Genomic DNA, 109,955 nt, shown 5'->3' with positions numbered 1-109,955 from the left:
ACGTACAGACTAGATGGATTGGCTATGCTAAATTGCCCGTAGATGGGGCTATGGGGATAGGGTGGGTGTTTGGACCTAGGTAGAATTCAGAGAATTGGTGCAAAACGGGCCAAATGGCCGCCTTCTACACTGGGGGGATTCTATCATTCGGATCATGACTGTCGAAGTATCCATTTGTCACATTCTTTATGATAGATTCCAGTATCTTCCCTGCTACTGATGTCAGGCTAACAGGTCTGTTGTTCCCTGTTTTCTCTCTCCCTCCCTTCTTGTATAGTGTTGTGTCATTGTCTACCTTTCCAATCTTCAGGAACCATTCCAGAGTCTTGAGAATTTTGGAAGATCATCACCAATACATCCATCAACTCTATAGCAACCTCTTTCAACACTCTGGGATGAATAAGATCAGGTCCCGGGGACTTACCAACTTTGCTTTTAACAACAGAAAAAAATAATTATTAAACATGAAAAGTTTGACTATGATACAATATTCTTTCACTCCTACTTACCTTTATAAATGTATGCAGGTTTTAAGGGTAACACAGGTTACAAAATATATCTCATGCTATAATGTCTCCAGTAAATACACAGTCCCTCTAAACCAAAGGGCTAATTGTGATCAGACACACCCCATTCAGAAACCAAGTAGCAGATGCCACCCAATCAAATCTCTGTGGATTTCTCCTCAAATTTACCCAGATGAATATCACATGAATGTTTCCAAACTCCACTCTCAAAAGGACATGCTTTAGAATCATCTTCTTTTGTGAGGGCCACGAAGAATCCAGCACGAGTTTTAAGGATACAAAGTAATAACATTTATTTACAATAACATATATACATAACAGTAGCAGCAACTTCCCTTGCTGCACACTCCTTCCTGCTGGTTCCTAAACTGGCCAGCTTTATTTATACTTGGAATTTACTAATGGTTTCCCCGCCCCCCTCATTGGGGAAGTTCATACTCCCACAGGATTGTGGGATTGTCATTAGTCCCCAGCCAATGGTAAGCAGGCAGGTTATAACATCTTCCAAATAACGCTTTTTCTCATCTTTTTTCAGCAAGAATCCGCTCCCAGGATTTCCAACTCTCCTTTCAGTATTCCTCGGTCTTGGATAGCCATGTGCCTTCAAGCTTTGACACAATCTCTCAGATACCCAACCGCCAATAGAATACTATTGCTTTGCAGGCTGCATTAAAATCACCAATCTTAGGATCGCTCCAGATATTCTGACTGTTCCCGAGCCAATTTCACCGGGTCTGCACTTTTCAGTTCTGTCTTTAACTTCAATGAACAATACCTTGTTCAAATTCCAGTTTCCTTTTTTTCCTTTGATTTCAATCTTCCTCTTTTCATTCCCTGGTTTCTAGAACTAGCTGTTCTTTAGTTTCTGGGACTTGTTTTCTTGCCCATTGCTCTATGGTTCTGATTCTGTCAGAGCTGTCTTTTCTCTCACTATCTAGCTACAACTTCCTTGAGTCCAGTGAAAACTAAACTCAAAAGGTCTTCCTAACTCAAAGGTGACCCCAGTTGCTAAATAACAGTTCGGTCTTTCTTTCAGCTCTTATTTACTTTTCATGTCGTAAACTCTCAAGGCCAATGCACAGTCTGAAATTAAACCAAAGTCTCCATACATGCACCTTTATTTAACATGATTCTAACTAAAGTTTTAGCCCTTTCTTACACAGAAACATTAAATTAAACTCACTTAAATCTAAACCTTATATCCAATATCAAACAATGCAAACTTAGATTACTTAAAACTACCTCTGCTTCCTGATGATGACAAATTAATAAAGGAGGCAAAATAAAAAGAACTTGTTTGTTTGGAAAAGGTTTGGCGTTTACATGGAGGTGCCAGACAAAGCACAGTCAGCATTGTCCCATAGGCGGATATGTACGGAGAAAGCACTTTTCGATGGGACATACAAAACTAAGGCTACACTCGTACCTCGGGGATTTGAGGAACAACTGGGAGATCAGGAGGCTATAGCATATCCCCCAACAGCAAGAAAAGTAAGTTTGAGAATTTTCCTAGCACTTTGTGTGACGTACTCAATCCGGTGACTTCAAAACATTTTTGCAGACGGAGCAATGTCAGAGAGAAGTATTTTTAAAGCCTCCAAATGAGTCTGGAAATTATAGAGGGGGAATTATGAAGGGCGAGTCATTGTGTTCATGGGCTAAACGATGCGCCCAGGGTTTGGTATTTTTCAGTTAAGTCTGTCCTATTAAAAGCTGGTTGTGTTCGACTAAGAGCAGATGTTTTATGTACAATGAATGGAAACTTGCAGCTATTTTCTTAATGCATGAAAATTATTTCCTGTGGGGAGGATTTGCAGCATTTGAGAAATGTGTTGTAAATAGAATAATGAAGGGATGCAGAAGTGGAAGTTGGGCTTCTGGAATGTTTAAGTACATCGGGTTGGATATTAGTCAGATTAAATTGGGGGTAATTTTGACCCAACAAGTCTTTCCGAAAGAATGTTAATAGGATCCTCATCAGTCAGGATAGGTCATCGCCAAAAGGTAAACTCTGCAACGAAGGAAGAAGCAGTTAAGAAGCTTAATTGGGCAATAAACTGGTTATACACACTTCAATAGTCACAGAGAAGTCCGGAAAGGAGAGTTAAAACAAATGGTTTATTACCAGAGTAAAGTACATGCAAGTAACAGTCCCAGTCCCAGCCAGGAGTACTCAGCAGCTCGGCTACTACCTGGGCCGGCTTTTAATGTCCTGAGTTAACTATCCCGCTGATTGGCCCCCGCCCCTCAACAGGGGAGCTCGTACTCCTTGAGGTTGGGAGATTAATTGGGTTTTCCAGTGGGTCTTGTGGGGGTTATAACATCTCCCTCCCCCACTCCCCCACCCAATGTCCATGAATTCTTCCGAAGAAGGTGCAGCAGGAGGACACCAGCTCTTCTTTCTTCTTCGCTGGGGGGTGGGGTATAGCATGTTGGGGAACGCCGTTTTCTTGATGACCGCCTGGGTGGTACTATAACTGGTGACTGATTCCTGGCCAGGTCGCCGTCAGAAGTCACATCAGGTGCCTGGATCTCCATTTCTAAGTCATAGTCAACAATCACTTGCATTTCAGGCCTCCATGTGTCAGGGCTACATGACTGGAAGATGGCTCCTCCAGTGGCGCATGGCATAATGGTGGTGTCTTGCTCCTGAGGTGGTCAAGGTGCTTCTGCATTGTCCACTCCCACATCTGTACCTGGTACGAAACCGGTCAGGTCTGTAATACCACAGCCCTTGGAATCGACCAGGCACCGTACCCAATGTTGCAGATGTAAACTGCGTCCCCTGGTTTGAAGTGCCTGGTCCACACCCGCCTGTCTTGGCTTTGCCTCTGCTATTCCTCGCTCTGTCTCCCCTTCCCACCAATATCGGGGAACATAAGGCTGAGGAAAGGCCTGAGTCAACGGCCCATCAATAGTTCTGCCGGCGCTATGCCAGTCAGGGAATGCAGTGTGGTCCGATAACAGAACCAGCCATGTTTCCACGGACCACATGGTCTGCTTTCTCAGACCCCTTTCGAAGGTCAGCTTCACCCACTCGGCCCGCCCGTTTGTCTTCACGAAACACTCAAACTCTTTGCTGGTGAAGGGAGTGGCGTCATCAGTGACCAGCACCTCCAATATTCCGGAGAATATAAAGGAGAGCTGGAGCTTCTCACCTGTCGTTTTCGATGTAGTGGATGGCATCTGATGGACTTCCAGCCACTTGGAATGGGTGTCCACTCTAAGAAGAAACATAGACCCTTGGAAAAGTCTGGCAAAATCGGCGTGTAGGCGCACCCAAGGCCGGCCCAGCTATTCCCACGGATGCAGTGGGGCGGCAGGTGGGAGTTTCTGCTGTTCTTGGCATGTGGTGCACTGTTGGGCCAGTCGTTTGATCCTACCATCCAGGCTGGGCTCACACATAGCTAGGGCCTAAGCAGCTTCATTTTCAACACCCCAGGTGTCCATTGTGTAAATCCAAGAGGTTGGCATCTCTGCCCTGGTGTGTGACCATGACGCGAGCCCCCCACAGAAGGATGCCATCTTCAACGCTGAGCTCCAGAAGTTTAGTTTCAAAGTCCCGTAGTCCTTCGGGCAACTTCCCGTGCTGGCTCTCCGTATAAGACAAGGTGGCGTATTTTCGCCAATATGGAGTCTTTTTGCATCCAGTTGTGTATCTGGGCAGCGGTGACTGGCAAGGTGTCCTGTGTCAAAACCACTTCATCGGCTCTGAGTGTAGACCGGGGGGGGGGGGGGCGGGGCAGATTTTGGCAGCGGGACCTTGCTCAATGCGTTTGCATTCGCAATTTGCAGCCCTGGGCAATGCTCGATGGCGTACTTGTACGCTGTTAGTAACTGGGCCCAACATTGAATCCAGGTGGACGCTATTGGCAGGATCGTCTTGTCCTCTTTAAAGAGCTCTAGCAATGATTTGTGGTCACATCAGTGGATCACGCCTATACATGTACTGGTGAAATTCCTTTACCGTAATACGAGGGCCAACCCTTCTTTTTCAATCTGAGCGTCATTTCACTCCGTCCAGGCCAATGTCCTGGACGCAAATACTATTAGCCTTTCTCTTCCATCGGCCATGCAATGGGACAATACAGCTCTGATTCCGTAAAGCGAGGCGTCGCAAATCACCAAAAGAGGTTTGAAGGGTAGTAATGTGTCAATAATCCGGACTACATTAGCTGCTGCTCCATCCTGGCAAAAGCATCTTCCTGAGGCACTCTCCACATCCAATCTTGGTGCTTCTTCAGCAATGCATGTAGATGGACGAGGATGGTCACTAGGCCCGGAATAAATTTCCCGTAATGGTACACAAGACCTAAGAACGACCCTAACTCTGTTGCATTTCCCTGACAAGGCTATCGCATGTGGCATCTACTTGGACAACATCCTGGTTACCGGAGCCACGGGAAGGGAGCACCTGAGCAACCTGGAGGAAGTCCTTTTCCGGTTTTCCAAGATGGGCTTCTGCCTCAAGAAGGGAAAGTGCATTGCATTTCCCGGAGTGGGGACTTGTTTAATCGTTCGCACCTTCTCTACCAGGTGCAGTCCATCCGATCCACAAGATACCCAAGTAGGTAAGCTCCTTGGCGTGAAAATGCACTTTGCCCTCAAAATACATGTGGACCCTGAGCCCCGGAAGTACTTAGGCTGGGCCTCAGGGTCCACATGTATTTTGATCACAGCTCCCTTAATTTTACCCAGGTCTTCCTGGAAAACTTCAGGGTGCTTCCCCAATACTTCACAAAGTCCCCCGGTGCCCATCTGGAAGATCCATTGCCAGTCCAACCAGAGGCATTGTAGCTAGTCACGACCCAGCAGACTCGGTCCAGGGCCCCTCACTATTATTAATGGCAGCCTAATGGACTTCAGTCCATATGTTACTTGGGTCATCACCGTGCCCGCTTTGGCTAGGTGTCCCCCTGTATGTGTCGATAGCCACAGCTTACTGGGCCGTAAACTTAACCATTGAACTCCAGTCCTGATTCTCGAAAGTCTGCCTCTCAATTGCTGAAACTGCGGCCCCCATGTACAACTCCATCTCGAGCGGGAGTCCGTTCACCTGGATGGTAATCCTAACGGGGGCACCACGCGGCATGGTGATGCTATTGCATACACTCCTCGTGATCAGGTTGTTCCAAGTGGAGGTCCGGGCTCTGGGCTGGCATCTCCCTCGGGTAGGATGGCGGGTTTGCTGGCTGACCTGCGGTGTCCTAACTCTGTGATTGCCCATCACCTTGGATCATCGATTCCAGGAGGCGTCTTGCCTGGCTGTAGTGGCTCTTGATCAACGGGCCTGGTCCCGGCTGTGCTCAGGCCAGGGCAGGGTCTCATGGGTCTCATCCTAGAGGGCGTTGTGAGCTTGAGTGTGTGTATGGGGGGGGGGGCATCCTACGCTGTTTACCTCCACCCCTGGCATCCAAATCAGGCTCCGCCAATATTAACAATATGGCTATCCGCCACCCCCCCCCCTCCCCGGCCCTCGTCCGTAGCAGGAATGGTAGGTCTGTCCCACCCAGCCCTTCCTTATAAGAACTAGGAGCAGGAGTGGGCCATCTGACCCTTCGAGCCTGCTCTGCCATTCAATGAGATCATGGCTGATCTTTTGTGGACTCAGCTCCACTTTCCGGCCCGAACACCATAACCCTTAATCCCTTTATTCTTCAAAAAACTATCTATCTTTACCTTAAAAACATTTAATGAAGGAGCCTCAACTGCTTCACTGGGCAGGGAATCCCATAGATTCACAACCCTTTGGGTGAAGAAGTTACTCCTAAACGCAGTCCTAAATCTACTTCCCCTTATTTTGAGGCTATGCCCCCTTTTCCGGGAGCGGGAGAGAGAGTGCGAGGCGGAGAGCTGCGAGTGCAGCTTGGGATTCAGGTAGGTGTTTAAACTTGCTCCCAGGTTCCAGCGGCCTTCATTTTCGGGAGCGGGAGAGAGAAAGAGGGAGCCGGATCCGGTGCAGCGAGTGCAGCTTGGGATTCAGGTAGGTGTTTAAACCGGACCCCAGGTTCCAGCGGCCTTCATTTCCGGGAGAGAGAGAGGGAGCCGGAGGGCAGTGAGTGCAGCTTGGGATTCAGGTAGGTGTTTATACTTGCCCCCAGGTTCCAGCGGCCTTCAATTCCGGGAGCGGGAGAGAGAGAGGGAGCCGGAGCGCAGCGAGTGCAGCTTAGGATTCAGGTAGGTGTTTAAACTTGCCGACAGGTTCCAGCGGCCTTCATTTCCGGGAGCGGGAGAGAAAGAGGGAGCTGGAGTGCAGCTTGGGAATCAGGTAGGTGCTCAAGTGTTTGATTTTTACCTCTATTTAAGTTGGGCGGTTGCTAAACCTGAGACACTACACTTGTAGTGTCTCCCACCTCCTCTAACCTAAGGGGGTGACTGAATATCAGGTAAGCTCTCTCTTTTCTTTTTCTTTTATCCGCAAGTTATAGCTTCAGATTTTCGGTGGGAGCAGTGGCCAGGGGTCTGTCGGGAAGGTAAGTAGCTGGGAGAAATTTAACTCTTCGTGGGTTGTTAAATATTGTGATTGGTAAGTAAAATCCTTATTTCTTTCACTTATTCATTATTTGATATCAGATTTGTAATCAGTTAAAGTACAGTGTAAAAATGGCAGGAGATCCCAGACCCGTGTTATGCTCCTTGTGCTCAATGTGGGAGTTCAGGGACGCGGCCGATGTCCCTGACTCCTTCATGTGCGGGAAATGTGTCCAGCTGCAGCTCCTGTTAGACCGCATGACGGCAATGGAGCTGAGGATGGACTCACTTTGGAGCATCCGCGATGCTGAGGAGGCCGTGGATCGCACATTCAGTGAGTTGGTCACACCGCAGATTAGGGTTGGTGAGGGAGACAGGGAATGGGTGACCATAAGGCAGAGAAAGAGCAGGAAAGCAGTGCAGGTGTCCCCTGCGGTCATCTCCCTCCAAAACAGGTATACTGTTTTGGATTCTGTTGGGGGAGATGACTCACCAGGGGAAGGCAGTAGGTGCCAGGCTCATGGCACCGTGGCTGGCTCTGCTACACAGAAGAGCGGAAATAAGACTGGCAGGGCTATAGTCATAAGGGATTCAATCGTAAGGGGAGTAGACAGGCGTTTCTGTGGTCGAAATCGAGACTCCCGAATGGTATGTTGCCTCCTGGGTGCACGGGTCAGGGATGTCTCAGATCGGTTGCAGGATATACTGAAGGGGGAGAGCGAACAGCCAGTTGTCGTGGTGCATATAGGCACCAACGATATAGGTAAAAAACGGGAAGAGGTCCTACAATCAGAATTTAGGGAGTTAGGAGATAAGTTAAAAAGTAGGACCTCAAAGGTAGTAATCTCAGGATTGCTACCTGTGCCACGAGACAGTCAGAGTAGAAATTCAAGGATAGTCAGAATGAATACGTGGCTTGAGAGATGGTGCAGGAGGGAGGGGTTCAGATTTTTGGGACATTGGAACCGGTTCTGGGGACGGTGGGACCATTACAAATCGGATGGTCTACACCTAGGCAGGACTGGAACCGATGTCCTAGGGGTGCTTTTGCTAACACTGTTGGGGAGGTTTTAAACTAATGTGGCAGGGGGATGGGAACCAGATTAGGAAGTCAGAGATCAGTAAAGAGGCAGCAACTAAAGCCAGTAAGGTACTAGATAATAAACTCAATGTGACTAAGGGGTAGAGTAGACAGGGAAGAGATGATGAATGCAAAGAGACAGGTGGTCTGAGGTGCATTTGTTTCAATGCGAGAAGTGTAGCAGGTAAGGCAGATGAACTTAGGGCTTGGATTAGTACCTGGGAATATGATGTTATTGGTATTACGGAGACTTGGTTGAGGGAAGGGCAAGACTGGCAACTAAATATCCAAGGGTATAGATGCTTCAGGAGGGATAGAGAGGGAGGTAAAAGGGGTGGAGGAGTTGCATTACTGGTCAGAGATGATATCACAGCTATGATTAAGGAGGGCACGATGGAGGATTCGAGCACTGAGGCAATATGGGTAGAGCTAAGAAATAGGAAGGGTGCAGTAACATTGTTGGGACTTTACTACAGGCCTCCCAAAAGCGAGCGTGAAGTAGAGGTATAAATATGTAGACAGATTATAGAAAAATGTAGGAGCAATAGGGTGGTCGTGATGGGAGATTTTAACTTCCCCAACATTGAATGGGACTCATGTAGTGTTGGAGGCGTAGATGGAGCAGAATTTGTAAGGAGCATCCAGGAGAGTTTTTTTAGAGCAGTATGTAAATAGTCCAACTCGGGAAGGGGCCGTACTGGACCTGGTATTGGGGAATGATCCTGGCCAGGTGGTTAAAGCTTCAGTCGGTGATTACTTTGGGAATAGCGATCACAAATCCGGAAGTTTTAGAATACTCATAGACAAAGACGAGAGTGGTCCTAATGAAAGAGTACTAAGTTGGGGAAAGGCCAAGTATAACAAAATTCGGCAGGAGCTAGGGAATGTGGATTGGGAACAGATCTTTAAGGGTAAATCCACATTTGAAATGTGGGAGTCTTTTAAGGAAAGGGTGATTAGAGTGCAGAACAGACATGTCTCTATGAAAGTGAGGGATAGAAATGCCAAGTTTGGGAACCATGGATGACGGGTGGGATTGTGAGACTAGCTAAGATGAAAAAGGAAGCATACATAAGATCTAGGCGACTTAAATCTGATGAAGCTTTGAAGGAATATCGGGAAAGTAGGACAAATCTCAAACGCGCAATTAAGAGGGCTAAAAGGGGTCATGAAATATCTTTGGCTAACAGGGTTAAGGAAAATCCCAAAGCCTTTTCTTCATATATAAGGAGCGAGAGGGTAACTAGAGAAAGGATTGGCCCACTCAAAGACAAAAGAGGGAATTTATGCGTGGAGTCAGAGGAAATGGGTGACATTCTTAATGAGTACTTTGCATCAGTATTCACTAAGGAGAGGGACATGACGGATGTTGAGGCTAACGATGGATGTTTAAATACTCTAGGTCAAGTCGACATAAGGAAGGGGGAAGTTTGGGGTATTCTAAAAGGCATTAAGGTGGACAAGTCCCCAAGTCCGGATGGGATCTATCCCAGGTTACTGAGGGAAGAGAGGGAAGAAATAGCTGGGGCCTTAACAGATATCTTTGCAGCATCCTTGAGCACGGGTGAGGTCCCGGAGGACTGGAGAATTGCTAATGTTGTCCCTTTGTTTAAGAAGGGTAGCAGGGATAATCCAGGGAATTATAGACCTGTGAGCTTGACGTCAGTGGTGGGCAAACTGTTGGAGAAGATACTGAGGGATAGGATCTATTCACATTTGGAAGAAAATAGACTGATCAGTGATAGGCAGCATGGTTTTGTGAAGGAAGGTCATGTCTTACAAACCTAATAGAATTCTTTGAGGCAGTGACAAAGTTAATTGATGAGGGAAAGGCTGTAGATGTCATATACATGGACTTCAGTAAGGCGTTTGATAAAGTTTCCCATGGCAGGTTGATGGAAAAAGTGAAGTTGTATGGGGTTCAGGGTGTACTAGCCAGATGGATAAAGAACTGGCTGGGCAACAGGAGACAGAGAGTAGTGGTGGAAGGGAGTGTCTCAAAATGGAGAAAGGTGACTAGTGGTGTTCGACAGAGATCTGTGCTCGGACCACTGTTGTTTGTGATATACATAAATGATCTGGACGAAGGTATAGGTGGTCTGATTAGCAAGTTTGCAGATGATACTAAGATTGGTGGAGTTGCAGATAGCGAGGAGGACTGTCAGAGAATACAGCAAAATATAAATAGATTGGAGAGTTGGGCAGAGAAATGGCAGATGGAGTTCAATCCAGGCAAATGCGAGGTGATGCATTGTGGAAGATCTAATTCAAGAGCGGACTATACGGTCAATGGAAGAGTCCTGGGGAAAATTGATGTACAGAGAGATCTGGGAGTTCAGGTCCATTGTACCCTGAAGGTGGCAACGCAGGTCGATAGAGTGGTCAAGAAGGCATACGGCATGCTTTCCTTCATCGGGCGGGGTATTGAGTACAAGAGTCGGCAGGTCATGTTACAGTTGTATAGGACTTTCGTTAGGACACATTTGGAATACTGCGTGCAGTTCTGGTCGCCACATTACCAGAAGGATGTGGATGCTTTAGAGAGGGTGCAGAGAAGGTTCACCAGGCTGTTGCCTGGTATGGAGGGTGCTACCTATGAAGAAAGGTTGAGTAGATTAGGATTGTTTTCGTTGGAAAGACAGAGGTTGAGGGGGGACCTGATTGAGGTCTACAAAATTATGAGAGGTATGGACAGGGTGGATAGCAACAAGCTTTTTCCAAGAGTGAGGGTGTCAATTACAAGGGGTCACGATTTCAAGGTGAGAGGGGGAAAGTTTAATTTCATAGATTTCATAGAATTTACAGTGCAGAAGGAGGCCATTTGGCCCACCGAGTCTGCACCGGCTCTTGGAAAGAGCACCCTACCCAAGGTCCACACCTCAACCCTATCCCCATAACCCAGTAGCCCCACCCAACACTAAGGGCAATTTTGGACACTATGGGTTTTTATCATGGCCAATCCACCTAACCTGCACATCTTTGGACTGTGGGATGAAACTGGAGCACCCGGAGGAAACCCACGCACACACGGGGAGGATGTGCAGACTCCACACAGACAGTGACCCAAGCCGGAATCGAACATGGGACCCTGGAGCTGTGAAGCAATTGTGCTATCCACAATGCAACCGTGCTGCCCCAAGGGAGATGTGCGTGGAATGTTTTTTACGCAGAGGGTGGTGGGTGCCTGGAACGCATTGCCAGCGGAGGTGGTAGAGGCGGGCACAATTGCATAATTTAAGATGCATCTGGACAGGTATATGAACGGGCGGGGAACAGAGGGAAGTAGATCCTTGGAAAATAGGTGACAGGTTTAGATAAAGGATCTGGATCGGCGCAGGCTGGGAGGGCCGAAGGGCCTGTTCCTGTGCTGTAATTTTCTTTGTTCTTTGTTCTAGTTCTGCTTTCACCCGCCAGTGGAAACAACCTGCCCGCATCTATCCTATCTATTCCCTTCATAATTTTATGTTTCTATAAGGTCCCCCGCATCCTTCTAAATTCCAACGAGTACAGTCCCAGTCTACTCAACCTCTCCTCGTAATCCAACCCCCTCAACTCTGGGATCAACCTAGTGAATCTCCTCTGCACACCTTCCAGTGCCAGTACGTCCTTTCTCAGGTAAGGAGACCAAAACTGAATCAGGTGTGGCCTCACTAACACCTTATACAGTTGCAGCTTAACCTCCCTAGTCTTAAACTCCATCCCTCTAGCAATGAAGGACAAAACTCCATTTACCTTCTTAATCACCTGTTGCACCTGTAAACCAACTTTTTGCGGCTCATGCACTAGGACATCCAGGTCCCTCTGCACAGCAGCATGTTTTAATATTTGATCATTTAAATAATAATCCCTTTTGCTGTTATTCCTACCAAAATGGATGACCTCACTTTTGTCAACATTGTATTCCATCTGCGAGACCCTAGTCCATTCACTTAAACTATCCAAATCCCTCTGCAGACTTCCAGTATCCTCTGCACTTTTTGCTTTACCACTCACCTTCGTGTCGTCTGCAAACTTGGACACATTGCACTTGGTCCCCAACTCCAGATCATCTATGTAAATTGTGAACAATTGCGGGCCCAACACTGGTCCCTGAGGGACACCACTAGCCACTATCGCCAACCAGAGAAACACCCATTAATCCCCACCATATTGTGATCACTCCTTCCGAGAGGATCATAGAACATAGAACATAGAACATAGAAAATACAGCACAGAACAGGCCCCCCTAACTTTGAGATCATTAATCAATCCTGTCTCATTACACTGGACCAGATCTCGGATCGTTTGTTCCCTCGCAGGTTCCATTACATTCTGTTCAAGAAAATTATCGTGGATATATTCTATAAACTCCTCCTCAAGGCTGCCTTGACCAACCTGGTTAAACCAATCGACATGTAGATTAAAATCCCCCATGATAACTGCTGTACCATTTCTACATGCATCAGTTATTTCTTTGTTTATTGCCCGCCACACCATAATGTTACTATTTGGTGGCCTATAGACTACTCCTATCGGTGACTTTTTCACCTTACTATTCCTGACTTCCACCCAAATGGATTCAATCTTATCCTCCATAGCACCGATGTCATCCCTCACTACTGCCCGGATGTCATCCTTAAATAACAAAGCTGCACCACCTCCCTTACCATCCTTCCGAATAGTTTGATACCCTTGGATATTTAACTCCCAGTCGTGACCATCCTTTAACCATGTTTCAGTAATGGCCACTAAATCATAGTCATTCACAATGATTTGTGCCATCAACTCATTTACATTATTCCAAATACTACGAGCATTCGGATAAAGTACACTTATGTTGGCTCTTATACCTCCGTTTTGAATCTAAACACCTCTGTCAGTAACCTCTCCTAAGTTATTTTCCCTTTAACTTTTCTCCTAATTTTCCTTATGGTTGAACCCATATCTTCATGTAATAACCTGCTGCTTCGCTTTCACTTCCCGTTTTATTCCTTTTGGTATTACTGGGCCTATTCACTGAGCTCCCCTCAGTCACTGTACCCTGTACTGTGGCCCTTTTTGATTTTTGACTATGGCTTCTCTGCCTTACAATTTCCCCCTTACTGCTTTTTGTTTCTGTGCCCCTTTTACTTCCCTCCGACTTCCTGCATCGATTCCCATCCCCCTGCCACATTAGTTTAAACCCTCCCCAACTGCACTGGCAACCCTCCCCAGGACATTGGTTCCAGTCCTGCCCAGGTGCAGACCATCTGGTTTGTACGGGTTCCACCTCCCCAGAACCGGTTCCAATGCCCCAGGAATCTGAATCCCTTCTTGCACCATCTCTCGAGCCATGCATTCATCCTATCTATCCTGACATTCCTACTCTGACTAGCTCGTGGCACTGGTAGCAATCCTGAGATTACTACTTTGGAGGTCCTACTTTTTAGTTTAACTCCTAACTTCCTGAATTCTGCTTGTAGGACCTCATTCCTTTTTTACCTACATCGTTGGTGCCTATATGCACCACGACAGCTGGCTGTTCAGCCCCCCCACCCCCACTCCCCCACCCCCAGAATGTCCCGCAGCCACTCAGAGACACCCTTGACCCTTTCACCAGGGAAACAACATACCATCCTGGAGTCTCGATTGCGTCCGCACAACCGCCTGCCTATTCCCCTTACGATTGAGTCCCCTATCACTATAGCCCTGCCATTCTTCTTCCTGCCCTCCTGCGCATCAGAACTAGCCATGGTGCCATGAACCTGGCTGCTGCTGCCTTCCCCTGGTGAGCCATCTCCCTCAACAGTATCCAAAACGGCGTATCTGATTTGCAGGGAGATGACCGCAGGGGATACCTGCACTGCCTTCCTCTTCTTGCTCTGTCTTTTGGTCACCCATTTTCTATCTCCCTCAGTAATTTTCACCTGCGGTGTGACGAACTCGCTAAACGTACTATCCACGATGTCCTCAGCATCGCGGATGCTCCAAAGTGAGTCCACTCGCAGCTCCAGGTCTAAGAGGAGCTGCAGCTGGACACACTTCCTGCACGTGAAGGAGTCAGGGACACTGGAAGGGTCCCTGAACTCCCACATCGCACACGCGGAGCATGACACGGGTCTGAGTTCTCCTGACCTGTCTTGACTCTTAAATTAACTTATATATTATTGTTATTTTTTTTTTTAACTTGTTTTTATATCTCTCCTTATTATACCGACTTGGTTTCTAAACTTTATTTCTAAACTTTAAATTCTTACCTTCACTTACCACTTACCTTCACTTTCACCACAGCTATCCTGTGTTCCCGCCGCTCTCCTTGCGCTCTTTCACTGTGACTGTTATCTACAGTCGGCCCTTCGCCCTCAGATGTGCCTCTTGGAGGAAGACTGTCGGCTTTCATCCTGTTCAGGCGAGCAAAGACTCTGGATCTTTTCCCTGGGCCGTGAAGTCCCCTGACGTTCCAGGTGACTATCCTGATGGGCTTTTTTTTGTTCCCCCTCCTCCTGCGGGATCAACTATACTTACCTGGTGGATTTGCCCCTGCACTCCGAGGTTTCCCTATGTCCAAATGGCCACGGACACCGTTCTCACCATGAGGACGGGCCCCTGCGCTCTGGGGTTCCCCTTTGTTCAGGGACCCTCCAAACTGGTTGCTTACAGTGCTCTTGTGTTCCAAGTTACCACATGTGGCCTGTTGTAGCCAGCCTAATGCCTTTACTATCTTTGCCTCCCCCATGTTACTTTCTCCCCCCACGCCACTGTTCTCCTCCCCCACCCTCCCTGGAACTGTTCCCTTCAAGTTCCCTTCCCTCTGTTTCTTCCTATAGTCACCCCCCTGTTGCTGAGGCACACCTGCCCAATCATACTTCCCGGTGCTAGCTTTCCCGCTAGTGTGGTGACCCCCTCTCGGGGTTGGTTATGTATCCACCCATTGCCAGCTATCTGTTCTCCCTACCTGCCGTTCTCCTCACACTTTCTTGCACTCTGCTACCCTCGCTCTTTCCTTCCTCTGTTTCACCTCCCTTCCTCAGGACGAGACAGTGCAGTCCCGCGCAAAGTGTTCATCCAGTTAGTTAAATGATTTAGTAAAGAAATAAATAAAGTCTCTTCAGATGGTCTTTTCATCGTTGTTCCTGCTGTAATTTCTCCAGCCCGTTGTCCAGGACAAATTTGTCCGTGTCTGCAGGGGCCGTGAAGAAGTGCCCCTTGCCCTGGAATGTGACCCAGAGTTTGGCTGGGTAAAGCATCCCACATTTTACGCTGTTATTGTACAGGGCTGCTTTCGCCCTGTTGAATTCTGCCCAGCGTTTGACCAGGTCAGCTGCAATCTCCTGGTAGATCCTGAGCTGATGATCTTCCCAGTTGCAGTTTTTCGTTTGTCGTGTCCAGCGCAGGATTCTTCCCGGTGTTGATACCAGTGCATTTTCACAATTATCACCCTCGGTTATTCTCCAGCTTTGCGTTTTGGACGAAGCGACTGGTGGGCTCTGTCTATTTCGTGGGTTGGGGAAGCTATCCCTTCCCACCAAATTGCCCAGCATTTGGGTCACATTGTCTGTGGTGTTCCTGCCTTCGATCCCCTCTGGCAGGCCCACTATCCACAGGTTTTGGCGCCTCGATCAGTTTTCCAGATCCTCAATCTTTCCTCTCAGACTCCCCTTTGTCACGACCAACCTTGATATTTCCTTTTCTAGGGCAGCGATCAGATCTCTCTGGTCTGTTGAGGCCTTTTCTAACTCCTTTATGGTGCTTTCCTGGGCTTTCAATCACCTCTCCACCTTGTCGAGGGCCACCTGTGTGGTCGCCAGAGCTTCCGCGACCTCCGCCCTGATCTCGACCTGGATATCGGTTTTCCTCGCCTATGTTCTCTCAGTTCACTGTAGTGTTAATGTAATCCTACTTATGACACTAATAAAGATTGTTATTATGTCACTTTAAGGCAAGCAGCCTGTATCTTTAATTCAAGCAGGAAGAATCTGGAAGGCTGTGCTAGTTTAAACAGACGCTGCAGACTTGCTGGCTCCAAAGGGAGTGATGTGTTTGGACTCAGTTTGATCAATTTGGCTGGTGGCCAATGAACTGGCTCAAAAGGCTGTGCTTTGCCCTGTAACAGGTGGTGTTTGGATCTTATTCCACTGGTATGCTTTTCAGGGTTTCAAGGTTTCAGTTTGACTCCTGGCAGCAGAAAGGCAAGGACCTCTCCGCCTTTCTCCAGAACGTCACTATCGTCCCTGCTTCCACCACCTCCCCCGTCAGCAAGTTCCAGGCACCTACAACCCTGTGTGTAAAACCCTGCCTCGTACGTCTCCTATAAACCTTGCCCCTCACACCTTAAACCTATGCCCCCTAGTAATTGACCCCTCTACCCTGGGAAAAAGCCTCAAACTATCCACTCTGTCTATGTCCCTCACAATTTTGTGGACCTCTTTCATTGCAGAAGGAGACCATTTGGCCCATCGAGTCTGCTGGTTCTTGGAAAGAGCACCGTACTTAACCCCACATCTCCACACTATTTCCGTTACCCTGCAACCCCATCTAACCTGAGGGCAATTTGGCGTGGCTAATCCACCTAACCTGCACATCTTTGGACTGTGGGAGGAAACCGGAGCGCCCGGAGGAAGCCCACACAGAAACGGGGAGAACGTGCAGACTCCGCACAGTGACCCAAACGGTCACTACCTGTAGTACTGTCTATAGCTACTTAGCTACTTCCTTTAAAATCCTGGGATGCAACTCATCAGGCCCTGGGAACTTATAGGCCTTTAGCCCCATTAGTTTCCTTAGTACTGTTTCCCTAGTGATTGTTATTGTATTTATTTCCTTTCCCCTTCTGCTCCTTGATTATTTATTTTTGGAATGTTATTGGTGTCTTCCACCATGAAGACTGACGCAAAGTATTTGTTTAACTCCTCTGCTATTTCCTGGTTCCCCATTATTTCCTCAGTCTAATTCTGTAAGGGGCCTCTGGTCACTTTGGCCTCTCTCTTCCTTTTCTTTTATTTAAAGAAACTCCTGCTGTTTTTATATTACTTGATAGTAACCCTCCTAGTTTATCAAGAGACCCCATGATTAAAGTACTGCCATTTTCACATGCCTTTATTCCCTCCTGATTTATTCTCCAACCTACAATTTAGCTACTTTTTGGGGTCCTATAGACTCTCCCATCAGTGTCTTCTTCCCCATGTTATTTCTTACCTCCACCCATATGGATTCTACATCTTCTGATTCAAGATCATTTCTTGCTTTTGCACTTATTCCATCTTCGTGGGCTTGTACTGAATATTGGTTGTATGTCTAACACTGGAACTGGAGACAGAAAGATGAAGGAGAAGGGAAGCATTGAAGATGGACCACGTGAAGGTGAGGGGAAGGTGGAAATTGGAAGCAAAATCGATACATTTTTCCAGGTTCATCCGAGAGCCGGAAGTGGCACCGATACAATCATCAATATAACGGAAAAAGAGTTGCTGGAGCGGGCCCAGGTTGAAATAGTGTTCCACATATCTGACAAAAAGACAGGCATAACTGGGGCCATGCGATAGTGAAGGAATGGCAATATAATTTCAAGCCAGGTTGGTGGGTGACTTGGAGAGGAAATTGCAAGTGGTGCTGTTCCCATGCATAAGAACACAAGAAATAGGAATAGGCCATTCAAGCCCGCCGATCCAGCACTGCCGTTCAAACAGATCATGGCTGATCATGTTAATCCATTTTTCCTATCCCCATATCCCTTGAAGTAATTAGTATCCAGAAATCTGTTGATTTCTGTCTTGAACATGCTCAATGATTCCTCAGCTCTGTGAGATAGAAAATTCCAAAGATTCACCACCGTCTGAGTGAAGAAATTCCTCCTCATCTCAGTCTTAAATGGCCTGCCCCTTATTTGGAAACCCCTGGTTCTAGACTCACCAACCAGGAGAAACATCCAACCTACATCTACCCTGTCACGTGCCAAGAGAAGTTTGTAAATTTCAATGAAATCACCTCTCATTCTTCAAAACTCTAGAGAATACAGATCCACTCTCCTCAATCTTTCCTCACCCCAGGGATTAATTTGGCAAACCTCCATTTCACTCCATCTACACTATGTCCTTCCTTCCGATAAGGAAGCCAAAGCTGTACGAGATACTCTGGGTGCATTCACACCAAGGCTCTTTATAATTGCTGTAGGACATCTGTATTCCTGCACACAAATCCGCTTACGCTGAAGTACAATGTACCATTTGCTTTCCTAATTAATTATTGCACCTGGATGCTAGTTTTTATTGACTCATGAACAGGGACACCCTTGTCTGTTTAGTCACCAATACCTGCCAACCAAAGATGTGGAGTGGTCTTGCTAGGTGGGGTTAGTGGGTTACGGGGGTAAAGTGGGGGGGGGGGGGGGGCTAAGGGCCTAGGTAAGGGGCTCGTTCAGAGGGTCGGTGCAGACTCGATGGACAGAATGGCCTTCTTCTGCACTGTAGGGATTAGAACATAGAACATGGAAAAATACAGCACAGAACAGGCCCTTCGGCCCACGATGTTGTGCTCACCTTTTGTCCTAGGTTAAGAACAAATTAATCTACACCCCATCATTCTGCCGTTCTAATGAGAAAAGGCCTAGCACCCTCAACCTTTCCTCGTAAGACCTACTCTCCATTCCAGTCAACATCCTGGTAAATCTCCTTTGCACCTTTTCCAAAGCTTCCACATCCTTCCTAAAATGAGGCGACCAGAACTGCACACAGTACTCCAAATGTGGCCGTACCAAAGTTTTGTACAGCGGCATCATCACCTCACGGCTCTTAAATTCAATCCCTCTGTTAATGAACGTGAGCACACCATAGGCCTTCTTCACAGCTCTATCCACTTGAGTGGCAACTTTGAAAGCTGTATGAACATAGACCCCAAGATCTCTCTGCTCCTCCACATTGCCAAGAACTCTACCGTTAACCCTGTATTCCGCATTCATATTTGTCCTTCCAAAATGGACAACCTCACACTTTTCAGGATTCTATGAACCTGTCACCCATTCAAGAATACTCCTGTCTTTTTGTTTAGTCTACCAAATTGGATAACCCCCGACTCACACTTGTTCCCATTACACTCTAACTGCCAAATTCCCCTCTCCCCCTCCTTGGTGGTGGAGAGACATTGCACAGGACAGAGCAAGGTCTGCCTGCACACGCGCACTAGCGCCCGCTCGCCTCAGTTGATCTGCGCACGCGCACCAGCCCCTTCTCGCCAGGGTCGATCTGCACACGCGCACCAGCGTCCTCGCACCACGGTTGATCTGCGCACGCGCACCAGCGCCCTCTCACCACGGTTGATCTGCGCACGCGCAGTGCCGGTGGGCTGATGCAATGCCTGTTTGCGCCTTGACGTAGACTCTGACAGACGGGATGAGGGGTCAATCGGAGTGAAGGGGCCGGTGCCAAGCTGGCCAATTGTGTGAGGGGGCGGGGCTTGCGGCGGTGACAGGCTGACGGCGCGCGAACCAGCCACCAGCGCCAGCCACTCTCCCCCATCCCGTCAGCGAACACCGCTAAGCCCGGCAAGGAGGAGTGTCCAGCCGCCCGGGAAGCCGCCATGTCGGGGGACGAGGTCTGTCTGAGCTTTGAATTTTCCACGTTGGCCCGTGGGGGTGGGACAAGGCCTCGGGCTCCGGTAGACACGGGGCCGCGCAAGTGTGAGCCGGCGGCCGGGCGTGGACTCGGGGCGAGGCCTGGGGCCTACCCGGCCCGCCTGCCGCTCCATCACATGCGTTCGGCCGCCGCTGAGCTTCCTTTTTAACTATTCTCCCGTTCGCTGGGTGGAAATGAACTGTTATCCCTCTGATAGGAGTTTAGTGTTGATTGTTCATCTTTTCACCCCCCCTGCCCCCCGTGAGAACCACCGGCTGTCCGACCAGATGAGGCGTCACTGCTCCTCATTGTCCTCGTCCCAAATTGTGGTTCGAGGCCCTGGAAATTGAGTTCAAATCCCTCCCTGTACATCAGAAAAACAAACAAAAAAGACTCTGGGTTGTTGCAAATGTTACTAAATTAAGGAAACTTTCGATGTAAATTGACAAGGAGGGGCAACCCACTAGCTTTTTTGGAGCATCTTAGTCATATAGTTTACAACACAGAAAGAGGCCCTTTGGTCCATCCTGTCTGCGCCAGCCATCTAGCATCTGTCGATTCTAATCCAGTTTCCCACCACTTGGTCCATAGTCTTGCCTGTACACTGCTGTTTCAAATGCTTCTGAAATGCTGTGGGGTTCTGGCCTCCTCCACTCTCGGGCAGCGAGTTCCAGATTCTCACCACCTCTAAGTGAAAAGCTTTTCCTCAAAACCCCTCTAAATCTTCTGCTCGCTGTAAATCCATGTCTGAGTTATTGACCCCCCCCCCGCCCCCGATCTCTGGTCTAGTGAAAACAACCCCAGCTTATTCAGCCTCTCTGGTGAATCACTTCTGCACCCTTTCGTGCAATCTCATCCTTCCTATACAGTGGCGCCTAGAACTCTGCACAGTAGGATAGCTCCTCTAACCACCTTACCTACATGTCCTGTTACCTTTGGAGCCCTCCGGTTGCCTGTACTTCTAGTATCCTATTGTTCACCATGTATTCCCTGGCCTTGTTGGTCCTCTTGAGGCTTGTCTGTAAACATTGACCGCCAGTGTGCCCAGATCGTGGGCATGAATTATGAAAACTGCTTTTCCAGTTTGAATTTGCATAATTCCGACCCTCCTCACTCCATCAATTGTAGCACTTTAAACATTACAACAGGTGGCAAAGAATAGAGGGAGAAATTGGAATATGTGCCTAGTTTTTGCAACAAATGTAAAAATTAAGCAGTACTTCTATTAGTAAGTGAGTGGTCAAAATCAATTTTGGTCCCTTGGGGGATGAGACTGAGGAATTAATGGGAAAGAAAGTGGTAGAGACTTTGTAACATGTTTTTTGTATCTGTCTGGAAGACTTAGAAAGCATTTCAAGAGTAGTAGAAAATCAAGGGACAATAGGAGCCGATCACGAGAGAAATGGTGCTAGGAAAGTATTGGGAGTTGTAAAGGCCAATAAGTTCCCCATGACCTGATGGCTTTGCTTGCACTCTAGCATCATGAAGAAGCTGCAAAAATAATGATAGCATAGATTGTAACCTTCCTAAACTCTGGAAAGGTCTCCTCAGATTGGAAAAATGGAAACTCAACTCTGCTACTCAAGCAAGGAGGGAGACTGAACATAAGAACACAAAATTGGAGCAGAAGTAAGCCAGTCGGCCTCTCGAGCATGTTCTGCCATTTGATAAGATCATAGAACAGTGCAGCACAGAACAGGCCCTTCGGCCCTCGATGTTGTGCCGAGCATTGTCCGAAACCAAGATCAAGCTATCCCACTCCCTGTCATTCTGGTGTGCTCCATGTGCCTATCCAATAACTGCTTGAAAGTTCCTAAAGTGTCCGACTCCACTATCACAGCAGGCAGTCCATTCCATGGCTGATCTGTTTGGATGAGGTCCACACCCCATCAAGAGACACTCAACTTGTGCCACTCCCCAACCCTTTCCCCATTGCCCAGTAATTTCTTTCTCTTTTAGGTGCTTATCCAGTTCCTCTTTGAAAATCATGTTTGTGGGTGGCAGAATAGCACAGTGGTTAGCACTGTTGCTTCACAGCTCCAGGTTCGATTCCCGACTTGGGTCACTGTCTGTACGGAGTCTGCACGTTCTCTCTGTGTCGGTTTCCTCCGGGTGCTCCGGTTTCCTCCCTCAAATCCCGAAAGACGTGCTGTTAGATAATTTGGACATTCCGAATTCTCTCTTGCTTGAGACTTGACTGTTCTAAGGGACTTCTGACTGTCCACCCTCCATAATTTTGGACGTCATCCTCAGAAACGTGTCATTGAATATCTGGGGATTTGTGCAAGTTACATTTCCCTGTAGAACACTTGCTATATTTCAGATTAATCAGCTGAGTGAACCTTTTCTAAACTACTTCTAATGCAATTGTTTCATTAACAAGGAGACAACCGCCCTGTAGATGTAGCCTCACCAGTAACCCTATACAACTATAGCAAAGCATTCCTACTTTATTCCCTTACAATAAACAACATTATGTTTGTCACCTTAATTCCATCTGCAAAACCCTAAAATATACTGACGTTTTGTGATTCATGTACCAGGACATCCAAATCCCTCTACAATTTCTTCCCATTTAGATAATACGCTGCTTTTCTATTCTTCCTGCCTAAGTGAACAAGTTAGCATTCTTCCTCATTGTACTCCCATTTGCCAAATGTTTTGTTCATGCTATATCACTTTGCAGGCTTCACATGTCCTCCTCACAACTATTCTCTCCTACCTATCTTTGTGTCACCAGCAAATTTAGCTACTGTATTCAATCCCTTCATCCAAGTATGAGTCTTTATGTCCAAAATGCAAATGTGGATAAAACACTGGAGAAGAATTGAGAAGTTTTGTTTTCTCTACTTTGGTAGATAGTTAAAATCACCATTTTCATTTCTTTTGTTGACTTCTATCCATATTTTCTTGAAATTTCATAGATGCATAGGCTGTAAGCCCCAGCGATTGGTTGATCAAATCAAACGGCATGCTTCGTCAGCTGGTAATAGGCACCGTACAGACTGTACTGGACCAGCCGTGCTCGCAAAACCCAAAACAAAATGTCTGCTGTTAGATGTGATTCTGTGGTTGGGTAGCATATTCAACAATCCTGAGTGCATGAACAGCTACTCTTAACCACAAATTTGAGACAATCGAGCTTGTTAAGTGACTCGTTACACTTCCTAAAAGTGTGATAAATTAAATACTGGGATTCGATTTGCTGCGAACAAGAGGAATGTGTTCAAGGTCTGTGCTTTTGTTTGAATTTCCTGGGAGCTTGGGAATCAAATAATTTTCCCATTGATTTCTCCATGGCAATGTCTCGACCAAAGTCTACTTACTAACCAGTCAGCGTCCTTTTCTCCTGTATATAAACTGTTGTGGTTGTTGGAAATTCTCTTTTCAAAGTTACCATTGTATTTGCTTCCACCATCGTTTCAGGCAGTGTGAAATGAAAATCGCTTGTCACAAGTCGGCTTCAAATGAAGTTACTGTGAAAAGCCCCTAGTGGCCACATTCAGGCGCCTGTTCAGGAAGGCTGGTACGGGAATTGAACCTGCGCTGCTGGCCTTGTTCTGCTTTACAAGCCAGCTGTTTAGCCCACTGTGCTCCAGGTTATAGCAATGTGCTGCAGTGGAAACAAATGTTATTTCATCTGATTCTATTGCCAATTTTCTCAAATCTTTGTCCTCTGCTCACTAATCCTGCAACATCCACCAATGCTTTTCCCTAACCAGTTTCAAATCTGATAATGCATGGCAAGATGATAATTCAGATGCAGCAGTTTCTGGTGGTGGGGAGGGTACAAAATTGTTCAGTAGTATTTAGCTATACTTGGCTTTGTCAGGAACGTGGTGTGGCGATGGAGATTGGCAGCATTGAAGTGGGTGGCTCAGGGGAGGAGAATCCTTCAGGTGGGCATCATTGTGGAAGGGCAATTTAGGGCTTATCATCTCCCTTGCTGACCTATGTATTTGCAGCACTCTTAACATTTTCAAATGATAATATCAACATCCATTGAATCTTGTTGAGCAAATATGCGATCACGTGCTTTAATTTTTTTTGCCAGTTGGAGTTTGTGTTCTCTTGACCTATTGGCCTGACTTGAATCAGGACTCTTGGATGTATTACTCTTCAGTTTAATACTTCAAGTACCTCTCCCTTAACCTTTCTTCAGAACTGCAATTTTCCACATTATTTTGCTGAAAGTCACACGGCACAGTGGTCAGCACCACTGCCTCAAAAGTGCCAGAGACTCTGGTTCAATTCCATCTTTTGACTGCCTGTGTGGAGTTTGTACATTCTCCTTGTTTCTGCGCAAATTTCCTCCGGGTGCTCCAGTTTCCTCCCACAGTCCACAGATATGCAGGCTAGGTGGGTCGGTCATGCTAAATTGCCCCTTAGGTTAGGTGGGGTTACGGGCATAGGGCCTAGGTTAGGGTGCTCTATCAGAGGATCGGTGCAAATTGGATAGGCCGAATGGCCTCCTGCACTATATGGATTCTATGATCTTGGACCCCATTTTAAATTCTGAGCTAATACTGCTGCTTCCATTATATAACTATGTTTAGTCATCATTCCTTCCAATAAGCAGTACTTGCATTGTCAGTATTATATTTCATTTCACTCTTAAACTGATCAATGTTGGTCTCTCACCAATTCTGGTTGTGCTGGATTTTTATGTGTGGTTCTCCGTGATCTTGGCAAGTGCCACTAATCTCAGCAGCCAAGAAGAATTGGTTAAAATGTGGCCTTGACCTCCAATCATAGCAGTCCAGGAAAGTTAACTTTTAATTCATTCTTGGGCTTTGGGTGTCATTTGCAGGGCCAACATTTATTACCTTAGTTACTGTTATGAGGTGGTTGTCGGCCTATTTCTTGATCCATGCGGTGAAGCTATTCCACAATGCTATTGGCTCAGGAGTTCAAGGATTGTGAAGGGACACTGCTATATGACCTAGTTGGGATGGCGTGTGACCTCTAGGAGAACTCTGGATATGGTGCTGTTCCATTTGCCTTCTGATCTTTTCTGGAGGTACTGCCAGGAAAACCTGGATGAGTTGCTGCAGTGCATCCTTTAAATAGTGCACACCTCAGCTACAGCGTGCTGGTGGTGTTTGGGGTGCTGATTAAGCAGACTGCTTTGTCCTGCATGAATCGTTCATGATCTAGCTGACCGTCCCCCATCGCACATGTTTGGGAAATCCTCCTGCAGCATCCATTGCAAGCATTGTCTTCTAATTCAACAAGTTTAAAAACATGTATGTCAGCATTTAAATTTCATGCAGGAAAGGATTTGGGGTGCTCAAAGCCCTGACGCTCAATTGCCCCTACCCCCGTTACAAATCCCAATAGCACTCTGCTTATTATTTTATTTTAATACCTTGTTCAGTCCTGTAATGCATCTTGGAATCCAGTAGTTTTGAAGTTTTTTCTTTTCCCATGTGAGATTTGGTCATAAGCTTTTCTGAAAGCCAAAATATGATTATCACAGGAAGCTCAGAGGTTTGAGAAGCAGGACGTTTTCTTTCGTAATCACTGCAGGGCGTTTTATCAAAAGCTTTTAAGTTAATAGATCAAATTACAAGGTGAATAGGGCAGCACGGTGGCACAGTGGTTAGCACTGCTGTCTCACGGCGCCGAGGTCCCAGGTTCGATCCCAGCTCTGGGTCGCTGTCCGTGTGGAGTTGGCACATTCTCCCCATGTTTGCATGGGTTTCACCCCCACAACCCAAAGATGTGCAGGGCAGGTGGATTGGCCACGCTAAATTGCTCCTTAATTGTAAAAAATGAATTGGGTACTCTAAATTTAATTTTAACTTGCAAGGTGAATGTGCTGTTTTAAAAGATCTCATCAGGACTTCAAATTTTACAGAATCATAGAATCTTTACAGAATCGTAGAATTTTACAGTACAGAAAGAGGCCATTCAGCCCCTCGTGTCTGCACCAGCTCCCGAAAGAGATCCAAAGCTCTGTTTTTCAAACTTCTTTTCCTGGGACCCACTTTTGCTTGTTGGCCGACCTTCGCGATCAATGTCGACCAACCTGCAGGACATGCTTCTCGTTTGCTTACCTTTAGTGTGAATGGGGAGCCTGCTTTGTCCTCACAATCTCACTTGAATTGGGTTTGAAAGAGGAGACGGCAATGCGCATACCACGTGCAGACTTTAGCCAGTTTCTTTGTGCCGTCTTCATCTTATGAAAACAGAAAATCCAGCCTTGCACATGTAGGTTGTCGTGAAGAACAATAGCAACAAAACACATGTCTTACTCAGCACTGGATATCCTGGGAGATGGTACTGCAGAATGCTGACAGCCGCATGGACTTTTGTGGTATTTTTAATATGGTGTTACAGGTCAGCTACAGCTAATTTGGAGTCAGCACTAAGTTAATAACTGACTCTGGGATCTCAACCTCAAAAGGAATTTTTCACCTGCCACGTCTCTTTCAAAATCTGCATCTTCTCTCATTTGCCAGTACTTCCCTGCATATAACACCCCGGGGCTTTGCGTCCTTTTTTTCATTGGCACAATTAACAAAACCACACCTCAAGAAGCCATCTTTATATTGCTTTGTTCGTGAAATGAACTTCTTCTTTATAGGTTGTTAACCAGAGGCTCTGGAGCTCTGTACAAAGCTAACACTGGCTCTGCTCTGTCCTGCCCTTGAGTCTCCAGAGCAACTCTGTCCAGCAGGTTCTGTTGTGAGATTCAGCCCAATGGGTAAACTGCCCATTTGAGTCACTGGCTGTCTCTTATTTTTAAGAAAACCATTGATCTTCACAGTTCAGTTGCCTTGCTTGCTAGCAGCTGGAAAACGGAAGCAGCACTGCTCTGCGAGTTGGCGGCAAATGCCCATACCTGGAGGGCACTTGATGTCAAGTGTGAGTGCAGGGCGTGTGACCTGCTCTCTGCTGGCACTTGCAGTTGGAAGACTCCACACAGCCTCATTTATTGCCAGGGTGGCACGGTGTTACAGCGGTTAGCACTGAAACCTCACAGCTCCAGGGACCCGGGTTCAATTCTGGCCTCAGATGATTGCCTGTGCGGAGTCTGCACTTTCTCCCTGTGTCTGCATGGGTTTTCTACGGCTCCTATTTCCTCCCACAGTCCAAAGATGTGCAGGTGCGGTGGATTGGCCATGCTAAATTGCCCTTAGTGTCCATAAAGGTTGGGTGGGGTTACGGTGATGGGGTGGAGATGTGTGCTCTTTCGAGGGGCTGGTGCAGACTTGAAGGGCCGAGTGGCCTCCTGCTCTGTAAATTTTATGGTACTGTGATTTAAAAGGTGGCAGTGGCCGCCATTCTCTATGTAAAAGCCGGTAGCGGCCGTTGGCCGCTTCTCCCGTGATTTGGACCACCGCAGGAACGGCGCAACTGATCACTCCGCGACCCACCCGCGGTCTACACTTTCATGACTCACACTTTGAAAACCCTAGCTCGTCCCATTCCCCAGCCCTATCTCCGTAGCCCTCTAAATTAATCAGTTTCAAATATGTATCCAGCATTCTTCTGAAACTTCAATGGGATCTGCTTCCACCACTCTCCCAGGCAAAGCATTCCAAATCCCAACAACTTTGAATAAAGTTTCTCCTCACTCCGAGCTCTCTTCTTGCTGACCATCTTGTCATTGTGACCCCATGCACTGACTTACCAGCTAGTGGAAACGTAATATCCTTCTTTACCTTGTCAAAATTGTTCATAATTTTGGTCACCTTTTAATCTTCTCTACTCCAAGGAGAATAACACAAATTCTCTAATCTTTCCTTGTATCTAAAATTCCTCATTCTAGTAAATCTCCTGCACTCTCTCCAGGGCTTTAACATCTTTCCTTAAACAAGGTGCCCAGAACTGAACACACTATCCCAAATATGATCTGACCAATGGTTTATAGAGCATCGCTTCCTTGCTTTTATAATCCATGCCCCTATTTATAAAGCCAAGGATACTATGCGCCTTCTTAACAATTGTTTCAACTTGGCTTTTCACAGTGGCATCATTGCAGTGTTGATGTGAGCCTACTTGTGACAATAAATATTATTATTATAACTTGCCCTGCCATCTTCAGAAAATTATGCACTTGAACCGCGAGGTCCCTCTGCTCCTGTACTCCCCTCACAGTTGGACCATTCAGCCTGTATTGTCTCCCCATGTTTCTTCTCCCAAATGCATTACCTCCCATTTCTCTGCATTGAAATTCATCTGCCAGGTATTTGGCCAACTTGTCAATGTCCCTCTCAAGTCGCTCAGCGTCATCCTCACAATTCACTATTCTAGCTTTGTAGCATTGCAATTTAAAAGATTTTGCCCTCAACACCCATTTCTAAATCATCTATATAAATCAGAAAAGGCAAGGGTCCCCAACACTGCTCTGGGGGGACACCACTTTCAACTTGACTCGAGTCTGAGAAATGCCCATCTATCTCTTAGCCAACTTCTAATCCATGCTGCCAAGGGCCCTTCAATCCCAAACATTTCTAATTTGCTAACAACCTGCCATATGGCACTGTATCAAATGCTTTCCGAAAGCACAAATATAAAGCCGCCACAGCACTGCCTGTGTCACCTTGTCAAAGAACTCAATTAAATTTGTCAGACATGACCTGCTCTTCACAAAGCCGTGTTGACTATCTAGTATTGACTTATTTTTCTCAAGTGTATATTTATCTCATCCCATATTATGGTCTTCATCAGTTTTCTCACTCCTGATGTCAGGCTGACAGGTATGTAGTTTCCTGCATTATCCTTTGCTCCTTTACTAAACAATGGCGTCACATTTGCAATCTTCCAGTCCCCCGGGACTAATTCTGTGTTCAGAGAGGCCTGAAGAGTTTCTGTCAACGGCTCTTATCATTTTCTCCCTTACCCCTCTCAGCAATCTAGGATGTAACCCATCTGGGCCTGGCGACTTCTCTACCTGGAGTGCTGCCAGCCCTTTTAGCACCTATCCTTTATCATTATACTGCCCAATTGCTCAACACCCACATTTTCAACTGGGCCATTGTTACTAGCGGTATGGTAGCCCAGTGGTTAGCACTGTTACTTCACAGCGCCAGGGTCCCAGGTTCGATTCCCGGCTTGGGTCACTGTCTGTGTGGAGTCTGCACGTTCTCCCTGCTTGCCCCTTATGGACCCCACTCTATCCTTCATTAATCTTTCACTGTTAATATTTGACGGACATTTTACGATTTGTTTCAGCACAGCCTGCCATCCTTTCCTCATGCTTCCTCTCAGCCTTCCTTATTCCAGCCTTAGTCTCCCTCCTGAATTTGAGATGCTGTTCCTGATTTCTATTGCTATTCCGGTATGCATCATTTGCCTCTTTTTTTCTTCTCCTCAATAACCTTAGCCATCCAACTTCCTCTAGCTTTGGATACCCTGTATTTATTTTTGAGAGTCTCCCATTTTTCATCCACTATTTTATCCACCAAAATGTTTCCAATCGACCTGCTCCAGTTCAACTTTTAAACCCCTAAACCTTGCCCCTTTCCAGTCTGGGATCTTGATCCGTGACATGGTCTGCCTCATTTCCTAGGACCAGATCCAGCACAACTTCCTCCCTGTAGGACTGGAAATGTACTATTCCAGAGAGTTCTTCACACACTGCAGGAATGTTTGTGTCCCTTTCTGTGCCCCGCACTCTACCCTTCTCCAAGTCTACCTTAGAGTAATTGAAATCCCCAACCATCACAAACCTAATTGTCCGCACATTTTCATAATCTGCCGACCAATGCTCTCTTCTACTTGCTCCCCACTATTTGGAGGCTTATAAAAATACCCAATCAGGCATTACCACTCCCTTACCGTTTCTCACCTTCAACTATTACATTTAAAAAAAAAATCTTTATTGTCACAAGTAGGCTGACATTAACACTGCAATAAAGTTACTGTGAAAAACCCTAGTCGCCGCCTGTTCGGGTACACTGAGGGAGGAGAATTCAGAATGTCCAATTCACCTAACAAGCACGTCTTTTGGGACTTGTGGGAGGAAACCCATGCGGACACAGGGAGAACGTGCAGGTTCCACACAGACAGCGACCCAAGCCGTGAATCGAACCTGGGAGCCTGGAGCTGTGAAGCTACAGTGCTACCATGCTGCCCAGGGCATAGATGGCATGGTTATATAGGTTCTAATTCAGGATCTGCATCTCATTCAAGGGCTGTGATACTATCTTTGACCGAGACTGCTACACCTTTTTTACCAACCCTATTTTTACTAAAATCCTTATAGCTCAGGATGTTAAGTATCCAGTCCTGTTCTGGCTTGAGCCACGTCTCTGTCAATATGTTATATCTCCTTCGAGCAATTTCTGTTCCCAGTTCCCCAGTTTTGTCCACTCTACTCTGTGAATTTACATGCGTACAATTTAACCCTGCCCTTATCTCTTTCTTGCCCTCTGGGAGGTGACCATTTCTTTGTTCACTGTCAATACTCCTGCCTCCCCCCACTTTCTTTTCCCTATTTCCCATTCCCTGTCTTTCTTTTGCCCTCACTGGTACTTCTCAAGCTAGGCCAATTAGTCAACCCCCTCCTACAAGTTTATATCCACCCTTTTATCCACCAAAATGTTGTACTAAGAATTCTGGTCCTCAAGTATGTTTGAACATCAGTTATGATTATCATCATAGATTATCATAGAATTTACAGCGGAGAAGGAGGCCATTCGGTCCATCGAGTCTGCACCGGCTCTTGGAAAGAGCATCCTACCCAAGGTCCACACCTCCACCCTATCCCCATAACCCAGTAACCCCACCCAACACTAAGGGCAATTTTGGACACTAAGGGCAATTTATCATGGCCAATCCACCTAACCCGCACATCTTTGGACTGTGGGAGGAAACCGGAGCACCCGGAGGAAACCCACGCACACACAGGGGGGATGTGCAGACTCTGCACAGACAGTGACCCAAGCCAAAATCGAACCTGGGACCCTGGAGCTGTGAAGCAATTGTGCTATCCACAATGCTATTGAGCTGCCCCTCTTTACATGAAAGTACCATGGAAGTAATGAAGCAGATAAGAATGGTGTCAAAATCAAATAATGTTTTCTTCTTGTCTCTGGTTCGAAATAACAGTAAACATTTTTCCAAAGGAGAGGTTTGTTTTTAAAATGTCCCTAATATTTCCTTTCCTACCTCCATTGAAAATTTTCAGCGTGTGATCGTGTACTGTATAGCGCTTGAATATGGCTTGAAAACCCCTTATGTCGGGACTTTCTTTTCTATCAGTTTTGTCCCACTAATATTTCTTATTGACAGTAGGAGGGCTATTGAGTGAGTACTGAACAAGGTCACTTGGCACTCCAGGAATGCTGCTTATGTTAGGTCAGGAACAAATATTAAAACAAAATGAGGGACTGTTTTTGTAATACTTCTAACGTTTATAAAAGTCTATAAACTTTACACCATTATTCTAGATATAGGAATTGGGGGCTGGCAGCTACCATCTGCTGTATCAATGATCCAGTTAATTGCATTAATCAAAATTGTTTTCTTTGACTTTAAACTTCAATACATATTTAAAATAATTGTGCGCTTAAGTACAAAACAAGAAGGAGCTTTTGCAGAAGCACTGCATTTGCTTTGTATCTCGAGCTTAAATTTATTCCTTTTGAAAATGAAAGGCAGAGAATTGATAAGATAACTTGTAAATTTTCTAACCACTGAATCTGATGATCTCCTCTGTGAAGATGATATTCGATCCCACGATGACCAAGAAGAAGAAGAAAAAGAAGAAGCCTTTCATGCTGGAAGAAGATGGCGTTGAACAACCGACAGAGGAGATGCCAGTGGCAGAGTCCAAGGAAGCTGTAATATCAGAGAACGTGGAAGAGAAGATACCAGAGCTAGATGAAGAGGACAACAAGAAGAAAGGTGGGTCAAATTATTTTTAACCCAATATTCAAAATATTTTTACTGGATGTTATGGACAGGAGAGGTTAAATTTAAACAGCCCTGATTTTTCCTCATCACCTATCCAGAATGAGAGAGGTGTTTTGACTTTTATTTCCCCATTATAAGCAATGGTGTATTTCCCAACCCCTCTGCTTTGATGTGATCCAATTTCTGTTAACGCCACAATAGGGCAGCATAGTGGTTAGCACTGCTGCCTATGGCACTGAGGACCCTGGTTCGATCCCTGCCGCCCGGGCCACTCTGTGGAGTTTGCACATTCTCCCCGTGTCTGCGTAGATTTCACCCCCATAAACCAAAGATGTGCAGGGTAGGTGGAATGGCCACTCTAAATTGACCCTTCATTGGGAAACAATTGATTGGGTACTCTAAATTTATTTTTTTTCTTAAAATAATGCCACTGTAAACTCAGTGGGTTTGTTTATGTTCACACCGTGCCGGGTGAAGTGAGCAACGCTGCTTCCTTTTCATAGAATTTTTTTCATAGAATTTACAGTGCAGAAGGAGGCCATTCAGCCCATCGAGTCTGCACAGGCTCTTGGTAATAGCACCCTACCCAAGGGCAACACCTCCACCCTATCCTCATAACCCAGTAACTCCACCCAACACTAAGGGCAATTTTGGACACTATGGGCAATTTATCATGGCCAATCCACCTAACTTGCACATCTTTGGACTGTGGGAGGAAACCGGAGCACCTGGAGGAAACCCACGCACACACGGGGAGGATGTGCAGACTCCACACAGACAGTGACCCAAGCCGGAATCAAACCTGGGACCCTGGAGCTGTGAAGCAATTGTGTTATCCACAATGCTACCGTGCTGCCCCTTTTCACTTGTACAGTAAGAGAGGGTGAGGAGGGAAAGAAAAATTTACAGGACTAAGGCAATAGAATAAAGAATTATTGTTCCAGTAATTCGAGTCCAGTGGTGAATTCCTTCACAAGAGGTCAGCGGGCTGAACTGATGCTTTATAATTTACTTTTCCAATAGAGTTGTCTTGAGGTGAATTAAGACTTGTAGGTGTTGGTATAGAAGCTTAAATAGAAAGTGTGGATTTGGGGGGGGTTGGGCACACATTCAAACCCTGGCAACAGAACCCCTTTCCTGAGCTGTTTGGTGGATGGAAGATGGCAGACTAATTTGCAGTACAGCAAGACAGTCTAACTGGTTTTGGGAATTTGGAACTCGCTGCCTGAAAGAATGGTCACAATAAGAAGTCTTACAAAACCAGGTTAAAGTACAACAGGTTTGTTTCGAATCACTAGCTTTCGGAGCGGAGCTCCTTCCTCAGATTCACCCGAGGAAGGAGCTGTACTCCGAAATCTAGTGATTCGAAACAAACCTGTTGGACTTTAACCTGGTGTTGTAAGACTTCTTACTGTGCTCACCCCAGTCCAACGCTGGCATCTCCACATCATGAAAGAATAGTGGAGACAGATACCCTCATAACATTTAAGATGTGCACTTGGCGATCCCAAGGCATAGAAGATGATGGGCCAAGTGTTGGGAAATGGGATTAGAATAGTTAGATGGTTATTTTTGACCAGAGCAGACTCGATGGGCCGAAGGACCTTTTCTGTGCTGTATAACTCTATGGTTCACCCAGCTTGGGGATGGAGTGGAGGGGGATGTGATCGTGTCACACAACTCTCACCCTCCACTTTGTCTTTGACAAATGGTGTATATTCCTTTTTCTGGGTTCCTAAGGGTATTGATGCCCTAACCATTAAGATTCTGAAAGGCAGGTTGTAGGATTCTGTAGCCAGACTTGCTGTATGAAACTCCCTCAAGAATGAAACTGGGAAAATAATAATTGGGAACCAGGAAATGGCAGAGGAATTACATAAATACTTTGCGTCATTCGATACGATAGATAATAACTATCATAAGAGAAAAAGTACTGGGGAAACTAATGAGGCTAAAGGCTGATAAATCCCCTGAGCCTGGTGGGTTGCATCCTAGGATATTAAAGGAAGTAGCTACTGAGATGGTAATTGCACTGATAGTAACTTTCCAAGAATCGTTAAATTATGGAACGTCCCAGGCAATTATGTAGCACCCATATTCAGAAAGGAGGGAGACAAAAACAGCTGACTTTAGGCCAGTTAGTTTGGCATTGTGTCATTGGGAAGACATTAGATTGTTATTAAGGATGTAAAAGCAGAGCATTTAAAAATACATAATTTAGTCAACCCAACATGGCTTCATGAAGGGGAAATCATGCCTGACAAATTTATTAGAATTTCTTTAGGTGGATTCAGCAGGATAGATGAAGGGGAGCCGGTAGATGTACTATAATTAGATTTCCAAAAGCATTGAAGTTGCCGCACACAAGGCTACTGAAGATACGAACCTATGGTGCTGGGGGTAGTATATTAACATGGATAGAGGTTTGGCTAACTCATAGTGTTTGGAACGAGGGTCAGTTTCCGGATGGCAACTTGTGGAGTGTCACAGAGATCAGTGCTGGGGACGCAATTATTTACAATATATATTAATGACCTTGGACAAGGGAAGTGAATGTCCTATTGTCAAGTTTGCGGATGACGACTTCCGGGTGCGGCGATGACCAGCTAAGTCGCACGTTTCGGCAGCTCCCGGTGGAACGGACTTTTGGGCTCTTAATAGGAGCCCCAACGGCAATTTTAACGGCTAAAAACACCGCGGTAAACCAGAAGGGAATCCCCCCCTGGATACGGATGGAAAAAGGAGGGGAAAGTGGCCGGATTGCGGTGGATCCCTTAGAGCAGCGGCAAGGAAGACAAGCAAAAACCAAGATGGCGTCGGAAGGTGGTAGTTTAACATGGGGCCCTGAACAACAAGAGTTCTTGAAATGCTGTGTGGAAGAACTCAAAAAGGAAATGAAGAAGGAGCTGTTGGCCCCGATTATTACAGGCGATCGAAGGGCTAAAGGATGAGCAAAAGACCCAGGAGCGGGAGCTTCGGGCCGTGAAGGTAAAGGCTGCCGAGAATGAGGACGACATACAGGGCCTGGTGGTGAAGACGGAGATGCACGAGGCACACCATAAACGATGTGTGGAAAGGCTGGAGGCGCTGGAGAACAACGCGAGGAGGAACAACCTAAGGATTCTTGGTCTTCCTGAAGGTGCGGAGGGAGCGGACGTCGGGGCATATGTGAGCACGATGCTGCACTCGTTAATGGGAGCGGAGGCCCCGGCGGGTCCGCTGGAGGTGGAGGGAGCATACCGAGTGATGGCGCGAGGACCGAGAGCAGGAGAAATTCCTAGAGCCATAGTGGTGAGATTCCTCCGTTTTAAGGATAGAGAGATGGTCCTTAGATGGGCAAAGAAAACTCGGAGCAGTAAGTGGGAGAACGCGGTGATCCGCGTTGACCAAGACTGGAGTGCGGAGGTGGCGAGAAGGAGGGCGAGCTTTAATCGGGCCAAGGCGGTGCTTCACAAAAAGAAGATAAAATTCGGAATGCTGCAACCGGCAAGACTGTGGGTCACATACCAAGGGAGGCACCACTACTTTGAGACGGCGGATGAGGCGTGGACTTTTATCGTGGAAGAAAAATTGGAATGAGCGGGTTATTAAAAAAGAACGTTTGAAGCAAAGTGGTGGGGCGAGTATGGGGGGGCGAAGAGGGGGGTAAAAAGGGGGGGAAAGAAGAGTTTTATGTTATTAATCCTGCGATGTGGTAACTTTTCTCTCTTCCACAGGTGGTGGTGGGGGGAGGAAAGGAAGTGGAGGAGATGGGGCGTTGGCCATTGGGGGCGGGGTCAAGGGGGAAGCGCGGGCTTGGTTCCCGCGCTATGATAATCACGGCGGGAATAGGGAAGCAGGAAGGAGGGGGCGTCGCACGGTGCGAGCCGAGGTCACGGGGGGAAGCCGAGGTCACGGGGGGAAGCCGAGGTCGGCCAGAGTTTGCTGACCTCTGGGAGCAACATGGGGGGTGTAACTACGCTAGTGGGGGATCTAGCGGGGGGGGTGGGAGGGGGGAATTATTGGGTTGCTGCTGCTGGGGAGAGGGGGGAGCTGGTAGGGGGTGGGGTGGGCGGGGGGGGCACCGCCTGGGGGGGACACAGCTGCGTGGGAACCGGGTGAGGAGCTGGAAAAAGGGGATGGCTAATCGACAAGGGGGGGGGGGTAAAAAGCCCCCCAACCCGGCTGATCACGTGGAATGTGAGAGGGCTGAACGGGCCGATAAAGAGGGCACGGGTACTCGCACACCTTAAGAAACTTAAGGCAGACGTGGTTATGTTACAGGAGACGCACTTGAAACTGATAGACCAGGTTAGACTCCGCAAAGGATGGGTGGGGCAGGTGTTTCATTCGGGGCTAGATGCGAAAACAGGGGGGTGGCTATATTAGTGGGGAAGCGGGTAATGTTTGAGGCAAAGACTATAGTGGCGGATAGCGGGGGCAGATACGTGATGGTGAGTGGCAAATTACAGGGGGAGATGGTGGTTTTGGTAAACGTATATGCCCCGAACTGGGATGATGCCAATTTTATGAGGCGTATGCTAGGACGCATCCCAGACCTAGAGGTGGGAAAGTTGGTAATGGGGGGAGATTTCAATACGGTGTTGGAACCAGGGCTGGACAGGTCGAGGTCCAGGACTGGAAGGAGGCCGGCAGCAGCCAAGGTGCTTAAAGATTTTATGGAGCAGATGGGAGGAGTAGACCCGTGGAGATTTAGCAGACCTAGGAGTAAGGAGTTTTCGTTTTTCTCCTATGTCCACAAAGTCTATTCGCGAATAGACTTTTTCGTTTTGGGAAGGGCGTTGATCCCGAAGGTGAGGGGAACGGAGTATACGGCTATAGCCATTTCGGATCACGCTCCACATTGGGTGGACTTGGAGATAGGGGAGGAAACAGAAGGGCGCCCACCCTGGAGAATGGACATGGGACTAATGGCAGATGAGGGGGGGTGTCTAAGGGTGAGGGGTGCATTGAAAAGTACTTGGAACTCAATGATAATGGGGAGGTCCAGGTGGGAGTGGTCTGGGAGGCGCTGAAGGCAGTGGTTAGAGGGGAGCTGATATCAATAAGGGCACATAAAGGAAAGCAGGAGAGTAGGGAACGGGAGCGGTTGCTGCAAGAACTTCTGAGGGTGGACAGGCAATATGCGGAGGCACCGGAGGAGGGACTGTATAGGGATAGGCAAAGGTTACACGTAGAATTTGACTTGCTGACAACGGGTACTGTAGAGGCACAGTGGAGGAAGGCACAGGGTGTACAGTACGAATATGGGGCGAAGGCGAGCAGGTTGCTGGCCCACCAATTGAGGAAAAGGGGAGCAGCGAGGGAAATAGGGGGAGTGAGGGATGAGGAAGGAGAGATGGAGCGGGGAGCGGAGAGAGTGATTGGAGTGTTCAAGGCATTTTATAAAAGATTATACGAAGCTCAACCCCCGGATGGGAGGGAGAGAATGATGGGCTTTCTGGACCGGCTGGAATTTCCTAAGGTGGAGGAGCAGGAGAGGGTGGGACTGGGAGAACAGATCGAAATAGAGGAAGTAGTGAAAGGAATTAGGAGCATGCAGGCGGGGAAGGCTCCGGGACCGGATGGATTTCCAGTTGAATTTTATAGGAAGTATGTGGACTTGCTCGCCCCGCTACTGATGAGGACCTTTAATGAGGCAAAGGAAAGGGGACAGCTGCCCCCGACTATGTCTGAGGCAACGATATCATTTCTCCTAAAGAAGGAAAAGGACCCGCTGCAATGCGGGTCCTATAGACCTATTTCCCTCCTAAATGTAGACGCTAAGATTCTGGCCAAGGTAATGGCAATGAGGATAGAGGATTGTGTCCCGGGGGTGGTCCACGAGGACCAAACTAGGTTTGTGAAGGGGAGACAGCTGAATACGAATATACGGAGGCTGCTAGGGGTAATGATGATGCCCCCTCCAGAGGGGGAAGCGGAGATAGTGGTGGCGATGGATGCCGAGAAAGCATTTGATAGAGTGGAGTGGGATTATTTGTGGGAGGTGCTGAGGAGATTTGGTTTTGGAGATGAGTATGTTAGATGGGTACAGCTGTTGTCTAGGGCCCCGATGGCGAGTGTGGTCACGAATGGACGGGGATCTGCATACTTTCGGCTCCATAGAGGGACAAGGCAGTGATGCCCTCTGTCCCCATTATTGTTTGCACTGGCGATTGAGCCCCTGGCAATAGCATTGAGGGGTTCCAGGAAGTGGAGGGGAGTACTCAGAGGAAGAGAAGAACACCGGGTATCTCTGTATGCGGATGATTTGTTGTTATATGTAGCGGACCCGGCGGAGGGCATGCCAGAGATAATGCGGACACTTCGGGAGTTTGGAGAATTCTCAGGATATAAACTGAACATGGGGAAAAGTGAGTTGTTTGTGGTGCATCCAGGGGAGCAGAGCAGAGAAATAGAGGACTTATCGCTGAGGAAGGTAACGAGGGACTTTCGTTACTTGGGGATCCAGATAGCCAAGAATTGGGGTACATTGCATAGGTTAAATTTAACGCGGTTGGTGGAACAAATGGAGGAGGACTTCAAGAGATGGGACATGGTATCCCTGTCATTGACAGGGAGAGTGCAGGCGGTTAAAATGGTAGTCCTCCCGAGATTCCTCTTTGTGTTTCAGTGCCTCCCGGTGGTGATCACGAAGGCTTTTTTCAAAAGGATTGAAAAGAGTATCATGAGTTTTGTGTGGGCCGGGAAGACCCCGAGAGTGAGGAAGGGATATTTACAGCGTAGTAGGGATAGGGGGGGGGGGCTGGCACTACCGAGCCTAAGTGAGTACTACTGGGCCGCCAATATCTCAATGGTGAGTAAGTGGATGGGAGAAGAGGAGGAGCGGCGTGGAAGAGATTGGAGAGGACGTCCTGTAGGGGGACTAGCCTACAAGCTATGGTGACGGCCCCATTGCCGTTCTCACCGAAGAAATACACCACAAGCCCGGTGGTGGTGGCTACGTTGAAAATTTGGGGACAGTGGAGACGGCATAGGAGAAAGACGGGAGCCTTGGTGGGGTCCCCGATAAGAAATAATCATAGGTTTGCCCCGGGGAGAATGGATGGGGGATTTGGAATATGGCAAAGAGCAGGAGTAACACAATTGAAAGATCTGTTTGTGGATGGGAAGTTTGCAAGTCTGGGAGCGCTGACCGAGAAATATGGGTTGCCCCAAGGGAATGCATTCCGGTATATGCAACTGAGGGCTTTTGCGAGGCAACAGGTGAGGGAATTCCCGCAGCTCCCGACGCAGGAGGTGCAGGACAGAGTGATCTCAAAGACATGGGTGGGGGACGGTAAGGTGTCAGATATATATAGGGAAATGAGGGACGAGGGGGAGATTATGGTAGATGAGCTGAAAGGGAAATGGGAAGAAGAGCTGGGGGAGGAGATTGAGGAGGGGCTGTGGGCGGATGCCCTAAGTAGGGTAAACTCATCGTCCTCGTGTGCCAGGCTAAGCCTGATACAATTTAAGGTGTTACACAGGGCGCATATGACTGGAGCACGGCTCAGTAAATTTTTGGGGGTAGAGGATAGGTGTGCGAGATGCTCGAGAAGCCCAGCGAATCACACCCACATGTTCTGGTCATGTCCGGCACTACAGGGGTTTTGGGTGGGGGTGACAAAGGTGCTTTCGAAAGTAGTGGGGGTCCAGGTCGAACCAAGCTGGGGGTTGGCTATATTTGGGGTTGCAGAAGAGCCGGGTGTGCAGGAGGTGAGAGAGGCTGATGTTTTGGCCTTTGCGTCCCTAGTAGCCCGGCGCAGGATACTGTTGATGTGGAAGGAAGCCAAGCCCCCGGGGGTGGAGACCTGGATAAATGACATGGCAGGGTTTAGAAAGCTGGAACGGATTAAGTTCGTCCTAAGGGGATTGGCTCAAGGGTTCACCAGGCGGTGGCAACCGTTCGTCGAATACCTCACAGAAAGATAGAGGGAATGGAAAAGAAGAAGGCAGCAGCAGCAGCCGTGGGGGGGGGGGGGGGGGGAGGAACCAGAAGGACTCTCAGGGTTGTTTATATATATGTATAATATGTTTAGGTTGTTGCTATAGATAATTGTATATTGGACTGTCAAATCATATTTTGAGAGAGTGTTTATCTGAGACAAGGCAGTTGCCATTTAGAGTTAGTTTTCGTTTTTTGTTATATATTATTTATTTTTTGTTTATAAAACAGGCCATTGTTATTAATACTGTTATATTACTGTGTAAAGGATACACAATGTACTGTGATGGTTGGCCAAAAATTTTCAATAAAATATATTTTTTTAAAAAAGTTTGCAGATGACACAAAAGTAGGCGAGAGGGCAAGTTGTGAGGATGACACCGAATCTACAGGGGGATATAGAAAAGTTAAGTGAGTGGGCAAAAACTTGTTAATTGGAATATAATGTAGGAAAATGTAAAGTTATGCACTTTGGTGGTGAGAATAAAAGAGCTGAACATTATTAAAATATAGACCGTAGAAAATTGCAACTCGGAGGGCTTTGGGAGTTTTCGAACAGAAATCATAAAAAGCTAACATACACGTTCAGCAGGCAATACAGGAGGCCAATGGGACGTTGGGCATTTATTTCAAACTGAATGTAGTATAAAAATAGGAAAGTCCTGCTAAAATTATACAAGTCACTAGGTAGACCAAACCTGGAATACTGTGAACAGTTTTGCTCCCCTTATCTAAGGGAAGATATGCTGACGTGCAAGGTAGTCTCTGAAAGGTTCACTAGGTTGATCCCACGTATGGGGGGGTTTTCTTGAGGGGAAGTTGAGTAGGTTGGGCCTGTACATACTGGAGTTTAGAAGAATGAGTGACAACCTCATTGAGACATGTAGGACTCTTAGGCGGTTTGACAGGGTAGATGCTGAGAGGTTTTTTTCCCCTTGTGGGAGAGTCTAGGACCAGAGGGCATAATCTAAGTACGAGTCGTCCATTTAAGCCACGAGGAAGCATGTGTCCTGAGGATAGTGAATCTGTGGAATTCTTTACCGCAGAGGGCTGTGGAGGCTGGGTCATTAAGCATGTTCATGGCTGAGATAGTTCTTCCTTAAATATAAAGCCAGTCAGTTATGAATGTTGTTTTTTTTTTTTGTTTAATATTATGTGTGTGTGTATGTTTTTTTTCTTCAAAGATGCAACAGATGATTTGGATGACTTGGACTTCTTCAATCAAAAGAAGAAAAAGAAAAAACCCAAGAAACCTATTGGGATAGACAATGATGTAAAGGTTAGTTTTAATAATAAGCAAGGGACTCAGTGAGACCCTTTGGGGGACTTGTGAAAGTCCTTGCCAACCTTTTGACCTTTACAATAAAAATGACCAATATTTAATGTAATTTTTCAACTGCTAGCCCAAAGATGCAAGTTGTAATGTGTTTTGTAAGTGGGCACCCTACTTCCCAGGTTTTTCTCCCTTGGGGACAAGGATAATACTTTTTTATTCATTCATGGGATGTGGGTGTTCCTCTTACTGCCTTCGGCACGGTAGCACAGTGGTTAGCATTGTCACTTCACAGCTCCAGGGTCCCAGGTTCGATTCCCGGCTTGGGTCACTGTCTGTGTGGAGTCTGCACGTTCTCCCCGTGTCTGCGTGGGTTTTCTCCGGGTGCTCCGGTTTCCTCTCACAGTCCAAAGACGTGCTGGTTAGGTGGATTGGCCATGCTAAGTTGCCCTTGGTGTCCAAAGGGGTTGGGTGGGGTTGCTGGGTTACGGGTATGGGGCGGAGCTCTGGGCTTAAAATGGGGGTGCTCTTTCCAAGGGCCGGTGCAGGCTCGATGGGCTGAATGGCCTCCTTCTGCACTGTAAAGTCTATGTAATCTATATACGTTTCCTTGAGAAAGAGCTGCCTTACTGCACCACTGCAGTCTGTGGGGTCCAGTGTTGGTTGGTAGGAAGTTTCAGGGCTTTAATCCAGTGATGAAGATGGAAATGTGATATTTTTCCACATCTGGACGATGTGTGTGACTTGGAGATGTGAATATTTCTTGTACCTGCTTCAGTTGTCTTGAAGCTTTCTGCCCTGTTAACTTGTGCATAATGAGGCAAAGATGGAAGTTGGTAATCCTGCTGCATGTGGTACTGCGCAAAGGCCTGAAGCCAGCTTTGCCCTTGCTCAGCTGGTCACAGCTTGGGCAGTGCTGGGGCACTTCAGTGGGCCTCGGTGCCTTTTGGCCGTGGACTTGGGGTGGATGGGGGGGTGCGCGGTAAATGGGAGGGGGAAGGAGTTGGGTAGAGTTTTTCCTCTTTTGTGGCTTTTGTTGGAAGGTGTGTGTCTGGGACATCGGGCAAAGATACTGCTCGATAATCCTGGCCCCAGGTTCGGTGTTGCATGAAGTTCACTTCCACACCTCTGAAGAAGTTAAAATAAGATGTAAATCTGACTACTTCCCTCAAAAAAAGAAGTTAATTTCCGAGAGAGTTGGAAAATGATAATCAATTTCTGTCTCCTTTTTAAAATTGTTTTGTTCTGATTTTTGCCTCTCATTCATTCATGGGATATGGGCATTGGTGTCAAGGCCAGTGTTTATTCCCCATCCTTAATTGCCCTTGAGAAGGTGGTGAGCTGCTTTCTTCAACCACTGTAGTCCATGTGCAGTGACATCCACAGTGCTGTTGGGGAGTGAGTTTCAGGACTTTTACCCAGCAACAGTGAAGGAACAGCGAAATAGAACAAAGAAAAGTGCAGCACAGGAACAGGCCTTTCGGCCCTCTAGCCTGCACTGACCATGCTAACCATCTAACCTAAAACCTACACATCGATTGTATATCCAGGTCAGATTGATGAATGGCTTGGGAGGGGAATTTGCATGTGTCTACTGCCATGTCCTTTCAGATGGTAGTGGTCGTGGGTTTAGGAAGGTGCTGTCTCAGGAACTTGGTGACTTTCTATATGGCTGGAGGCAGTGAATGTTTGTGGAAGGGGGGGCTGATCAAGTGGGCTGCTTTTTCCTGGGTAGTGTCAAGTTTCTTGTGTTGGAGCTGCACTCATCCAGGAAAGTGGACTATTCCATCACACTCCTGACTTGTGCCTTGTAGATGGTGGGGATACTTTGAGGAGTTAGGAATGCCAATGAAAGTCCAGGTGTGTGGTTATCTCTATTCAAAACTTTCAGACTATGGACAAGATGCAAAACAGATTCACTCTAAGCTTCAGATATGAGGCAAGACTTGAGAAACCTAGGCTCTTCATCAGGCAAACAAAGTTAAAGGGGTCTAATAGAGATGTTTAAAAATTCTGAGGAGGTTCAGAAAGTGAATTGGCATCGAAAGAGCAAAAACCAATCAAAGGAATGAAGAGAGGTTAACATGTATAGCATTTGAAATGAAGTAAGACCTTACGTGGAATACTGTGTTCAGTTCTGGTCACCCTATTATAGGAAGGATATTGTTAAACTAGAAAGAGTGAGAAAGAGATTTGAGTATGCTACTAGGACTTGATGGTCTGAATTATAAGCAGAGGCTGGATAGGCTGGGACTTTTTTCCCAGGAGCGTAGGAGGCTTAAGGGTGATCTTTATTTGTTTATTTTTCCCAACCATGCTGCTACCCCCCGGTGGCGATGCCGCCACTCCAGCAAAATTTGTCGCCGTGCAATCAGAGAGGCGAAGGCCAAGACATCGGCCTTCCTCCTCCATTAGCTCCGGCTTCTCTGAAACCCCAAATATCGCCACCAAAGGGTCCAGGTCCATTCCCTCCTCCACTATCCTGGCTAAGACCGCGAACACTCCCGCCCAGAATCATCCCACTTTTTCACAACCCCAAAACATATGCGCATGATTTGCTGGCCCCTGTCCACACCTCTCGCACTCATCTGCTACCCCCTGAAAGAACCCACTCATTCTCACCCGGGTCATATGCACCCTGTGCACCACCTTAAACTGTATCAGGCTCGTCCTTGCACAAGAGGAGGTCCCGTTTACCCTTCGCAGTGCCTCACTCCATACTCCCCAATTGATCTCCATTCCCAACTCCGCTTCCCATTTCTCCTTGATCTTCACCACCCGCTCGCCTCCCTGCTCCCCCAGCCACTTGTATATATCCTTAATTCTTCCCTCCCCTTCCACATCCGGAGGCAGCAGTCACTCCAGCAGGGTGTATCCCGGCAATCTAGGGAACCCCTTCCAGACCTTTCGTGTAAAGTCCCTAACCTGTAGATACCTGAACTCACTACCCCTCGGCAGCTCTACCCTCTCCCTTAGCTCCTCCAGACTGGCGAACCCTTCCTCCAAATACAAATCCCTCACCTTGACCAGCCCCACTTCCCTCCACCTCCTGTATACACGATCCATCCCCCTCCGGCTCAAACCCATGATTCTCGCACAGGGCCGGTGCTTGTAACAAGGCCTGCTTCAGGCAACGGAAGGCTTCGAGTGCCTCGGTGGTGAGAGTAAAATTCCCCCCTTCACTAGTGTAAGGCGTCAGCAGCTTTGTATAGACAGCGATGTTTGGTAACCCCTGCCTACAATAATTCACCATACCCAGCCAATGACGGACCTCCTTGGCTGTGGAAGGGGCGGGGAATTGGCATTTTGGTTCAATCCTACTGGGTTTGAGACTTCTTTCTGTGGCTGTAAGTAAAACTCCTAAGAACTTGACCTTTGTCTGAGCCACCAGGACCTTTGATTGTGAAACAACATAAAACAACGAGGATAGGTGGTTTAATAACTGGATCACATCATCCCTGTTACTGGGCTCGTCAGGACACGCTACTAATATGTCATCTACATACTGCACTAGAGTGGAACCATGCTCCAATGTCAAGGCCTGGAGTTGGGTCTGCAGACATCTGGAGAAGAGCGTAGGTGAGTTGACAAACCCCTGAGGCAGTCGGGTCCAGGTATACTGCTGTCCATTGTAAGTGAAGGCAAACAAATATTGGCTTTCAGATGCGAGTGGAAGGGCAAAGAAGGCGTGCTGAATGTCAATTATGGCAAAGTCCCGGGCTTGAGCTGGAATTTGAGCCAGTATGTGGGCAGGATTAGGGACGAGAGCATGTAACGGCTGTGCGATGGCATTGCTTGAATGTAAATCCTGTACTAATCGGTGCTGGTCTGGTTTGGCTGGTTTAGGCACAGCAAGTATGGGGGTGTTACATTCTGATTGGCAAGGGACCAAAATACCCTGTTGCAACAGCTCTCTGATTAATTTGTCAATAGACAGGGCAGCTTGGGGTTTCGGGGGGTATTGCCGAATGGAAGGCAGCTTTACATGGTCCTTAATAGGTGTAACATTTGTCTTTCTCACTTGTAATGGGTATTCCGCCCAGACCTGTGGATTGACATATTCCAAAACGTCACGTCCCCGGTGATGCTGAAGTCGAGTGTTAATCATTTCAGGGACCTCAAAATATTTTATGGAAGTGCCGTCTGGCGTGACTTGAAGTGCATACTCTGTTGGATCTGAATGATCCACTTCCCTCCTTGCCATAAGCCCCAGATCCTTGGCATGGTACTGGTCGTGGACCTGACGTGTAATATGAGGGCCTACAGAAGCTGACTGTGGCCATAAATGTGGTGGTATTGTAACAAAATCGGCTGCACCTTTTCCCGTGACTGTGGCTGTAACCTTGACTGGCCATTCGGTCCCAATTAATGGCCGGTATTTGTCCTCCAACTCCCTGTTTTGTCCGGTTCTGTCATAGGCCAGGGTAACGTGATGCAGTGAATGTTCAATGTCTAACGTCCACCACTGGGGAGTGATAGAAATATAGCGCTGTTGTCTCGTCCTCCATGATTGAACCGTTACCCCTTCGTCTCCGCACTCTAGCTGTAGCTGGAAGATACACAGTAAATCTCGGGCCAACAAGTTACAGTCCAATCCGCAGACTTATTCTCGTAAGTGACTGTCACAGGTTCAGAAATAGGATACTCACACACCTGTCCTTGGAACCCCGACAAATGCTGGGTGTGGTCGGATAGTGGTAGTCGAAGTTCTGATTGCACCGAAGACATGGCTGCTCCAGTGTCGATTACAAATGAGTAATGTTGATCTCCTATCTGCAGAGAAATAATAGGTTCCCTGTCTGATTGGAGAGTCCTTATGACTAAATTAGCTAGCAAATCCTGTGTTGGGAAAGGATTTGCCTGGGAGAAGTCCGTATATCTCGCCTGTCCTCCCCTTGGTGGGTACCCCCTCCTTTGGGTCAGGTTGTCTCCTTCTGCTGCCCGTCTTTTAAAGGGGCATTCCTGTTGCCAGTGATCTGCACGGCTGCAATTAAAACATGTATTGTTCCCTCTATATCTGCCCCTTCCTCTTTTCCCAGTAAACCAATGGCCCCTCAGAGGGGGCGGCAGTTGTAAAGCTGTTGGTGCATACGGTGGGCCATAAAGAGGAGCTGAGGGCCCATTTGGGTGGGTTTGATATCCTATCCCATGTTGATCCACCCACCCAAGATCACAATATTGGGGTTCCAGCTGGTAAGCCACCGTTTCTGCTGCTGGTTGGGGTCTCAGATCATCCTTTTTCATTACATACTCAGTCTTAATCTTTGTAACTGAGCCTCCTTCCTGGCCTACACCCTCCTTCCGATAAAATCTAACTGCTCTGGCCACCTGAGAAGGGTCGTTCTCTGTCCAATTCATGTTATTACATTTCACGGCAGTAGCCACGGAAGGTGGTAGGCAATTCATTAACATAGCACAATATTGAGGGGAATTCTGACCATTTTGGTATGGCAAGTCGCCTGACTGCCCACGGTAGATTTCATTAAAACGTTCCAGAAATTCCTCTGGCTCTTCAGTCTTTTTAGATTTGAGGTCTAAGATAGCAGAAATGTTTATGGGCTTATGAAATGTGACATTCAACGCATTCAGAATTTGTGCCCGTCTATCATCGTCCAAAACATGGGCTTGCTGGAGTGCGGCGTGGCTAGCATAATTCAAGTGATTGAGATGATTGCGGTACTCTGCTGGGGTTAAAACCTGCTGGACTAGGGCCTAGACGTCCCTAGAATCAGCTTGATAAACTGAGATGGTAGTTCTCAGATAATCATTGAAAACAGCAGGAGATTTCTTCCTGTCTGGGATTGCAGCCAGAATAGCCATCATCTCACTGGGTCTCCATGGGAAATGAACGTCTATCGTGGGCTGGGCAGCCGCCGTTACAGCGTCAGGGTTTGATATTTTCCTAATCGGCAATTGTCTCACGAGTCTCACTAGGGGGCGCTCTAGCGGATTCCTCTGGTTCTTCAAAGACTTCAACTTCCTTCCCTGTCACTAGGGAGAGCTCCAGCTCCTCCGAACCATCCCCATCCTCTTTCTTTGTTCTCATACTTTTCTGTCCTACCATATCGGTCTGAAGGGATCTAGGTGATATGCGTGATTGTTCTGGATAGGATCAGGCCCCTCTCTCGTTGTCCGAGATCGGGTCCTAGAGCTAACTGGGCTTGTTGAACAGCGCTCCCCTTCTCTAACAGACAGTGAAGATGCTAGAATAGGACCCAAGCTATCAACCGAAGGGGCTGGAGAGGCTGGCATGATTTGAATCTGGGGAACAGTGACTGGATATAAATTATGATACTCTTGTGGTTCCGGAATTAGTGCGGACAATGCTACTGGTGCTGTCGGGACACTGGCCGACATGGTCCAATTTTCTATGTCTTCTTCTGTCAATGCAAGGCCAGCCATTGAACTACGTAGCCTTTTTTTTTTAGTCAACCCTCTCTTTACTTGCGCTTTCTTTGAATGCGCACTCCTTTTTCAAGATCTCCAGAGTTTTCTGGTTTCCCCCTTCACTAATTGGAATTCCCATTTTAAGGGCATTTTCTTGCCAACTTTATAACATGATCTTATCTCTTTCCTCTTGACAATATTGTCTCCATAATCCAATTAATTCTTTTGCTTTCTTACTTTGGCTCGTTTTCCAGATTTTTCCCTGAATTTTCTTAATGATGTCCAGGTCTTTAGTGCCCACTAGTGGCCATTCGTCACCCAATTTGTTCCTTAAGGTTGCTGACATTTTCCTAAAATCTCTCGCTTTATCTGGATAAATATCACATAATATTTGCAATGGCGTGCCTGGATCATTCGTGTTATCCAAGCAATTCCCCATAATCTCAAACTAGTCCTCGACTGTGTTTTTTCGCCACTACAAATATTAGCTTAATCAACTATAGATTTAAAAACACTCATTGAACTAAACCCTCTATATCTGAGGTCCCATCAGTTCATCAAAAACACTCATACATGAAATTAAACCATCATTTTGATGTCCCATGAATTCCAAAACTAACCCAAAACCGAATCATCAATTATGAAATCCTATCAGTTAAATATTCTAATCCCCAGACTGACCTTTGATTTCGTCGAGACGATCTTTCCGTACCAACCGCGAGTGACCAGACTAATCAGACCATAAGAAGAGGGGAAAATCAATGCGCGGTAATTTTCCAGCTACACATTGTGGGCCCTTTTCCACTTTCCTTGTCCAAAATCAGTCTAATTCTGATTTCGCGGTTGGTCAGAACCGTCTTGAGAAATCCCGGGTTTCGGCACCAAATGACAAATGTTGAATTCTTTACCTGCCAGTCTGGCCTCAATAAAACTCGAGATGGATTTGTAGGCATAGTATTATTTATTTTTACCCGACTTGCAAGTCTGACTCGCTTCACAAAAACCCAGAACACAAGCAGCCTTCTGGGTCTTCAGAATCGAGTGTTATTAGAGACAAAGGAATCGCTACAAATGCATTCAAATGGCATCAAGTTTCTCACAAATGATTCCCATAGGTCATCCTATACCCCTCCTGACCTGGCCATACATCCTAATTGGCTCACTTCTCATTCCTTTCCCCTGGCCTCTTGTTACCCAGCATCCTTTTCTCCTCCTCTACTAGACACCCCTCCCCCTTCCTTGCCATGCTCTCTGAAATCCTTTGTCTGTGAATTCACTAGAATTAGACCGGCCTACATCTACATTACTGTAACTAATATATTTAACCTAACTATTTTATATCACATTCATCACAAGGTAGGTGGATTGAACACACTTAAATTGCCCCTTAATTGGAAAAAAATGAATTGGGTACTCTTAAGTTTATTTTAAATAAAGCAGTTAGACAGTTACATGAGCAGGGTGGGTATAGAGGGATATCTGCCAAATGCAGGCAAGTGGGACTAGCTTAGTGATAGAAACTGGGTGGCATGGGCCGAAGGGCCTGTTTCCAAGCTGTAAACATCGATGACTCTTGTGTATCTTACCAGAAATGAAACTGAATTCATGGTAACCTCTCTGAGCGAGTTACATGAATAATTGAAAAATAAATATTGGAGGCTGGACTAAGGGGAAAGGTAAAGAATAGGAATGGGACCAAGACGACATCTCTTTCTGGAAGCCACTGTAGCAGTCAAATGTTTTGATTGTGTTGTTTTTGCTGTGAGGAGGAATTGATAGCTTGCACCTTCTTGGCATGGTCATATTTGAGTTGTTGGCAATCCAGGTTTGAAATCCTTGTTAGTCAAGAATCTATCTATCTCTTCGTTCAAAAATATTCAATGACGCTGCATCCATTGCTCAAGAGACGAGAATTCCAAAAGCACTCAACCCTCAGAAACAAATACCTCCTCATCCCATCTTAAATGAGAGCCCAGTTATTATTAAACTAGGTTCCCTAGGTGCTCCTTCTCCTGGCATACAAGCAGAAATTTAAAGTGGGAAGATCCAATTAAGAAGGTTGTGCAATGCTGGTCCGAGGCAACGGAAGAGCTCCCACGTGATTGGAGTCAGTGGACTGATCCAGATTCAAGAGCACAGTGGCCAACCTAGGCAAGTATGCCACTACTGTCACAGACTTCATCTGTAAGTGCGTCGAGGTCTGCGTGCCACAAAGATAATATGTGCATTCCTCAACCTGAAACCATACTTTAACCGGGAGATCCGCTCCCTACTGAAGTCCAGGTCTGAGACGTTCAAGACTGGTGACCCTGACCTACAAGAAATCTAGGTACGACCTCCGCCAAGCCATCAGGGATGCCAAGAGACTATATCAATTTAAGTTAGAGTCACAGACTAACACACTCTCATCGGTTGTGGCAAAGCTTAAACAACATAACTGGCTACAAAGCAAAGTCGAGTAGAGTCCTTTAATTTTCAAAGCCGAGTACATTCTCTGGCAGCAGCGCACCCTCTCTGATGACCTCAATGTATTCTAGGCTCTTTTTGAGCAGGAAGCCAACAAACCGTTGTCAACTGCCCCAGCAGCTTCGGAGACGTGCATTCCTACCGTCACAATTTCCGAAGGCAGATCGGCCTTCTTGAAAGTGAACCTTCGGAAAGCAACAGATCCTGATGGAGTCCCTGATTGTGCACTCAGATCCTGTGCGGACCAACTGGCGGGTGTGTTCGTGGACATCTCCAACCTCTCCCTGCTCCGTCCGAAGCTCCCACCTGCTTCAAGAAGATTACTATCATACCGTTGGCAAAGCAAAACCAGGCATCCTGCCTCGACGACTACCGTCCGGTGCCCTGACATCTAATTATTATGAAGTGTTTCGAGAGGTTGGTCATGAGGCACATCAATCCCAACCTTCCAGATTGCCTTGATCCACTGCAATTCGTTTACCGTCGCAACTGGTCCACAGCAGACACTATCTCCCTGGCCCTACTCTCCTCCATGGAGCAACGCAACAACAAGATCACCTAAGTCAGACTCCTGTTCAACGACTACAGCTCTGCCTTCAACACCATAATCCCAGTCATGCTGATATCCAAACTCCAAAGCCTAGAACTCAGCTCCTCCCTCTGCAACTGGATTCTTGACTTCCTGACCCTCCGACCGCAATCAGTAAGGATAAACAACGACATTTCCACAATAGTCCTCAATAAGGCTGGGTACTTATCCCCCTGTTATACTCCCTGTACACATGGCTGTGTGGCAAAATGTGGCTCCAACTCCATCTACATGTTTGCTGATGACACGAGCATAGTGGGTTGGATCTCAAACAATGACGAGTCATAGTACAGGTGGGAGGTAGAGAACTTAGTGGCGTGGTGCAGCGACAACAATCTCTCCCTCAGTGTCACCAAGTAAAGGAACTGATCATCGACGTGTGAAGTGAAGTGTTGCCCATGCCTCTGTCTGTATCAATGATGTTGAGGTGGAGATGGTTGAGAGCTTCAAATTCCTAGGTGTGCACATTACCAACAATCTGTCCTGGACTCTGTTCCATGGGATTCACAAAGCTGCACTCCCACCTCTTGTTTCCAGCCCACTTGTAACTCATTCACAGACCACTGGCTTTACTAAACTGGCACTGCCCAAGGGTTTCTCCCAACTCCAGTCTCTTGGCTGCATAAAGCTGTAAATGGCTCCCAGATCTGTTTCTGAGCCCAATCTCCACAGACCTTTTGCCACTGTTCCAGCTCCCTTGGGCTTCTCCTGAGCCTCTGTTGCACCAAACAGCTCCCAGATCTGCTGTGTGAACTGCGAACCATGTGAAGTCCGAACTGTAGCACTCAGCACCGACAAGCAACCGGGTCGTCTTCGAGCTCCAACTGCCTGGAGCCTGCTAACAGCAGCACCCTTTCGGGACCACTTCCTTCTCTGCTGCAGAGCGCATTTAATTGAAGCCAGAGAAACCTCTTCAGCTCCGTTAGATCAATATCGTCTTTCGGGTTCCTGGAATGCTTTTATGCTAATTTAATTCCCAAAAACAAAACCTCCTTCTGGACTCTGCTTCTTTGCAAGCAGCATAGAAATAATTTCTCCAGTCAAGTAAGACCAGCTTTTGCATCTCTTTGCTATTTAGCTCTTAACCCCTTCAATCAACATGGCCCCAACCGTTTCTCTGTAATAGATGCGCTGCTTCAGTTGCATTTACCCAATTTTCTGCAGTTAAGTTTTACTCTCCCCTGAACTAAAAATTACCTTCAACCTATTAACACAACTGTGAACTAGATATCCACAATATTTTTGCATGTCAAATTTCACTATTTTAGGAAGTTCTACATAGAAAATCACCATTCTGCAGAGTTTATAAACTATCATTCTGTGGGTTTACATTTTGATGCTTTAGTTTAGCTAAATTTATTATGCATCTCACAACCATTTATTTCAATAACCGTAGAAGTTAAAAATTAAGAACTTCAGTGGTTTTAACTTGGCGAATAGGTCACCGTCATTGGCTGTTTACTCTATTTAGGGTATAATTTTGTTGGGTGCCTGGAGATCCCTATCTTGGCAGCAGTTTTAAACTATTGTCAGGAATGGGGGTGGAGGGGGGTGGTTCCTGCCGCAGAGATTGTTCGATCAATGGTCATTTCAAAATCCGGACCTGTCTCTTCTGCTCAGTGTCCAATTGAACAACTTTATTGATCAAATAATAAATAATGCAAGGAATTAGACGAATGTGCGAGACAAAGCATTCCTCTATTAAGTTGAGTTACTGGTAGGTACAATGCAAATACTGGAAATCTGAAATAACAAAATGCTGGAAACACTGAGGAGGTCAGGCAACATCTGTGAAAAAGCTATCAACCTGAAACCTGTTTCTCACCACAGATGCTGCCTGATGTGCTGAGCTTTTCCAGCATTTTTGTTGTCATTTGGAATTTTATGTGCTGTTTTCTCTTCTAGTCAACTGAGTCAAAAGCAATTGATATAAACTCCCATTAAAATGTAATTTTTTTTTCTCTTCAAGACCTAAATTGTTGTGTTTCATTGTCTATATGCATGTGGGTCTAACCTTCTGAAGAAGATGCCAACAGGCGCTGTGGGGCTGATTGCTCGAGAGATTTTAACTCGCTTAAAGCCCACCTACATAAGAGGTGAAATCAGACCACCTAGTGTCCGATAAGTGTATTCGTTATCCGAATGATTAGAGAAAGCTGGGGCCCTATCAGATGGGGAAGGAAGTGGCTTAAGAGAGGGCCTTGTAGATTTATATCAGGGATTAAGGGTAAATCTAGAACATGCCTTCAAATTTAATTCATAAAGATTGGCATGTTTAGGAGTTAATGCATGTGGTTCGTCAAAATGTGATCAACAGATGGGATAGATGTCTCGCTAGGTTGGTTAGGGCAAAACACAAATCATTTCCAGAACATTGAGTGAAGTTTTTCCTCTTAACTTCAGCAGCCGCACAGCAATCTGGAATGTTGTGTGTTGGAATAAACAGGGTCACTCACAGCTCCAGGAAAATACAGTGCCTTTTGAAATGTTAACTACATATGGCTTAAATGTAGCACTACAGTTTGTAGCTGCCTGTTGTAAAGAACATTTGAAGAGTATTGTTTTGTTGAAGGGTTTTGTTTCTGAAAGGATATGAAGTAGTCTGACAACAATGGTGTTCCTCATCCATATTGAAGTGACCTTGTAAGGGCCATGCATGAAATGAGTTGCTAGAGATTGCACATGCATAGTGGAAACTGCCCTCTTAAAGCAATATGTGCTTGTGAGAAGTGAAAATTTCATAATGTTGGGTTTCTTTTCTGAGATTGAGGTTTGTGACAGCGGTGTGAGCTTTATCTTGTGTCCAGCTTATGCTATGCCTGATTCAGCGTGTACCATTTTCTCTTCTGTTTGTACATTGTTCTTCCTGCTTTGATTCATACTATTCGCAGATCAAAAGAGTCGGAAACAGGAGTGTTTATGGCTCTCCAAGTGTGCCAACTAGTAGCTGGGTATCTAGAGAGACCAGGTGGGTTGCCATCTCTTGTCTCTTCTTTCCTCATCTCTTCAGTAACAACTGGCTACTTCTGGTGTGCAATGATTTGTGTGTGTGTGCACCTGTTTAGCTCACTTTCTTCATGCTCTGCCTTTTGAACATAATATCTTAGTTGTGTGCAGGGCCATTGTGCAACAGGCATATCTTGCTTAAAGGTGTTTTCAAAACTACGTTACCCTCGTAAAAATTTTTTTTAAACTGGCCAGTTCTGTTTTAACAAGTGTTGGTTTCTCATCAATTGTGAAAACGGTCATTTACTGGAGGTTTGGTGTTGCAGATTGAAGGTGAAGTGACTGAGCAGGGAGAGGGTGACGATGATGCCTTTGACATGAGCATGATGAAGAAGAAGAAACCAAAACCTGTAACCTTCATGGATGAGGAATTAAATGACAGGACGGATGAATGTGAGTATTTCATTCATAAGCTGGCCATCTTTGGGTTTTCTCCGACACTAACAGGGCATTTTGTGAAGTATGAGTGTGCTACATTAGAGTGGCTAGGGAGTGCAGTGGATAAAAGGAGTCCAGATTCCGTGGAATTATCCGAGTGTTGGTGGGGGTTACTCTGAATGGAAGGAGCAGAGGTCATCTAGGGGACACTGCCACTCTAAACCTGGTCTATGTGTGCGATTGCTGATGGCCTTTGTGTACGTTATACTGGAAGACTAGGGAGAAAATGGGTATCAGGTAATTTCCCCATCTCCCTTTTTAAAAAGCCATACTGTATGCATGGTTTTCTTTGCTTTTATGAATTATTTTTAATGTTTTTGTCTGAGCATTTAATGCTGCAAAATTGTTGACTGCATGTCAACTAATAATGATGTCTTCCTGTATTTATGGAACCCAGTTTTGGAGATCAAAGTCAGTAACATCTGTACAGTTGTCATCGCTCTGATTCCTTTATTTTTAAAAGGATAAAAGTATCTAATGCGACTTTGCAGGCCAAACCAGCTTAATGATTCTTTGAAGGATATGAAGCCTTGGGTAACTGTCTGTGTGGAGTTTGCGCACAAATTCTGCCCGTGATTGCTTAGGTTTCCTCCGGGTGCTCTGGTTTCATCCCATAGTTCAAAGATGTGCAGTTTAGGTGGATTGGTCATGCAAAATTGCCGCTTAGTGTCCACAACGGTTAGGTAGGGGTGGGGTTACGGGGATAGAGCAGGGGAGTGGTCCTAGGTCGGGTGCTCTTTCAGAAGGTGGGTGTAAACTTGGTGACCATCAGCTGATTACATTACATTAATCGTGCAAGGCATCACAGACTGACTTAATTACATTTCTGCTCATATTCTCTCAAATGCATAAATTACATAGAATGTTACAATAAACACTAGGTCTATGCTAGTGTTTATTCTCCACTTGAAGCCCCTCCTTCCACTCGGCTTCATCAAAATCTTATCATCGGGAACAGGAAATATGTTTCACTTTTCTCCCCCCCCCCCCCCCCCCCCCTTCTCTAGCCTGTAAATATTGAGGCCACTAGTATTCCACTATTGTCTGAGCTTTGATTGCCTAGCACAGCATTTCTGTGATTGAAATTGGATATATATGGACGCTGCCTTTTAGCATAACATCTCCAGGTGAGAGCAATGATATCCTGCTTTGTGTGACAAATCGTATGTGAAAAAAGCAATTTCAAACTATTCACAAATGTACAAAAATAAAATGTATAAATATATTTTTTATTTTAATGCACATGTATAATGTATACACCAAAATTAGCATTATTCCTCCTGATGCCTTTGTCCAGGTGTGTGGAATCTGAAAACGCTTCCATCATTTTGTAGGTTACTCAGTTATATATTTACTTGGTTAAGGTTGTACAATATGTGTACATATGGCTGCATATTACCCTCCTTGATATTTATTTCTGCAGTACCTGATGATGATGACAGCAAAAGGGATGATGGCATCACGTTTTCCACTCAGAGTGGTCCAGCCTGGGCAGGATCCGAACGAGACTACACTTATGATGAGGTAAAAATGAAAATTGTCAGCTTGTGCATTGCCGCATGTTCATCGACTCTTTGTTCTTTTCCTCTCTTCTCGTCCACCCCCTCCACCACCCTCTCTGCCTTCCTCCATCTCCAGTTCCTGTGATTAGTGAAATGAAGAATATAAAGAAATATTTACGAACAAGGAGCAAAAGTAGGCCATTCAGTTCCTTAAACCAACTCTGCCATTTAACCTTTAATAGGATCATGGTTGATCTTTTTAAAAATAAATTTAGAGTACCCAATTCATTTTTTCCAATTAAGGGGCAATTTAGCGTGGCCAATCCACCTAGCCTGCACACCTTTGGGTTGTGGGGGCAAAATCCACGCAAACACAGGGAGAATGTGCAAACTCCACACGGACAGTGACCCAGAGCCGGGATCGAACCTGGGACCTCGGCGCCGTGATGCGGCAAGGAGATCATGCTTGATCTGATCGTAACCTGAAATCTGCATCCTGCCCACCCCTGATGACTCATCATTATCTTTGCTTCCCAACAATCTATCCACCTCTGCCTTGGAAATAAACACTTTGCTGCCATTGCTTTTTGAAGGGAGTTTGAAAGACTCCACCTCCGAGAGAAAAAAATCACTTCATCTCCGTTTTAAATGGACAACCCTTTATTTTTAATTGATACCGATTGGGAACCATTTTGAGCTTTTGCCATTGGCCAATTAATCCAGGCTGTATTCAAAACTATGTCTCAGAACTATAAGCGCCAAATCCTGAGCACTTTCCAGACCGCTGGCAGGTTTGCTCTTAATTGAGGAAGTCATTCCTAAAAGAAGGATTAACAGCCCCGTTGGAACATGATTCAAATATTGCCTCAGTTGTAGTCACGGAGCAATGGTTGTGCCCGACTTTATGCTGAACTGCTCAGTGTGTTTATGATATGAAATGAAATGAAAATCGTTTATTGTCACAAGTAGGCTTCAAATGAAGTTACTGTGAAAAGCCCCTAGTCGCCACATTCCGGCGCCTGTTCGGGGAGGCTGGTACGGGAATTGAACCATGCTGCTGGCCTGCCTTGGTCTGCTTTCAAAGCCAGCGATTTAGCCCAGTGCTAAACAGCCCCTTGAATGCCTATATGTGAATGCCTATGAATATAAACTCAGAAATGCACATAATACTGCATCCCTCTTCCCAGACCATGGGCGTCATTCTCCGACCCCCCCCGTCGGGTCGGAGAATGGCCGTTGGCCACCGTGAATCCCGCCCCCGCCGAAGTCTCTGGTACCGGAGATTGGGCGGGGGCGGGAATCGGGCCCCGCCGGTTGGCGGGACCCCCCGTTCAATTCTCCGGCCCGGATGGGCCGAAGTCCCGCCCAGAAATTGCCTGTCCCGCCGGCGTTAATCGAAGCTGGTATTTACCGGCGGGACCAGGCGGCGTGGGCGGGCTCCGGGGTCCTGGGGGGGGCGCGGGGCGATCTGACCCCGGGGGGTGCCCCCACGATGGCATGGCCCGCGATCGGGGCCCACCGATCCGCGGGCGGGCCTGTGCCGTGGGGGCACTCTTTCCCTTCCGCCTCCGCTACGGCCTCCACCATGGCGGAGGCGGAAGAGACTCTCCCCACTGCGCATGCACGGGAAACTTACAGCGGCCGCTAATGCTCCCGCGCATGCGCCGGGAAACTGTCAGCGGCCGCTGACGCTCCCGCGCATGCGCCGCATTTCCGCGCCAGCTGGCGGGGCAACAAATGCCATTTCCGCCAGCTGGCGGGGCGGAAATCCCTCCGGCGTCGGCCTAGCCCTTCAATGTTGGGGCTAGGCCGCCAAAGATGCGGAGCATTCCGCACCTTTGGGCCGGTGCGATGCCCGTCTGATTGGCGCCAGTCGGCGGACATCGCGCCGTTGGAGAATTTCGCCCCATGAGTCAGTCCACCGTTTCTTTTCATCATCATCTCTGGCCGTGATAGATGATAGCCTTGATGTTACTCTTTTATTTCGGACCTTCGCAAATGCTTTAAAAAGGAATACTGTCCATTTGTTGCCATCCTTGTCCAATTAGTGGGTCAAGTAAACAGCAGAACATCCTGTGACACTTGGCTACAAATTTTCGCACTTGCTGTGTGATGGGGTTTTCTGCCCGACTGACACAGAAAACACCCAAAAGCAGTTTACATTGCAGCAAAAAATCGCTGGCCCTAACCAATGGCTCTCAACTAACTTATTAAAGAAAAATTCAGAAAAGTATGTGCCCAGCATTTTGTTTACTTGTCTTTTCAACAAAAAAAAGTAATCTAAAGCAAATGCACAGCTTGTGAGTATTGAGTTGGCCAATGTTTAAACTGTGCTGGCAGTGCACCTCATCATCTGGCCTACAAATTTATTCAAAAGAAAAAAATCTGGATGTTATTTCAGCAGTTAGAAATTTATGCCATGTGCAGCCAATAGTTTTATGTCATTGTATCTTGCATTCATAAATATAACTCCAGACATCTTGGCTGTTTTATTGAAGAATTTGTCAAGTATCTGTGTCTTCACAGCAGGAGTGCACTGTAGGTGGAATACACTGCCGTAATTGAATTGATTAAAATGTTTCTTTACACAGCTTTTCTTGGTGTTTCGGTAGGCAGTTCCTCAATTTACAGTAATATGCAAGAATGTATATATCTCAACACATTTTCTGTCAGGTTATTCCAATCCTGATTCTCACATCCATATTTATAAGTTTTATGTAAACTTTTGATGTGGCAGTTGCAGCAATTGGCTCCAGTCAAGCAATCGCCTTCCCATTCTGTAAAATTCCTCCAACCCTGCAACTGTACTAGTTGTGTGTGTTCAAATTCTGGCCTCTTGAGCATCCCCGGTTTTAATCATTTTACCATTGTCAGTCGTACCTATCGTGCTCGCTTTGCTCCCCTCCCCTCAAGGCAACACTTAGTCTCGGCTACGCGTGCTGCTTTGCCACAGGAGATCGGCCTGTAAAATGTTTTTAAATTCCCTGCAACGAAGATGGGTCAAGAGCTAGAGAAATTAAAATCTACAGCTCTCTAACCCATGTACAAAAGAAACTTCCATTTATGAAGTGGGACATCCCAGAGTCCTTTTTTTGTATTCAGTCCTTGCTTGTTGGTTCTCCTGTAGGCTTTGCATTTCTGGCCAATTGTTGATCTATCTTGCACGTTTATGTCCACAAGTCAGGACATACTAATTGTTTGAATATGAATTGTTTCATTTCTTCTTTAGTTGCTGACTCGTGTATTTAATATAATGAGGGAAAAAAATCCTGATATGGTGGCAGGCGAGAAGCGCAAGTTTGTTATGAAACCGCCGCAGGTGGTCAGAGTAGGAACCAAGAAGACGTCGTTTGTGAATTTCACAGATATCTGTAAACTGTAAGTACCTCTGAGCTGTTTTTTATTATCTCTTCATAACCAACCCCCTTTCCCTCTGATCACCAATGTCAATCAAATTTGGAGTGTTCCTTTTACAGGAACCAGTTTTCCCAGGGGACAAATGGTGTAAATGAGGGGTTGGTTCCTGAACAAAAGGACAGAAATCCCTCGTGGGGTGCATGGCGGTGTTAAATGCTCTCCACTCTTACACTGTCAAATCACTGAGGTGACTGATGCCTGCACACCTTGGCATAAGTTCCTCAATTAGTGTGAGAAATATAATGAAGCAATTTGAGCAGTTGCCTGTTTAGCCTTGAGTCTGAGCATGTATTAAATACAGCATGAGCATATAAATGCATTTAAATCGTGAGAGTTGTGCAAACAAGATTTCACAGAAAACTCACTTTTCCAATATAATGAAGATGGTTTGACTTGCCCAATGGATGGCACAGAATGTTGATGCGCACGTATGAACACGCTGGTGTGGCATCGTAAATTCAAAATGCTGTCAGTCATTTGTGTCTTGAACATTGTAAAGTTGAGGGCTATCTCTCAGTGAACAAGTTTTCATTTAATATAGTAACTCCACAATGTCAAGTCCTGCAGTGTTTTCCCACTATCACATTCTTTTTTTTAAATCCCAGAAGTTCCTTTCCTTGACCTACTTTTGTTTGAGTATGGGATTTATCCAGAAACAAGTCTACGCAGTACCTACAAAGCTCCTGTATGGCCGCAAACTAGTGCAGCTTAGCAGGAACATTACAAACACTGATATGCCATGTATAACTTGTCTTTGAATGAGAAGATCAAAGGCTTTAATGGCATATAATTTATTTCCAGCATGACTGGAATCAGTGAGAAAACTTATTACGCAATGGGATATATGGGGCGGGATTCTCCCCTACCCGGCAGTGCGGAGGGTCCCAGTGGGACGGAGTGGCGTGAACCACTCCGGCACCGGGCCGACCCAAAGGTGCGGGGGATTCCGCACCTTTAGGGGCTAGGGCCTGCCCTGGAGTGGTTGGCGCCCCGCCGGCTGGCGTGGAAGGCCTTTGGCCAGCCGGCCGGGCTGGAGGAACTTCGCCAGACGGCGCGGGTCTGCGCATGCGCGGGAGCGTCGGCGGCTGCTGACGTAATCCCTGCGCGGGGGTGGGGGGGGGTTCACCTACGCGTCGGCCATCGCGGAGGCTGATGGCGCGTAGGAAAGAGTGCACCCACGTCACAGGCCCGCCCGCGGATCGGTGGCGCCCGATCGCGGGCCAGGCCACCGTGGGGGCACCCCCCGGGGCCAGATCGTTCCGCGCGCACCCCAGGACCCCGGACACCACCTGCGCCGCCAGGTCCTGCCGGTAAAGGACCTGATTCAATCTACGCCGGCGGGACCGGCATAGAAGCAGCGGGACTTCGGCCCATCGTGGGCCGGAGAATCGCCGGGTTGTGGGGGGGGGGTGCCGCCGACTGGCGCGGCGCTATTCCCGCCATCGCCAAATCTCCCGTGCCAGAGAATTCAGTGGCCGGCGGGGGCGGGATTCACGCCGCCCCCTGCCGATTCTCCGACCCAGCAGGGGTCTTTTCTAAACCTGTCTTCTATTTTCCAAGGATCTACTTCCCTCTGTTCCCCACCCATTCATATATCTGTCTAGATGCATCTTAAATGATGCTATCGTGCCCGCCTCTACCACCTCCGCTGGCAAGGCGTTCCAGGCACCCACCGCCCTCTGCGTAAAAAAACTTTCCACACACATCGCCCTTAAACTTTCCCCCTCTCACCTTGAAATCGTGACCCCATGTAATTGACACCCCCACTCTTGGAAAAAGCTTGTTACTATCCACCCTGTCCATACCTCTCATAATTTTGTAGACCTCAATCAGGTCCCCCCTCAACCTCCGTCTTTCCAACGAAAATAATCCTAATCTACTCAACCTTTCTTCCTGGCTAGCACCCTCCATACCAGGCAACATCCTGGTGAACCTCCTCTGCACCCTCTCTAAAACATCCACATCCTTCTGGTAATGTGGTGACCAGAACTGCACGCAGTATTCCAAATGTGGCCTAACCAAAGTCCTATACAACTGTAACATGACCTGCCGACTTTTGTACTCAATACCCCATCCGATGAAGGCAAGCATGCTGTATGCCTTCTTGACCACTCGATCGACCTGCGTTGCCACCTTCAGGGTACAATGGACCTGAACTCCCAGATCTCTCTGTACATCAATTTTCCCCAGGACTCTTCCATTGACCGTATAGTCTGCTCTTGAATTAGATCTTCCAAAATGCATTACTTCGCAATTTGCCTGGATTGAACTCCATCTGCCATTTCTCTGCCCAACTCTCCAATCTATCTATATTTTGCTGTATTCTCTGTCAGTCCTCCTCGCTATCTGCAACTCCACCAATCTTAGTATCATCTGCAAACTTGCTAATCAGACCACCTATACCTTCGTCCAGATCATTTATGTATATCACAAACAACAGTGGCCCGAGCACGGATCCCTGTGGAACACCACTAGTCACCTTTCTCCATTTTGAGACACTCCCTTCCACCACTACTCTGTCTCCTGTTGCCCAGCCAGTTCTTTATCCATCTAGCTAGTACATCCTGAACCCCATACGACTTCCCTTTCTCCATCAACCTGCCATGGGAAGCTTTATCAAACGCCTTACTGAAGTCCATGTATATGACACCTACAGCCCTTCCCTCATCAATTAACTTTGTCACTTCCTCCAAGAATTCTATTAGGTTTGTAAGACATGACCTTCCCTTCACAAAACCATGCTGCCTATCACTAATAAGTCTATTTTCTTCCAAATGTGAATAGATCCTATCCCTCAGTATCTTCTCCAACAGTTTGCCTACCACTGACGTTAAGCTCACAGGTCTATAATTCCCTGGATTATCCCTGCTACCCTTCTTAAGCAAAGGGGCAACATTAGCAATTCTCCAGTCCTCCGGGACCTCACCCATGCTCAAGGATGCTGCAAAGATATCTGTTAAGGCCCCAGCTATTTCGTCCCTCACTTCCCTCAGTAACCTGGGATAGAACCCATCCGGATCTGGGGACTTGTCCACATTAATGCCTTTTAGAATACCCAAAACTTCCCGCTTCCTTATGCCGACTTGACCTAGAGTATTTAACCATCCATCCCTTGTCTCAACATCTGTCATGTCCCTCTCCTTGGTGAATACCGATGCAAAGTACTCATTAAGAATCTCTCCCATTTCCTCTGACTCCACGCATAAATTCCCTCTTCTGTCTTTGAGTGGGCCAATCCTTTCTCTAGTTACCCTCTCGCTCCTTATATATGAATAAAAGGCTTTGGGATTTTCCTTAACCCTGTTAGCCAAAGATATTTCATGACCCCTTTTAGCCCTCTTTATTGCGTGTTTGAGATTTGTCGTACTGTCCCGATATTCCTCCAAAGCTTCATCAGTTTTAAGTCGCCTAGATCTTATGTAAGCTTCCTTTTTCATCTTAGCTAGTCTCTCAATTCCACCGGCATCCATGGTTCCCTAATCTTGCCATTTCTATCCCTCATTTACACATGGACATGTCTGTCCCGCACTCTAATCAACCTTTCCTTAAAAGACTCCCACATTTCAAGTGTGGATTTACCCTTAAACAGCTGCTCCCAATCCACAATCCCTAGCTCCTGCTGAAATTTGTTATACTTGGCCTTTCCCCAATTTGGCACTCTTCCTTTAGGACCACTCTCGTCTTTGCCCATGAGTATTCTAAAACTTACGGAATTTTGATCGCTATTCCCAAAGTAATCACCGACTGAAACTTTAACCACCTGGCCGGGATCATTCCCCAATACCAGGTCTAGTCTGGCCCCTTCCCAAGTTGGATTATTTACATACTGCTCTTAAAAAAAACTCTCCTGGATGCTCCTTACAAATTCTGCTCCATCTACGCCTCCAACACTACAGGAGTCCCATTCAATGTTGGGGAAGTTAAAATCTCCCATCACGACCACCCTATTGCTCCTACATTTTTCTATAATCTGTCTACATATTTGTACCTCTGTTTCACGCTCGCTTTTGGAGGCCTGTAGTAAAGTCCCAACAATTCCTATTTCTTAGCTCTACCCATATTGCCTCAGTGCTCGAATCCTCCATCGTGCCCCCCTTAATCATAGCTGTGATATCATCTCTGACCAGTAATGCAACTCCTCCACCCCTTTTACCTCCCTCTCCATCCCTCCTGAAGCATTTATACCCTTGGATATTTAGTTGCCAGTCTTGCCCTTCCCTCAACCAAGTCTCCGTAATACCAATAACAACATATTCCCAGGTACTAATCAAAGCCCTAAGTTCACCTGCCTTACCTGCTACACTTCTCGCATTGAAACAAATGCACCTCAGACCACCTGTCCCTTTGCGTTCATCATCTCTTCCCTGTCTACTCTTCCCCTTAGTCACATTGAGTTTATTATCTAGTACCTTACTGGCTTTAGTTGCTGCCTCTTTACTGACCTCTAACTTCCTAATCTGGTTCCCATCCCCTGCCACATTAGTTTAAAACCTCCCCAACAGTGTTAGCAAAAGCACCCCTAGGACATTGGTTCCAGTCCTGCCCAGGTGTAGACCATCCGATTTGTAATGGTCCCCCCGCACCCAGAACCGGTTCCAATGTCCCAAAAATCTGAACCCCTCCCTCCTGCACCATCTCTCAAGCCACGTATTCATTCTGACTATTCTTGAATTTCTACTCTGACTGTCTTGTGGCACTGGTAGCAATCCTGAGATTACTACCTTTGAGGTCCTACTTTTTAACTTGTCTCCGAACTCCCTAAATTCTGATTGTAGGACCTCATCCTGTTTTTACCTATATCGTTGGTGCCTATATGCACCACGACAACTGGCTGTTCACCCTCCCACTTCAGTATGTCTTGCAGCCGATCGGAGACATCCCTGACCCGTGCACCCGGGAGGCAACATACCATTCGGGAGTCTTGTTTATGACCACAGAAACGCCTGTCTACTCCCCTTACGATTGAGTCCCTTATGACTATAGCCCTGCCAGTCCTTTTCCCGTCCTTTTGTGCAGCAGAGCCAGCCACGGTGCCATGAGCCTGGCTACTACTGCCTTCCCCTGGTGAGTCATCTCCCCCACCAGTATCCAAAACAGTATACCTGTTTTGGAGGGAGATGACCGCAGGGGACACCTGCACTGCCTTCCTGCTCTTTCTCTGCCTTTTGGTCACCCATTCCCGGTCTCCCTTACCAATCCTAATCTGCGGTGTGACCAACTCACTGAACGTGCTATCCACGACCTCCTCAGCATCGCAGATGCTCCAAAGTGAGTCCATCCGCAGCTCCAGAGCCATCATGCGGTCTAACAGGAGGCTCCCTGGATTGGGATTTTCATTAAGTGGAAATTGCATCAGACTTTCATACACCATATGAGCAAAGCTCTGATTCACCTAAATCCACAAATATCCCCATCCTCATTGATGAAGGAGCTGAGCACGTCAGAGCAAAAGCTGAAACTTTGCAACAATCTTCAACCAGAAGTGCCGAAATGGATGGTCCATCTTGGCCTCCTTGGGTTCCCAGCATCACATGCCATTCTTCAGCCAATACATTTCATTCCACGTGATATCAAGAAACTGCGTAAGGCACTAGATACTGCAAAGACTGGGCTCTGACAATATTCCAGTAATAGGACTGAGGGCCTGTACCCCAGAACTCGCTGCATCCTGAACCCAGCTGTTCCAGTACAACACTGGCGTCTACTCAAATGTGAAATTTTGCCCTTGTATGTCCTATACACCAGAAACAGGACAAATTCAACCCAGCCCATTCCTGCCCATCAGTCTACTCTATCATCAGTAAAGTGATGGGGGTCAGTGCTATCAAGCGGCACTTAATTGGCAATGACCTGCTTACACTCCGTTTTGGTTCTGCCAGCGTTACTTGGCCTCTGACATCATTACAGCCTTGGCTCAAACATGGACAAAAGAGCTGTATGCTAGAGGTGAGAGTGACTGCCCTTGACATCAAGGCAGCATTTGACCAAATATGGCCTTAAGGAGCCCTCGCTAAACTGGAGTCAATGGGTATCGGTGGGGGAGGGGAGCTCTGCTTGTTGGAGTCATACCTGGCCTAAAGGAAAATGGTTGTGGTGATTGAAGGTCAATCATCTTAGCTCCAGGACATCACTGCAGGAATTCTCCAGGGGTAGTGTCCTGGGCCCAACCATCTGCTTCATCAATAACTTTCCTTCCATCGTAAGGTTAGAGGTGGGGATGATCGCTGATGACTGCACAATGTTCAACACCATTCACGACTCGGGAACTGAAGCAGTTATCATGTTTTGCTGCATTTAGAAAACAGCCAGGCTTGGGCTAACAGTGGCAAGTAACATTCACACCACACAAGTGCCAGACAATGACCGTCTCCAACAAGAGAAGATCTGACCATTGTCCATTGACACTCAAAGACATTGCCATTGCTGAATCCCCCACCATCAACATCCTGTGAGTTGCCATTGGCCAGAAACTAACTGGAATCGCCATATAAATACTGCAACTACAAGGGCAGGTCCGAGAGGCTAGGAACTATGCGGTGACTAACTAGTCTCCTGACTCTCCAAACCCTGTCCACCATCTACAAAACACAAGTCAGGAGTATAATGGAATACTCTCCATTTGCCTGAATGAGTGCAGCTCCAGTAACTCTCAAAAACCTCGACACCATCCTGAACAAAGCAGCCCGCTTGATTGCTACTCCTTCCACACACATTCAATCCCTCCACCACTGACAGGACGGTGGTAGCCGTGTGAACCATCTACAAGTGCACTGCTGGAACTCATCAAGGTTCGTTATGCAGTACCTTCCAAACCCACGACCACTAATATAATAATAATCGCTTATTGTCACGAGTAGACTTCAATGAAGTTACTGTGAAAAGCCCCTAGTCGCCACATTCCGGCGCCTGTTCAGGGAGGCCGGTATGGGAATTGAACTCTCACTGCTGGCATTGTTCTGCATTGCAAGCCAGCTATTTAGCCCACTGCTAAACCACCCCTACCATCTAGCCGGACCAGAGCAGAAAATATTTGGGAACACCACCACCTGGAGGTTTCCATCCAAGTCATTCACAATCCTACTTGTGAATATATCACCATTCCTTCACTTGTTACTGGGTCAAAAATATGAAAATCCCTCCCAAGCAGCACTGTGGTTATATGTACACCTCTGATTAAAGCGGCTCAGCTCACCACCTCCAGTGCGACTAGGGATGGAAAATAAATGCTGTCCTAGCCAGCGAAGCCCACGCTCCGTAAATGAATTTTTTAAAAAAACATTATTGATACGTTATTGATACCAGGGGCTGGTTTAGCACAGTGGGCTAAACAGCTGGCTTGTAATGCAGAACAACGCCAGCAGCCCGCACCGGCCTCCCCGAACAGGTGCTGGAATGTGGCGACGAGGGGCTTTTCACAGTAACTTCATTGAAGCCTACTAGTGACAATAAGTGATTATTATTTGAATTGTATTGGGATACCGCTTCTAGACACCATGCGAAACACAACTCATCAGTTAGTGCATGTTGTAGCCTGAGGGCTGTTAAATGATTGGCATCAAGCAATATAGTGTTATAATCCTTGCAAGCCAACACGGTGCATTTTGTTCTGTCAACCTTTTGGAAATCGTACGTTGTTCACAAATGTTTGGTATTGATGTTGCTAGCAACGCTGGCAGTTATTGCCCATCTCTCATTGGTCTTTAAAATGGTGTTGAATCCCCCACCCCCCCTCTCTCTCTCTCTGGGGGCCTTGTTCCAGGTTCTAGCAATAGTTCCATTGCTACTCCATCAGGGCATTCGTCCAAGCGAGCTTTCTAAGTCCGTATGTAGAAGGTCCTACAAGAGAGGGTCTTGGACTTCATTTTAAGTAACAAAACAATTCAAGACATTTATGGAAAAACACAAGGATGGGCCTGAAATCAAAGTTCTAAACTAGGGGAAGGCCAATTGTAATAGGCTGGGTATTTTTTGGCCAGAGTGAATTGGGCGCAGACACTTTTAGGTAAATCTGTGACAGAACATCATTCAAGAACATAGCACAGTACAGGCCCTTCAGCCCACGATGTTGAGCCAACCATTTATCCTAATCGAAAATCAACCTAACCTACACCCCTTCAATTTACTGCTGTCCATGTGCTTGTCTAAGAGTCGCTTAAATGTCCCTAATGACTCTGACTCCACCACCTCTGGTGGCAGTGCATTCCACACACCCACCACTCTTGTGTAAAGAACCTACCTCTGATATCTCCCCTATACGTTCCTCCAATCACCTTAATATTATGTCCCCTCGTGACAGCCATTTCCACCTTGGGGAAAAGTCTCTGGCTATCCACTCTATCCATGCCTCTCATCACCTTGTACACCTCTATCAAGTCACCTCTCTGCCTTCTTCACTCCAGTGAGAAAAGCCCTAGCTCCCTCAACCTTTCTTCATAAGACATGCCCTCCAGTCCAGGCAGCATCCTAGTAAATCTCCTCTGCACCCTCTCCAAAGCATCCACATTCTTCCTATAATGAGGCGACGAGAACGGGACACAATATTCCAAGTGTGGTCTGACTAGGGTTTTATAAAACTGCAGCAAAACCTCGCGGCTCTTAAACTCAATCCCCCTGTTAATGAAAGCCAACACACCATATGCCTTCCTAACAACCCTATCAACCTGGGTTGCAACTTTGAGGGATCTATGTACGTGGACCCCAAGATCCCTCTGTTCTTCCACTTCCAAGAATCCTGCCTTTAACCCTGTATTCAGCATTCAAATTCGACCTTCCAAAATGCATCATTTCACACTTATCAAGATTGTACTCCATCTGCCACTTCTCAGCCCAGCTCTGCATCCTGTCAATATCCTGTTGTAACCTGCAACAACCTTCAACACTATCTACAACTCCCCCAACCTTTGTGTCATCGGCAAATCTACTAACCCACCCTTCCACTTCCTCATCCAAGTCATTTATAAAAACCACAAAGAGCAGAGTCCCATAACAGATCCTTGCGGGACACCACTGGTCACCAATCTCCAGGCGAAATACTTTCCATCCACTACCACTCGCTGTCTTCTTTCGGCCAGCCAATTCTGTATCCAGACAGCCAAATTTCCCTGTATCCCATGCCCCTAACTTTCTGAATGAGCCTACCATGAGGAACCTTATCAAATGCCTTACTGAAATCCATATACACCACATCCACTGCCCGAACTTCTTCAATGTGTCTCGTCACATCCTCAAATAATTCAATGAGGCTTGTGAGGCATGACCTGCCCGTCACAAAGCCATGCTGACCATCTTTAATCAAATTATGTTTTTCTAAATAATCATAAATCATATCTCTCAGAATCTTTTCCAATATTTTGCTCACCACAGACGCAAGACTGATGGGTCTGTAATTCCCAGGGATTTCCCTATTCCCTTTCTTAAACAGGGGAACAACATTAGCCTCCCTCCAATCATCCGGTACTACTCCAGTGGAGAGTGAGAATGCAAAGATCATCGCCAATGGCGCAGCATCTCCTTCCTCGCTTCCCGTAGTAACCTCGAGTATATCCCGTCAGGCCCAGGGGACTTAACTATCCTGATGCTTTTCAAAATTTCCAGCACATCCTCCTCCTTAATATCAACCTGTTTGAGTCTATTAACCTGGTTCACACTGTTCTCATGAGCAACAAGGTCCCTCTCTCTAGTGAATACTGAAGCAAAATATTCATTTAGGGCCTCCCCAACTTCCTTAGACTCTAGGCGCAAGTTCCCTCCACTATCTCTAATCGGCCCTACTCTCACTCTGATCATCCTCTTATTTCTCACATAAGTGTAGAACGCCTTGGGGTTTTCCCTAATCGTTCCCGCCAGGGCTTTTTCATACCGCCTTCTAGCTCTCCTCAGTCCATTTTTGAGGTCCTTCCTGGCTACCTTGTAACTGCCTAGAGCCGTGCCAGATCCTTGCTTCCTCAACCTTGCGTAAGCTTCCTCCTTCCTCTTGACTAGAAGCTCCACTTCTCTTGTCATCCAAGCATCCTTCACCTTACCATTCCTTCCTCATCTCAGAGGGACAAAACTATCCAGCACTCGCAGTTTAGGTGCAATCCATCCTTCAAGAAGCAGGGAGAGTGAAGAAAAGGGTGTGACCAAAAATCTAGTGAACCCTGGATATAGAGGGATGATACAGCATTGGGTCAGGAGAAAAAGGGAGTTTTATTGGAGATACTGGGGGCTCAAAACAGCAGAAGCCCGAGAGGGGTATAGAATGTGCAAGAGGGAACTTTAAAAAGCAAATTAGGAGAGAAAAAAGGGGACGTGAAAGGATACTGCAGGTAAAATAAAAGAAAATCCAAAGTTGCTTTACAACTACATTCAGGTTACCAGGGAAAGATTCAAGCCCATTAAGGACCACAGTGGTAATTTCTGTGTGGAGCTGGAGGATTTAGGTAGGGTTCTAAATACTTTGTGTCGGTGTTCACTAGTGAGAGAGACGATGTGGGAATAGAAATCGGGGAGAAGGACTGTGATAAAATTAAAGAAATTAACATAGAGAAGGTTCTGAGTGGTGTGTCAGGCTTAAAACAGTTCAATCTCCAGGGCCAGATGAAATGTATCCCAGGCTGTTCAAGGAGGCAAGAGAGGAAATGAGGGTGCTGGCAATAATTTCCAATTCCTCTCTGGCCACAGGAGAGGTGCCGGAGGACTGGAGGATCGCCAATGTGGTACCATTATTCCAGAAGGGAATTAGGGATAAACCAGGAAACTACAGGCCAGTGAGTCGAACCACAGTGGTGGGGAAACTATTGGAAGCAATTCTGAGACACAATTAATCTGCTTTTGGAGAGGCCGGGATTAATCAAAAACAGACTGCATAGTTTTGTTAAAGGGAGGTCATGCCTGACCAACTTGAATGAATTTTTCAAAGTGGTGTCCAGGTGTAAAGATGAGTAGAACACACTTGATGTAGTCTACTTGGACTTCAGCAAGGTTTTTCATCAAGTCCCACAGGCCCATGGGATCCAAGGAAGTTTGGCAAATTGGATCCAGGATTGGCCGAGTGGCAGGAAGCAGAGGATGATGGTCGAGGGGTGTTCTTCCCATGGAAGCCAGGGATCAGTGTTAGGGTCCTTGCTGTTTGTAGTTTATATTAAATGATTTACTGGGTGGGGGTTGATCAGTAAGTTTGTAGATGGTACCAAAATTAGTGGAGTGGTAAATAGTGAGGCGGATAGCCTTCAATTACAGGAGGATATAGACAGGCTGGTCAGATGGGCTGATCAGTGGCAAATGGAATTCAACCCGGATAAGTGAGAGGTGATGAATTGGGCAGGACAAAAATAGCAAGGGAATACATGGTAAATGGCGAGACCCTAGGAAGCACCGAGGAACAGAGGACCCTTGATATGCATGTAAACCGGTCCCTTAAGGTAGCAGGGCAGGTGGATAAAGTGGTTAAGAAGGCATATGGTGTACTTGCCTTTATTAGCCGAGGCAGAGAGTTTAGGAACAGGGAGGTTATACTGGGACTTTATTAAATGTGATCAGGCCACAGCTAGAGTATTGAGTGCAGTTCCTGAATCACATTAGAAACAGAGAAAAGTTACAGCACAGAAGGGGGCCATTCGGCCCATCTCGTCCATGTCACTGAGTATATCCAGGTGCCCTTTCTAATCCCACCTTCCCACACCCGGTCCAGAAAAGTCCTTTTCGCTGTACCTCGGTACACGTGACAGTAACAAATCCAGCCCATAGCCGTGTAGTTTACAGCACTTGAGGTGCAGATGCAGGTACTTTTTAAAAGAGCTTCGGGTCACTGCCTCCACCACCAACTTGGCCAGTGTATTCCAGGCAACAACTACCCTCCGCGTAAAAACATTTTTCCTCATGCCCCCTCTATGCTTTCTGCCACTTCATGTCCCCTGGTTCTAAAATTCTCCACCAAGGGAAACTATTTTTTTTTCTTTAAAAAAAAAAAAAAAAAAATTTAGAGTACCCAATTCATTTTTTCCAATTAAGGGACAATTTAGCGTGGCCAATCCACCTAACCTGCACATCTTTGGGTTGTGGGGGCGAAACCTATGCAAACACTGGGAGAATGTACAAATTCCACATGGATAGTGGCCCAGAGCCAGGATTAAACCCGGGTCCTCAGCACCGTGATGTTAGCAGTGCTAACCATTGTGCCACCATGCCGCCTGGCATAGATTTAAGGTGAGGGGCAGGAGGTTTAGAGGGAATGTGAGGAAAATCTTTTTCACCCAGAGGGTGGTGGGAGTCTGGAACTCGCTGCCTGAAAGGGTGGTGGAGGCAGAGACCCCCATAACATTTAGGAAGTATTTCGAGGAGCACTTGTGACACCAAGGCACACAGCACTATGGACCAAATGCTGGGAAAAGGGATTAGGATGGTTAGGTGGCTTTTGACAGGTGCAGATAACTTCTATGACATGTCTGAACTTTGAAGCTGGATGTCACAGGCCTTTTGACAGTGGCATTACAGGTGAGCCCAATCTGGCCATGCAAAGTTTGCAAGAGCAGATGCTCTTTTTGTCCCTCTTTGAGGTATTGTGACCAGTTCCATCACCGCAATTACTTACCTGGATAAAATCAATTGTTGGTACAGCCAAGGGATGTGAATCGGCTCTTCATTTTATGTCAGGTACTTCAAATGTAAATTTCAAAGGAAGCATTCAATAGCTGTCTTGTATTTTTACATTCCAATCTGCAGTTTTCTGCTTAGATGGTACACAGACTCCTTTTCTTTGCCTGCCCCTGCTTTTTAGTGCTTTGATCGTGTCAGAGTTTCTGTCTTTATCTGCTGGCTCTCCTCTTTGATTTTGTAGCTAATAAAAAATGATGGAAGGACAGATTTGCACTGAAATATGTAATGGCTCCAGAATGTTCTATCTGCTGGTTACGGGAAGTGAGCCCTTCAAGAAATTTATATGGTAGTAATTTAACCAAGTGTGTCTCGTAAACTGTTTTAATGCAGCTGGAACTTTTTTCTGAACCTGAGCAGAATTTCTGCATTGAAATGCTGAATCAGAAGTATTGCCATGTGTTAGTTACAAAATGTTGTGTTTTCTTTAAATGTCCACTTACCTGTTTTATTGCAATTCCCAAGATTCCTGTTCATTTATTAATCACCAGACATTTTGGCTTGGGGAAAGCAAATTGTGTTTTGTAAAGGAAGAAATTGCGTTTACATTTGAAGCCTCTTTCACCGCCTTAGTGCTTCCCCAAGAGCTCTGCAGCTGATAAAAGTACTTTGAAGTTTAGTCAGTGATGATGTGGGAAGCATAGCAGCCATATGTAATTTATGTGATCATCATGTGTAAATAGCTCCAAATCCGGTTAGGACACTAGGGTGACGGTCAACAATTGAGTTTTTGTGGCTCATGTGACGAATTATGTAGGGCATTGGTGAGACCACATCTGGAATACTGCTCACAATTTTGGTCCCCCAGACTGGTTTAACTCACTTGGCTAGACAACTGATTCATGATGCAGAGCAAGGCCAGCAACGTGGGTTTAATTTCCGTACAGGCGGAGGTTCTTCATGAAGGCCCCGCCTTCTCTACCTTGCCCCTTGCCTGAGGTGTGGTGATCCTCCGGTTAAATCACCACCAGTCAGCTCTCCCCCACAAAGGGGAAAGCAGCCTATGGTCATCTGGGACAATGGCAACTTCATCTTTACTTATGGAAGGACATAAATGCATTAGAGGTGGTCCAAAGAAGGTTCATCAGATTGATTCCAGGGATGAAGGACTTGTCTTCTGAAGAGAGATTGACCAGTTTAAGCCTATATAAGATTGAGATGCGATCTAATTGAGGCATATATACTAAAAGGGGTTGACAGGGTAGGCATAGTGGATGTTTCCACTTGTTGGACATTCTAGAACAAGAGAACCAAAGTGGTGGCAGGTGAAGAGGAAATACTTCACTCAAAGGGTCGTGAATCTGTGGAATTCTCTACCCTAGATTGTAGTGGATGCCAGAACACAACAAATTTGAGGAGATAGATGGGTTTTTAAATTTAGTGGGCTATGGGCAGGAAGAGATCAGCCATGATATTGAATGGCTGAGTAGGCTCCAGAGGCTGAATACTTGCTCCTAGTTCTAATGTTCTTTTAAACTCTGGCAGGGATTTGTTGGGCCTGTTTCTATGCTGCAAAATTTATGTTTTGAAACTTAACCCAAAGCATACCTAAATGTATTGAGAATATGCATGCAATCCCCCAGAACGGAGCCGTGTATGTGCAAAAAAAGCATGTGTGCAAAGCTTTTCTTTGGCAGGAGAATTTGAACCTGAGCAAAACAATATTAGCAAGATAATATTTGGCTGACACCTTCAAACACCCCTCAGACAACATCACTTTTTCTATGGGTTATTATTGACTGCTCTTGGTGGGAGCTTGCTGTGTGCAAATCAACTGCTTTTTCCTACATTACACCATGGACTACTGTTGCTCTCTTTGGTTGGCTCTGAATATGGCGGTCAATATGGTCGCCTTCCTTAATTCTAATTACATTTGCTCTAGAGTCGCCAGGTATCTTGCGATGCCGCCACAAGGTTCAAACCGAATACTGATCAAAGAGCCAATACGCCAGTTAGTTAGTTCAAAGTCAATACTATTTATTTACACACACACTAACATCTACTACAGACTAAACTATCACTACTGCTAAAGCCTATACTTAGCTTCGGGCGCCCTCTCAGTCAGAGGAACAATGGCCGTTGTTCGGATCTGAGGCTGCTGGGGTCGAACTGGTGAAGAGGAAACAGCTAAGGTCGTCCATCTGGTAGCGAGCGCTGACCTTGGACTTACTTGCTTCTGGTGCAGCTGGTGGACGGGTCTCTCCGCTGTGAGAGCCAAGTCTGAGAGAGCGATTCTCTCGGGGCCGCCGCCTTATACCCAAAGGGGCTTCGCGCACTTTTGGGCGGGCCTTGAACTTGGCCCCAATCAATTGGGCCGTTTCTTGATCATTCCTATTGATTTCATCCAATAAAGGGGTGGGTGCCCTGATGGCTGGGTGTGTCCTAGGTGGCCGTTGGCCTGCTTTGTTTCAGTCTCCTCTGGCGCCGGGGTGTCTGCCTTAGTGTCGGTTACTCAAATGTTACTCTTTTGTTCCCGGGGATGGGCCATTAGTATGCTAATGGGCCTACAGTTTTGGTCTTGTCTGGGAGCTGCGGCTCCAATATACAGACCGGCTCTGAACCTGCTTTTTTTCTCAGCATTGTCCATTTTCCCTGCAATCTTTGCAAAGTGTCCATTTTGTAATCGGGAAGTGGCCATCCCAGATGGCTACACTACACATCAGAAAACACTAGTTGATTTAGTTGTAAACTGCTTTGGGAACCCCTGAACTTGTGAAAGATGCTATGCTAGTACAAAGCTTTCTGAGTCTCGGACTACAGCTACATGGAAAAGCCAAAGGTGCAATCTTTCTGGGAAACTATTGTTAGGATTGTGGAAAAGAGCTATTTTCAGTCTGTAGAACTGATGTTAGTGCACCACAGGAGTGATAACATTGACCAATAGGTATATTTTATATTTAAATGAACTTTAATCACAAAATTAACCACATTAGCAACAGAGAAATAGCTTTACAGTTAACAATTACAACCGTTCTTAAATAAATGCAGAAATTTAACTTAAACCCGCAACTATATTGCAATTAATACAAACCAACTTATATTAAATACCACTCATGAATAAATGTAACAACCAGGATTTTGCTTGCTTTTCTGTGTGCCGAACATGGAGAGAGATCAGGATCAGAAACCGTTCAGTCTCTGACCACCTGATTCAGACATACCTGGCTCCTCCCATTAACTACATCCTCTGCACGCAAAGTATAAGGCATTCCTCTTGGAAGATGTCCCTTGACTTGTTAAGCCAGGACCAAATACAATTCCCCATATAATTTATCAACACCCTAGGGGTCATTCAACCTAAACAAGGAGCCGGAATGTGGCAACTAGGGGCTTTTCACAGTAACTTAATTGAAGCCTACTCGTGACAATAAGCGATTTTCATTTCATTTCAATATTCCATTAGTTATCTGTAAACAAGTAAATGATTCTTGAGATCTATTAGCAGAACACTTCACCTGCAAATCAATGGTTACCTCATTTTAATGACACCTCAATCACTGCTCTGACAGTCTGTATGCATTGTAACCCAGATTTTAATAACATTATTACAAAAAAATAAAGAATTACAATTTCTTCCCTCCCACCATATAGCTTCCATATTGTACAACACCATTTGTTTCATCAGTTTCTTTGAAAATGTTTTTATTTAAGCACATTTAGCAGATGGCATTATTGGAACTCTGGCTGGAAGGTGTTAAACGTGATACATTAATTAAGTTCTATAAATCCAGGCATCGTTCATCCGAGAGTCCCTGTATCTTTTAAAAAATATTTTATTCAAACATTTTCCATTTTATACATAACCTCTCCCAAAGCAACCTCTCCCCTTCCTTTAGCAACTAAAGGTGACCAGCTCTTTGAAATACATAATAAATGGCTGCCACCTTTGGTAGAACATCTCAATTGCCCCCCTCAAATGTACTTGACTTTCTCGAGGTATAGGAACTCCATCCGATCTCCCAGCCACACTGAGGCACTGGGTGGAGAAGCTGACCTCCATCCCATCGGCACTCACCTCCAAGCAATCAGCGAGGCCACGACATCTGCCCTTGCACCTGTCTACAGCTCCAGCAAGTCTGATACCCCAAATATGGCCACTAAGGGACAGGGTTCCAGCTCAATTTTCAGAATCGCCGACATGGTGTTAAAGAAGGAGACCCAGAACCCCCCCCTGGCTGAGAACACAACCAGAACAGGCTCACATGGTTAGCCAGACCGCTTGCATAAACACACTCGCTTGTCCTCCACTCCTGCCAAAAACGTACTCATCCTAGACCTGTCAGATGAGCCCGATACACTGCTTTAAGCTGTATTGAGCCAGGCCTCTCACACGAGGAGGTAGAGTTCACCCTCCACAAGGCATCATTCCACACCCCATTCTCTGACACCAGCCCCAACTCCTCCTCCCACTTGGCCTTAACCCCTTCACCGATACTGCGTCTTCAGACATAATCCTTCCATTGATACCCACGGTACTCCCCTGCGAGGAAAAGAACCCTCTCCATCAATGAGGCTGGCGGCGCCACAGGCCCTGTCGAACGATCCGTTTCATAAAGTTGCGGACTTGCAGGTATCTGAACGAGTCAAATGCCAAACCCTCTGACTGTCCTTTGAATCCTCGCCACTTTGACCGGACAAAATCAATTTTTTGACTCCCCCAAAAATGGACTTTGGAAGAAAAACAAGCAAACACTGGAACAGGAACAAAAATCTTGCAAAATATTCATCTTGACCGACTGAATCCTGCTCACCAAGGACAGGGGGAGACTATCCCACCTCTGCAAATCGGCCCTGACTCTTCCCACCAAGCTCGTATAGTTAAACTTGGAGCCAGGCCCAATCCCGAGCAACGTGAACCCCCAGATACCCGAAATGCTAACCTGCTAAGTGACGTGGCAACACTTCCAGATTGACCCCATCCCGGGAGAGTAACTGGGAAATATTCACTTTCTCCAGGCTCAATTTGTATCCTGAGAGAGAGCCAAAGCACCTCAGCAGCACCATTATATCACCCATGGGGGGGGGGGGATCGGGTCTGTCCCGTACAGGGACACCCTATGCTTCACTCCACCCCTGTATTTCCATTATCCCCCTCCACCTATCTGAAGCCCTCGGGGCAATAGCCAAAGGTTTTATCACCAACGCAAACCAGAAGGAGGATATAGGACACCCCTGTCTCGTTGCCCTGTTCAACTGAAAATTCCCCGAGCATTTATTTGTGCAGACTCTGGCCATAGATGCTTTGTACAACAATTGTACCCACGACAAAAATTTAGGCCCCATCCCAAACTTTTCCAACACTGCAAACACATACCCCCATTCTATCCTATCGAAAGCCTTCTCGGCATCCTGGCAACAATGACCTCTTGCTCCATCCCCTCCGGGGGCAACACCACATTTAACAACCGGCGCACATTAGACGACGATTGCCCACCCTTATTGAAACCCGCCTGAACCTCCCCGATAACTTGAGGGAGACGTTGCTCCACCCTCAGTGCTAATACCTTGGCTAATATCACATTTAATAGGAAATCATACCGACCTGCACTCCACCGGGTCCTGATTCTTTTTAAAAGAAGCAAAATGGACGCTTGTATCAATGTCTCGGGCAGGGAACCCCGTGTTATAAAGTCCTCAGATATCTCTATCCACCTGTAACGGACCGACTGTCCTGAAAACGTTTCATAAAGTTCCGCCGGAACCCGCCAGGCCCTGGAACCTTACCAGTCTGCATTCACCCAATAGCTGTCAGGACCTTCTCCACACCCAAAAGCTCTTCCAACCCTTCCCACTCTTCCTCCTCCACCTTCCAAAAACTCCACCATACCTAGCCCCTCCCCAGGTGGCTCCGACCTATAAAGGTTCTTATAGAACGCTTCAAACGCCCCATTGACTTTTCCTGGTGTGGACACCAACATGCCACCCAAGTGTCAAACCTGAATAATCCCTAGGGAGGCCGCCTGCCACCTCAACAAACCAAGAGACAACTGGCCTTGTCCCCATATTTGTACATTCTTCCCCTTGAGCGCCATAACTGGCGCACTGCCTTATCTGTAGACAGTAAATCAAACTGCATCTGCAGTTTCTTCCAACTGGCCAGGAGCTCTGGTGTGGGATCACTCAAATATCTACCTCCAAGATCTCATCTACCAACCTTTGGCATTCCTCCCTTGCCTTCCTATGGGTGCCTGGAACTCGCTGCCGGAGGAGGTGGTGGAAGCAGGGACGATAGTGACATTTAAGGAGCATCTTGACAAATACATGAATAGGATGGGAATAGAGGGATACGGACCCAGGAAGTGCAGAAGATTGTAGTTTAGTTGGGCAGCACGGGCTTGGAGGGCCGAAGGGCCTGTTCCTATGCTGTACTTTTCTTTGTTCTTTGTTTTGTTGATCTATCTGCGCCGCATGTGAGATTATCTCTCCTCTCGCCACTGTCTTCAAGGTCTACCATAGAACCGAGAATGAAACCTCCCCATTCTTATTAAGCCCCATACTCATGATCACCCTTGATATCCTTGGCAAAATCTCAGGTCTGCCAATAGCCCCACATCCAACCTCCGTGCCTGTCGCTGAACCGGCCTCTTCTCCAATGCCACATCTACCAGACGAGAGCATGCATTGTCTGAGTTTGGAGTGTACACTTTTACCAACACATGGCTTCCAACATCCCAGTAACTATTACGTACCTACCTCCTTAATCTGCCACAGCCTCCCTCTTCTCCCACCCCCTCGGCCCGAGTGGGACACCTGGCTCACCCAACCCTTCAGAAGTCTAATCTGGTCCCCCACCCACAGGTGGGTCTCCCGCAAATGCACCATATTGGCTTAATCTCCTTGCTTCACTAGATTCCAGGTGACCAATCTAATTGGGGTCTTTTCTTCTCGCTCTCGCCCACCTACCTACCCCCATTGTCACCTAGGCTCATCAAAACATGCCTAAACAGGTCCATAGACCTCTCCCCACCTCACTCCCGCTCACTAGCAAACCTCTGCCTGCTAGTGAGATATTTCCTTTCCACCCCCCCCCCCCCCCCCCCCCCCCCCCCCACCCCAATCAGATGAGTCAAAGAAAAGAACCACAAATCACCTGCTCCCAAGAATAACTGAAACCCGAACTCTTGAACATCCCCATCCTCCATTTGGCCGCGTATTGCTCTGACTCCTACCTTAATCTGTATCCCCATCGTCCTCTGACCCCTCCACTCCCCAAAACACACTCCCTCCATACCAAATCATAGATTTCAATTAACCATATCTGTACATGAAAAGGAAAAACATTACAATGTCCCCCAACAATCCCATCCCACCATATAAAGTCCTGTGCAAACCCCCTCAGCTCAGTCCAAGTCCTTGTGATGTAACAAAAGCCTCTGCCTCCCTCAACCGACACAAAAATGATTTCTGGAATTGTGTGAGACTCACCCTCACAGGGTACACCACACGAAAACGCACACTGCTCTTATACAGCACTGGACTTCGCCCACTGAAGGACGCATGCCTCTTTTCCACTCTGCCATGGTATCTTTGTACATTCGGGTGCAGCTTCCTTCCCGCTGCACCTCCCTATTTTCTTGGCTCATTTCAGGACCCTCTCCTTGCACCAATAGCTGTTAAGGCACACTTTCACACCGCTCGTGGTGGCTCATTCACCCATGGCTTCACCCGTTCTCTCTCTGTCCCTTGACTCTCTCTATCTTTGCCTCTCTCTTTCTGTCTGTCTGTCTCTCTCTGTGTCTCTCTGTCTCACTCTCTGTCTCTCTCTCTCTCTCTCTCACTCTGTCTTTATCTCTCTCACTCTGTCTTTATCTCTCTCACTCTGTCTTTATCTCTCTCACTCTGTCTTTATCTCTCTCACTCTGTCTTTATCTCTCTCACTCTGTCTTTGTCTCTCACTCTCTGTCTTTGTCTCTCTCTCTGTCTCGCGCGCTCTCTCGCTCTGTCTCGCGCTCTGTCTCGGCGCGCTCTCTCTCTCTGTCTCGCGCGCTCTCTCTCTCTGTCTCGCACGCTCTCTCTCTCTGTCTCGCGCGCTCTCTCTCTCTGTCTCGCGCGCTCTCTCTCTCTGTATCGCGCGCTCTCTCTCTCTGTATCGCGCGCTCTCTCTCTCTGTCTCGGGGCGCTCTCTCTGTCTCGCGCGCTCTCTCTCTCTGTCTCGCGCGCTCTCTCTCTCTCTGTCTCGCGCGCTCTCTCTCTCTCTCTGTCTCGCGCGCTCTCTCTCTCTCTCTGTCTCGCGCGCTCTCTCTCTCTCTCTGTCTCGCGCGCTCTCTCTCTCTGTCTCGCGCGCTCTCTCTCTGTCTCGCGCGCTGCTCTCTCTCTCTGTCTCGCGCGCTCTCTCTCTCTGTCTCGCGCGCTCTCTCTCTCTGTCTCGCGCGCTCTCTCTCTCTGTCTCGCGCGCTCTCTCTCTCTCTCTCTCGCGCGCTCTCTCTCTCTGTCTCGCGCGCTCTCTCTCTCTGTCTCGCGCGCTCTCTCTCTCTGTCTCGCGCGCTCTCTCTCTCTGTCTCGCGCGCTCTCTCTCTCTGTCTCGCGCGCTCTCTCTCTCTGTCTCGCGCGCTCTCTCTCTCTGTCTCGCGCGCTCTCTCTCTCTGTCTCGCGCGCTCTCTCTCTCTGTCTCGCGCGCTCTCTCTCTCTGTCTCGCGCGCTCTCTCTCTCTGTCTCGCGCGCTCTCTCTCTCTGTCTCGCGCGCTCTCCTCTCTCTGTCTCGCGCGCTCTCTCTCTCTGTCTCGCGCGCTCTCTCTCTCTGTCTCGCGCGCTCTCTCTCTCTGTCTCGCGCGCTCTCTCTCTCTGTCTCGCGCGCTCTCTCTCTCTGTCTCGCGCGCTCTCTCTCTCTGTCTCGCGCGCTCTCTCTCTCTGTCTCGCGCGCTCTCTCTCTCTGTCTCGCGCGCTCTCTCTCTCTGTCTCGCGCGCTCTCTCTCTCTGTCTCGCGCGCTCTCTCTCTCTGTCTCGCGCGCTCTCTCTCTCTGTCTCGCGCGCTCTCTCTCTCTGTCTCGCGCGCTCTCTCTCTCTGTCTCGCGCGCTCTCTCTCTCTGTCTCGCGCGCTCTCTCTCTCTGTCTCGCGCGCTCTCTCTCTCTGTCTCGCGCGCTCTCTCTCTCTCTGTCTCGCGCGCTCTCTCTCTCTGTCTCGCGCGCTCTCTCTCTCTGTCTCGCGCGCGCGCTCTCTCTCTGTCTCGCGCGCGCGCTCTCTCTCTCTGTCTCGCGCGCGCGCTCTCTCTCTCTGTCTCGCGCGCGCAGCTCTCTCTCTCTGTCTCGCGCGCGCGCTCTCTCTCTCTGTCTCGCGCGCGCGCTCTCTCTCTCTGTCTCGCGCGCTCTCTCTCTCTGTCTCGCGCGCTCTCTCTCTCTCTCTGTCTCGCGCGCGCGCTCTCTCTCTCTGTCTCGCGCGCTCTCTCTCTCTCTCTGTCTCGCGCGCTCTCTCTCTCTCTCTGTCTCGCGCGCTCTCTCTCTCTCTCTCTGTCTCGCGCGCTCTCTCTCTCTCTCTGTCTCGCGCGCTCTCTCTCTCTCTGTCTCGCCAGCGCTCTCTCTCTCTCTCTGTCTCGCGCGCTCTCTCTCTCTCTCTGTCTCGCGCGCTCTCTCTCTCTCTCTGTCTCGCGCGCTCTCTCTCTCTCTCTGTCTCGCGCGCTCTCTCTCTCTCTGTCTCGCGCGCTCTCTCTCTGTCTCGCGCTCTCTCTCTCTGTCTCGCGCTCTCTCTCTCTGTCTCGCGCTCTCTCTCTCTGTCTCGCGCTCTCTCTCTCTGTCTCGCGCTCTCTCTGTCTCGCGCTCTCTCTCTCTGTCTCGCGCTCTCTCTCTCTGTCTCGCGCTCTCTCTCTCTGTCTCGCGCTCTCTCTCTCTGTCTCGCGTTCTCTCTCTCTGTCTCGCGCTCTCTCTCTCTGTCTCGCGCGCTCTCTCTCTCTGTCTCGCGCGCTCTCTCTCTCTGTCTCGCGCGCTCTCTCTCTCTGTCTCGCGCGCTCTCTCTCTCTGTCTCGCGCGCTCTCTCTCTCTGTCTCGCGCGCTCTCTCTCTCTGTCTCGCGCGCTCTCTCTCTCTGTCTCGCGCGCTCTCTCTCTCTGTCTCGCGCGCTCTCTCTCTCTGTCTCGCGCGCTCTCTCTCTCTGTCTCGCGCGCTCTCTCTCTCTGTCTCGCGCGCTCTCTCTCTCTGTCTCGCGCGCTCTCTCTCTCTGTCTCGCGCGCTCTCTCTCTCTGTCTCGCGCGCTCTCTCTCTCTGTCTCGCGCGCTCTCTCTCTCTGTCTCGCGCGCTCTCTCTCTCTGTCTCGCGCGCCTCTCTCTCTCTGTCTCGCGCGCTCTCTCTCTCTGTCTCGCGCGCTCTCTCTCTCTGTCTCGCGCGCTCTCTCTCTCTGTCTCGCGCGCTCTCTCTCTCTGTCTCGCGCGCTCTCTCTCTCTGTCTCGCGCGCGCGCTCTCTCTCTGTCTCGCGCGCGCGCTCTCTCTGTCTCGCGCGCGCTCTCTCTCTCTCTGTCTCGCGCGCGCTCTCTCTCTCTCTGTCTCGCGCGCGCGCTCTCTCTCTCTGTCTCGCGCGCTCTCTCTCTCTCTGTCTCGCCGCGCTCTCTCTCTCTCTCTGTCTCGCGCGCTCTCTCTCTCTCTGTCTCGCGCGCTCTCTCTCTCTCTCTGTCTCGCGCGCTCTCTCTCTCTCTGTCTCGCGCGCTCTCTCTCTCTCTCTGTCTCGCGCGCTCTCTCTCTCTCTCTGTCTCGCGCGCTCTCCTCTCTCTCTCTCTGTCTCGCGCGCTCTCTCTCTCTCTGTCTCGCGCGCTCTCTCTCTGTCTCGCGCGCTCTCTCTCTGTCTCGCGCTCTCTCTCTCTGTCTCGCGCTCTCTCTCTGTCTCGCGCTCTCTCTCTCTGTCTCGCGCTCTCTCTCTCTGTCTCGCGCTCTCTCTCTCTGTCTCGCGCTCTCTCTCTCTGTCTCGCGTTCTCTCTCTCTGTCTCGCGCTCTCTCTCTCTGTCTCGCGCTCTCTCTCTCTGTCTCGCGCTCTCTCTGTCTCGCGCGCTCTCTCTCTCTCTCTCTCTCTCTCTCTGTCTCGCGCGCTCTCTCTCTCTCTCTCTCTCTGTCTCGCGCGCTCTCTCTCTCTCTGTCTCGCGCGCGCTCTCTCTCTCTGTCTCGCGCGCGCTCTCTCTCTCTGTCTCGCGCTCTCTCTCTCTGTCTCGCGCGCTCTCTCTCTGTCTCGCGCGCTCTCTCTCTGTCTCGCGCGCGCTCTCTCTGTCTCGCGCGCGCTCTCTCTGTCTCGCGCGCGCTCTCTCCGTCTCGCGCGCGCTCTCTCCGTCTCGCGCCGCGCTCTCTCCGTCTCGCGCGCGCTCTCTCCGTCTCGCGCGCGCCCTCTCTCCGTCTCGCGCGCAGCCCTCTCTCCGCCTCGCGCGCGCCCTCTCTCCGCCTCGCGCGCGCCCTCTCTCCGCCTCGCGCGCGCCCCTCTCTCCGCCTCGCGCGCGCCCTCTCTCCGGCCTCGCGCGCGCCCTCTCCGCCTCGCGCGCGCCCCTCTCCGCCCTCGCGCGCCGCGCCCTCTCCGCCTCGCGCGCAGCCCTCTCCGCCTCGCGCGCGCGCCCTCTCCGCCTCGCGCGCCGCCCTCTCCGCCTCGCGCGCGCCCTCTCCGCCTCGCGCGCGCCCTCTCCGCCTCGCGCGCGCCCTCTCCGCCTCGCGCGCGCCCCTCTCCGCCTCGCGCGCGCCCTCTCCTCCTCTCGCGCGCGCCCTCTCCCGCCTCGCGCGCGCCCTCTCCGCCTCGCGCGCGCCCTCTCCGCCTCGCGCGCGCACCTCTCCGCCTCGCGCGCGCCCTCTCCGCCTCGCGCGCGCCCTCTCCGCCTCGCGCGCGCCCTCTCCGCCTCGCGCGCGCCCTCTCCCGCCTCGCGCGCGCCCTCTCCGCCTCGCCGCGCGCCCTCTCCGCCTCGCGCGCGCCCTCTCCGCCTCGCGCGCGCCCTCTCCGCCTCGCGCGCGCCCTCTCCCGCCTCGCGCGCGCCTCTCCGCCTCGCGCGCGCCCTCTCCGCCTCGCGCGCGCCCTCTCCGCCTCGCGCGCAGCCCTCTCCGCCTCGCGCGCGACCCTCTCCGCCTCGCGCGCGCCCCTCTCCGCCTCGCGCGCGCCCTCTCCGCCTCGCGCGCGCCCTCTCCGCCTCGCGCGCGCCCCTCTCCGCCTCGCGCGCGCCCTCTCCGCCTCGCGCGCAGCCCTCTCCGCCTCGCGCGCGCCCTCTCCGCCTCGCGCTCTCTCTCTCTCGCGCTCTCTTCTCTCGCGCTCTCTCTCTCGCGCTCTCTCTCTCGCGCTCTCTCTCTCGCGCTCTCTCTCTCGCGCTCTCTCTCTCGCGCTCTCTCTCTCTCTCGCGCTCTCTCTCTCTCGCTCTCTCTCTCTCGCACTCTCTCTCTCTCTCGCGCTCTCTCTCTCGCGCTCTCTCTCTCGCTCTCTCTCTCTCGCTCTCTCTCTCTCGCGCTCTCTCTCTCGCGCTCTCTCTCTCGCGCTCTCTCTCTCTCGCGCTCTCTCTCTCGCGCTCTCTCTCTCGCGCTCTCTCTCTCGCTCTCTCTCTCGCGCTCTCTCTCTCGCGCTCTCTCTCTCGCGCTCTCTCTCTCGCGCTCTCTCTCTCGCGCTCTCTCTCTCGCGCGCTCTCTCTCTCGCGCTCTCTCTCGCGCGCTCTCTCTCTCGCGCGCTCTCTCTCTCTCTCGCGCGGCTCTCTCTCTCTCTCTCGCGCGCTCTCTCTCTCTCTCTCTCGCGCGCTCTCTCTCTCGCGCGCTCTCTCTCTCTCTGCGCGCGCGCTCTCTCTCGCACTCTCTCTCTCTCTCGCGCTCTCTCTCTGCGCCTCTCGCGCGCTCTCTCGCGCGCTCTCGCGCGCTCTCTCGCGCGCTCTCTCTCTCTCTAGCGCTCTCTCTCTCTCTAGCGCTCTCTCTCTCTCTCTAGCGCTCTCTCTCTCTCTCTAGCGCTCTCTCTCTCTCTCTAGCGCTCTCTCTCTCTCTCTAGCGCTCTCTCTCTCTCTCTCGCGCCTCTCTCTCTCTCGCGCTCTCTCTCGCGCGCTCTCTCTCTCTCTCTCGCGCGCATCTAGCGCGCGCTCTCTCTCGCGCGCGCTCTCTCTCTCTCTCGCACTCTCTCTCTCTCGCGCTCTCTCTCGCGCTCTCTCTCGCGCTCGCGCTCATCGCGCGCTCTCTCGCGCGCTCTCTCGCGCGCTCTCTCTCGCGCTCTCTCTCTCTCTAGCGCTCTCTCTCTCTCTAGCGCTCTCTCTCTCTCTCTAGCGCTCTCTCTCTCTCTCTAGCGCTCTCTCTCTCTCTCTCGCGCTCTCCTCTCTCTCTCTCAGCGCTCTCTCTCTCTCTCTCGCGCTCTCTCTCTCGCGCTCTCTCTCTCTCTCGCGCTCTCTCTCTCTCTCTCGCGCTCTCTCTCTCTCTCTTCTCGCGCTCTCTCTCTCTCTCTCGCGCTCTCTCTCTCTCTCAGCGCTCTCTCTCTCTCTCGCGCTGTCTCTCGCGCTCTCTCTCTCTCTCTCACTCTGCCCAACATATCCTCCACCAACATTTTTGAGGGTCTCCATTATCTCCCTCCCTTGCCTCTCAGAATGCTTGCCAAATTGTGTCTCAAATTCGTCTGCCATTGCCTCTGCCTTTCTACAGTAATGGTTGCAGCCCCGCCCAACGAACTTATCTCCACCGTCTTTGTTCCCCAGCGGACTCTGCACCTCCTCCAGCTCGTCTGGAGGGCTGCCACTTGTATCCTTGTTTCCAGTATTTGTTTTTGCAGTGTTTGACATCATCTTGTGAAGGACTATTAAATGGGACGGGTCGTCCACAAATGCCCCTGGGAATCAGGCTGAAAGGACTAAAAACCGAGGACTCTGGCGAGAGCTACCTTACCGAGTGTGACTGTCTGCCTGCTTTCACCTGAAGTCAGCTCCTCTTGTTTAAACAAAATTTCCTAAAATAGTTGAGTGAAGAGAATACAAAGAATATTAATAGTTGAACAATCTGCTGCTTTTAAATTAAGGCAAAAAATGATCGAAATATTAAGCAGATCTGACAGCATCTGTGAAGTGAGAAACAATAATTCTGATCTTTAAATTTAGAGTACCCAATTCATTTTTTCCGATTATGGGGCAATTTAGCGTGGCCAATCCACCTAGCCTGCACATCATTTTGGGTTGTGGGGGCGAAACCCGCGCAGACACGGGGGGAATGTGTAAACTCCACACGGACAGTGACCCAGAGCCGGGATCGAACTTGGGACCTCGGCGCCGTGAGGCAGCAGTGCTAACCCGTGCTGCCCTGACAATTCAGATCGGATCAGGTGATGACCTTACCTTTCATCAGAACAAATTTGTGATGAGTGGTCATTAACCTGAAATCTTAACACCAATGGTTGTGTCGATTTGATAGAAGAATTTTAAAAGAATAACAATAACATAAAGCAACACAGGTAAATTTCCCTACCTCTTTTTAATCTACCACGAATATTATAAAGCTAGCTTGATTAATCACCTGTTTCTCTGGTTGTTTTGGAAGTTTGCTGGCTTTTAATAACCATAGTTGGAACTATTCTGACATTGTGTATGATATTCTGTAACAACCAATAGTAAGTTCTGTTGGAATTAATTACTTTGGCACAAACTTAATTTCTGCATTTTGTCAAATCGTACCTGATCATGAAATGGATGAAAATATATTTTTAATTGGTCTTGCAGTTTAACTAGTAAGGTCCAGAAGAATTCTGTGGCTTTCTTAACAAAATATTGTAACCAGCGAGTGTGGAACTGTAATTCGCAAGGTTGGATAGGACGGTGGGTTAGCACTATTGCTTCAGACCACTAGGGTCCCACGTTCAATTCCCACTTTGGTCACTGTCTGTGTGGAGTCTGTGCGTTCTCCCCGTGTCTGCGTGGGTTTCCTCCGGGTGCTCCGGTTTCCTCCCACAAGTCGTGCTGTTAGGTGAATTGGACATTCTGAATTCTCCGTCTGTGTACCCGAACAGGCACCGGAGTGTGGCGACTAGGGGATTTTCACAGTAACTTCATTGCAGTGTTAATGTAAGCCTACTTGTGACAATAATAAAGATTATTATTATTTGACATGAAGAAAGTCTATAAGAATTTCATTTTTTTCCCCATCTTCTGTCTTTAGTTTACATCGACAACCGAAACATCTTCTGGCATTTTTATTGGCTGAGTTGGGGACAAGGTAAGAGTGTTGTAACAAATATATAACTCAAGTTATATTTTAACTGTTTTTTTATTGAATTCTATCTCTGTGAACCACCTTGATCAGTCGTGTGTTAAAATTCTTATTTTGATGAGATGTGGGTGGCTGTGGCAAGGCCAGCATTGGTTGTCCATTCCTATTGCCTTTGAACTGAATGACTTGCTAGGCCATTTTAAAAGGCATATAAGAGTCAGCTACGTTGCTGTGGATCTGGAGCCACATGTAGACCAGACCAAGTAAGAATGGTAGATTTCCTCCCCAAAGGGCATCAGTAAATGAATTTGGGGGTTTTCATGGTCAACATTACTAGTTTTCAATTCCAGACTTCATTTAAATTTAAATTTAAATTCACCAATTGCCATGGTGGGATTTGAGCCCATGTCCCCAGAATATGAGGCTTCTGGATTACTAGTCCAATGACTTTCCCATTGCACCATAATTCACCATTCAGTTTGAAGAGAGTTACATGGCTCATGATCAACCCATCGCTGTTAGTTCAGTTCCTGACATCTCAACAAGCTAGTACACCACGTGCCCCCTCCACACGCTGTTCACTCCCACCTCCCGCTACCCATCGACACTTGCTGCTTATGTGCCCCAGCAACTGGGACACGCTGTTGATCCCCCTCAGCCGTGGTTGCCACTGACTGAGCCACACTTTGGACACCACTACTCATGGAGCTGGTGTCTTGCTGCAGGCCTTCCACTACGGTCGCCATCCGAGCAATGTTGACCTCGGTGCCACGCATTGCCGGCAACATCTACAATAGGCTATGCACACACCGGAGTGTTGCTGACGCCCCTCCTGAGTTTGCGGCATTGTCCAAGCATCTGGATCAGCCTCAGGAAAACCTGGGCCAGATGCTCTGCATCTGACTGTGACTCAGCTGGGTCCTGCAGACCTCTGACTCCTGATCCCCTTGGATGTTCCTGACTCCACCTGATGTGCATCTGCAACTGCGCGATGCTCCAGCCCCATCAAGTGGAGACGCTGCGGGAGGAAGGACATGTGGTCAGTGAGAGCGAAGGGTCATTCCGTCGCACATGCAAGACTCACCTGAGAGAAGTCATCTTTGGGGGGGGCGGGGAGAATGGGCATGGGTCCTCCTCCGCGGGGCAGGCCAACCTCTCTGCTGGTGACTGCTCTATCCACTGTCAACCCTGCAAATTCCAGGCCCGTTCCTAATGGGGGTGAGGACCCTGATGTCTGGCATTTGCTGCTTGACTGGGCCCCTCCTAACGATTATGGACCAATTGCTCCTGTGGGGACAGAGAGGGCAGTGTGAGGCATAAGCTTGGTGCACCGGGTGGGGGGAGTCAGTGGAAGGTGGCATGTGTGGGCACTGCTGCCGGGCATGGAAGGATAGTGCTGTATGGTGCACGGCACAGGTGCAGTGTTGCCGGGGTAGGTGGGGTGGTGCCGGCTGCTGACTTGGCAGGATGGTATCGGCGGGACCGGTGTCCAGTTACCCGTGCGACCCATTGAGGTTGGTGGTCCTTTTCCGGCACTGTACGGTGATCCTCCTGGTCAGCTTTCCTGCACTGATTGCCACTGACTTCCAATCATCCTTAACTACCCTGTGGCTGACCCTCCGCTTCCCTCGGGGCAACAGGATGTCCCGCCTCAAATCAGCATCCTGGTCAGGTCAGCGTACCCAAAGCGTGGTGCTATTCTCCGTGGTGGTATGGCTGCATTCAGTCCAGAATGTGATTGAGGGGTGAGTTTTTATGTACAGCTCCCCCCAAGTGCCATTTGATGGCGGTCGGGAGCTCCCCATCACAGGAGGCGAGGAGCCCACGGGAACCTAGCTTGCTACGGCATTTAGAACTTGTCCTGTTGAGTCGCGCCCTTCATTTTAGCCATGGTATGCCTTAACTGCAATTGTTAACTTCTTGATCAGACAATTATTCTGTCGTACCTGGATAGCCTATTTCTTTGCGTCAACTGTCGTGCTTCAACTGCTGGCTCAGTTAAGGACAGTTGGGCACAGGCCTTTTGGTGCGTGTTATCTCTGGTCTATCACAGTTGTACACGGTATCTTGATTTCATTTTATTCTTCCAAAGAATTTAATGTGAATTACTACTATAAAATATACCTGAATGGGTTTGTTGCCCTCAATTGCTAACCTCCTTTGTGCCTTTGGGCAGTGCTAAGTGATGGGACTGATTGCTCATCTGGTAAGCAGACAAGGTGAGTCAGCAGTGTCCTGCACCCATTCTGGTGAAATAAATGAAGACAGAATCTACCAGCAGTTCAGGTCATTCGCTGGCGCTGCCTTTCGGACCAGGTAGTCCGCCTGGTACACAAACAACTTGCCAGGCAGTGTTTAGGGCGTTGCCAACATTTCACTCCTCAATCCCACTTTTTGAAAGTAAGGGCATGCCTGTTGCTGCTTGTGGAACCTTGCGCTGGGCTTGACATGTTTGCTTCTGCTTGGCAGGTTTAAAAGCAGTTGTTTGATGTGAGGTGAGGTATGGAAACACAGATCTTTTTAAGATTAGATTTCAAAGCAAGAAAAAAATGTTTATGTCCCCGTCGTCACATTTATAGCCTCATTTCATAGACATTTGCAATTAATTCTATTTTTGAAACCGGCGCCTGAGTTCAGACTAATAACTTTCATCCATGGGGAGCATGTGCTTTGAGAGAAAATGTAGCAATTGGGTTTACAAGAAAAAACAAAATTAATTTCAAAATCTACCATGGGATATTATTGTCGACTTGAACCGCCTGGGAAACACTTTTAATGTCTGGGCATTTTAATGAAACACTTCTAAATATTGTAAATTTGGTTAATAGTAACATCCACCAGCTGCCAATCTTATAAAACACTAATGGGTTCCATGTTATTGCCCAAAGTAGCGGTGCACTATTTTAAAACCATGGGTATATTGGTGATAGATGACAATGGCACGGAGTCCTGTTAAGGCCACACACGCACATAAAAAAAATAGAAGGAGGCCCTTCGAGCCTGCTCCACCATTCATTATGATCATGGCTGATCATCAAGTTCAATACCCTGATACTGCCTTCCCCCCCGCCCCCCATAATCCCTTTAGCCCCAAGAGCTATATCTTAATTCCTTCTTGAAATTACTCGACGTTTTCGCCTCAACTACTTTCTGTGGCAGTGAATTTCATAGATAAATTTATCTGTCTTCAATCCCATTAATTTCCCCAAAGTCTAACCATGAAGTGTGCAAATTGCACTTTGTCTTGTGACCCTTCTAGATGTGAAAAAACATATCTTCCACTGCTGAAGGTGGGTTCAGCAATATTTTCACCTCTGTCTGATATTTGTTTGTGTGTAAACTATATATTTTGAATGCTAATGCATGGATTTCAATGAAACTTGGTACATGGATTTCCTCAGCGTATTCCCCTAGGCCCACCCATCTTCAGCTGCTTCATCAGTGACCTTCCTTCCATCATAAGGTCAAGAAGTGGGTTTATTAGCTGATGATTGCACAATGTTCCACATTCGCAACTCCTCAGATTTTGAAGCAATTCATGTCCACATGCAATAAGACCTGGGCAATGTCCAGGCTTGAGCTGACAAGTGCCAGACAATGACCATTTCCAACAAGAGAGGATCTAATCATTGTTCTTTGATTTTCAATGACAGTACCGTCACTGAATCCCCCAATATTAACACCCTAGGGGTTACCATTGACCAGAAACTGAACTGGACTGGTCATATAAATACTGCGGCTACAGGAGGCTAGGGATCCTGTGGCGAATAGCTCACCTGACTCCCCAATGCCTGTCCACAACCTACAAGACACAAGCCAGGAGTGTAATGAAAAATGCTCCAATTACCTGGAGGGGTTCAACCCCAACAACACTCGAGAAGCTTGACACCATCCAGGACAAAGCCTGCTTGATTGGCACCCCTTCCACAAACATTCACTGCCTCCACCAGTGACAAACAATGTAGTGGTGTACCACCAATGCAGAAACTCACGGCTACAGCGGCCACATCTTCCAACCAAATGACCACTACCATTTAGAAGGCCAAGGGCAGCAGATACCTGGGAACACCACCTGGTGATTCCCCTCCAAGCCACTCACCAACCTGACTTGGAAATATATCGCTGTTCCTTCTCTGTCACTGGGTCAAAATTCTGGGATTCCCTTGCTAACAGCACTGTGGGTGTACATACACCACGGGGACTGCAGCGGTTCAAGAAGGCAGCTCACCATCACTTTTCTGACGGCAATTGAGGATGGGTAGTAAATGCTGGCCAAACCAGCAACATCCACACCCTCTCTATCAATTATAAAACAACATGGGGTATGTATGGCTCCAGGAAGAACCTGGCAAGGATTTGGAGCCTGGAATATTTTAAAGGATCTGCTAACATTGGGAGTTTGTACAAATTGACTTTTTAAATCATGTTGGTTAGTCTTGTTTAGTATATTGTGGGCAGATTGTGCTGCAATTTGTCACAGCTGTCAAAAATGGAACTGACGTTCTGAGCAGGTTATTGGATGTGAATTGTCCTGAAGTCTCTAAATCAGTCTCTCTAGTTACAGAGAATCAACCAAATAGTTGAGAGCCGCTAAGAGGAGCTGCGTATTTGTAATAACGTTGCAATAAAAGCCTCTAGGAGGAGCTGCGTAACTGTAATAATGTTGCAATAAACCAATGTGACAGGTATGTGCTCTACCGAGCACCCTCTTCCCATTTAAAAAAAATAGATACTTTGACCTGATTTTAATGTCTCCATTGCCCCAGTGCAAATTGATTGAGATCTGATATTCAGCCAATGGGTATTGCTGCACGTGCTCTCCTTTTGCTCTTAATCTGCTCTCCTTTGCTCAGCACCTTTGTTCACCTTGTAACACGTCTTGAAATTATTGTAGGTGGTGCAGGGCAACACGGTAGCACAGTGGTTAGCACTGTTGTTTCACAGCTCCCAGGTTCGATTCCCGGCTTGGGTCACTGTCTGTGCGGTGTCTGCACGTTCTCCCGTGTCTATGTGGGTTTCCTCCTGGTGTTCCGGTTTCCTCCTCCAGTCTCGAAAGATGTGCTGTTAGGTGAATTGGACATTCTGAATTCTCCCTCGAGAATTCCAAACAGATCCGGAGTGTGGCGACTTGGGGATTTGCACAGTAACTTCATTGCAGTGTTAATGTAAGACTACTTATGACAATAAAGATTATTATTATATAATTTTTTTAAAAGGGGATCCAATTATTTTTTATTCCAATTAAGGGGCAATTTAGAATGGCCAATTCACCTACCCTGCACATTGATTGATTTTGATTTATTGTCACATGTACCAAAGTACAGTGAAAGTATTTTTCTGCGGCCGAGGGAACGTACACAGTACGTACATAGCAGACAAAAGAATAATCAACAGAGAACATTGGCAAGTGGTACATCGACAAACAGTGATTGGTTACAGTGCGGAACAAGTGGTGCGGTGTTGTGGGGTTGACACCCACGCAATCACGGGGATAATACGTAAACTCCACACGGACAGTAACCCGGAGCCAAACTTGAGGCCTCGACGCTGCGATGCAGCAGTGCTAACCGATGAGCCACCGTTTATGTGTTAACCATTGCGCTACCGTGCTGCCCAATGCTACGGTTGTGTGTCCTGATCCAGGACACCATCATAACATAGTGTCCAAAGCTATTCTGATTGGACTTCAGTAAGTAACTACTACAGCATTGCTTGTTTTTCTCTCCAACGTTAAAAGCCTTGAGTGGTGTCGTGGTGGAGCTGTGGCCATGAAGCAAGGATGCTGATATGTAGCAATATTTACGATGGTTTGCAATTGGTTTGGTTCAGGCGCAAAAATGTCAAATTGAAGCCATCACTCCATCCCATGTATTCAGCTTGACATTGGACTTGGCCTAAAGCAACAATCCTGCTAGCCAATAAAAAAAAAAGTTGAAAATATACACTCTTTTTCTCTCTCTCTCTCTCTTCCCCCCCCCCCCCCCCCCCCCCCCTTCTCTCTCTCTCTCTCTCAATCAAGTAATCTTGACAACACAAAGCTGACGGTACGGAGATATTTTTGAGAAAGCATAGACATTTCCAAAACAGCCATGGTATTATAACAAATAGAAGGATATGGAATCATAGAATGATTTCATCAAGTTGGAGACCATTTGCACCATTATGCCGGGCCAGGCCTTTGGTGGTATCTAATGTATCCCATTTCTCTGCTCTTTCCTCCATAACCGTACAAAGCTTTCTACTTCAATAATTCATCAAATTCTCTTCGGAAAATTACTACTGAAAATGCTTCTACAACCCTTTCAGGTACAGCATCCCAGATTACAACAACTTGCTGAGTATGGGGTAAAGAAATTGACCTTGTTTTTAATTCTGGTTCTTTTGCTAATGATCATAAATCGGAGTCCTGGTTAATGATCTTTCTGCCACCTAAAAACAGCTTTTGATAGGATGAGATAAAGTAACAAAAACAGAAAATTCTGGACAATCTCAGCAGGTCTGCCAGCATCTGGAGAGAAGGGAGCTAACGTTCCGAGTCTGGGTGACTGTCAAAGCTGAACAGAACTGAAAATAGGAACAGATCTATACTGTTGGGTGGGAGGGGGCTGGCTAGAGGGCCACCGATAGGTGGAGATTGCCAAAGATGTAATGTTCAGGAAGACCAAGGGAAGGTAAATAGGGTTGATTAAGCCTAAGAGGGGGACTGATCGAGGCACATAAAGAGATTAGAATGTGTGAATGGCAGAACAAAAGGCAAGCAGGGTCAAATGGCAACTAGGAACAGGGAACATGTGGCCCGGGTGGGGTGGGAGGGTTAATGCCGAGGGAAAAACAGATCGATGGAAGGAATGAAAATAAATTGATATCAATAAAAATGGGGTGAAGGAGAGAGTTCACAGTGTGAAGTTGTTGAACTCATTAAGTCCGGAAGGCTGCAATGTGCCGAGTTGAAAGATGAGGTGCTGTTCCTCCAGTTTGCATTGGGACATTGCAGCAAGCCCAGGACAGACATGCGAGCAAGACGGTGAGTTGTAATGGCAAAAGAAAAAGTAAACTGGGAGGAGGGGGGCTGACCTGGACCATAAACCCCTTCATAGAGCAGTTGATCCAATAGGCCTGTGTATTTGCTGTCGTAATTATTTTGGCCAGTTGTGCACCAAGTATTACCGACTCCAATAACACTTCCTGCCAGTGTTTGCAAACTTTGTGTGTTGGAGGTATTGGGTCCTAAACCAGTTTGTTTTTGAAAACTAATTTTGGAGTAGGGACTGTTTTGAATTCAGTCGTTGTTCAATTGGATTTGGTTTTTTTTTTTTTTTGTTGTGCCTGTGTGTTCCTAACTATCTGCCAGACCACGTGAAAGGAGTTAATGCCTGATGGTCTCAACCCTCAGGACTACCAGTAAACATCTGCTCACTCCACCCCTTGATAAAAACCATGGCATTTTACTGTGACATTTTACTATAAACAAAACAAAAAAACTTGCATATGCCAAAAGGCTGGTTTTAAATTTCATTGGGGTGATCAGAAAGCCGAGGTGGAATTCCTCTAAACTGGCCTGAGAGCATATGAAAGGGGTTAATTTGATGAGGTAATAAATTGTCCAGATATTTATAGACCATTGCCTCTCGGGGCTTTGTGATTTTTTGGGATTCTGTAAATGTGTATTCTGATGGTTGCTGTCAGTTTGAATGCTGAAAACAATTACGTGACTGAATTTATCTTTGAAATCAGTCCGATATTGTCACGCCGGGTCAGATGCATGCAGCAGCATTGATTACAGCTTGTCGTGAGGAGATGGGTGAAGCTGATGTGGCCACATTTATTGCATGTCTCTAATAGCTCCAAAAGGCAGTCCCACTGTAACTTCCTCGGGAAACTGGGGAAAAGTAATAGAGTAACTTTTCAGGTGCCAATATGAGATGCAAAATAAGCAACAGTTGCAGTCAGTAATACGGCCTGTATATTCAATAATACCATTTTTAAGTTTCATTTTGATGCAGCTAGTTTATTTGTGCTGAATTAATACACAAATATAAATTATTAAGCAAAAGTTTACTTTAAACAAAAATACTTTTGACTGTACCTTGGTACACGTGACAATAAACAAATCCAATCCAAAAGTTTACATATTTACGGTAATTAGCAATAGAACCAGACAGGATGATTTGGATTTTTCATGCAGTAAGTTATGTGCTGCCTGAAATGGCAATGGAAGCAGATTCAACATAACTTTCAAAAGAGAATCGGCTATAAAATGAAATAGTTACTAGTCTATGGAGTAGGGAAGTGGGACTAATTGGATAATTCTTTCAATTCAAGGGACTGAACATGCTGTCTGCTTCTTGCTATCTGCCGCACTTTACCTCTTCGAAATGTATCATTACAATCCTAGGCTTGCTTTAATTTATAAAACTGGGAGGAAAAGAATACTTTGCTCCAGGAGTGATCCCATGTGCAAATAAGGATTTGGTGTATTAAACAAACTCTTTTATTAACACAGTATTAAAACTATCTTAATATCATAGAAGAAATGTCTTCCGCTTCACAGTTAAACAATTAACAATAAAAGGAAACCCTGTTTACTACTAACTTGTACCTTTATTTCCAATTGAGCAAAGCCCATCACAGGTTAATAACCACTTTAGTGAACCGAGAGATACTTGCAGTATAGAATGTCTTGGAAAGACTACTTGGAAAGAGAGATTTTCCTGTCGGTGTCTCTATTGCTTAACCTCTCCGAATTGGCAAAAGCTGCTGGTCAGCTCACAGCTTCCGGCAGAACTGACCCTAAAACCCACCGCCTCAGACATGGCCCCTCCCATTACTGCATCTTTATCCCACTCAAATCCAGTAACCTGATTAAACTCATTTTAAATATAAGCATGGTTTTGAAATAACAATGATCTCACTTTTACAACATCTTAATGGCACTTCTGCAGCCAGTGTCCATCTGTCTTTTAAATCAAGATTTAAAACATCACTGCACCAGATACATATCATCCAATAGATAAAAGAAATTCCTACATTCATCACAATATTTCACCTGCAACAGTTATGAACTATCTTTTGTCACAGCGCTGAAATAAATGAGTAATCTGTTTTCAGTTGTGTTGGTTGAGAGGGAAATGTTCATTCCAAAATCTTCCCCATTCTTAAGTAACGCTGTGGATCTTTTATATCCACCTAAACTGCCAGATCAGGCAGATGACGTCTCCGTTTAATATCTTGCCTGAAGGGGCACTATGTTTCGCAGTGTTGACAATCTTTCGCTGGTGCCCGCTCTGTTTTCAGCATGCTTTACTCCAGACTGAAAAATCTTGGACACGGGAACTGATGTTTGTGTGTGTGTGGCTGTCTCTGCTCTTCAGGGTGGCAATGGAACTGTTGTTACCTGAACTGAATGCCCTCATCCCACGGGCCTGCTTTGTGAGCCTGTCTGATCTTTAAAAAGGCAAAAGGATCAATATTTCAATGAGGCAAGGCCATATATAAATGAACAGGCTGGTTTGTTTTGTAAATCGGACGTGGAAAGTGTAAGAATGATTATCTTATTTAGTAAGGTTTCTTATGCCTTGGAAAATAGCAGAATGTGACACTGTCCCAGTTAGCTTTTCTGACCAAGTAATTCTCATCAAAACTGTCTTGAGGAGAATCATCTCAATCGCTGTTATTGTGCCAGCCTTTCCAAACCAAGTCACAGACCATGCATTCTTTAGTCACAAGTTAAATGGAAAGCCACTTTCTTGACCCCCAACTCATTTGATTTTATTACCAAGCTTCCCATGTCTATCGTCTGTTCATTGCCAGTTCAGCTGTCAATTAAACAGGCTGACAACGTCTTCCCCCATATAATCTAATGGCTCTCTCTTTCGTTGTTTGATTGCGGCTGGTGTTGGGCTCCGGGCTGGTCGGTGGTGGTGGCGGGCGATGAACGGCCAGGGCGGGCGATGAACGGCCAGATGAAGTGCCCGATGAGCCGGGGCCCTGAGGCGCCGTCCAAAATGGCGCTGAAGATGGCAGCAGCCACGGGGCGCACGTGGCGGGAGCCGTTAAATATGGCGGCGCCCACGGGCTGCACGTGGTCCGCTGGGAGGAAGATGGCGGCGGCCACGGGCCGCACGTGTTCTGCTGGGAGGAAGATGGCGGCGCCCACGGGCCGCACGTGGTCTGCGGGGACGAAAATGGCGGCGCCCACGGGTCGCACGTGGGGGGTGCAGGAACACTGGACCTGGATACAGCAGCGATCGACCGGGCCTGGCACACCAGCATTAATACTTAGATAACCGCAAAAACATCGGCGCATAAAGCATCGAAATAACTGGACGAAAGGGTAGCAAGTGGTAGCCTAGTTCTCTAGTCAGGTGATACCATCTCTGGAAACAGAGGTTTGCTGCTGGTTTCATCTGCCTGATGTTTGACATCCTCCTTGGTAGAAGCAAAGTTGACTAGTGGTGCTTATACTGAACAGCGCTGTGAGGAAATAGACACTTTTATCTCTTTGTGTATTCTGTTTGGTAGTCATCTTGCAGATCAAAAAGATATGGTTCAAACATCACGAGCATATAATCAGGGGTGGGAAACTCTTGCTTGCTTCCTGTACTCTTCAATCTTTTCCAATAATTAATCTTTAAAGTATTCATCAAATCTGTTTCAACAGTGGCAGAGAATTTCACATTTTGAGCATCGATTGTGTAATAATTTTATTTTCTCATGTGTTTTAATTATTAGTTGCCTTAAATTTATGTCCTCACTCCTATCCATACTGTCCGGTGGAAACAGCTCTATTTATCCCTTAACTATTGCAGGCTTTTTATCGGTTTCCATTTTCAGCTCCAGAGAAAGAAGTTTTAACTTCTCCACTCTTTCTTCAGTCTAACCTCCTAGTAAATCTATGCCTTTTCCATTGGAAGAACATAAGAAATAGGGGCCGCAATAGGCCATGTGGCTCGTCCAAGATGATTGATCTCCCTCAACTTCATTTCCCACTACGTCCCTTTATTTCCCCTCGTGTCTAAAATTCTTATTGATCATTTCTTTTATATTCCTTCTTCCTTCTATCAAGAGCCATCCAATCTGCATAGTTCCAACTGCAGGCTGATGAGGATCCTAAGTGTACATACAGCATTCCCTCACTGCTTTGGTATTGTTGGCGTTTTTTCTTTTAACAACATTACTTCTACTGCTGGTATTGAAAATCTTATCATTTAAGTTCCATCTCCTTTTTCCTACTTGCAGAATTTCTTTCTGTATTCATGGTATCCTGTAGCACCAAAAGAGACCATTTGGCCGACTACCTGTGTCAGCTCTTTTGAGAAACCTGTCCAATTCATCCCACTCTCCTCTTTCCCCATGGTCCTGTGCAAATATAAAAACATTCCCTTCTAAGTATCTATCTAACCAAACTTGCAGCGTAAGTGGTACCTGATGCTGCTACCTGCCCATCCTGTTAGCCTGTCTATATTGTCCTGAAGTCTTAAAGCCCTGGGACGATGAGCTGAGAGTCCCTCGCCCAATACTGCCAGAAGGAATTTCTTCAGCCAGAGGGCGGTGAATCTGTGGAACTCTACCGCAGAAGGCTGTGGAGGCCAAATCACTGAATGTCTTTAAGATAGGTTCTTGATAAATAAGGGGATCAGGGATTATGGGGGAAGGCAGGAGAATGGGGATGAGAAAATATCAGCCATGATTGAATGGCGGAACAGACTCGATGGGCCAAGTGGCCTAGTTCCGCTTCTATGTCTTATGGTCGAAGGAGGTGGACTGGTCGTTCAGCTTGCCTCTGACTAGTGATTAATCTAAATGCAGAATTTTACTTGTAACACTGAGCTTTTTTTCCTTTTCACAGTGGATCCATTGATGGCAACAACCAGCTTGTAATCAAAGGGAGGTTTCAGCAAAAACAAATAGAAAATGTGCTGAGGAGATACATCAGTGAGTATGATGCATCTGTACTTTATGGGTGGGGATGCAAGTGTTGGCAGGAAAAGGGATTAATTTGGGGTAAGAACCTTATTAGAACATAGAACATTACAGCGCAGTACAAGCCCTTTGGCCCTCTGTTGTGCCGACCTGTGAAACCACTCTAAAGCCCATCTACACTATTCCCTTATTGTCCATATGTCCCTTATTGTCCATATTGATCAGTGGAAATGTTAATTAAGCTTTGGGGTTCTTCACTAAACGCTGCAAAACTCAAGTTTTAGTAATTATATTTCCTTGTAATTTCCCTGATTATGCCCCTTTTATTCCGCCAACATCCTGATTTTCTGACCTCTTTCTCTCTCTCTCTCTCTCTCTCTCTCTCTCTCTCTCTCTCTCTCTCTCTCTCTCTCTCTCTCTCTTCTCCCCCCCCCCCCCCCCAGTATGGCACTGCAGCAGTGTTGCAAAGTTGGTAACCTGGTAAACTTGAAGTTTATTTCTAAGTTAGTTTTAAAATGCCTTTAATTTCTCTCTTGTTCAGCTTCCTTGATCCCCTCTGAGATTAGACAACTCCATGACTTCTGTTTCTTTAGCCTTGTCAATTATCCTGGGGCAATTAAACATTTATTGTTTCTCACTGTACCTCAATGCTTCTGGTAAATTCTGATGTTTCCTTCGCATCTTTTAACTTTTGGATTTTTTTACTCTTTAAAATAAGTATTAAAATTATATTGGGTTTTCTCTGTGAAACATTTTGTAATTTGTATTTTTATTATCTCCCTCTTCCCTTCCCCACTCCAATACACAGAGGAGTACGTAACCTGCCATACTTGCCGGTCGCCAGACACCATCTTGCAGAAGGACACACGGCTGTATTTCTTGCAGTGCGAGACCTGTCATTCACGCTGTTCTGTGGCCAGCATCAAAACCGGCTTCCAGGCTGTTACTGGCAAGCGTGCACAGCTCCGTGCCAAAGCACATTAGCCTAAATCTTAACCACTGGAGAGAACAGGAACTGGGAGTTTAATGTAATAGGACTGTTTTACCAAACAAGGGGTGGGCTTTAAGCACATTAATATCCTTAATAAAATAAAATGCTACTGACTCGGCAAAAAAATCAAAGGAGCATTGTTCTATGAAGCCCTCCAAAACCAGTTTATCGTAACGACAGTACTGTTGCACTGCTCTCTGTTCATATCCTGTCCAGTCAGCAGTATAAATGCAGGAAGAAAATTGCCTTTTATACCGTGTAGGCTGCTGAAGGCGCGACTCCATTTCCTGGAACTTGGAAGAGATCCACCGAATGTTGCTTAAGAGTGCATCATTTCTTGTTGATACCTCACCCTGGCTGTTGGTTATTCCACTGTCTGGCTGCTGTATTTTTTTTAATGGGGGGAGGAGGGGGAGTTGGCCAAATTGTGCTAAGTAAGTTTGGAAATTTATTAAACAAATTCCCTAAGAAATATTTAAAATTGTTGACTTTTTTAAATGAATTCCATCAGCCCAAGTCACAACTTTTCCGATGCCAGAGTGAGGCCTGGATTACAAAGCATAATCTCTGCTGATTTTTGCAGAAATGAAGGTTTATCCATATTCAGCCATGGAGGAGGAAAAAGGAAACACTGGGTGGAACTGATTACCGGCTCCAGGCTGAACGCCAACCAGTGACCTGTGGAATAATATGTTGTAAAGTAGTGAAAATAGTGATTAACACTATCATTCTGCTTTGCTTCTGGTAATGTTTGACATTTTCGTGTTTCTGCAAAAACTCTCACTGAGCCACCTGTGACTGGCAGCCTCTTTCTAACGTGCATGATCTGCTTGAGGCTGGCAAGAAAAGTAAGATTTGCTTGCAATCACTCCAATTTGCAACAAAAAAAAAGCTTGCCTTATATGGGGTGGAAGAGGCGTGTCGGGAGACTATGCGGGTGCTGTTCACAAACCAGTGTGGCGTCTCAAAACCACCATTGGGCTTAACTAAATTGGCTGGCATTTCGGCTCCAATCTTATCTGGGCCATTTCACTCCATTTGGATTACACAGCCTCCCATTTCAGGACTTCCTTTGAAATGCAGTGACAAATTGAAAGCAAATGTTGGATTGGAGGATAGCTTTTATGTAATGGATGGGAAACTTCACAGAAAAGAAATTTGGCATCATAAAAACTTGACCTCAACAAGGAATTGGTCTTGGTGTCTGGATTATTTAAGAAATTGCCTGCTGTGTGATATTTATCTGCTCGCCACACCCTCGTCAAGCAAAATGCCCTATTCACACACACCTCCTATTGGATGCAGTTTATTTTGTTTTTGAATTGGGATGGGATTTTGGGAAGGACAACTCGGAAATGCCAAGTATGTAAATCTGCTTGCATCACCCCGAAACCACAACCAGTACTCTTATTGAACAATATTGGGCATCTGATAAATTAGAAGACAAAAGCCCCCTTTCTCATCCAACTTCTCTGACTAAAAATATGACTGTGACTGTATAATTATCCTGTGGCAAAATCCAGACAGGTAAAGTCTGCTGAATAAAAAGCACAAAGATTTGGTTTAAAGCTATGCGGTAGCTGAATCCCAATATAATCGACAACTCCTCCAGGGTCTTGGGTACGAGAGATTGGGGGAATTGAGACCTGTCCCTGCAACCACTTCCTCATTACACCAACAATGTTTCAGTAACCAATGGTGAAGAAAACATCGAACTATTTTAATTTGTTGTCAGCTATTGGCAAAGATTGGACTTTTTAGTTGTTGGGAAGGAGGCAGAAGAGAACAATCTGAATCAAAATCTGGGATAGCAAGGTTGACTTTCACAGTGAGTTTGTGTGATCAGACTGACCACATACAGTATCATCAATTTCTCTGACATGGAGATTGCATCTCCTTTATTAGCTTACTGAGTATGATCCTCTGGAGACCTAAACATATTAATATGCTTGGTGTGTGAGGCAGTTAATATTCACAACCTCCCTGTTCAGAATTTTGTAATCTTTTTGAAATTAAGGATGGTGAGAGTGGATATAGTAGATGGGTCTCCATCCATTTTCACATGAGTGCATCGGCATGCTTCCCTGACCTTTTTAACTAATGTATTTGACTTTTAGTTCTAAAAGTGACACTAAGAAATGTTGCAGGTGCTGAGTAAAGTGGATTTTTGTAACTGCAGCACAGCCAAAATCAATTTTGGAACAAGCTGCTACCTTATTACCAAAGATTGTTATATGGGTTCAGAGGAGCCCACTTGAAAAGTGGAAAGCATTTGAAAATGAAGCCCCCCCCCCCCCCCCCCCCCCCAAGATGTAGTCTGGTCTGCTACAATTCAAAAACTTGAAGGATTTGGATGATTGTGGGTAGGGTTGGATGGAATGGAGGAGAAACTGCCCATGCATGATCCCTCCCCCTTGCTATTTTGGCTGAGATTCGTAGCTGGATTGTATCTCAAACTATTTTTAAGTTGTGTACGTCAATGCAAATCATACATCTGGAACATATTGTAGAATGTAACAGAACAAAGAAATGTACAGCACAGGAACAGGCCCTTCGGCCCTCCAAGCCCGTGCCGACCATACTGCCCGACTAAACTACAATCTTCTACACTTCCTGGGTCCGTATCCTTCTATTCCCATCCTATTCATATATTTGTCAAGATGCCCCTTAAATGTCCCTATCGTCCCTGCTTCCACTACCTCCTCCGGTAGCGAGTTCCAGGTACCCACTACCCTCTGCGTAAAAAACTTGCCTCGTACATCTCCTCTTGTACACTTGTACAACTAGGGACAGGGATTAATTAGATCATCTTGTAAACCCAGAATCACACAATAGTTGTAGCACAGAAGGAGGCCACTTCGCCCATTGTGTCTGCTCTCTCTGAAGGAACAATTCACATTCTGCCAATTTCCTGCTTCCTGTAGAACTGACTACACTATTCATCTTCAGATAATTCAATTCCCCCATGAATTCTGCCCAGGCAATGCATGCCAGATACTAACCACTCGCTTAAAAGCTTTTCATCATGTTGCCATTGCTTCCTTTGCCAAGTATTGAGTGCAGTTTTGGCCTCCTAGTTTGAGGAAAGACATTCTTGCTATTGAGGGTGTCCAGTGAAGGTTTACCAGACTAACTCCCAGGACTGACGTTTGAAGAAAGACTGGATTGACTGGGCTTGTCCTCAAAGAGCATTCAGTGCAGAAGGAGGCCCTGCGGCCCATCGAGTCTGCACAGACCCACATTAAGCCCTAACTTCCACCCTACCCCCGTAACCCACTAACTCCTAACCTTTCTGGACACCAAGGACAATTTAGCATAGCCAATCCACCTAACCTGCACGTCTTTGGACTGTGGGAGGAAACCGGAGCACCCGGAGGAAACCCACGCAGACACGGGGAGAATGTGCAGACTCTGCACAGACAGTGACTAAGTGGGGAATCGAACCCTGGGACCTTGGTGCTGTGAAGCCACAGTGCTATCCACTTGTGCTACCATGCTGCTTAGAAAAATGAGGGGTTCTTACAGAAACCTAAAATCCTGATGGGACTGGACAGACTAGATGCAGGAAGGATGTTGGGGACGTCCAGAACTAGGGCTCACAGCTGAAGAATAAGGGATAAGTCATTCAGGACTGAGATGAAGAAGAACTTCTCTCAAGAGTGTTGTGAACTTGTGGAATTCTCTACCACAAAACTGTTGGGGTCAGTTCGCTGGATATGTTCAAGAGGGAATTAGATGTGGCCCTTGCGGCTAAAGGGGCACGGAGAGAAAGCGGGAGTGGAATACTGAATTTGGATGATCAGCCATGACCATATTGAATGGTGGTGCAGGCTCGAAGGGCCGAATGGCCTACTGCACCTATTTCCTATGTTTCTAAAAACATTAAGCCTGTGCCCTCAGGTTCTCAATCGTTTCACCAATAAAAGACCCATCATGACTTTAGCTTTCTCAGATCTTTTCTCAGTCCTCTCCAAGATGAACAACCCCAACTTCTCCAATCTACGTCACCTAAGTAAGTTAATGTCCTATCATTGCTATTTCAACTTGTGGTTTGTCAATGCATTATACAGTATTCATTTTCCCCCATTCTGTCAGTAATGCATTATACAGTATTCATTTCCTATGTTCACTAGGCTTACATTAACATTGGCATGAAGTTACTGTGAAAATCCCCTAGTTGCCCCAATAAGGCATCTGTTCGGGTACACTGAGGGAGAATTCAGAATGTCCAATTCACCTATCGAGCACATCTTTTGGGACTTGTGGGAGGAAACCCACGCAGACACGGGGCAACGTGCAGACTCCGCACAGACAGTGACCCAAGCCAGGAATCGAACCCAGGGCACGGGCACCGTTGAAGCAATAGCTAACTACTACCGTTCTGTTCACTCACCTGCAGAGATTGCCTCCTGCATTGATGTTTCCATTGTTGTAGCAACCTTGAGCTCTGCCAGGAACATGTCCAATCAATACTCTTTCTGGGTGCTCTTAACCCAATCAAAGGTTTATTAAATACTTAGACTGAAAATTTAAGGTTTATTGCCCTCTTAGAAGAAGTGGCTTTGGAGGTTTCCAATTTCAAGGAGGCTACCACTGGTGAACCACATTAGTAACGGCTGCACACGAGCACTGAAGTTAGTTCATAGATCAGAAGCCAGGTGCACAAAGAAACACCTGTGTCACAAGTCCCACCACCACTTTCTCGAGAGCATTTGAAGATGAAAAATGAATACCAGCCTTGCCACTACATCTGAGATTTTTTTTAAACTTGAATTTGGTGAGCTGCACCGACTCAGGATTGCATCTGCAATGAGGCCAACTCTTGAGAATTCCTTATCCGAAGTTCTCCCTCGAAATGCCTATGGTGAGAATATTTGTTGGGTGTTGGCTTTTGAGAGCGACATAGTAAAGTCCATCCCTGATGAGAATGGTGGATGATGTTTTTTTGCTGAGGTTTGACCAGTTTTAGAATCCTGGTTGTATCTTTTAAGAATGGAGTAAAATATTTTTTAACAAAGTCAATGCGGAGAGTGGACAAAGAAAGCCCTTCATCCATCTCATTGCTTGCTCCAAAAACCAAGTCAAATTGAATCCCAATTCATGGTCTCCACAAGAGAGACATACAAGATTCAAGTTGATGCACACCTCTTGGCCGAGAAGCGATCTTCAGAATCCTGATACTTCCCATTGCTCTTTGTGCATTCTCCAAGGTGTGGTTTGAAATGACCATACTTTTGGGCAGCATGGTAGCACAGTGGTTAGCACTCGCTTCACAGCGCCAGGGTCCCAGGATCGATTCCCGGCTTGTGTCACTGCGGAGTCTGCAGCTTCTCTCTGTGGGTTTGCTCCGGTTTCCTCCCACAAGTCCCGAAAGACGTGCTGTTAGGTAAATTGGGCATTCTGAATTCTCCCTCCGTGTACTCGAACAGGCGTCAGAATGTGGCGACTAGGGGCTTCTCACAGTAACTTCATTGCAGTGTTAATATAAGCCTACTTGTGACAAAAGATTATTACACTATTGTGTCTCAGAAACAGGTCTATTATGTTCTTAATCTGCACCCACGTTGCACTTTTACTTTAACATACTTGTCTGGGCTATTGTTGCTTCCAGAACGTTCTACTGGACAGTGATTTTGAATTCCAATAATGTAAGTAATGTTTTGAAAAAGTACTGAGGATTTGAATCAGCAGTAGTCACCAGGTCACCAAAATGAGTTGGGGCAATGGAAAGGATTGATAATGGAGTAATGCTTGTTTTGATTTTTTTTAGTTCTGTATGGAGCTTGTGGAGTGCTAAAGACTAGATAGGCCTTATAAATATTGAAGATTGCATTGATGGCTATGTCCTGTAGACGATGGCAGATTAAACTCATTCTTTATTTAATACGGACAAATTCTATTTTGGCAGTGCTATGGAATCACTGCTTTTCATTAGAGGGGAGTTATTTGTCCACTTTTTTATTTTGGCTGGCATTACATTATTTTCATTGTCGTGTTTCAAAATACATTCACATGCAATCCTGTGTTCCTCAGTTGCGAGCCTTGTATTTATGGAGCTGAATCATAAGCCCAGTCTTTTTCTTCATTCAAAACCCGATAGTCTGATGATTTTGTGGTGGAACCCATTTGGTCAGGGAACGTGTTAACCCGGGCTAAACTGAGATAAATACAATGCTGCAAATACTCAGCTGGGCTGGCAGCAGTGGTGCAGAGGGGAGTGAAGGGGCCAGATTCCCATTGCACAGTGCGGGTGGAAACTGAGCAGTCAGCCAGCCCAGGTGACTTCCCAATGCTATACCGATGCACAGCAGTTTTGGAAACTTTGAAGTGGGACCCAGCAATCGATCAGAACATGGAGAATAAGTAATAGATTATATAAATGATCTATTTATAAAATCTAGCACTGCTGTCTCACAACTCCAGGGACCTGGCTTCAATTCCAGCCTCTGGTCACTGTCTCTGTGGAGCTTGCGTTTTCTCCCCGTGTCTGCGTGGGTTTCCTCCGGGTGCTCCGATTTCGTCCCACAGTCCAAAGATGTGCATGTTAGGTAGATTGGCCGTGCTAAATTGCCCCTTAGTGTCCAAAGGTTAGGTGGGGTTACTGGGTTATGGAGTAGGGTGGAGGTGTGGGCTTAAGTAGGGTGCTCTTTCAAGGACCGGTGTACACTTGATGGGTTGAATGGCCTCCTGCACTGTAAATTCTATTGAAGGATTCTATAAACACACTTGTTACCAGCTGATCGAAGCCCAGTTTGTGATTTTTAAAAATTTAGAGTACCCAATTAATTATTCCAATTAAGGGACAATTTAGCGTGGCCAATCCACCTGCCCTGTACATCGTATGGGTTGTGGGGGTGAAACCCACGCAAACACGGGGAGAATGTGCAAACTGCACACGGACAGTGACCCATAGCCGGGATCGAACCAGAAGACTCAAAGTTGGAGCAACCTGCTTGTCAGGACACTTCCCAGTTTTTGGAAGGAGAAGTCAGACTCTTCAGCACCGAGTGGATCTTCAAAACTAGGTTTGGCGGGAGTTGGATCGATTGGTTGGCTGGAAACCAGTGGGTTGACCAGGGACAATCTTCTGCCTGACAACAGGCAGTGATTGGTTCCTGTACAATGCTTTCTGTGAGAACTGGGCAAAAGCATTTAGACCTTCAAAGTGAGGGGCTCTCCTTGTTAAGTGAAAGAACTGCTTTATTGTTCTGAAATCAGTGGCACATCCTTTGCTGAGAACTTGGGATAATGCTGAATCTGCAGAGAAGATAAACAACCTTGCCAAAGAAAACCATCTCAAGTCTAGAAGGAAAAAGTATCAAAACGAAAGCTAAGCTTCCGAGGGATAAAATCCGTAAATCATCCCAGCGCATCAAAGATCTTTATCCTTTTATTTGAATATTCTCTTTGCCTTTCCACCACCCTTGACTGAAGGGGTGGGGGGGGGGGGGTTTGTGATGACATGCTTGTTGAAATTCATCGACTGACCACTAGGAGTCTCACTAGTATGTAAGTGAATGTTAGAGTCAGATGACCCCCTCAGACTGGCTAGAGGAAGCTGAAGAGAGGTTGCTTATGCTTGATCTTACTGTTATTTGTCTGTTGTTTTGTATATATTTGACCCACAGCTATAGCTTTAGCTACAAGTGTTCTTGTAATATAAATCAGGTCATCCAACAAGAACATTGCATGGTACCAGTGAACATGGTACCAGGGCTCGATGGTATTAAACACTGAGAAACAATACAAGCCTGCCACTAGGTCCTCAGAGATTTGAGGATTTTGCAGACTGCATGAATGGAATCCTTGAAGCCACCAGTCTCAGATTTCATGGTAATGCGGACAGCAACTGGCGTGTGTTTAAACAACAATTTAAACTGTTTCTTACTGAAGATCAATCAGATTTGCGTATCGCAGCAATGCTCCAAACTGCGGCAGGGTCTGAAGCAATTGCTGTGTTTAATACATTTAAATTGGCAAACGATGAAGACAGTAAAAATATTAATGGAGTAATTTGAAGATTTAATGCCCATTGCTGCCCCAGAAAGAATGAAATTTATGAACGCTATGTGTTTAGATCATATTTACAGAAGACAGGAGAGTCCACAGATCATTTCATCACTGATTTAAAGTTAAAAACTAAAACCTGTAATTTTTCTGCGGTGGAATCGTCCATGATTCGGGACAGATTGTGTTTGATGTGAATGAAAATAAGCTGAGGGAACGGTTGCTGAGGAAACGGAGCTGTCTGTGGAACAAACAGTTGTCAGGCTCATGAGCTAGCAGCACATCATTCTAAAATGTTTCTCAGTAACGGCAGCGCCTTCTTAGAGGAAAACACTCCGGCTGCTGCCCTTTTTCCAAGAAGGCGGGAAACTTCCAAAAAAAGGCAGGAAGGTTCCTGCAGCTCCCCACACACCAAAAAATAGGTTAAAGGTCAGGTCAAAGTATTTCTGTGTAAAAGTTATGGTCAAAGGCACAAATTAAGGGAGTGTCCAGCGTTTGGCAAGTTTTGTTCCAGATACAAAGGAAATAAATCATTTTGCTCAGAATTGTCACTCTAAGCTCAACCCCAGATCAGTCAACACAGTGGAAGAGACAGTCTCCAGTGATGAAACATCATTTTCGGTTGGAGTAATAACAGAGTAGAATCATTTTTTGGAGACATCAAAAAATTCTCCAGCACATAAAAAAATGCAAACTGATACTCCACTTAAAATAAATGAGGTTGGGGAGGACAAATGGCTGCTACCACTTGAAGTGAATGATACAGTGGTCCAATTGAAGTTTGACACTGGTGCCAAAGCCAATTTAATCAGCATGATTGATTTAAACAATTCAGCTGATTAGAAGAAATCACAAAATATTTCTGATAGATTATAATGGTTCAAGCATTATGTTATGGTGTTTGTGACCTGCGTGTGCTGGCGAAGAACACAGTTTATTCCATCCCATTCTGAATTGGATCTGAGGGCTTGGATTCATTATTAGGTGATCAGTGCTGTGAAGAATTAGATCTAGTGCAGTTGGTATATAACATGCAAAACGGATTGGATCAACACTCCCAATGATTCCGAGAACATTTTCAGCAACCTCAGCGATGTGTTCACAAGTTTTGGGACACTACAATTCACCTACAAGATACAACTGAAACAGGATGCAAAACCTGTGATACAGGCACCAGGAAGAGTACCTGCACTGATTTGCACTGCTCTAGGTGTAGCATAAGCGGCTTCCATGTGGTGCACTTGACAAAGGAAGGTTCAGACGTGGAGATAACTTCAACACGTTTATTAAACTATTTACACTTCTATTACTCGGGTTTGACACTACTGCTCATCCTACTATAGCTACCCAGACTGACCAACCAGTTGCTGCAATCCACTTGGTGGGAGTAATATTGAATCAACCCTGTGTGCACTCACTGACTGTCTCCACTGGAAAGAGGCAGATCATGTGTGTGGTGTCCTTTTATATATGGGTTGGTGTAATGCTCCCCTGTGGTCGTGTCACCTCCGTGTGTATCGTGACTGTCCATTGGTCGTGTCCTATCTAACTGATCTATTGGTTGAGTGTGTCTGTGTGATGTCTCTGGTGCTCCCTCTAGTGTCTAGCTAGCCTACATGTATTTACATTAACCCCCCTGTGTACCCACAGTGATGCACATCACCACATCCCCCCCCCCTTTTTTATATGTTACATATTTTCTGGACACTTTAAGAAAATTGAACAAAAAACAGGTAGATAAGTGAAGGTATATACAAGTCATGGGAACAGTGATTAAACAATAAGTCCAAATCATTCATGTGAGTCTAAAAACCACCAATCATCATGGTCAAATGTCTCTCTTGGTTATGAACGCCATCACCGTCCCTGTGCCACAGGAACCAAGAAGAGGTCAAATCACTTCGCTGTCTGATTTGGAGTCCCTTTCTTTTTCAATGTTTGTGATATTGCTGTCGGATGTCATCTTCTAACTGATAAGATCTTGACGTTGAAGAGGTACCATCAACAGTATCATTCGAGGTCATGGATGTGCCATATGGTGAAGTTGGATATGACTGTACATACTGGTTCTGGCCACGTGCTGTGCAGGAAGGGTGATCCTGCTGAGAACCGCTGAAGCTTGTCGAATTGGAAACAAAATTGCTGCTGGCATAAATACCTGGTGATGGTGTGAAACTAGAACCTTGCATCTGATAGGAATATGCCGTCTGGCCAGGCTGGGGTGCAGCAAATCCTCGGCTGTAACTAAGGCAGCCACCTTTTGACCTGACCTCCGCGACCTGGAAGAAGATCGGGCCCAAACCGGAAGTGAAGCCCCGACCTCGATTTGGAGCCGACTCGGACCTCTGAACTGCCAACCCGGCCTAACTACTGACGCCAGCCCCCGGAGCACCCGACCCGACCCCCGACGGCAAGACCCGGCCCAACATGACCCCAAGAGACCCGCCCAGCGACCCGACCCGGAGAGGCCCGCCCAACAACCCGACCTACCTGGTGATGGAAGAAAGAAAAATCCACATGGAGGCCGGACCGGGTCTACTTCAAGATCCGACCCCAGGAGCGCCCAGGGAGGGAACAGACCATGGGACCCAGCCCAACCTGCCTCAGTCTGCCCCTGCCCACGACCCAGGACTCCTGAAATGGCGGAGACCCCGGGTGAGGACCCAAACGCGCTGCAAGGTATTCCCGCGCCCGCAGAGCGCCAGGACCCATCCGGATCGCAAACATGCCCCCCTAGCAACCCCTCTACCTCAACCAGTGCCCGGGACCCTGCCAGATGTGACCCCAG

At 47.1% G+C, this 109,955-nt stretch overlaps 1 protein-coding gene across 1 annotated transcript; it reads left to right on the top strand.

Annotated features, from left to right (window-relative positions):
* Window positions 1-19,465: 19,465 nt before the first annotated feature.
* Window positions 19,466-100,351, top strand: eif2s2 (eukaryotic translation initiation factor 2, subunit 2 beta). Its single transcript, XM_072515291.1, has 9 exons — window positions 19,466-19,623; window positions 31,319-31,502; window positions 40,623-40,717; window positions 53,426-53,552; window positions 55,021-55,121; window positions 58,329-58,477; window positions 86,197-86,253; window positions 98,096-98,181; window positions 98,978-100,351. The coding sequence occupies exons 1-9, from the start codon at window positions 19,609-19,611 to the stop codon at window positions 99,151-99,153; spliced, it is 990 nt and encodes a 329-aa protein (XP_072371392.1). The 5' UTR covers window positions 19,466-19,608; the 3' UTR covers window positions 99,154-100,351.
* Window positions 100,352-109,955: the final 9,604 nt, after the last annotated feature.

This window comes from Scyliorhinus torazame, chromosome 8, assembly GCF_047496885.1.
Source record: "Scyliorhinus torazame isolate Kashiwa2021f chromosome 8, sScyTor2.1, whole genome shotgun sequence".
NCBI classification, from domain to species: Eukaryota; Metazoa; Chordata; class Chondrichthyes; order Carcharhiniformes; family Scyliorhinidae; genus Scyliorhinus; species Scyliorhinus torazame.
This window is presented reverse-complemented; position numbering and strand designations above follow the sequence as displayed.

Excerpts from the sequence above, each read along its gene's own strand:
- eif2s2 (XM_072515291.1), top strand. Across the intron at positions 40,718-53,425 it reads GGATAGACAATGATGTAAAG|ATTGAAGGTGAAGTGACTGA; the intron begins GTTAGTTTTAAT and ends TTGGTGTTGCAG. Across the intron at positions 53,553-55,020 it reads AAATGACAGGACGGATGAAT|TACCTGATGATGATGACAGC; the intron begins GTGAGTATTTCA and ends TTATTTCTGCAG.